General features: G+C 39.2%; 2 protein-coding genes across 7 annotated transcripts; one reads left to right on the top strand and one right to left on the bottom strand.

Annotated features, from left to right (window-relative positions):
• Window positions 1-58,795: 58,795 nt before the first annotated feature.
• opa1 (OPA1 mitochondrial dynamin like GTPase) lies at window positions 58,796-118,334 on the bottom strand. 5 transcript variants are annotated; one of them, XM_052130188.1, is made up of 31 exons: window positions 118,137-118,334; window positions 116,921-117,239; window positions 116,594-116,690; window positions 116,308-116,415; window positions 109,580-109,624; window positions 106,862-106,950; window positions 104,845-105,006; window positions 102,909-102,962; window positions 96,742-96,846; window positions 96,566-96,652; window positions 96,300-96,413; window positions 95,372-95,452; window positions 95,203-95,277; window positions 95,013-95,084; window positions 94,753-94,852; window positions 94,518-94,648; window positions 93,865-93,937; window positions 93,716-93,788; window positions 93,510-93,625; window positions 88,830-88,894; window positions 88,592-88,668; window positions 84,286-84,451; window positions 83,950-84,102; window positions 83,707-83,815; window positions 83,503-83,582; window positions 83,242-83,382; window positions 83,001-83,117; window positions 82,616-82,709; window positions 82,289-82,399; window positions 60,776-60,844; window positions 58,796-60,417 (listed from the first exon to the last, which is right to left on the bottom strand). In XM_052130188.1, exons 1-30 carry the CDS (start codon window positions 118,163-118,165, stop codon window positions 60,780-60,782), a joined length of 3,108 nt encoding a protein of 1,035 aa, XP_051986148.1. In that variant the 5' UTR covers window positions 118,166-118,334; the 3' UTR covers window positions 58,796-60,417; window positions 60,776-60,779. The 5 variants fall into 5 exon arrangements, with proteins under 5 accessions (XP_051986148.1, XP_051986150.1, XP_051986149.1 ...); XM_052130190.1 differs by lacking the exon at window positions 104,845-105,006; XM_052130189.1 differs by lacking the exon at window positions 109,580-109,624.
• Window positions 118,335-125,729: 7,395 nt separating this feature from the next.
• On the top strand, window positions 125,730-142,489 carry lnp1 (leukemia NUP98 fusion partner 1). Of its 2 annotated transcripts, none has more exons than XM_052130846.1 (4): window positions 125,730-126,396; window positions 128,832-129,062; window positions 141,661-141,759; window positions 142,153-142,489. In XM_052130846.1, exons 1-4 carry the CDS (start codon window positions 126,241-126,243, stop codon window positions 142,303-142,305), a joined length of 639 nt encoding a protein of 212 aa, XP_051986806.1. In that variant the 5' UTR covers window positions 125,730-126,240; the 3' UTR covers window positions 142,306-142,489. The 2 variants fall into 2 exon arrangements, with proteins under 2 accessions (XP_051986806.1, XP_051986805.1); XM_052130845.1 differs by having other exon boundaries at window positions 128,832-129,074.
• The last annotated feature ends 1,690 nt before the right edge of the window (window positions 142,490-144,179 follow it).

Genomic DNA, 144,179 nt, shown 5'->3' with positions numbered 1-144,179 from the left:
TGTTATTTTAGAAATTGTTGTGTCTTATTTGCACATTCTGTGCTTTAAACTAATTGGATGTTTGGACGAAGTACTTAGAGAGGATGTTTGTCAACTGATAATTGAAATGCCCAAAGTTTCCATTTAAAAGTCTGAATGAGAATTGAAAACCTTAAGACCCATTTTGTTTACTAACAGGTACATGATTTCAGTTCTCATCTCAAAGTTTTTTGTATTCAAAACTTTGAGACCCTTTTGTTTACAAACCTTGAAGAGTGTGATGAGTGTAATGCTATTGTTGTTGTTATACCAACTGCCATATTCAAACAACATAAAGCACAATATAAAAGCTAAATTATGCTGAGAATTGTTATTGATTTCAAAAATTGTATTATACAAAACATTTACTATATTTATGAATGTTAGCCAATGGTGAGCTTTGAAAAAAAAAAAATATATATCCAACTGGAAAATAAATTAGAAAATGTTCATTGATTAAAGTCCACTTTCAAGCTCTTATATCTCTGCATGGTTTCCGCTTTGAGCTCCTTTGCTTTGATAGTCTCTGCAATCCACTGGGTTTGATTCAGTCATCTTTTCCATTTGCTCTTTGAGTTTTTGTAGAAGTCACAGTTCGTGGTCGTTATCACAAAAGGAACCCACCAGTGTATGACTATACATTAAAGGTTTTGTGAACTTCTCCTTACTTGAATGCACCCTTATATGGTGCTTATGCTTGGAGAAGTCCATGTTTTCAGCCTTGTTGTCATGGTGATTTTGATTCCCCCTTTTGCTTTCCTTCCAACCCATTTTAGATGACATATATTTATTCTTCTGGCCTTTGGATCGGACATGACTGAATATCTACTAAAGTTGTTTATTTCACCACATGTGCTTTGAAATATAAACTTGGAACAATAAGGTTTTTTAATGGGGAGGGATTGGACTAAGGGTGAAATGCTATATGTTTCATGGCCTGAAGAGGAGAAGGTCTAAAGTATAATTCATAAAGTAGTCACATCATAAAGCATAGAAACGTCTGGGTTACTGTTGTAAACCCCGTTCCCTGATGGAGGGAACGAGACGTTGTGTCAATTGTAGTGACACTAGGGGTCTCTTCCGAGAGCCTCGGTTACCTCTGAACTTGAAAAAAGGCCAATGAAAAATTGGCGAACAGGAGGGAATAGTGCATCTGTTTAGTCAGGTTTTGCACTGAGGAGCCGAGAATAAGGTTCGGCCATTACAGCGGTTGGTACAGTGTTGTGGCAACAGGGACACAACATCTCGTTCCCTTCATCAGGGAACGAGGGTTACAACAGTAACCCAGAAGTTCCCCTTCTGTCACTCACTCAACGTTGTGTCGATTGCAGTGAAACTAGGGGTCCCTATCCAATAATGCCACGACACTCAACCGTGTTACGTGAACTGATAATGCAGGTGCAAGCAAGCTGTTGTGTGCCAAAGAAGCAGGTGCATCGGACTGCACGTAACCTTCCCCAACGCCCCATAACAGGTCATATGCAATTTAGGTTCCCGGCATCCCTGAGTGGGGGAAAAAGCGACGTGACAAGCATGGGAGCATGTTTTCTCTCTCTTTTAGAGTGTTAGATGCGGCTGGTGCCATATAATGCTATAACACGCATCGGGGAAGGTGTTCTTTTCCAATCCTATTAATTCAGGATGTGGGAAAGGTGCTATGCGCAAGCAGTACACCTGGTCAGCTGTCCCGTTTTAACGAGTTCTACGTGCTCGGATCCTACAAAACAGACTAGACCGACTCAAACCGGAGATTGTAGAATCTCGCAAAGGTATTGTAAAAGTTTGTTGCCCAGCCCGCCGCTCTACAGATGTCTGCTAGAGAGGTGCAGTTGGCCAGTGCCAATGAAGCTGCAACACTCCTTGTAGAGTGTGCTCGAACCCGCAATGGCGTCGACAACCCAGTGGGCAAGACTCTGTATGGAGACAACTTTCCCTTTCCACTGTCCGCTAAAGCAAACAAAGAGCTGCTCGGAGCATCTAAAGCTCTGTGTGCGGTCCAAATAGGTGTGGTAAGCATGCACCGGACACAGCCACGATAAGGCTGGGTCTACCTCCTCCCGGGGCAGCGCTTGCAGGTTCACTACCTGATCCCTGAAGGGGGTCATAGAAACCTTGGGTACAAAGCCCGGTTGGAGTCTTAGGATGACATGAGCATCTGCCGGACGGAAATCAAGGCAAGTGTCGCTGACAGAGAATGCTTGCAGGTCCCCAACACTCATGATGCAAGCAAGCGCAATCAGGAGGGCTTTTGCCTCAACTGACTTAAGTGGCTCGAAGGGGGCTCTCTGAAGGCCCGAAAGGACCATGGAGAGATCCAATGAGGGGAACAGGCATAGCCTAACTTAGGTCGTGCTTCCCTAAGGACTGACACTGCGTCGTGGTGAGCCGATATAGAGAATACATAAACCTTCAAGGTGGAGGCGGACAGCTGCCCCTCCAGCCTCTCTTGCAGGAATGAGAGCACTGACCAGACTGCGCACCTCTGTGGGTCTTCAGATCGTTCAATTTTCAATTAAACGCCACTTTAGGGCATAATGCTGCCTAGTAGAGGAGCTCTGGCTTGGGTGATCGTGATCTACGACGGCAGCTTTATGCCATAAAGTGGCATCGTAGACACGATCACCCAAGCCAGAGTTCCCTCTACTAGGCAGCTTTATGACAGAGGTGGAGTTTCCACAGGTCTGGGCGCAGATGCCAGAGGAAGAAGGTCCTTCCCGGCTGCGTGCGCTCACTTGTGAGGAACTCCATTCCGATAAAAGAGATGCTTTCAACCGGGAAGATCTGGCTCTTTTCCCAGTTGACCTGAAGCCCTAGACGGCTGAGGTGCTTGAGCACCTGGTCCCTTTGAGCGCACAGTGACTCTTGAGAGTGAGCTGGAATCAGCAAGTCATCGAGGTAATTGAGTATGCGGATGCCCACTTCCCTTGGCAAGGGCTGTCTCTTTGACCTTCGTGAAGGCGAGAGGGGACAGGGACAAGCGGGTGGTTCGTGGGGATGTACCCGGCAAAACCGTGCCCGCTGAAGTCCCCAAATCACCTCCATCCTTAGCCAGGTTGACTTCAATCCTGTGGGAAGAAGGTGCAACTCTGGGGATGGCTGGAGTGGCATTTCCTTTTAGAAAGGAAAGCCACAACCGCAAGGATGCCATGGTCACATTCTTGCAATGAGAACAAGAGCCATCCACAAACGCTGCCTCGGTGTGATCGTGACCCAGACACACGAGGCTGCGCCTTTGACCATCAGAGGCGGAGAGAAATCTGCCGCATCTAGGAACAACACAGAAGCAGAAAGGCATCTTTATAAAGACACATCTTTAAAAAGACGTTCAACGCCAATGTGAACTCTTTTAGAGGAATATGCTCTTTTAGGAAGCGCTGTCGAGCGCCCAGGAGCGTAGACTGCAATGGTGTGTAGAGAAGAGAAAGCCGCTGGAAACGCGCCGTATGATCCAACAGCAATGCTTCTTGTAGAGGTGAGTGAACAGTAGTGAATCAGCTCGCTGATCACACAACCGCTCGGCTCCGAAGAAAGAATCTAACTAACAGATGCACGATTCCCTCCTTTTATACCCATATGTCCGGGGGAGGGGCATGCAAATTCTGTTCGCCAGTTTCTCATTGGCCTTTTCTCAAAATCAGAGGTAACCGTGGCTCCCGAAAGAATCGACACAATGTTGAGTGAGTGACAGATGGGGAAAAGTACATTTCATGATTAAAACATATTGACACAAAAGCTATGATTTGACAGATCACAATATGCCTTTACAGATCACAGATGGATCAGTGTGCTCTCAATTTTGTGAGGACCTTTGAATCTATAGCTTAAGGAGGTTATTAGTTATATATTTGTATCTATTCTTATTGTCCCCCTCACTCATATCAGTTTATTTGGCTGTTTTTACAGAAAAATCAATGCAATTAACCAGTATTTGGAAAGCTACTTTGAAACTGTAGCTTCCCACGCTACAAGTACTCATAACTTAGAAGTTAAAAAGATATTTCAACCAAAAATGAAAATTCTCTCATCATTTACTCATCACCATGCCATTCCAGATGTGTGACTTTCTCTCTTCTGCTGAACACAAGAGAAGATTTTTAGAAAACTATCTCAACTCTGTTGGTCCTCATAATGCAAGTGAATGGTGACCAGAAATTTGAAGGTCCATAAAGCTCACAAAGGTAACATAAAAGTAATCCACACAACTTCACTGGTTAAATCCATGTCTCCAGAAGAATAAGTGTGGATGAGAAAAGTTAAATTGTCAAGTTCCTTTTTTTACCATAAATTCTCCTTCCTGCCCAGTAGGTGGCATTATGCACAAAGAATGTGAATTGCAAAAACAAAATAATAATGTGAAAGTGGAGATTTATCGTAAAAAGGACCTAAACATCGATCTGTTTCTCACCCACAGCTATTATATCGCTTCAGAAGATATGGATTTAACCACTAGAGGTTTATGGATTACTTTCATGCTGACTTGCTTTTTGGTACTTCAAAGTTCTGGCCATTGTGTGGACCTACGGATCTGAGATAATTTTCTTACTTTGTATTAAGCAGAAGATAGAATGGTGAGTGAATGATGAGAGAATTTTCATTTCTGGGTGAATAATCCCTTTAAACTATAATCAAACTACGCTTAAAAAAAGTTTTATTTTTTTTAGCTACACCAGAAGTTACTAAAAAAGCCATTAACTACATTGAAGCTATTTAAAGAAGAATTTTTTTTATAAATAACAATTAGACGATTTTTAATCATCTTGACACTAAAAAGTTAAATTAAATTCAACATATACATTTACACACTTTTTTATATAACTGACTCAAATTGTAGTGCGAAACAGCAGCAATTAGCTAAATATTTCACTTCAAAAATGAAAAAATATCCCTTTGAGACTGAGCAGGGCCACAAGTGAATTAATCAATAATTTATGTAATCTGGTTAATTTACACACAGCATCCCAATGAACCAGATTTCTAAAACTAATTGGAGTTCCCAACTCTAAATGAAACATTTACTGTCACAGGTTCATTTATTTGAACTGTCCGAAAAAATTGTTTACATAATATATTTGGGTTTGCCAGCACTACATACAAGAGGACGATTTAGGTGAGTGCATTTGATTACTCCGTCTCAATTGCTGCGTGCACAATATAATGTGACAAATGTAGCATTTTTATTTTATAACAAATATTACAAATGTTGTATAGGTTGATGTCCATACATCTTATGTTGGACATTTGTCTACAAACTGTTGGTCAACTTTTCTGTTCTTATAGATTTGTGTGTCATGCGATAAAGTGGTTGAGTGGTTTCTCAAAGAGAAAGACAATTCTGATTTGATACATCTGTGAAAGCAAGCCTGGTAATGCATGTGATGAGCTGAAGACAGGATATGTCAATATGTCTAAATTAAGGAATTAATCAAGAATAATTGACCTGTTAAAATAGATGTCTTTTGTTAGCCTTGGCATGTGCTTTGTAGCTGGATGCTCACTAACGAGATTTGGCTGTAAAAGTTGTCCAGCTTCTCTGGTCACAGAAAATTTCTTTCGACATATCCAAAGCTCCCCCTCATGTAACCATAACTTGATTTTGCTGTATATGTTTTCCAGCTTATCTGGACACACAGAAAATTGCTTTTGACATTTCCAAAGCTCCCTCTCATATAACCATCACTATGATAACAAAAGGCAGACAGCGAGAGAATAGGACGAAGCCTCTAGCAGATGACATGTCTTTGCTCAATGAGCCCGTGTCATTTATAACAGATTGGGCCCTTTAGCCAGACCACCTGCATGGCTCTAAATGTGGTTCCTGGCTGACTTAGGTGCCTAGTCCACCAGCGCTCCCCTTTCCCTTTTTGTTCTCTTTAGACTGACTTTCTCCTCTCTCCCACTCACACTCTCTCTCCATCTCAAGTGGGCTGGGAGTATCCTGGGAATCTAGCTAACAGTCCAGTTGAGCTCTTAGGACAGCTTTAGTCTCCCCCTGACATCATGACCAGCAGTGACTTGTCAGAGCTACAGCTAACAATGGCATTTCTTTTAACAAGTAAATGAAAAAGGTCTGTCCGGCCGGAGAAGGCAGAAATTTGCTCAAGTAAGTAGAGTTAAATGACCCCCTCAGATACATACTCTGTATATCTCTCTCTCTCTGAGAGAGATGTAAAGCAGTCCATGGAAAGGAGGAGATGAGAACCGGCTTTTCAACATAAATAATAGTTTAATAATAAACTGAAACAGAAGACACAAACACACATGACGGACATGTCCGTAAACTATCTCTCTCTCCCGCACAATCCTCTGCAGTCGACCTTTATCCCTCTCGGAGGCTTGATGAGCCTGATAAGGTGTGTATGATCACGACCCGGCCCGACCTCCGACCCTGCCACACCCTGGGAACACATTATCTGACAAAATGTAGGCTACTCCTTGAATGCACTGTAATACCATGTCCTAACCAGACACAACTAGATCAGATTCCAGCAACAAGTGATATGTCTATCCACTCTGTTTGTGACACACAGTGACCCTAATACAGTAAAATGATAATAAATGACAATATTCTCAGAAATAAGAACAATCACAGTCTGTTTATTGAACGTAAATAATTTTCTCACTGAAGCTTTGTATGGAAAGCCACGAGAAGATAAATACACTATCACACACACCCAGAGAGCAAAGTTAAAGTCAGAAAGAGCCGTTATGTCTGTCAACTCTCAGAAAGTGTGTGTGTGTGTGTGTGTGTGTGTGTGTGTGTGTGTGTGTGTGTGTGTGTGTGTGTGTGTGTGTGTGTGTGAGCATGTATTTATCACTTTGTGGGGACCAAATGTCCCCATAAGGATAGTAAAACCCGAAATGTTTGACCTTGTGGGGACATTTTGTCGGTCCCCATGAGGAAAACAGCTTATAAATCATACTAAATTATGTTTTTTGAAAATGTAAAAATGCAGAAAGTTTTCTGTGAGGGTTAGGTTTAGGGGTAGGGTTAGGTTTAGGGGATAGAATATAAAGTTTGTACAGTATAAAAACCATTATGTCTATGGAAAGTCCCCATAAAACATGGAAACACAACATGAGTGTGTGTGTGTGTGTGTGTGTGTGTGTGTGTGTGTGTGTGTGTGTGTGTGTGTGTGTGTGTGTGTGTGTGTGTGTGAGCGTGTATTTATCACTTTGTGGGGACCAAATGTCCCCATAAGGATAGTAAAACCCGAAATTTTTGACCTTGTGGGGACATTTTGTCGGTCCCCATGAGGAAAACAGCTTATAAATCATACTAAATTATGTTTTTTGAAAATGTAAAAATGCAGAATGTTTTCTGTGAGGGTTAGGTTTAGGGGTAGGGTTAGGTTTAGGGGATAGAATATAAAGTTTGTACAGTATAAAAACCATTATGTCTATGGAAAGTCCCCATAAAACATGGAAACACAACGTGTGTGTGTGTGTGTGTGTGTGTGTGTGTGTGTGTGTGTGTGTGTGTGTGTGTGTGTGTGTGTGTGTGTGTGTAAAGAGAGAGACAGCTGCAACCGAAGATAAAGAATCTTCAGCACAACAGTCGGTAGGCCAAAATCAAGTTGTTCTGATTTTGACGGCTCTAATGTTCTCTTATGGGAAGGATTTTTGACCCATGAGATTTAATTTGTGGATGGGGCTACACAGCGGCATGTCACAGAAATAAAAAAACAAGCAATCTATAAAATTCCACGTCACTCGTTGCGTGTTACTGTTTCGGCTGGTTGTGACAAAAACTGAGAATGTGGAAAAGATATCTTTATCATGTTACGCTGCATCATGTCGTGTCTGGTTAGAACACAGTGTGCTATAGTTGGGGTACTCGAGAATTTGAATGGACTTGGACTTGTCACGGACTCGAGCCTTTGGGACCAGGATTGTTTTCTTAGTCTAGCTGAGTCCATGACATTTGTGATGCAATAAAATAAATAAATAAATAACAAAACCGAAATTAGTTGTTTCACTGTGTTTAAGCAAACACACACAAATGCATGTGCACAGGCACTCATCAGTCAACCAATACACTTGATTGTTACTACAGAGACTACTGTATAACATCGACATCGACATTGTGCAAGCTGTATAACAGCTTGCACAATGAAAACATTAAGACGGGTATGTATCCAATGTAATAGAAACTAAACAAGGCAGTTTCACATGACACTGGACCTGACAACTGGTCAAATTGTGTGTGTGTGGCGTTTGTGCAGCCGAGACAGTGCTCGCATTGCTGTTTCATCGTGGTTAAAAACTTAAAATCAAGAACTTTATTGAGTCAAGTCACCCACATGATGTCTCTCACAGTTTATTATAAACATCATTTCTAAATAAAAATTCATAAAAATAGTATTAATATTGGATATTAAGTCTTTTTAGGTGTAATGTATTTACACACGTAGGCTTCTGAAGTCTCTTGTGGTCAAGGCAGTGTTGTCAGCTTGAACTGGTCCATAATAGCTTGATGTATTATTACCTGTGTAACTTTTTAAATAGTCTGTTTATCTGTTTATCTAAATAAATAAACAGCTCCTATTTATTATCGACTGACTATTTTCAAAGCACTGATGAGCTGCTTAAAATACAATCTTTTAAAGCATTTATCCACCATTCACAACATTCTACAATGCACAATGAAATATTAGGATATTTGGGGCAGTGAAATGTTTTGTTTATAATTTAATTATAGACTATAAAATACATTTATTATTCGATGACAGAGTTTGTGTATGAACCTAAACTTCATGTTACGAGATTAATTTAGTTGGTTATGACGTTTTTATTTTAAATGTTTATTTTATTTTTATTGTAAACCACAGAGTAACGTATGCATGTCTTTTTTAGCCTACATCTCTGACACTTTTGAAAGACAATTCTGTTCATTTATTTTTTTTATCTTCTGCGGCAGCTGCTGTGAGATGCACATGGACTCATCAGGGATTTACTGTAGGTACATAAGCAGCACGCAGAACTGCCCTGCATTGTGTGATGTCCTGCGAATTAACTAGAAAATCATGTCCGTGAAGGCATAGCCTTAATATTATCAGTGGGTTTTTCAGCGAGTGCTAATTACTACAGTGTTGACAAATTTGTACAGTATGTATTTTCCCAAATCAGTCAGCAGAGAGTGAAAAAATCAGTATAGACTATTATTTCTTTAGTTAGGGATAATTTTAAATAAACCTAAATTATATTGAATTAACTAATTGAAAATGAAGTAGAAATAAAAACTAAATTAAAATCGAAACATAATAACCTTGGTTGTAATGACTAACGCAGCTTTCTTTTTCTTTGGTGTATGAGCGGATAATTGAAAACAGAACGCAATAAGTATTGTGTTGAAGGACAATTTTGTCTTCATACACTTAAAGCATATGCTTTTATTCTGAAACCACTTTGAAGTCTGTTCAGCAGGATACTAATCATAAAATGTATATATAAAATGCAGCAGGTTTGTTACTTTTATATTGGCAAACTGTTTTTCTTAGTTGTTAAGTTTAAAATAAGCTTCAAATATTGATGTTAATTTTACGGTTACAATTTTAATTAAGATTCAAGAACAGATTCATACAGACTTGACTCGGACTCTGCCTGTTATGGACTTGGTCTTAAGTCCGACTCGGCCCTTTTTGCACTCAGCTTGGGATGATTGTTTAAAGACTCGGACTCGACTAAGGTGGACTCGAACCCAAAACTAAAGTGTACCTTGCTTTAAACAAAAGGGTCTGCCAAATGCAAAAAAATGCAAAGACTATCTGGGAACCGAACCCATAACCTTGGGTTTGTTAGTTCCATGCTCTACTAATTGAGCTATGGGAAAATGTTTTTTCAATACCAGTTTTACTATGATAACCAAACTGTGTGTGAACATAACTGTATTTAGCATTCTAAATAGTGTTTGCAACCATTCTGCTGCTGTGTGAATGAAGCCTATGTGACATGTAATTACATTACAAACCAAAGATTGCATCTTTAAATAGTTCAGGGTAGGGCAGACAAGCCTTAACCTCCAAGAGAATGTGCATACAGAGTGGGATCCCAGCATTTCACTCCTTGGCTTCAGGTTCCATCGGGTCAGCAGCACAGTATGCAGCTGCTGTAAATTATAATGGGGCATTACAATGGAGTGGGCCCGACACCACTGCCATGTATAATTTATTTTACACACACACTACTTTCCCATTACAGTTCCATGCTTCCACAATTTCTTGAGGTGCCCAACACATGGCATGCTGGATTTTGGCTGCCTGCTACAATCCCACATCTTGCTGCAACAGCCAGGGGCCTGAGCCAGGCCAGGCAGCTTGCTTGCATCACTTTCTTTCCTCTCCTCCACCCAGCCATTCATTAAATCTATGGCTCCTGCAGCAGTAGCCTGGCTGCACCCAACATCCACCCGACTCCCATGAGACAGCGCTATAAAACAGAGGAGAGTTTATTCTAAAATGACTCACTACCTAATAAAGCACACTGCCTTCCAGGGAAGAGATGATGTCACAAAATCCTGTAAATAGCCTTTCTGTCAATGTACACAATTCATCAGCATTGATGCATCAGTAATTATTGTAGCAAAAGTATCTTAAACTGCAGAAAATAAATTTTTGTTAAGCCACACAACCATTTAAAATTAACTAGTGAAGGCAAAATGGTGATTAAAAATGGTAAAAAAAAAAAACTTAATTGTGACCAGTTACAACACCTAAAATGCTATAGATTATAAATAGTATACAGAATTGTGTAAATAAATAATAAATACAATTATATACAATATAATCATACTGGTTATGATATTGTATAATCATATATGTAAATAAAAAAGATCATGGACATGTTGGTGTCAACTACAATTCTATCTAACCTAAAAAAAAGAAACAGAAACATAGCCATATTATAAATGTGCTGTCCTGGATGAAAGGCCTGTACATATGGAAAGCTTATGAGAGGGGATGGCTCTATGATCATGAATGATCTTGGAATCCAAGATCTCAGAGTAGTAGTAGTATGTTTTATTTAATGCCATGTCAGCGATCAAAGCTATTTTCATGGCAAGAATTCAATTACAAAAAACAAATATCATATAAATACAATAAAAACAAAACAAATATAAATAGCAAGTCATATTATACAATATATTTTTTAAGATTAATATATGATAAGAAATCCAAAACCTTTTCAGGCACAATCTCATTAAATAAGTCCTTTAACGAGGTAACTTCATAAAAGAGCATTCTACTTGTGTTAAGACCAGGACAATCTAGTAAAATATGTTTGACAGATAAGGGAATATTACAAAACATACATAGGGTTGGGTCTTCACCTTTAAGCAAAAGGCATGGGTCAGATTTGCGTGACCTATACGGCATCTGGTGTAGACCACTTGATCAAATCTTGTTTTAAAATTGATAAAAAGTCTGTTTGAAATTTCCGGATGAATTACATACAACTTATTGTTCTTGCACATATTCCACTCTTCTTGCCACTTATTTAAAATATATCGGTTAATAATCGGTCTGATATCTGAGGGAGGGATTTGACATTCGTTAACTTCCTGATTAAGAGCTTCCTTAGCAGCTGCATCAGCTTGTTCATTTCCTGCAAGACCAACATGTCCTGGAACCCAGCAAAAGATAATGCTGAAAAACTGATTTAGTAGATAATCCACTTTGGTTAAGATGCAGTCCACTAAAGGATGGTCAATTTTTAAAGTGTCCATTGCTTGAAGGCAGGATTTAGAGTCAGTAAAAATTATAAAAAAATTTTGCAGAGAATTTTCAATGTGCTCCAAAGCTAAAAGTAAAGCACGAGCCTCAGCAGAGAAAATTGAGCACTGTTTTGGAATACGAATTCCATAGCGTTGATTTCCAGTCACCATTGCTGCCGTTACACTGTTTTTCATCTTCGAGCCATCTGTGAATATAGGTACATGGGAGGGGAATTGGTTTCTTATTTCCAAATATTGCTGTCTATATACATTTGGATGGGTCACTCCTTTCTTCTGATGAGTCAAGTCCAAATTGATATTAGGCTTCTTTAGTTTCCAGGGAGATATAGAATTGAATTGTATTTGGGTTAGAATGTTCAAATTTATATTCAAGTTCTCCAAATGAGGTTTAATACGAATACCAAAGGATCTGATACTTTTAGGTTTGCTCTCATACAAAGGAGTAAATTGTGGGTTTAAGATTGAAGAATAAGCGGGGTTGGTTTTATTTGCCTTTATTTTGATAGCATATTGGAGTGAGAGCTTCAATCGTCTGTTTTGAAGTGAAGGTTCATTGGCTTCGATGTACAAGCTTTGCATCGGCGAAGTTCTAAATGCTCCCAAGGCGAGTCGTAAGCCCTGATGATGTACTGAGTCCAACATCCGCTATATGATTCTCTGGCAGAGTCATAAATTATGCTTCCATAGTCCACCAAGATCTCAGATGTCTCAGCAGGGCAAACAGGTTGTACTGATCACACTCTGCAGTGAGATCCCTCACAGTGCTGTCTCTCCTCTTTCACCATCTGCATCATGTTAGAGGATTCATGTCTTTACTCTTTCACTATAGCCCTCTGGACACAGGCCTGGGTTAGATCAGAAAGCGTGCACATTGCTCATCTTATCCGTTCTCTGCTGGAGCACCAGGAATAGAATTGATCAGGGAGCAGTCCGCTGGTAGACAAGCATATTTGAATTTCAGGAGTTTCAGGTGTATATAAATTCTGTCTCATCAAGAAGACTGCAACATTGGAAAAGTATATACAAGTGAACATAGTAATGCATTGTAAAAGAATAACTGTGGACATAGCACATCACTGCTGAAAAAAATTCTTAAATCAGTCTGGTTTGCTGGTCTTAGTTGGTAACAAAGTATTGTAGTGATGTGGCCGTTGCCGAGCGACATCTGTGGAGAGCGAGGCTGGGAGAGGAAGAACAGTAAAGTTTGACACCTGTGGGAAATTATCTCTAATAGCTGTGTATTAGACTAAAAATTGTGTGCAATAAAAAGCTTACGTGGATTGTTTACCCAGCTCCCGCTTCCTCCTTCACAAAGTAGCAAGAGATCTGTTACAGTGGTCCCTCACTCTCTCTCTCCTCCGTCCCCCTCTCCTTCCCCTCACCCTGTTCCTATTCTCCGGAATCCACTGCCGCAGGTGTGGGCGTGAAATCTGGGCCAATCTGATGGAGCTACGGGGAACCTTGGCATTTCCAGGACCGATGCCCCATGATGGAGGTGGAGACATTGATCCAGGTCCCGATGTATCACTGGCCACCCCCGATTGAGCAGGAGCGTATCATATACTTGTGAGTATTAAGGGGGGTACATATCAAGCCTTGGTGGATTCAGGTAGCAATCAAACATCCATTCACTAATGCTTGGTTCAGTCTGAGGCTTTGGATACAAGCCAGTGGGTCAAGGTAAGGTGCGTGCACAGGGATATCCAAAGCCTCCACAGGTTTATCCCCATCTGAGTTATTGTACAGGCATCAACCGTGCGGCGTGCTCAACATCCTATGGGATATTTGGGAGGAGGGACCTTCACACAGGAAAATTTTGTATTAAATACGTTCTTGACCTGAGAGCAAAACTTAACAAACTGGGGCTATTAACACAGGAGAATTTTCTCCAGGCTCAAGAATGTCATAGCTGGCTGTGTTATAGGGGTACTCGGCTACGGGAATTTATATAAGTCCTTGTATTACTCCCCATATTGAGCTCTACATTACTTGGCAAGTGGCAAGGGCCCTTTGAGGTCAAACGGTGAGTCATGAAACTCAATTATAAGGTTAAACAAATGTATATACTGTATGCTTTGCATTTCAGATTTACCACCTCAATCTCCTAAAACTGTAGTGGTCCCCGTGACTTTGGCGATCGTGGTTTCGTAGAAAGATGAGCTCAGACTGAAGGTGAACTTAAAAGCCACCAATTGAGTCACCCTGGTTACTTGTGGAAACCACCTCTCACCATCACAAATCATGGAGTTTACCAGGTTGCCAGGAGAATTCTCAGACGTGTTCTCCCATCTTCCAAGTCATCCGAATCTCATAGAGCACCATATCGAAAAGACCCCAGGGGGAGTGGTATACAGTCATCCCTACTGATTATCTGAGAACAAAAAAGAAGTGGTTCAGGAAGAATTAAAGGCCATGCTAGATATGGGGGGAATAGAAGAATCCCACAGTGACTGGGCCATTCCAGTAGTGCTTTTTCTGAAGCGTAAATGGCTTGGTCCAGTTCTGTGTGGGTTATAGAAAAGTCAATGCAGTGTCTAAATTTTATGCATATCCAAAACCTTGGATTTGTAAACTCCTCGATTGGTTAGGCGAGGCTCACTTTAATTCGACACTAGATTTAACAAAGGGATAGTGGCAGATCCCCTTAACTCCCATGTCCCATGAAAAGACTGCATTTTCTGATTAAACCAATTCATGACACTTCCGTTTGGTTTGTTCATGGTCCCTTCTACGTTTCAGCGGCTCATGAACCGAATCCTCATCCCACACGTTGTCAAGAGGCCGGATGGCTCCACAGCCTGAGTCGGGCGATGGGGGTATGTGGTGATGCGGGCTTGGCCGAGCGATGTCTGTGAAGAGCGAGATCAGGACAGGAAGAACATTAAGGATTGACACCTTTGTGAAATTATCTTTAACAGCTGTAATGTGTTTCATTGAGAGCTAAAGAGGGATAAAAAGGGTGTCCAGACTACCGGAGGAGAGAGAGAGAGAGATGCACGCAGCAGAGTCTTGTGTGTGTGTTGCTGAAAAGCAACAGTGTGTACTAGAATAAAAAGTGTGTGCAATAAAGAGCTTACCTGGCTCCCGCTTACTCCTTCAAAAAGTAGTAGAGATCAATCTGTCGCAACAGATATATATAAAATATTCACAATATAATCGCAATGATTTTTCTGACAAAATAAGATTTCACAGTAACGTGTATATTGCGATAATGTGAATGTGCTTTTATTTGGCCATTAAGATTCATAAAGAGTGCATCATTAGACTAATCTCACGATCCTTCAGGGCTGTACAACTACTCAACAAAACACCAAAATGGCAATATGGACACACAGTATGATTGTAAAAAGGTGACGTGTTGTTCTGTGCAGCTCTAAAACAGCACTTTTAGAGCTGTTCTCATACATTGTGAAATAAATGTACTTAAAAGTTCAAGCATTTGTGCAATTCCAAACATAAGTAAACCCTACAAGATATTATACAAATCTACAAAGGCAGCACAGTACAACAGAAAAGGAGGAGATGACAGTGTTTTTAAACACTGTAAACTGTAAAATACACAGCACTTTCTGTGTAAAAAAAGCTCCAGTTGAAGTGTCAAAATAAAAGCTCCATGTGAAGGTTAAGTAAATTATTTGATAAACACTATGGTCCTAATAACGTGCCAGATTTGGTCTTCTGCTGTTGTAGCCCATCCACCACAATGTCTGATGTAATGTGCATTCTGAAAAGCTATTCTGCTCACTACAATTGTACAGAATGGTTATCTGAGTTACCGTAGCCTTTCTGTCTTCTCTCATCAATAAGGCAATTCTGTCCACAGAACTCACTGGAATTTTTTTTTTGACAACGTTCTGAGTAAATGCTAGAGACTGTTGTGCATGAAAATCCCAGAATCCCAGAATCCCGATACTCAAACCAGCCCATTTGGCACCAACAATAATGGCACGGTTGAAATAACTGAGATCACAATTTTCCCCATTCTGATGGTTGAATTGAACATAAACTAAAGCTCCTGACCCGTATATGCAGGATTTTATGCACTGCACTGCTGCCACATGATTGGCTGTTTCGATTATAAGGTGTAGCAATGAAAGCAACAAAATGTACATATCCCATACAAAAATAAAATGTTTATCTACATGTACAATGTAATATGTTCAAAGGTGCATTCACAATCTATTGTTTGGCACAGTGACACAGATAATAGAAACAAACAGTGTTTTGATAGACCTGAAAGCAAATGTTTTTAGAATGTGAGTGCTTATCTTGGGCAGATGGTGGTAGAGAGCTCTGAACTGACTGCAGAAAAGCTTTACACAAACAGCATTGTGCAGAGTTGCTTTCCCTGCCCGCAGTTGCTTTAGAGGTTAGTCAGTCTGCATCCTGCCAAATTAGGCCGGAACAGCAGGGAGTGTGTTCCCTCTCCTTTCACTTCTTCGGCTTCCCGTCTTGACCACTGGCCCCAAAAGAGCTTTTTGTCAGTGGTCAGCAACATGCACAATAACCACATGGGGACCCAGACTCCTAGTCGACAGGGGGCCAATCCTAGATATGGATCCAAGGATTGAAGGCTCTCAGTGGGTTGTTGACACCAGGTCAACCCTGGCCTGGAGCTCAGTGAGTCTGTCCTATTCTGAAGACAGAGGAGAGAAAGAAGAGATCAGCACATTGACGTCTGAGCTCTGACCACTCAAGGAAGGACATGTCATCTGGTCCAGAGACCTGTAGAATTCATGTTAATTTTAGTGCTGATGCTTACTGCAGGGTGTGAGTTCAGACTCATTATATGAAAAGAAAATCTGCAGTCAAATGTACTGTATAAGTCTGATAAAAGTCTGCAGATGCTCACCAGCACTTATAGACAGTAGTAAACTCAAACTGAATTCACCTGGTTTGACTTTCAATAACCTTAGGAACATGAACTGTACATTGACCCGAAATGTATTAATGTCTTCACATTCTTTAACTAAATCTAAAATGTTTAGTTGTCTTTTATTTTATAGAAACATAACACAAACACTTTTCAAGCAAAACTTTTCACTAAAGAAGTTTAAAAAAAATAAAACAAGACATAGGCTATTGGTCAGACTGCAGCATTGTGGGGCCACTGCCTCTTGTCAAACCTTTTTTTATTTTTTTATTTAAAAGACAACTAGTGCAATGTGGGCCTAGATCACATTCAAGTATTTGCCATTGTGTTTCACAGATATTTCAGAGGTGAAAATTGTCCTAAATGTACTACATAAAAGAAGCTTGTGTTCTTATTTGAAAAATGTGTAATGCCATGAAAAATATTTTTGAGGACTGTTACCTAATACCTCTATTAGCACCATCAGTCAAACACATCCTTCCTGTTTATCTGAGCTGGGTATTCTCATCTTCTTTGCACAAGGCTGATAAGTTGAGGTACTTGGGAGAACAGTTTCTCTCTCTTTCATAGTGAGCTCTGGTGGTCCAGCCAAAACGGCCACATGATAAGATTGAAGAAAGCAGACAGTTACCTTTAGTGCCTCATCAATCCAATCCTCATCCTTTAGGGCTGACAGTGTTTGACTGTTTCCAAACGTTTGAGGAAGCCCTGCTGGAGATTGGCCTTATCAGGACCATACCAAACTACCATTCGGAACCCATCCATCTATCAGTTGCTCGGCAGCCTGGAATCACACCTCTCTGTTCACTGGACTGATACAGTATACTAGTGAGAGTCAAAGCTGAGTAAGAAGAATAAAATGACAAAGATATTAAAAAGAAGTAAAAAGTATAAAAATGTATGTGTATAGAACGTGATATTTCAAAGCACTTCATTTGGTACTATTGTTAAAAAAAGTTTTTATTTTAATTTAGCTTGTTACACATAACCCTTAAACAGCCACTGCACACTTAGTATGTAAGTTATTTAGAGAAAGGACAAAGAAGCCACTGAATGTAAATCTTATTTCTGCCTCTATCTTATAGATTGGAGTGAAGCGATTTTCTAAGGACCACAGTGATGCGTTTTTGTACCCTAAGAGGTGTCTTAGGGCCAATACCTTTTTCCTCACAGTTTCCTTTCTTCTTTCAGTTAATGGGGAGGTGAGACTCATAGATCTACGAGACTTTTACCATCTTGTTCTCTTCAACCCTCCCAGTTTACGATAAAACAACTGGTCAGTTTACATGGAATAGAGACATAGTTAGATCCTGATCTGTAACAGATTAATGACTGGCCACCAATTTCATTCCCAGTGGCCATTTATCAGGCTACACAAGTAGGTCACTTCTGCATATGGTCAAGTCCACAGGGGTCTATTTCTCACCAAAAGGCTCCAATTTGATTTAATTGCTCATTTTCGTTTGTGACCTGAAAAAGCACTATTGATTTCTCAACCAGTCATTTTTCAGCTTTTGCTGAAGATCACAGTATTATGAATGGTTTCAAGATGCCTATCTGTACAGTTAATGCATTTTTGTCAAGTAACACTTTTGAGAACAATTTAATTTTGCCATGGATTGTCCTATTTTTTATTTAATTTTCTAAAAATAAAATATTCTATTCTATTCTCTATGTTTTATAGAGACTGAGGACACATTTGTTTGGAAATGGATTGACTCATCACACTGGAATGATGTTTTCCTCCACCAAAAATGAGTGTTTTGAAAAAATTTTCAACTGAAAATGTATTTGTGTAGATGTGGCCTGAATCATTTGTGTTTGTAAAGACAAAATATATATGTACATTTTCTAAAAACTTGCTCACACTCGCTGCCGGTTTTTGTGGGTGGGTGGGTTGCCACTTCATTGTTTTAGGGTTGCAAAGTAGTTCTCTTACGAGAGGTTCTCTCGTATTGCGTAAGCTAGATTACGCTACGGGAAAGATTCATCTTTTCTGAGATATTGAAGCCAAAAAATTATCCTTAATTTTTGTATCCATTGTCAACGCAGTGCGGCAGCTGCAGACCTTGAGCGGGCTAGCTAGCGAGCTCATAGGTTGCTCTGCGGCAACTGCTGCAGCCTATAGACGAGCTTGGGCTGAACTCGCGATCCAATGAGAGGCGTCCGCGCTCACTGCAACAAAGCCCGCCAAAATGGGCGTGACTAGAGTGCATATAAGCGTAGTTCAGTAGGCTGGAACCCTGATTTTCATCTCTTCAGCGAAGCTCTTCGCATCTCTGAACTGGAAGCCGCGTCGCCGTTCGAGGGGCATCAAGCAAGCGTGGACAGCGCTCGAAGAAGCCGGCCGTCTTCGCCACTTTCAGCCGTCCTGCGAGCTACGCCATCCGGCGACGTATCCTTTTAAAGCAAGCTAGTTCTTATGAACTTCACAAAAGAGTACGAGCGTCTTTTTAAAGATGCCTCGCTCCACTTGCGCCTCATGCCGCCCCTCTCAGCACCGGAGACCGCCACGTCATCTGGCGCTCTCTGCCTGGGACTGGGGCATGCAGAGCTCGCCCTCGCTGAAGGCGGATGCGATCTCTGCGAGGAGCTTCGATGTCGACCCTGCGGGCTCGACTCGAGCGCTCAGGACCGAGCCGCCGCGCCGCCTTCCATTCAGCCGCGCAGTAAAAGCGCTGCTCTCAAAGGCTGCCGGAACCAGTGGTAGAAGCGATTGCCTCGCCGGAGCCCCTCCCTCGAGCATCGCCTTCACCCTCCCCGCCCACCCGGGACGCGCAGTTGCCGCCGAGCGGCTGCTCTGCTGCCATCTCGGACGAGAAGCGGAGGATAAGGGCTGTTCCATCATGGCTTCGGACAGCGAGGAGTGGTCAGGCTCACACGCCTCCTCCTCGGCCCAGGAATCCAGCAGGACCCGCGCCGAGTCGAGGGGAACTAACGCCTCCTCACACAGGCCGTCGACCGCCTCGGGCTCGAGTGGTCACCGCCCCTGAGCAGGCTCCCAACAGACTCCACGCCGCACCTTTGCCCGCCCTCCGCGAGATGGCGGTCTAAGCTGGTGCTCCCGTCTAAAGCCTGCAGAACTACTTCCGCCTGTGTTGGCCGCGCCTATACCGCCGCCGGCCAAGCCGCATCTGCTCTGCATTCCATGGCCGTCTTACAGACAGAGGCTGTTTCAGATCTGACTAGCCGACTTGGGAGAAGCTGAACGCACTACGCGCCGCTCTCTCTGTCCGGTCTCTTCGGTTCCGCGGTGAGTGGAATTGTTGACCGTTTCTCGAAGCCCAAGCCATGAATCTCTTTCTGCCTCGTCGCGCTAGCTCCTCTGCAGGCTGCCCACGTGACCAGCCTCCTGCACAAGCCTCTTCACAGCGCCCAGCTCAACAAGCCAGACTTCTCAGTGTCAACAAGGCGGCCGCCCTCGATCGCGCTCAGACAGCCGCCGCAGACCGCCGCACCCCTGCGGGCCTCGGCCTAAGATTGTACTGAAACCTGAGCAACCGAAGTCCTCCTAGCGTTGTTGAGAAAACGACGGCTCAGTCCCGCCACGGCCGGACCACCGTCAAAGCTTCGCCCCCTGTCAGTCCCCTTCTCTCAGGCTACTGCAGTGGTGGATTCAGCAGCCAACAAGCCGGTGATACTACCCGTTTGCCTGCACTCAAACGCCGTTTTCACGGCGACCCAAAGAAATCTTGTAAAGAGTAAACATGCCTTATGTGTAGAAAATGTGCCCACAATCCAGTGCTCACCCCTACACACAAGCATTACACATCCCGTGTCCCTATCAGAGCACACTCACATAAGCGGTTACGACCGCTCGAGTGTTAGAGTTAATAACGCGCCCACGAGCCCGTCGCGCGCCCCTCCTCTGCCCGCTCTGTCACACGGCCAGCTGTATGTAAGTCCCGTACGCCCCCTGTCAGTCCCCTTCTCTCAGGCTACTGCAGTGGTGGATTCAGCAGCCAACAAGCCGGTGATATTACCCGCTTGCCTGCACTCAAACGCCGTTTCCACGGCGACCCAAAATAAAGCCTTATGTGTAGACAATGTGCCCACAAATCAGTGTTCACCCCTACACACAAGCATTACACGTCTCGTGTCCCTATCAGAGCACACTCACATAAAGCGGTTACGACTCGCTCGAGTGTTAGGGTTAATAAACGCACCCACGAATCCGTGCGCGCGCCCATTCTCTGGCCGCTCTGTCACACGACCAGCCTTATGTGTAGAAAATGTGCCCACAATCTAGTGTTCACCTCTACACACAAGCATTACACGTTCCGTGTCCCCAACAGAGCACACTCAAAAGCGGTTACTGAACCACTCGAGTGTTAGAGTCAATAAATGCGCTCACGAATACGTGCGCGCGCCCATTCTCTGCCCGCTCTGTCACACGGCCAGCAAACACTTCTCTGTATGTAAGTCCCATGCCCGTGGCTATGCTTGCGCATCACTTAACAGACGTGACTCTTTCCCCATTCACCTCAATCGGGAAGTCACTCACAGAACAGCCTGTCCATGCTGTCTGCGAGCAGTCCAGCATAAGCACAGTAAGCGCGCTCACACATTCTGTTCAGCACGCTGTGTGCGGCAATCAGAGCGATTTGGCCATTCACCCTCTAATATTACGCTTCAAAGCGTGGGAAGATATTCCAGGGATATCCGAATGGGTGTTAAGCACAATAAAACAGGGCTATTTGCTACAGTTCGATCGCCGTCCTCCTTGCTTCAGAGAGCGGCTCGAAACTACTTTGAACACGGAAGCAGCGTGCATGCTTCGTTCAGAAATAGCAAACCTTCTGTGCAAAAGGACCATAGAGAGAGTGCCGCCTCCCCTGAGCGAGTCGGGGTTTTACAGCCGTTATTTTCTTGTCCCCAAGAAAGACGGCGGCCTCAGACCAATATTAGATCTCAGGGTTTTGAACAAAGCGCTTGCAAAAGACCGTTCAAAATGCTTACAACCAGCAAACTCCTCGCGCATGATGCGCCAGGGGACTGGTTTATTTCTCTCGATCTGAAAAATGCATACTTTCAGATTCAGATAAATCCCGTCACAGGCCATTCTTGAGATTCGCCTACGACGGCCAGGTTTATCAATACACCGTCCTTCCGTTCGGCCTGTCCTTAGCACCCGTACTTTCACGAAGTGCATGGACGCTGGTGCTCGCACTCCCTGCGGAGTCAGGGTTTGTGAATTCTGAACTATTTGGACGATTGGCTGATTTTGGCACAATCACATACGGAGCTTCTGTCTCACAGGACAGTTCTCCTCAGTCATCTGAACAGTTTGGGCCTTGCAGTCAATTGGATCAAGAGCTCACTACAGCCCAGTCAGGCAATTTCCTTCCTTGGAATAGAACTAGACTCAGTGGCTATGACGGCTCGCTTATCTACACAGCGCGCGGCCGTGTGCAGCGACTAGCAGCGTCATTTCAGATGAACAGCCTCACACCTCTGAAGAAATTTCAGAGAGTGCTAGGCTACATGGCCTCAGCCGCAGCAGTACTTCAGCTGGGTTTACTGCACATGCGCCGCTTCAGCATTGGCTAAACACCGCGCGTCTCGCCGGGCTTGGGCCACAGGCCGCCAGCCCATCAAGGTGACTCAGACCTGTATTTCAGCTCTGCAGCCCTGGACAGTGGCCGAATGGTATCAGCGGGGAGTGACAATGGGAGCTGTATCTCGCCGAAAAGTCATCTCGACAGACGCGTCCAACACGGGTTGGGGCGCGGTCTCGCGAGGGCTCTCCGGTTTTCGGTCTATGGTCAGTTCAGGAAAAGCTCCTTCACATAAATTGTCTGGAAATGATAGCGGTCGAGTACGTGCTCGTGCGCTTTCTCCCGGTCATTCAGGGTCACCACGTCCTGGTCCGTTCGGACAACAGATCTGTGGTATCCTACCTAAACCGTCAGGGCGGTGTCAGATCCAGGAACCTCTTCCATCTGACTAAACGCATACTGAGTTGGTCCCAGTGCCACCTGCGCTCGCTGAGGGCGATGCACGTGCCAGGCCACCTGAACGACGGCCCGGACAGACTGTCCAGAGACAATATTCCCCAGGGAATGGTCCCTGCACGCTCAAACAGTCCAGACGTTATGGCACCTATTCGGCAGAGCAGAGATAGACCTCTTTGCGTCCAAAGAGAACTCTCACTGCCCAATATTTTTCTCGAAGCGAGGACGCGCTGGCCCAGGACTGGCCCAGACGCCCGCTTTACGCCTTCCCTCCCGTCTCGCTATTGCCACAGGTAATGCAGAGGATCAGGAAACGCGTCACTCGGTGCTCCTCATAGCCCCACGTTGGGAGAATCAGACATGGTTCCCGGAGCTTACGCAGCTGTCACTGACAGCGCCGTGGCCCATCCCAGTGAGAGCAGATTTCCTCTCTCAAGCTCGTGGCACAATCTGGCATCCCCACCCAGAGCGCTGGGCGCTGCATGCGTGGGTGATCAACGACTACCTGTCGCTCTGCCAGAAGGAGTAATAAACACCATCATACACGCTAGAGCCCCTTCCACGAGAAGACTCTATGCGTCAAAATGGTCTGTGTTCTCAAAATGGTGCACCGACCGAGACCTGGACCCGCGGACATGTGGGGTGTCAGTCGCTGCTCGTATTTCTACAAGAGCTGCTGGATAAGGGCAGATCCCCATCCACGCTCAAAGTGTATGTGGCGGCCGTTGCGGCGTTCGCTGAACCCCTGCACGGCCAGTCATGGGGTAAAAACGAGCTGGTCATCCGCTTCCTCAGGGGAGCTAGAAGGATGAACCTCCCGCGCTCCATCGGTTCCTATCTGGGATCTTTCTATAGTTCTCGAAACTATGAAAGCCCCCTTTCGAACCACTTCAATCCGTGGATTTGAAATACCTTTCACTCAAAACCGCTTTTCTGACTGCCCTGTCATCAGTTAAACGTGTGGGAGACCTTCACGCGCTGTCTGTCAGCGCTGCGTGTCTTGAGTTTGGACCAAGTGACTCCAAGGTCATTTTAAAGCCTAGACGCGGCTATGTTCCCAAGGTGATCGGTACTCCTTTCAGAGCACAGGTCATTTCCCTATCGGCGCTGCCAGCACCCGATAGCGAACGCGACGCCAATCTCCTTTGCCCGGTCAGAGCACTGAGATTGTATACTGCGTGCTCTGCCGCTTTCAGACGCTCTGAGCAGCTTTTCGTTTCGCTCGAGGGCGCACCAAAGGTCTCGCCACCTCGAAACAGACACTATCTAGATGGATAGTGGACGCTATTGCTGCTGCATACGCGTCAAAAGACCTGCCATGCCCGTTGGGCATTAGGGCTCACTCCACTAGAGGCATGGCATCCTCGTGGGCATGGTCCAGCGGGATTTCCATTCACGACATATGTGTGGCAGCGGATGGACTTCCCCTCCACCTTTGTCAGATTTTACAATATGGAAGTGCCCGCTCTGCAGGCAAAACTACTAGCGGTTTAATATGCTACAGCTCCCTGGTGAGCTGCACTGATGGGACACATTCCACACAGACCGGCACCGCCGCTCTGTCGCTCCTTCCCACTATGTGCTTATGTATTACACAATCAATGACCCGCATTCTTGCCAGCCAAATATTATTTCCCCACTCATAAGGGCTCCCCGGTCCCCCTTAATTCCCTGGGGCTCATACAGTGGATGCTTGAGCGCACGGCGTTGACAATGGGTTCCCGTAGCGTAAGCTAGCTTACGCAATACGAGAGAACCTCTCGTGAGAGAACGTATCGGTTACCTAACGTAACCTCGGTTCTCTCTAGATGAGGGAACGAGTATTGCGTAGCCGGCCGTGCTTCGCGCCACGAGCGACTTTTCGCTTCAGTCAATGAAAACCAGGGTTCCAGCCTACGAACTACGCTTTATATGCACTCTAGTCACGCCCATTTTGGCGGGCTTTGTTGCAGTGAGCGCGCGGACGCCTCTCATTGGATGCGAGTTCGCCCAAGCTCGTCTATAGGCTGCAGCAGTTGCCGCGAGAGCAACCTATGAGCTCGCTAGCTAGCCCGCTCAAGGTCTGCAGCTGCCGCACTGCGTTGACAATGGATACAAAAATTAAGGATAATTTTTTGGCTTCAATATCTCAGAAAAGATGAATCTTTCCCGTAGCGTAAGCTAGCTTACGCAATACTCGTTCCCTCATCTAGAGAGAACCGAGGTTACGTTAGGTAACCGATACGTTATGTGTGTTTGTTAGCACATTGCTATTCAGTTGCTAGTGTGTTGTCAAGTGGTTACTAGGGTTTTCTAGGCGGGTGCCAGGCAATTACTTACTGACCCAAGTTGAGGAATATTCAGAGTGTTAGGGGGCTTTCACACTTGGTTCGATTGCTCCCCCCTCCCCCGATGGACTGTGTTCACATTTGTATCCGAACCGCGGTACGCTTGCGTCATCAAGCTGCAGCTGGTGCGTAATCGTGTCGCTTGATAACCGCGAATGAAAATGCGTCAAAATGAATAGACTTGCTCGGTTCACATTTGTTCTTCTTTTTTTACCTTTGGTTTTGTTTTCAACATCAAAATACAGAAACACACTTGCGTCTGTCTGCCGCAAAAATAGGCCTACTGAAATCGTTCAAAAGACAGCGGGCTGTCCGCCGAAGACAATTTTTGCGAAGGCAAGCAGAAATCATCTCTCTGCTTGCAGTGCGTGTGCGTCAATCCCGCTTTTCGTCAAGGTAAGTGTATACACACACACACGCACGCACGCACGCACGAAAGAGCTAACGTTTATCAAATATTTTGTAGAGTTAAGTGTTAGGATAGGAACTTTTTTAGGAACTGTTTTGATGTTTACTTGTGTTTAATTTTCACTTTGATGAAATGTAAAATATGTACTGATATTATAATACATAATTTAATAAATGAGCTTACATATGATTCTACCTTCTTGTGTATAGAATAGATCATGTAATGCTTTATTTTCTTTAATGTCATAGGCGAATTTGGATCCGTCATTGATCTGGTGTGTGGTGGGAGCATGTCCTAACCAGCTGGACAGACTATGAATGATTTTAGGATGAAGAGGACCACATTCATGCAGCTATGTGATATCCTCAGGCCACATCTTGAAAGACATATCACCAGATTTAGAAGAGCATTGTCTGTGGAACAGCAAGTTGCAATATGTATCTGGAGGCTGGCCACAAACCTGGAATTCAGGTCACTTTCACATTTATTTGGGATTGGATTATCCACTGCTTGTATGATAACAAAAAATGTAACATCAGTCATTGTAGAGAAATTGCTCCAAGTGTACATCAAAACACCTTCTGAAGATGAATTCAAGGTAATCATTCAAGGTTTTCGTGATCAGTGTGATTTCCCACAATGCGGTGGGGCTATTGATGGAACTCACATTGGTATTTTATGTCCACCCGACAGCCCTGCAGACTATTATAACCTTAAAGGCTTTTATTCAGTCATTCTACAAGGTGTGGTAGACCATCGAATGAGGTTCTGGGACATTAACGTAGGCTGGCCAGGCAAAGTTCACGATGCCAGGGTGTTTGGAAATTCATTGCTTCACCAGAGGGGCCACAATGGTACACTGTTCCCTAACTGCACAGAAAGATTTAATGATGTTGATGTGCCTATAGTGTTAGTAGGGGATGCAGCGTATCCTCTTCTCAAATGGTTAATGAAACCATATGCAGAAAACAGAGTAACAACACTGGCACAGGCTGTCTTCAACCACAGGCTAAGCTAGGCACGGATGACCATCGAGAGAGCTTTTGGCCGCTTCAAGGGGAGATGGCGGTGCTTGATGAAAAGGTACGACTGTGACATAAAAAATATCAACACTACCATCACTGCGTGTTGTGTGCTTCACAATTTCTGTGAAATTCACAATGAGGACTATGATGAAGACAATGATGGAGTAAATGAGTCCAAAGAATCGAATGACCAATCAAACAACACTGCCAACTCAATTAGAGATGCCCTATGTTCTTATTTTTCAAGTGTTTAACTGTGGTTTCCATTCTTTGTGAAGATAACTGAATACTGGAGTGGTGGTGGTGTAGTGGTCTAAGCACATAACTGGTAATCTGGTTATCAGAAGGATGTTGGTTCGAGACCCACAGCCACCACCATTGTGTCCTCGAGCAAGGCACTTAACTCCAGGTTGCTCGGGAGGATTGTCCCTGTAATAAGTGCACTGTAAGTCGCTTTGGATAAAAGCGTCTGCCAAATGCATAAATGTAAATGTAAATACTGAAACAAGAAACAATTAAAAAATGATTAAAACAAAAAACATGATTTAGTGAATTAAACATGAACTTTAACTGTCATAATTTAAAAATTGCTGGGCTGCATTTCGTTTTCTATTAATTTCTATGTCATTCATTCTATTAATTTAATTGTGTATTCCATTGATTTAATTAAGGTTATTGTATGAAATATGTTTAAAACAGACCTGGAAGATCTGTAAAATCACTACTGGATACTGTGAGTTACAGTAGAGAAATGTACTATTGCTTTAACATATCAATGTGAGTGTTTCTATATTTGACAACTCATGTTGCTGTTTTGTATGACAACAACTTGTTCACATTATAAGTTAATCTGTCAATAAAAAAGAAGGGAGACAAGAAACATGTCAAGAACTTTTATTGAAAGTGCAATAAGCAGTTCAAGAATAAATTTGAACTCAGAATAAAGGCACAGTAGGTGAACCAATTATCAAAACATTAGGCGTTCTGATAAAAGCACTGTTCCACATGAAAAGTAAAAGTGTAAATAAGTTATAGTAATATTTTAACAAAAATGTCAGGTCAACAAAAAGTGCTCCAGATTCTCCTAACTTTTGAGGAAAAAACATGAACCCCATTAAACAATTATAGAAGAAAGCATAGACAATATATTGTTCTGCTCTGCTTATGTGAAATCACCTTAAACTGACAACATCAAACAAAAGTATTCTCTTTTGAAAACCTTAATTAAACCGCTTTCTAACCTATTCTGAAACCTATAACTCATGATAGGATGGAGATGTGCTGTCTCTTGTGTCAGTGTAGTAGGGCACTTCTGAACTAGAGTGAATGTGCTGTTGAGTATGACGATGCAGGTTTGTGTATGTTATGTTGTCACGAGCTGAGTAAACATGATGTAAAGAATTTGGTTGTAACTGTGGGGGTGCCTGCTGGTGTGATGAAGGTGCAAAAGTGTCAAACACTCTGTTAAGCACTGTCATGAACATCCTATTATTTTCCTGACGTTCCTCTCTTTGTGCTTGGTAGCGGTGCTCCTCCATATCCATTTGCACTTTCTTCCAATTGTCCAGTGATTCTTTCTCCTGTTGCTGTCGAACTTGCTCAGCCTGCATGAAGTCAACATATTGTTTGTTCTGTAGTTCTACATATGATTCCAACATGCTTGTTAGGTCAACCTTGGCCTTTCTCTTCCTGCTGACTGTTCTGGGCCGGATGTTCTCTGCTTGGGTAGAGTTGGGTGCAGATTCACCTGAAAGGTTGATCAGTAGACATGTAAGATTAACAACATAGCCTAACTTAAGTAAATTGTGCATGTTTGAAGGAAAACAGTGTGATGCCATATTTCATTACATGAAAGAACATCGGACACCAAAGAACAAATCAAACTTTTGCTAACAGCATATGGCTAATTATTCTAAAATTATGCATGCCTCATATAATGGCTCATGGCTCATATAATCAGACAATAATAAACTGTACTTTCTATGCAGAACTAAATGCAGTAGTAAAGACAAATGTGATTTAACCGTTAACAAGACAAAGAAATGGTGTCCATTAACTGAACCAACACATAATTTCCCTGTTGCGTTTTAAATACATTATCCAGAAATATTTATGATATTGATACATTATCCAAAACGTGTCTGCTACTTATATACAGATGAAAAATTAATTACCATTCTTAAAAAAGAAACTCAAGCTGCTTTCAGCTACTAACAAAATTAAGAATAGGATTATGCATTCATGATTAATGTTTTTTACAATTTATCAATTGTATATTTTGCTAATAATATTAGCAGTAACATAAGCCATAGGTTAAAGCAATATAACGTTACTCACTGCTCGTTAGCTCATTTGTAGTTTCGGGTGATGGTTCTGAAACTGACAAATCTTCGTGCTGGTCGTCGTGGGTTGCATGGAAGGATAGTGTAGGTGGATGTGATTTGATTATGTTTTGAGGGTCACTTGTGGGTCTAGAACCAATAATGTTGTCAATCGCATCATACCACGGAAACTTCTCCTTCTCTTCCGTTGAGCTTCCAGTCTTTCTGAGGGAGTCACGTATTTTCAGATATTGCTGTCGGAGTTTTTTTACCTTCACGCGACATTGATCCGGCGTTCTTGTGAAACCCCTCGTTTTCAGGTGCTCGCTAAACGTTTTGAAAATGTCAGCATTTTTAATGTGTGTTTTCCAGTTGAGTTTGAATATTTTCATCAGCCCATACAGCTAACAAGGTTTCAATCTCATCGGAAGACCAAAGTAAACCCTTTCCGCTCATTTTGAAAGTGGCGCTTGTGAGACTGACGACCACATTATACGTCATCAATAGCGGTTCACTTCCGCGGTTTGGTTCGATTGCGTTCATATCAGCAGCGAACCGTACTGGAGTTAACATGAACCGTACCCCAGACCACCTTTTTAAGCGGACCCGAGTACGGTTCGCAGGTGCGCACCCGAGTTCGGAAGACAGCATTCACATCATCCAAACGAACCGAACTCTGACGTCATTCGAACCTGGGTGCGCACCATAAGTGCTAGTGTGAAAGCCCCCTTAAACTCAATCGAAATCATTTGTGGAATAATCTTGATTGCCAACCACAAAATAATTTTGATATACTTTAAAAATAAAAATAAATATAAAAATCAAGGTTACAATGAGGAACTTACAATGGAAGTGAATTGGGAAATTTTTTGGAGTGTGTAAATGCAGAAATGTGAAGCCATAATTTTGAAGAAGCACTTAGATTAAATGAATAGTTCACCCAAAAATGAAAATTCTCTCATCATTTACTCACCCTGATGCCATCCTAGATTCAAAGACCTTTTTGTGTAAAGACCAGCGAGTCTAACTGTGTGAGTTCATCAGGGCCGGACTGGGACACAATTTCAGGCCGGGAAATCCTACACCCATCCAGGCCATCCTATGCACCCAAATAAAATTTAGAAACACGGACAACCTTGTTTTTTCCCCACTAAATTACATTTATTTCACAGTATGACCATAACATAAAAACATAAACAACCAACCTAGAAGTAAAGCAGTCCTAATATCAAATGGGTCTGGACATAACGTCCTGTGCACTGCAATTACAACTGCAATAAATAATGTTATGAGACTGATGTTTTAAATAAATGTTTGAATATAAAAAAAATGCAATACTTAAACATTAAACTAAACCGCCAATAGGTGATGGCAAGTGACCGTCTTAATTAGTGAGTCATTCATAAAAAAGATTCGTTCAAAACGCTGAATCATTCAGTAACAAAACACAGCGCTGCTGTAGCTTTCCTTTGGAACTATTTTAGTCGGTGAAATAGAACAAGAACAGTTAATATGGTTTGTGTCTAAAATGTAAGTAACTTAATAATAAATATTAACTACGCTACTTGTTTATTGAACAATAAATTCAATGTAACATTTTCAATCGTGATAATATTCAGCAAAACAGCTCCCTTAGTTGTGTTATGTTAAACTAAATCATATGTTATAAATAAAAAAACAACAATTAGAATTTTTACCTCAGTACATTGCTTCTGTGAGTTTTCTGTGTGCACTAATTTGTTTTGATTTCTCCACGAATGTAACGTTAGACGGGTGCTGCTCGCATTTTCTGTTTAACCGTTTGTCTGAGGCGTAAAGTCGAATCGTAGCCTTGCCAGTCAAGACTAACAGATTCATGATTTTTTTTTTTTATTGTTATTAATATTAATAATTATTTTATTGAATGACGAATTCAAAAATGATCACTGGTAAAGGTAGTAATATAAAATAATAATAATAATAAAAATAAAAAAAATAAACACTGGCTGGCAGCAGGCCAACTTAGTCGCCAGGCCAGCGGGAATTGTCCCGGTGCTCCCGATGGCCAGTCTGGGCCTGGAGTTCATCGAGCAAGGACATCGACAAGGTGCCACTCACATTACACTTAACTCTCTTTTACTTTTAACTCTTTATTTATTTTCCACCTACATACTAACATGTCTACTTCACGAATAACACATGCCTTCAAGCATATCCCTGTTATCTGTTACAGGCTGTGTACACAATATAGATGCATGAACAAATGCAACCCACACTATCTACAGCCACTTTGCACTTCAGCACCTGCTCCGCTCTCGTTTTCTGTGGGACTGCCAGTCAGCTGTGAACAAAGCTGACTTCATTCCAGCCTTTGCCACACAGTCCACCCTCAGCATCCTGGCACTGACAGAGACATTGATACGTACAGCAACACCTGCTGCTCTCTCCAACAACTTCTCCTTCTCTCACACCCCTCGACACACCTGTAGGGGTGGGGGAACAGGTTTGCGCATTCATAACAACTGGACTTTTTCACCACGGTCTTCACAATTTAACAATACTTCTTTTGAATTCCATGCCATTACTACAATGCAACCCGCAAAAATACATGTTGTTGTCATCTATCGACCTCCAGGTCAGCTGCCAAACTTTCTTGAGGAGTTGGATGTCCTGCTATCCTCCTTGCCAGAGGATGGTAGGCCATTTGTGGTTCTTGGTGATTTCAACATATACCAAGACAAGCCCCAGGCCACTGAACTGAATACTCTTCTGGCCTCATTTGACTTGGAAAGACAACACACCATAGCAACTCACAGATCGGGCAATCAGCTGGACCTCAGTTTTACATGTAACTGTACCAACTCAAATGTTCTTGTTATTATACCTGTACATGTCTCTGATCACTACTTTGTTCAATTAAACATGACTCTCCCATTTACATTAAAACAGACTCCACCTTTGGTTTCCTTTCGCAGTAACCTCCGTTCTCTTTCACCCTCTCGCCTTTCCACTGGTGTCTCTACCTCTCTTCCCACAATAATTGTATTTTCCACGTTGATGTAAACACTGCCAAAGACACACTAAGATCTACTTTAACAACCTGTCTAGACAACATATATCCTCTTTCCTCTAGGCCAGCACGTACTACACCACCCAGCCCCTGGCTGTCTGATGTCCTTCGTGAACATCGGACTGACCTGAGGGCAGCTGAGAGGAGATGGTGGAAATCTAAAGATCCAGCAGACCTAGGTAAGTATCAGCCTCTGCTTGCAACTTTTTCAGATTACGTTAAACCTGAAAAAAACTCCTATTACCAGACCAAGATCAACAGCACCACAGACACTCTTTTAGAACATTCAACACACTTATCTGCCCTCCCCCTCCACCACCTGACACGTCACTGACAGCAGATGTCTTCGCCACATTTTTTACTAATAAGGTTACAACCATCATCAATGCATTCTCAGCACCACACCCTGTGAAACACCTGTCTCCTGTATGCAACTCTTCTGTATCTATGTTCTCTCTTCTGACTGACACTGAGGTCTCTATACTCCTCTTCTCCAAACACCCCACCACCTGTTCCCTTGACCCCATTCATTCTCACCTTCTCCAGACCATCTCTCCATCCATCCTAACTGGACTCACATACATAATTAACACAGCTCTACTTACAGGCACTTTTCCCACTACGTTTAAGCACGCTCGAGTAAACCCGCTGCTGAAGAAACCTGCACTCAACCCCACACAAATAGAACACTACAGACCAGTCTCCCTCATCCCATTCATGGCAAAAACACTTGAAAGGGTGGTTTCCAATCAAATCTCTGCCAGAACAAGCTGCTGGATGACAATCAGTCAGGCATCAAAAGTGGACACTCCACCGAGACTGCCCTGCTGTCTGTCACTGAGTCTCTGAGACAGGCACAAGCTGAATCCAGATCATCCGTCCTGATTCTGCTGGACCTTTCTGCAGCCTTTGACACCGTCAACCATCAGATCTTGCTCTCCACCCTCTCCTCGCTGGGCATCACAGGATCTGTGCATGACTGGTTTAATTCCTGTCTCTCAGGTAGGTCCTTCAAGGTAGCCTGGAGAGGTGAGGCATCCATAAAAAAGCCGTCACCAGGTCCACTAGACGGTGCGTCACTTGTTCAGCTGATCGCTCTTTCCGGATTTGTGCTGCTCTGTGTTAGAGCTGGTGTCTGCTCAGGTGTGTTTGCTGAGCCGCATGGTGCAGCTGATCACTGTTTCTGCTGCTCCATGTTAGAGCTGGTGTCCACTCAGGAGTGTTTGCTGTGCCACATAGTGTGGCTGATCATTCCTTCGGCTGCTCTGCGTCAGAGGTATGTGTTTGTTTTGCGTGTTTGTACTCTTGCTTATTGGATATTGCTAATTGTAATGTTTAATTAGCTGGGAAAGCTGGTGCCTGCTTGGGTGTGCTCACTGTGCCGTATAGTGCAGCTGATCGCTGCTCATTGGAGTCGGATCGCTACGCAACAATGAATGCTCTTATGCTGTGTGTCGTTCGGTGACTGCTGCTCTCCTGCTCGGTAAGTGTATCCTCAGTTTATTATTATGGCCGTGTTCAGTATGTTGCGCAGGTTTTGAGGTACATGATTTGTGCATTAATTTCCCATTCAGTGAACATTGAAGTATCTGCTGCTGGATAGATGGTATGGTCTCCGCATGTTGGTATGTAAAACCCACTTATGTCTCTATGGCCACATTTAAAGGTATGTGGATAATTTTTCAACGTTTACTTACATTTTAGGTGAATAAATCAGCCCATTAGCACATCTCTACCTGCTCTGTTGCTGCATGGCTTGAAGCTTCAACACTGCGGTTTTGTTTCAGTGGTTTTGTTTTTCTGTTGTGGTTTCAGGAGTTTTGTTTTTCTGTTGTGGTTTCAGTGCTTTGTTTTTATGTTTTGGTGTTGTGGTTGCTTTGTTTTTTTGTTTTGTTTCTGCTGGCTTTTGAGCTTAATTTGTGTTTATTTATTATTTTTGTCTTTCCAGGAGCTGGGGTTCTGGAGTGGGCAGGCTAGTCGTCCCCATGTGGTGGTGTTTCTCCTTTCACTGAGTGCTGTGTGCATATCTTTGCAGTGAGTCTCACTGGAGTGTGTGAGTGTGTGTGTGTGATCTGGTGCACGTGTGGGTAATTATTATTGCGGGCATTAACAAAGCCCTTTATCTAGTCTGCCTTGCTACTGGTAAGCCCCAGCTCAAGAGTTATTTTGTGAATTTGTATTGTGACGTTCTATTACAGCAGCTTTGTGCTGTTTGCCTTTTTATATTGGCACTTTATTCCTGTTACATCATATTGAATGCCCTTTTCTTCTGTGTTTTTAATTATTTTATTGTGATTTAAATAAATATATTTTTGGTATAAACATATCCAAGTCTCACTGTCTCTATGTGAGAGAAACCGAACCTGTGTGCCCTTATTGGGTATTTCCCTGGGTAATTAGACCAGGGTGGCGTAGTTGCTATTTACCGTAGAGGTTAACCTCCTGAGAGGTGTATCATCTGAGAACTCCCTTTGGGTTTTTTTACTCCCTTGATCCCCTCGCTTCGCCACACCTGTATGAGCCAAGGAGGATTAAAATGTACGTGCAGCTGGCTTTACACAACACTGTCTCCACACGGTCACAAGTGCTCACAATTGTAGCGTGTCGCTTATGCAAACTATACATTTATATAATATAAATCACAGCTTTTGCAGTAAAATTATCTCACTAGGACATAATGTGATTTTAATTTGTGCACTGAACGTTTACGTAATGACATTCGTTTGCAGACGGTATCGGTTTTTGGTGTCGGAGCATTTTTATGAGAATGAGTACCAGTACATGAGCAATATTGTTTCAGGACATCCCTAGTTTCAATCTATGTTTTTGCAGTGGACTAATACATTAACAGGATTGCAGGTTCTCTAGTGTCACTACATCGACACAACATCTCGTTCCCTCCATCGGGGAATGGAGGTTACAACAGTAACCAAGACGTTTTATGGTGTTACGTGGTCATGGCAACGAAGTTCTAAAATTGGATATAACTTTACACAGAAAAGGTTAGTTAGTGATTTTATCGCACTGAAATCATGTTAGTATGCAGATTGTTTACTTCTTGTTGGTACACTTTTGAAACAGTTTGTATTTTAACTTTTACGGATTGGCCCCATTCACATCCATTGTTAATGCATCACTGTAACCCAGATTTTTGATTTTCATAAAAAATAAAGAGTCAAAGTCAAAAATAGTTTTTGTGATAATCAACATTGTTACAAATGCAGCGGATTTGAGTTTAACTTGTATTGAACCCAGAATAAAATGAGACCACCACCAAGTCTCAATGATATTCTGGTACCTACATATGGCTTGCGTCCCTCCTCCAAAGTAAGCCTAAGGGATTGTTTGTCCATTTTCTCAACTGACATGTGAATATTGTAAGTCTGATTTCTTTGTGCAGAGCACTTGATGAAATTACAAACAGTAAAAACCAGTCAGCTCAAACAGAATTAGTGGTTTGGGGTTCCTCTGAAGCACTAACAGCATTAGCAGCACTGATGAACACACTCGACCCAGACATTTATTGGCCTTAATTGAGCACTGTGTCAACAGCTTAAGTCCTTCAACGGAGCTGCTTCACCTGACTGGCATCTCACCTAATTGAATAGATCACCTAAATAAATAATCATAATTAGCCATACTCAGCTACAAAACAAGAACCTTGATTTTGTCCAGTTTGACACAACCTGAGAGCCCAATTAAAAGTCCAGATTAGTAATACGAAAAGTGTAATTTAGGGTTGACTAGTTTTTAATCTTGGCTTTAACTAACAAATGAAAATGTAATCCATACATCTGTGTCTTAAAGTAAAGCTATACAATTAACACAGACGGCCTTTGTATGTCTTGTGAAAATATAGCAGAGAATGGATGCTGGAAGTATTATAACGGCATGTGGATTGCATTTCAAAGCTCCCGTCCTGTGCAGCCAGTCTGACCTTTAAGTCTTGGTCCATTCAACTAGTGGCCTTTGTTGGACCACCGGACAAAGCGCAGGAGGGATAGCTGTTGAGCTGATTAAGCAAGTGGACCCTACACCGCTCTGCTCCAGTGCCCTCTAGGGACCCGTCACTGGCCACTGAAGGCCCCAGGTCAGCGTCCAGCGTGACCCTTCAGGACCCTTGTCATGTTTGGACACATGCGAAGACAATGCTGCACAGGTCCTAATCCAGCAGATTAGCATACGGGGAGGATAAAAGAGGGCATAAGGCTATGGACCTGTGCACCCACTGCTGTGAATGCAGGGGCAGCAAAGGGAGTGTTGGCATGGAGATGGACATATTGTAAGATGATAAACAGTCTCATCTTCTGCTTTTTTTAAAGATGGATTTGTGGGGATGTATTAAATAAGGACTCATCACGAGTCAGTATTCAACATGGTCTTTCAGTTGTGTTCCAGGATGAATTCAGTGGTCATGCTTGGTCATGCTGTGGCTTGAGCATTTATTCTTGATAAATTGCATAGATTAGGTAAAGACTGTGTCATAGTGAAATATTGCAGTGATTTCAGAACATGTTCATTTGAACTGCTTAAAGAAAAAACTATACTGCACTATAATAAGACTATAATTAAAATAAGACTATAATGAATCTATGTGCATATTAATAGTAGAAACTTCACTGCAAATTTTTTTACTTTTAAAAGATGTCACATAATCAAGAATACATATTACATTTTTGTTTGTTTGTTTGTTTGTTTTTCATCACAGAAATGTAGATGAATCATTACATGGCTCTTTTCATTACAACAACAATTCTTAGTGACCACATTTGTTAAATTACAGAAAGTACAAAAACAGCATAAAAGTATTTCCGAACTGTCCGAAATCGCATACTATCAGATTATGCACTGCATTTTATGAAGTTCACACTTCTGAGCTTGTTAAACAGTATGTTTCTTTAGGTAAGATTGTGAGTTGTATGAATACTTTCCGGACATACTTCTTCCTGTAATGTGGGCATTGCCCCATAACACAAATATATAACATAACTACAAAGATGAAAATAATTTACTCTGGTTTTGTTAAATAAGCATCTTTTATGCACAAGGAACTTTCTTGGTAAATATAGCACTTGCAGTTGAAAAGAGCCATCTGACTCGTGATTCTCCACGTTTTTTTTAAATCCAACGTTTTGAACGTGACATCTCCTCATCTCCCGAGACATCATTGGATTTTTAAGTGTCCAATAGATGCGCACTTCTGAATCGCACCGCGAATAGTAGATTATCCGGGTATTTCTTGCATACTGTTTCATAAATACACAGTATTCTGACATACTGTACTTCTCAAAATGTATGTTGTTATTCACTAATAATCATTCCCTGCACCGAAGCCCTCATTTCTAATATGGCGCCATCAGATGTGTTGTGCCTGGTTTGTCACCAATAACGTTTGGTCACAAGAAACCTGAGAATCAATAATGATGGATGTCTTTGATGTCCAGCCTGTGCCATAGGTGCTGTATTTTATTTCAGAGCTACTGCAGAGTGTAAGACAAGTCTGAATAATGACTTAAATTTTAACCTGTTCGTCATACAAAGCTATTATTGTATATAGCTTAAGAAGAACTGTAATATAGTGCGAGTCATACTGAGAACTCTATGATAATTGTATGGAGTTTATTGTTGGTGTTTAATTTAGCTTTAAAGACATGGTCACTATGAACTGTCATTGTATGGAAAAGGATGTGTAAAGATTCTTAAACAAATATCAAACATGACACTAGAGTCAGTAAATAATACAATATTTTTTACGGGGGGTAATCTACTTCTTTGCTTCACAAAATCCCATAACGTGATGTTTGTTTGCATACCAAGACCCTCACCTTTGACCCTTTGTGCCAAGACATGGTACCTTTGCATCATCCTCAATGAAGCCCCTCCCCCAACAGACAGCAGCTGGCTAAGTTTGCCCAGCTTTCCCTCTGTAATGACCCAGTGACTGGATCCATTCCCTTGTTCCTTACAGCCGTAAGCTGGTGGTCTGTTTGGTCATTTCCTGTCAAGAATGCAGAGCCTGGGGCTGTGGGGGTTGGGTGGGCTCGCTCTGATGCTTCTTTGTGTTCTCATTCAGCACAGTGGTTGTGTGTGAGGGATGAGAGGTCAGGTCTGTAGGTGTGGAGGGAGTACTTAGGCCTCAGGCAGGTAGGCTCTTAATTGATCCTTTGGGAGCAGGGAAGATTTTCTGTGCCTGTGGGGAAGTCAGCCTGTGATGAACTTGGAGCATTTGTGATAAGCAGTGGAGGAAAGTTAACTGTCATGGGGCAAATAGCCTGTTTCAGGGGAAAAGTCTGTAGATGGATCTGTAAATGCTTCCTGTAGAATAGTATGTGCTATAAGGGAAACAATTTGCAGGGAGGGTACAAAATAACTAGTGCAAACTTTGTTCATTGATTAATTTTAATCACTTTACAGTGGCCACAAAAAGTATTTGCACACATAAGCCACACTTAGAAATGTATGAATATAATTGCATTAGATTTGTATACTAAAATATCAATCAAGTGGAATTTATTTCAAAGGAATATAGCACAAGCATACTTTTCATTTCACAAAATGTTGTTTGTTAGATTTTAAATTATAAAGCAATAGATATACTCTTCACAATTAAGTCAAAAACTCTTTGGACACTTTCTGGCTGTGGAACATGCTTATAGTGGCAGGGGCGATTCTAAGGTCAGAGCTTTAGGGGTGCTGAGCACCCAATGAGCCCCACTGCCACCACCCACCCTCTTTTCACACAAAAATAAAAAATATGTCTATTGAAAAATAACTTTATCATTTTAACATTGGTTCAACTAACTCCAAAATCCAGATTTTTTTTTCTTTCTTTTTTTTTTTAGACCTTTTCAGAGCACCAGCTTAATTGTGAGAGTTCACACAGACAGCCCCCTGTAACAAACACAAAACCTTCTTCACTCAGCTGGTTTTCCTGACCGTTAACTCCATGTGCCTCCTTTTGTATCAACAGTCATCAGATAGATTAGATTCAACTTTATTGTCATTGAACAAAGTAACAGGTACTTGGACAACAAAATGTAATTCATCTTCTGTAAATTATTTACAAAAAATGGTTCTTGAAAGTCTCTTTTTTTGTGTGCCAAACTGAGTATGAGGGTATTGAGACAGCTTTAACTGTTTAGGACCAGTGTCCTTATCCCCTAAGTCTGAACAGCTCTCTTCTGTCTCTGCTGCTTTGACTTGGTGGTCTCTATTTTGCACTCCCTCTGTCTCTTCATTTCTTTCACTAGTCAATTCCCTCTCATCCCTTATGGACTCTCCCTGTTGTTTTCCTCCTTTATTATGAAAAAATGTGGTGTAAAATAATGTTACAAAAAGTAAATGTAATATAGGCTACTTAATGCCAATAAGTTAGTATAGGAGTATGAGTAGTTACTGTTTTGCTTGCCACTATTCACTATATGTCAATTTATTGTTGTTGTTTCCTCACCTGGTTCTTCCTGCATGCTCTCCCTTTCCCGTTCACCATCTCCCTCTCTTTCCCTTGGCACTGACAATCATACACAAATATATTGTAGGCAGGAGAGTTGAGGTCAGTTTGTCATGTCACAAAAATGTTATGGAGACCATTTACAGATTCTAAGGATATGATCAAAAGGCACACAGAGGCGTGCCATTTTAAATGTCTTTATTATTATTATTATTATTATTATTGGGCTTAGAAACTTTTTTAAATCACAAATTCCTTTCACAAGAGAAGCAGTATTCTCCATTGAGGGTTTGAAATAAAAAAAAAAAAATAAAAGCAGGGGACCATTGCCTAGATAAGTAATTTGATACAACAACAGATAGCTGGTTTGCATTATCTGTTACTTTAGCTTAACACTTTTCAGAAGAACAAAAAAACAAAAAAAAACAAGACAGAGGTCATTATGGACTGTCCCTAGTCTCTCACCTGAATCTGTCTTTTTTCTTTTAAAGAACTGTCGTATGTCCATTGCTCACTGGCAGGCCACACACACACACACACACACACACACACAGAGAGAGAGAGAGAGTAATGCTAGGAGTTCAGGAGTTAAGCCTGGTTCAGGTTAAATCCTCTGTGTGTGAGGAATGAATAAATACAGCAAAAGAAAAACATTAAACTTTCTTTTATTGTCTAGTTTGATAGTCAGCCACAACTGAAAAATAACAGATATAAATCTAGTAATGAATAACAATTCATTTAAAAAGCCACAGTGATATGTTTGTTTTACTCTGGTGCAAACGCCAGGGCTTCATGTTTCCATGACGACTGACCAGAAAAGACGCACGTGATGTCAGGTTTACATGATTCCCGATTGTTAAAATGAGTATTAAATTAACAATAAACTTTACCAACAGAGACACATGTACGCACTACACAGGTACGCGGTTTATTTGTCGCGCTGCTGTTTTTGTTTCATGCTCTAGCAGTTAATAAACAGAACTGCATGTGTCTTGCAGAAGAACATTGTAACCGGTGCTGTGCTACTCCACAGCGACGGCGACCCGCTGGACTAAAATAGTCCGAAAATAAACACTTATTATAGGTGTACCATGGTGCTTCAGGATACTGACTCCAGTACTCACCGATATGGTTTCGGAATCGGAACAACTCTAGGTAAAAGGAAAGAAGTGTGAGACAGCTTTGGAGCAACTTATCTGATTCTCAACACTACATAACGGGTTCTCACTCTGCGTGTGTTTCGCGCTGGATGACAGTCGTGCTGAGCGGTGCAGGTACAGAGAAGTAGAAGAAGAGAAGAGGATGATACCATTTGCTAAGCGGGGGTGTTTTCATTTTCATCCTTAACACATACATATTAAACCACAAACTACGGAGTATGTTTTGGACATTATTTAACCTTGTCAAAGACGAACAAAATTTTTTGAATAACAACATTTCTTACTCCAAGTTTTAGGGGTGCTGAGCTCCTTCTTAGGGGTGCTGAAGCACCCCTAAAAAGGGGCTAGACTCGCCCTTGGTGGTCAACCACAACTTTGGTTACTCCGCTAGGACACCTAAGTGAATCTGAGGGTAATTGGCTATAAACATCCACTAAAAATGATCTTAGAGTGGTTGGTTAAAAGTAATTGCATAAATGATCTTAGCAGATGCCACTTGATTTTATATTTTTTAGCTAATGAAATGAATATACATTTAAAGTATGGCGTAAGTGTCCAAATACATTTGAGGCCTTTATATGTGTAAAAAGACACTTTATAATTCTAAATGCTATTCAAATAATCCAGTTTACCTCAGTACTGGCTTTGATTACTCACAGTATCCAATCACAGTCTTGTTTTTAATAGAAGAACAATAGACTTCATGCACATTGCAATTAGGAACATTATCTTTAATTTAATAGAAAACCTTTTATGTTATATATCATGTGATCCCTTCAAATGTATTGCCAACCCAACTGTAATACCACCTAACATTACCAATATGCTCTATTCACCATAACCTTTACCCCTATCTTCAAAGTTCTCCTTGAGAAGTTTTATTGGCATGATTGTGTTTACATACAATATTGCCAAAGCATTAATACACAAAACAGATAATGACAAGACAAATAATAATAAAATAGTAACAAATAACAATAAAGATAGAATTAAAATAAGTTGCCAGGTAATTAATAAAATAAAATAAAAACTATACAATATAAAATAAAATAAGCATTTAACAGGATATTATGAATATAAGAAAATAAAAGTACTGTGACTGAAGTACATTAAGGCAGTGATTGGTTTCTGAGGGTGTGCATCTCAAAAATGAATTTTGCTGCAACTGATGCATGATGGTCCTCCCCAGTAACACCAGCATCTGATCTGTTTCTGCCAAACTGGAAAACTGTGGCATGAGGTTTGAGAGTTTGTGGAGGTATTTCTCTCTCACCTCTGTAAATTTCTCACAGTGAAGGAGAAAGTGTGTCTCTGTCTCAACCTCATCCGTGTCACAGTGAGCACAGACTCGTTCTTCCTTTGGAAGCCATGTTTGTCTGTGTCTGCCTTTTTTTATGGCCAGACTGTGATCACGGAGTCTGTATTTAGTGAGGATCCGTCTCTGTTTTGGATCTCTTACAGTGTGCAGATATTCTGCCAGATTATATTTTCTGTTTAGGGCCCGATAACATTCCAATTTGCTTTTGGTTTTTACTTTCATTTTCCCAATGGTCCAAATATGAATTTTTGCTTTCTTTTATGATTTGGTTTATTCTAGGGATGCACCGAAATTTAAAATCTGGGCCGAAACCAAAACCGAAAATCCAGGATGCACTTGGCCGAAAACCGAAACGTACTTTTTTTTTTTTTTTTTACCTATTTAAGAATTTATATTTTGTGTATAATTGTATTAACATTATACTTTTCATTAATTTCATGAATTTAATGAATCTGAATTGAAAAACTACAAACCAATAAAATAAATCACACTTTATTGAAAATAACACCAATATTGGACAAAAAATATATTAAAACATTATTAAATATTATTCTTCATTCAGTTCTGTAAAAATCAAATTTTACAGATTTTATTAACAATTATCCAAATAATGTAAAGTTTTAGAAAACTGTTATATGCAAAACAACAGTCAAGTAATGAACTTAGCTAACATCTTTCAAAAAGTTTAAATATGCAACAGTAATTTTAATTAAAACAAAAAGGCAGAACACAGAATGGCAGAGGGCCTCTATTCCACTGATCTATATATAACTATAATATATAATTATATATATAGATCAGTGCTCTATTCTGTTTATGTAAACGTATGTACACTTTAAGTGAAAATTATTGTGCAAAACAGCAGTAATTGAACTAAATCCAACCTCAACTGTAAACGACAGATGTATCCTCAAGTGAAGAACAAGTGTAATGTAATTGCTATACACATCATATTGGACCGCTTTCTATTTAACTACAAGTGACCGGTTTCTCTTCAAGAACAAAAGTTGCTAAACTTTCTGACAGTCTCTCCTGTCAGAAAGCTCATCAAGAACATGAGATGCTGCACTGAATAGACTCTCACTCCCTGTGCTGGTGCTTGGGCAGATAAATACCTGTGCGCAATCCGTGCAAGCAAAGGAAAGCGGTCTTTGTTTATGCGACCGTAGTCAAGGAGATTGTCGCTTCTGGCGTAGTTCAGCTAGATACGTCTCAACTTGTGGTGTAGCTGCACTAGTTGTGGCACTGCTGTGGATCGGGGCGCTTTCCTGTAGAATCTCTTGCTGTACTCTGTATATATATATATCTTGAAAGTTCTGCTGAACAAACACTGCAGATCGCAAATATGATGTCCTTATCAGAAACTTTGAAGAATTTCCACACCGCTGACATGATCGGCCTTTGTTTGGTAGCGCTGTGATAAGGGCTAGATCGATCCAGAGTGAAATCTGAGCACTGAGGGCGGGGCGAGGAGGTATTTTCTGCTCATATTTTCGGCCGAAAACCGAAAGTGCCATTTTCGGCCGAAAATGTTCGGTGGCCGAAATTTCGGTGCATCCCTAGTTTATTCTGATCTGGTTTTGTTCAGCAGTGCTGGTCTGAAACTGGTGTTTGTTAGTTGTTAGTGGGTTTATGAGTTTCAGAGCCAGCTGACAAAAGGGACTGGTTTTAGGCTTCAGCTCTTGGGTTTTAAGGGCTTCATGTTGCAGTGGGTTAGGGGAACTTGAATTTTGGTGTGTCCAATATTTGAGGGATAATTTTTCAATATGTATAATAAGGGGGTATCTGCCTAGTTCGGCCCGGCATGCATTAGTAGGTGTTCTTCTCTGAACTCTTAGAATGTTTCTACAGAATTCTGCATGCAGGGATTCTATGGGGTGTTTTTCCCATCTTGAGTAATCTGCCATACAGAGTGGACCCCAAACCTCACTTCCGTACAGAGCAATAGGCATTATAATACTATCAAAGATCTTACACCAGATTGTTACAGGAATGTCAACTTGGGTAAATTTGCCCTTAATAGCATAGAATGCTCTTCTAGCTTTCTCTTTTTTCCCTTGTGCAGTAGCTGACAGCAGCACCAGATCATCTGCATAGAGAAGAAATTTAACTTCATAATGATTTAGAGTAAGACTGTTGCAGATTGTTCCAGTAGCACTGCTAACTCATTAATGTAAATGTTGAACAGAGTTGGACTCAAACTGCAGCCCTGTCTCATTCCTCGCCCTTGAGTGAAAAATTCTGTTCTTTTATTGCCAATTTTAACTGTGCACCTGTTGTCTGAATACATAGATTTGATAGTGTCGTACGTTTTATCCCCAATGCCGGATTGTAGAATTTTATAATATAGACCATCATGCCAGATGGAATCGAATGCTTTTTTTAAATCAACAAAGCATGCATAAATCTTGCCTTTGCTTTTTTGATGCACGTGCTGGTTGAATATCGTGTGTAGCGTGTGAATGTGGTCGGTGGTGCGGTGGTTTTGTAGGAATCCAATCTGACTCTTACTCAAGACATTGTGCTTGGTAAGGAAGGCCTGTATCCGGGCGTTCAGGATACAGCAGAAAGTCTTCCCCAGATTGCTGCTCACACAAATTCCTCGGTAGTTATTGGGGTCGAATTTGTCTCCGCTCTTATATAATGGGTGTATTAAGCCCATACTTCAGGTGTCAGGAAAGTAGCCAGACTGCAGAACCAGATTGAAGAGTTTTAACAAGGCCTCCTGCAGTACTGCTGGTCTGTGCTTCAGCATTTCTGTTCTAATGTTGTCTAGACCATGCACATGCCTTTCTGGGTTTTAGTTTCTTAACTGCATCTGCCAATTCTTCTCTGCTAATCTGATAGTCTAAAGGATTTTGGTTATTTTTTATTGTAGATTCCAGTTGACTCTTTATTTTGCATGCTTTTCTGGAGAAATTTCTTTGAATAAGTTTTTTAAATAGTCTTTCCATAATTCTCCGTTTTGTATGGCTATGTCCTGTCTTTGTTTATTCAGACTGTTCCATTTTTCCCAGAACTGATTATTATTAATTGAGTCTTCAATTTCATTAAGAGTGTGGTTTAGGTGTTGTTGCTTTTTGTGGCATATTGTATTTTTATAATCCCTGAGTGCTTCACAATAGTTTTGTCTGGTTTCAGATTTGTGTGGCTCTCTGTGTTTTTGGTTAGAGATCTGTCTCTAACCAAAGTAGTTTTCTTTTAATTTTACATTCTTTATCGAACCAAATTTCATCCCCAGTTTTAAGTTTAGTTTTCTTGTTTGTACAGAGTAAATTTGCTTTGATTGAGCATCTTTGATAAATGTCATTTATTTGTTGTACTGCGGAATTTACATCGATCTTGTTAGCCATAAACCGTGTTGTTTGAAATCTATTGATTAGGTTGGACATTTCTTTGGAACTAATTGCACTAAGGAATTCTGACTCATATTTTGGGGACCATTTGTATGTTGGGTTTAGTTGGAACAGGTTGCTGGGCTCTTGGTCTGTTCTATGGTGTTGGATTGACTTTAGGAACACATTAATTTGACTGTGGTCTGACAGTGAATGCACGCATGTAGGAGGGGTCCATGTCTGTAATGGCATAGTCGACTACACTAGCCCCAAGAGTTGAGCAGTATTTGAATCGACCTAAAGCGTCCCCTCGGATCCTACCATTAAGCATATACAGACCCAGGCCTCGACAGAGACACAATAACTCCTTACCGTTTTTGTTGACTGTACGGTCCGGATTGTTCCGTGTTGTAATGGTGGGGGTTAGATGTGTGTTGGCTTTCATTATGTGGTTATTCCCGTGGGTATCTATAGTGTCCGGTTCTGAACCTGTCTTTGCATTTAGATCCCCACATAACATCACATTCCCCTGAGTCTGGAATTGGCTGGTTTCCATCTGAAGCTGATCAAAATGATTGTCCTTGTAGTACGGAGACTCTGATGGAGGTATGTAGGCTGCACAGATGTAAAGGTCCTTATCGCAGTCTATGATACCTTTTATAAGTTAAAGCCAAACATGTGATGAGTCTTTTTTCATGATTGATAGGCTGTTTTTTAAAGTCTCTTTGTACCAAATGATGACCCCCACCAGAGTCTCTTCCACGTTTTACGTTACAGTTTTAAGTGATGGCAATAATCTTTCCCTGTATCCTAAAGGGCAGTGACTGTCCACGTCTGATCTGCACAATGATGTCCTGGTTATAAATGTTTTTCAGGAACTCAGTTTTTAAAGTCTTGGCCCCTAAGATTGTGGAGTAGAGGCCTTGAATATTCCAAGAGCTTATAGTGAAAGAAGTCATAGTGGAATAAATTGAGGTGTTTTGGTGGTCCAGATGGCTTACCCCAGTATTCTACAGATGAGATGTAGAAGATGTTTCACCTCTGTAATATTTGAGGAGTCCGTGTGTATTTTGCCCTTCACTACATCAGCATAAGTGAGCTGCTGTGATTGCGGAAAGGGCTGTGCTGTTCTGTCCGGTGCCTCCTGTTGTTGTGTGTGAGGGTCCATGTTTGTAGGTTGACTGGAGCTGGGCTGAGAGTTTGGTTGGGCTTCAGTGTGTTGTGGTCTGGTTGGTTGCTCTCTTCTTATTGGAGTATGTCTGGTTTTTGGGCCCCTTTGTGTAATTGACAGTTGGTTGCCGCAATGACTGTTGGAACTTGTAAGCCGACGTTGTGAGGGTGCAGATTGGGAATTTCTGCAGAGTAATGAATCTTTTAGGTTTTTAGCAAAGACTCTTACACTCTCCTGGCTTAGGTGCACATGGTCATATAAATCCTCAATCGTTAGACTTGGGTGGTGGGCAACTTTGATGGCCGTAAGGCTGGAACATGCAGTTGTTTTTTTTCTCTCTCTCTCTGTCTCTCGTGTGTGTGTGTGTGTGTGTGTGTGTGTGTTTGTGTGAATTATGTAATAAATAAATGTCAAATTGCTGCACTATTCCATAACATGCTTAGTGCACAGTATGAGCAGGCTTTTCCTAGGTCATTAACTGTCATGTCTGATGCCCTGGGAAGCAGTGGATAAGGACTAGGGCTTGGTCACTATGAAATTCTATCTTTAGGCTTTGGAAATTGAGTGTGTGCATGTGTCAACTTGACCCATGACAAAGGAAACCTTGCCCTTGAATTTCTGAATGGTCTGGATCTAGAGGTTTATTTACAGCATTTATACAAATTATGAAGTGTAGTCATATGACCTCAAGCGAAAAGTAGATCTAACTATAGGAAAGAAAAATAACACACAATTTCTTTAACATTGTGATTGTTTCCCCTAGACAGCAATGAGATTACATAGAGATCAAATGGAGAATTTTGCTTCTGTGTCCTGCTTATCATTTTTGTTCTCCAGGGGAAAAGACCATAGTAATCTTATTTTTAGAAGATTTCAACAAAATTTCAGAAGAGAGCAATAATATCACAAACTATGCTTAGATTTGCCATGATACCAAAGTCTGCAATCAAAAAATCTGAGATTCCATATGAACTAAACATTTCATAACAAATTCTTGCAAGACCAAACTATCTACATTTGTTTTATACAGTAGATGTCAATTATTATCTTGCATTGTTTTATTTCTCCCATATTTTAGGAGATACATAAGTCTGACAAAGACATATCTAAGAACTCCATTAAGTCTTGGAGTAACACGCAACAAGATTTGGTCATTTGACAACAATTTACTACTTTTTACTTACGGTACTTAGTGGAGTAGAGCACAACAATCTGGTTCCAGAAGTAAAAATCACAGTTAAAACTATACAATAAGGTTTCCTTTTTTTTTTAACAGCTTTTAGTAATCTTGGTTAATGTTAGTTCATGTATGTTCATAATGCATTACCTTATGATAATCTATACACATTTTAATTTATATAATGCATTACTATATCTTGAAATTAACAGTAACCTAATAAATGCTGCAAAATATTTTTTTATTGTAAGATCATGTTAACTAATGTCAAAAAATGGAACGTTATTGTAAAGTGTTACCGAATCGTCTAATAACTTATACATTTTAGCCAGAACTACCGTGAGGTCCAAGGTTGTTAATCGATGGCATATGCTTCGGCTGAAGCCACCAATATATGTAATTTCATCTCCATTAAAAAATAAATAAATAAATAATAATAATAATAATAATATTTAATAGCGGGATACCTGGGGAAGAAATATACCTAATAATAAACTTTTTTCTTCATTTAAAATTCTATTACATCATTCGCAATGGCATCGTAGTTATATCTCATTAAATTTCAAATAACGTTTTTACTTAAACTCAAAGTTGTTAATGCTGGTTGGTTTGGTTCATGGTTTAAAACTCTATTATAAAGGAATTTATTAAAATCTCAAATGGAAAAAAATTTATAGGAAAAAACTTCCAGAGCTAAAACCAAAAGCGTGCTGGCACTCATATTATCATACCAAAACATATTATTTGTGATCTACACATCAAAATAGTGTCTGTTCTAAACTTAATTTCTTTGCTTTTGATTAATGCAATTCTCTAAAATGTGCACTCTAGATTACATCATTTAAGGTGACTAATCAAGTGTGTTCAACAACATGAGCAAGGGGATTTGGGCAGATAATTTGTAGTTCCCAGCATGCCATGCATGTGGCTTGATGTGGAGAGTAAACATCTTGAAATTAAGGGTAATTTTATGCATTTTTGAGCAAAATGAGAAAAATTACATAATAGCATTTAATGTTGTTATTTTGGGACTTCATGTGGAAACAATGTATATGATTAAATCATTTAAATTCAACGCATTTTTTTCAGTAATGTTCAGTAATAAGTAATAGTATTCTAGTAAGTACTAAGCTAGTACTCCATTCTGAACATAGCAACTATAAAGGATGAACAGGATTTGCCTCTAACAGATTACAGATCGCACTTCCTGTTAATACGTCATGACATGTACTGGATGTGCAGAGAATAAAAGCTGGTGAATCGTCCTGTTTGCTCAGGGTGAGTCCAGGCACCCTGGGAGCACATTATCCACCTATTAAAGCCTTGTAATTATTTACCTTCCCCATCCTACAGAAGGGCAACGTCTCTCAGTTAAAGAAGAGCCTCTTGCTTTGCAAGTGCTGTTTGAGTTGAGGCTGGAGAGGGTTTGGACTAGACAGACTACAGTTGCTCTCTATTGTCAGAGCAAACATTCCTGAGCACAGGATGACAGTGATGGGTACACAAACTAGCAATCACCACCCCCCCGTACACACACACACACACGCACAGTCTTGGCACACACCAACCCATCCACATATTTACACACAGCATTCTTGTCTCCTGGCTGCAAAGGGCAGGTCCTGGTCTGGTGAGGGCACAGCAGTCATCCTGGACAATGAACACAATGGCCATTAGGCAGCAACTGTCAAAGGCTGTAGGGTGTGTATCAGCCGTCCCCAAGGTCTTAACCCAATATTTGAGTAGGCCTTGTGGGTGTGTTGACCACAGGATGAGCAGCCTCACGGCAGGAGCACCCACAAAAGTTTACTTTCAGACCAAATGGGGGATGTTCCCTCCCTAACAAGCAGGTGAATAAACATGGTGTCCAAAGTATTCATAGTAACACCAGTGGTGTTCATCCACTTTGTACTCTGGAGACTCTGAGCCTCGTACCAGGTACTAGGCTCTGTGCCTGCATGTGTAAGATTTTCTGTGTCTTATGAGGACAAACTCAATCTCATGTAGGCTCACCCATCACACGTGTATCGGGCTAAGACTTGAAATAAATGATCATGTGATAATATTTAGGAAAATGTACTTTTTTTCACCAATTTCAGATATATTAAAATTAGACAACATTTTTATATGGTCTATCCTAATTGTTTAAGAAACATATGTGGTTATAAATTAACATGAAGGAGATTTTTTGAAGTTCCCAACTTGAGTTTGGGCATCCAAGAATAAAATATACGAATGCATGTTAACAATAAAAACATAAATAGAGAGTGAGTGAGTGAGTGAGTGAGTGAGTGAGTGAGTGAGTGAGTGAGTGAGTGAGTGAGTGAGTGTGTACTGCATAAACACACTAACTGATTTGAACTTTTTGTAATACTGTCTAATAAACTTTTAATAAACCAGGCCTTCATGATTTTGGTACTTTACAAATGTCTTTTGCATTTGACTGTTTTAGCCTTGTTCCTGACCCAAACATTTAATATGTTTATATTCATGTATGTATTTGTATACGGACAATACAAAAACATGTTTTCAGCAAAAAAACTGAAAAAGATGCATCGTACATAAAGATTAGAGCACAAGCTAATTTGTATCTCATGTCCCTAGATTAAAAAAACAAAACAAAAAAAAAACATAACTAAACAATTGCGGGGGGACTATCTACTACAAAACTATGAAAATCCATTATAAAAATGGAAATGATTACATGTTTAAAACTATGATAATATTAACAAGTTAAATAAACAATGCATTAACATTTTTATTTTGTGAAAATTATATATAGTTTTGCTGTAATGATGCGTTTCTGCATAGCAAGGAATCTTGTAAAATGATTTATAACCCATGGATTATTTTAAACTAAAAATCCTGATATATATATATATGATATCTGATTTTAAAAATTTGAAGTAGTTAAAAGTGCCATAAGTAGTAGTTTTTAGGATTAGGCATGTAATTGATGTAGTATTTTGCAACTTTGTCATGTTACATAAAGTGTTATTTAATTCTCCACTGTATATCCTGGCTATGTTTCATATGTTACTTTATGTAATGGTGGATAAATTACAGATTTATGGCAAGATTACATTTGGTCTCATTTGATCTGTTGTTCGTGCTGCTTAGCTACAGAGGAAATGCAACCAGCATCCAGTCTAGTAAAGAATCTCTGCCTCAATGCAAAGGCTGTACACTTGTTTGCGAAGGGCTTTAGCATCTGTTAAGATACCATTCTTGCCAATAAAGTAATGTCACCAGACTCCGATTGATGCCGACACACTATACCACTTACACTGTGAATGTGGCCCTTAGAGTCCCCTACAATGTTTTGGCAAGCCTCTACAAGAGCCACTCCGCAAGGAGGGATCAGCCTGCCTGTGGATACACTTTCATCCTGGCAACCGATCCCCTCCTTATCCTTTCTCCATACCAAACGGCCATGTTTACCTAAAGGATGAGGAAGCTGATCTAGGACCTCACCTGCTGGCTCCGAGGTTGCCATGAATACACCAATAATCCCTCTAAGTCCATGCATATTCACCCAGGCTTGCTTGGTGCAGTGAAAGAAACACTGTTGTGGATCTGTTTGCCATGGCAGCAGCCCTTATCTCCACATGAAAGTGGGAGCCTGTTATGATGCAGACCTCATTTGTTTCCTTTGCTGCCTCCCACTGTCTCCAAGCCTTTCATGAGATGCTGTGTGTTTGCTCCCAGCCCTCAAAAATGGTTGGCATGTTAAATTAAACCTCTAATAGTAAGCATTTCTGTCCATTTATGAGTAAAATAAAGAGACTTGCCTGTTTTGTCTTGTGAGAGGAAAAGAGCCACCAAGGGGATTAGGGAGCCGAAATATAGATTTGCCATTGGGAATCCATTAAACATCTTCGTTCCCCAACAAAGGGGCTAATTCATTTATGACATTCCATGCCATGAGATAGTGAGGTCATCTTATTGATTTTTCCCACTTTTACTATTGAGATGAATGGTGAAGAAAAAACTCCAGACCAAACAAACGACATATCTAATGCTCAAGAAACGAGAGTTGAGAATCTATTCAACTATTCTCATACGTATTAGGGATAAGTGCATCACAACCAGTGCCTAATATCTATGCTAAATAGTTATAGAAATGTATAGCATGTCCAGAGTTGTAGGCAAGGAGAATGAGAAAGAAAATAAGTGACCTTTGTGCCTTGTCCGAAATCCCCATGGGCCTAATTCAGCTGGGGAACAGACCCCACAGCAGCAATGGGAAGACGCCTCAAACATAATGCACACAATGGTCAATTGTGCTGTGGTTCCTCAACTCAATATAAAGCAAAGTGCCCAGAGGACAGTAAAATGAAGCCTGTTGCTTTCTCAGGCACGATGACACTCAGTGATGAAGGGGTGTCAACTTGGCAATCAAGAGGGGTAATAAGATCTCATTCACATATATACAAACCCATGAATTTAAGAGATTTATGTTCTCAAACAGGTGAGGAGTCAAACATTTGAATTTTTCATTGCATTAGAAGTGAGACACTTTGAGTTTTATGCACTAAAGTAAAAAAAAAAAGGTTTCTACTCCTAAACGTTGCAGACTAATCATTTAAATGTTAGCTGTCAAACCAACGTATCCTTGTGAGAACTGGTAATAATTCGATGAAGATGGCGAAATCGTAAGAAACCATACAACTTGGCTCGTAAGTCTTCTAGACCAACCAATAAAAATACAGAATTTCAAATCCAATACAGCAGATCAAATTTGCCTACCCTCCAATACAACATTTGATTTTAAAATAGGAAAAGTCTGTCAACATCTTTGGTAACTCATCCATATTCATTTAGGCTATGCAATACACATGTAAAAATAACTTTTGCGCTTTCATCATCTCATCAAAAGGTTACACTTCATGATTAGGTTTAGGTTTGGGTTTAAAAATTGTGATATCATTGTTTGTTGGTTCATTTATTTTTCTCAGTTGGAGTACTTGTCATGTGCTTTTATTTGAGCCAACTTGTAAAATTTCACCACCTTGTACTATTACTAAGAAATGTCACGAGACCTGTTTGAAAACAGGGCTTTAAAAAATTGCCCAAATATGATGATCCCCTTGCGAGGAACAATTCCTTTTTTTATAATAAATAAATCAATTTTATTTTGTATGAAGTTTTGTGTTTTTTCCTTAACATTAGTCCACACTAATACGTTTTTATAAAAAAAGAAAATAATAATAATTCTCTGTTTTGGCCATCCTTCCACACTGAAATGGCATTTTTAACAGCAAAAACTGGGCTTTTCGAAAATGCTCTCTTAAGTTTATATATTTGAAAATGTATATATCGTCAATGTAGAATATCGTCACTACCGGCGTCACTGGATTTGCGACATGGGACATCAACCCGCTATTTTTAAAGTTGTAGTATAATTTGTTCACACGACTTTTGAAATCTAATAAGAAATGTCTGTGCCCAAAACCACGCCGTGGTCAATAAACGAGGTGCAGACGTTCCTGTCGTTAGCAACGAACGAAACGACTGTGTCTCAGCTGTTGGCCGCACACGGCTACCACCCGGCATATCAACAGTGTAGGGAAAAGTAAAAAGAAAAAACAACTTAAGTCACTAGAGAACCATCAAGGACCACAACAGCCGGAATGGTTAACACAGAAGAAAGTGGAACTGGTTCGACCAAATGGACGCTATCTATGGCAATAGACAGGCGAGCAATGGGAGGGAGAGTGCCCAGGACTCGACCATGGCGTTATTGGAGTCCACGATGGAAGATGGTATGTTTTGTTACGTTAACTATATTCTGCTTGAAAGCTTCACTTTATTTAGTTGACCATCTACAGGAAAGCTTGCTTCTAAAACAACCAGGCCAATTTAACTGTTAAAATCACCATGCAACAACTGCTTTATGCAGCCCAATGAGCTAGTAGCTAACAGCTAGCGGTCGTGTTATTGTTTATGGTCAGTAAAGTTTGTGTCATGTTTAAGATGGTGTCACGGCAGTAGAGGTGGCACAACTATGACGATCAGCCTATAATCCCACCATAGTTAAGGCGGCACTAAACTGCATTAGAAAAGCAAGCTCAGAAAAGTAAAGGGAGCAGAGTAGAGTCGAACTGTAACGTGCGGTGGAAAAGTGCCATTAGTAGGTCCTCGTGGTGGCACGGTTACTCACCTCAATCCGGGTGGCAGAGGAAAAAGTTGCCTCCGCTTCTGAGACAGTCAATCTGCGCATCTTATCATATGGCTTGCTGTGCATGACACTGCGGAGTCTCAAGCTATTCTCCGCAATCCATGCACAACTTACCATGTGCCCCATTGAGAGCGAGAACCCCTAAATGCGACCACAAGGAGGTTAACCCATGTGACTTTACTGAGTTGCCTAGCTGGATTCACTCGGCACGCCCTGGATTCGAACTCTCGACTCCAGTGGTGGTACTCAGCGTCAATAGTCGCTGAGCTACCAGACCCACCAGAGAATGAGCTGTTAAAGATAAATGTTTTTTGCACAACCTTCACATTGCATTCCTTCAAAGGCAATGCAAAGTTTACTCGAAATCACTGTCCGGAGACGGAACACAAGGACAAATGCGTTTCAGATCGGGCATTGAACAGTGATTTTTAGCATGCACAGTAAGAGGATTTCATAATTTTCAGTGAGGACGGACACCATTAATATGGATTAATTTGTCCTGATTAATGTGGATGTGGTCTTATTTTCACTATTAATGCTTGTAAATTAGAGATTTTTGTTTAGCGCTTTCACAATAAAAAAATATTCCAAAGCAGCTTTACTGAGAATGTGACCTTACAACCCCCAGTGAGCAAAAACCATCCCAAGAGGTCCATTCAGTAATTTTTCCTCATTAAAAAAATTTAACTCCTAAAGACATTAATTGTGATTTTGCAATGTATGAAGGAAATAATGACAATTTACATTAAAATGAAGACTCCGGGCATATCAGTAACCTTATAGAAGCGGTTTTATTCTACATGGAGAGGGTCCAAACATGGGGCTGCCATGTTAGAATCACATGACCAGCCGAATACTACTCGCTTAATCTCAGTAATTATCCTTTTATTTGACACTTTCACTCATTGATAAAGTAATCATGGCTGATTGTGAATATTAAATTTCTATAATGGCATCTGAAACTGAAAACTATTGATTTTAAATGATGCAGCATACAAGCCGCTTGGTGTCAGTGTAAGTCCAAGGTGACACAAAGACAATTGTTACTTGAGTGCACCTTTAAGGTTCATGAAATAATTTAATCTCAAACATACTTTATATGCATATTTTTTATTTCTTACATTTCAAAATTAGGGCTTTCAATAGAATAAAAATAATCATGGTTAATCTGATTATTTCCAACCAGTCTTTAGAAAGCATGATGAAACAGTAATCGTGTAAAATTCGGTAATGTCATTCTTTTTTTCAATTTAGACTTATTTAATTCTCCACAGACCCTCTAGCCCACCCTTTTGGCCCCCAGATCCCAGTTTGAAACCCCTGCCTCAAACCACTGTTATGTTTTGTTTTTGGCCTGATATAGCAATTCTGCATAAATTCTACATTGAGATGTCCGACTCAAAATTATAGAATATGTAACAAATGATCCCAAAGTTTTTCCTAACTAAAATCCTCTTCATGTAAGCAAAAAAAAAGACAAAGCAAGAAGAAAACCACAATATGTGATACTCAGCCATGGCCTGTGCATTTTAAGACTAGGACTTACTAGGACATTGCGTTTCATGCCATTAAAAAAATACAGTTTCACAATGAATAAGATGCCGTATGCCCATCATGCATTACGTGGCCATCAACTAATAATACCAATTCACATTTTAAAACATATCTACACACGAAAGCCAGAACCAAGGAGGTGTAATACCAAGAAAGAGCTCTCTAATAATATTTGCAACTTAAATATAGCTTGCAATACATATTTTGTCAGGGTACACGGTTCATTTTCAAAACTTATTCCGACACTGAATGCTGAAGCAGCCTAATTTACACTTAGAAAACTACTGATATATTCATATATTGATATAACAATGCAAAAAGCACTAACCAATTTGCTTGAAGGGAAAATCAGTCCTCTTTTCCTGTTTAATTAACCAATCTCATGATCATGCAGAACATCTTAGGTTTTTAAATCAATAAGTATCTCTTTCTCAATGGTAATACCAGCAGTGATGACAGCCGACTCGTCAGCAAGATCTCGTGCTCTTCGCTTTCAAAATACGTACATCACTTAAAGTGTGATTGCCTTACTCAAGGCCAGCTAGAAGGGACATACTGGGACATATCCTAAAAACCACACCCACAAGAACAAATAAATCAATCTGATTGGCTGATGAATCTGACAATCTGACTTTAGTTGCCTATTCACTGCAGTGTTGAGGGATTCTGTAGAAATTCTGAAGGCTTAGCGGGGTGGAGACTCACGTGCTGCTTCGGCTAAGGAGCACGGCTTCAGGCATGGGATTTGTGAAACAGTTGTCACACTTTGCTTGTAAGCATCGAGGAATAAATTCTGATTGGATAATCTTTTAGTTTTGTTGCTATTAATTTGTTGATTAATTAGCAATTGAAAGCGATTGAAAATACATATGCAAAAAGGTCAATGAGAATGAAATGATGAAAAAAATATGTATTTATTTGGGATGTTACGCCAGCAGAGAAGGCTTTGCTGGCCCTGAGAAATCGCCACTGGTGATACTAACACAACCTACTTCACTCCTATTGTCATTGATTTTTGGCCATATTAGTGCAGTTAAAAATTAAACCCAACCCCGTCTTACAGCCCTTTATCAACCGTGATCTGTATAGGATGAGGACAGCTCAAAGCCTAGAGGGGTTGGCTCATCCCTGAAGACAAGCCTGTGAACAAACGGTTACATGGCCAAAACAGCCAAAGAACTGAATTACTGAATTTATTTCCTTTTCCCAAGCTTTATTCATAAAGTGACTTGGCGTGCCCACCCTCTTTTCGCCCGCCACCCATAAAAAGGCAGGCGGTGAGTTAGACTGTGGGCCGATAACAGAAGGAGCACAGACTGAACAATCCAGTATCTTTTGAGGCAAAATAAAGCTTTGTGTGCATCGGCAGTGGTGGCACATTTGACAGGTCTTTACTAGTCTTCAGACCCTTTGTGTCACTCACATAATGGAGAAAAACACAAACTGAGCCACTGTGGCATTATGGCCCTGACTATTAGTCAACATGACGGCCTTTGGAGATGCTAATGACCATATAGTGTGTCCTCCCCCCTCCTCAGAAGCCAGTTATCTGATAGCACAAAGGCATTCTGCTGGAGGTTGACTTCGTCTTTGCCCCTATTGAAAATGCAACAGAGTCATTAGGTTAAGATCTTTTTATTTTTCCCCCTCCGAACACTCCTGCCACCCCTTCTCCAGCACTCCTTTTTAACAAATGGGGAATATCATCATTCTCCAAGATGCGAGAGGCCATATGTATGCATGTGGCCCTCAGGTGCTGAAAAAGAAATAGACCGTTCTCTTAAAAAACAAGACACCCCGCAATTCCCTTCATAGCCCTCCGGCGAGGTAACGATGCAAGTAACAATCAAGGCCTTGTGAAACGGGAGAGGATGCCCAGGAGTTAAAGACCTCTTGCTCACTGTGTTATTCATCAGTGCAGGCTGGAGCCGGGAGCTCAAGTGCCCCACGCTTCCACACATAGCCCAGAGGTCTAGCTCTACAACCCTGCACTGATGAGCACACAGAGGCCACAGAGCAGAGAGCGTACATAAGAGCAAGGGCCACTCACACCTAACACAGATCATCTTCCAGCTTCATAAGCTGCTAAAAAAAGCACGTTGAAATGCATACACTCATTTGTGTACACGGTCTAAGAATGGTCGTTATTATACAGTAATTCACATTAAACAATATAATTTCAAAATGTCATGTCTATTTAAAATAGTTTATCAAATGTATAATTATTCTATCATATTTATGTCATCTGAAGCAGTTTAAACTGACGATTTCAAAAGTTTAACAACAAAAGTCACTAAGTAATTGCACCCACTGATAGCCCAATTTATTTATTTGCACAATGCAATACTTGATCTTGCGGGGTAAGCTCTGAGTGCTTGATTGTGGAGGATGCAGCAGACAACCGTGATCTGGCATACTTCATTAGCACTGATTGTTTTGACCACTTCATTATTTTGATTTTCGTTTTGATTGATGTGTAATTGAATTTATAAATATTTTTGGCATTTTGCATTTTCTATTCTTCTAATTAATTGCATACAGTCCATTTACAATATATCAACTTCTTATGAATGTGCAGTCTTTTTTTTAATCACTAGTGCTTGACACAAAATTATATAAGCTTTGGCTTGAAAACTTATTAGAAAAAGTATCTGAACCCTTTGCAATTAGCTGCTTTCTGCATTAATTGATCATAAAATGTGATTTCATCTTCATCAGTCACAAGACAAACACAATTAAAACATTTTGAAACCATCCTGTAGTGGATGTTTAGGGTCTTGATCCTGCTTCATCATTCAATTTCTACTGACCTTCAGCTGGCACACACCTACCCTGACCTTATCTTGTAGGATATCTTGATAATCTTGGGAATTAATTGTTCCCTCAATGATGGTAAGCGGTCCAGTCCCCAAAGCAGAAAAGCATTCTACGGTATGCCCTTTGAGTCATCTTGGCTGGACGGCCACTTCTAGGGAGAGTAGCCACAGTACTAAATCGTCTCCATTAATAAACAATTTGTCTAACCGTGGACAGATGAATATCTAAGATCTTGACAACTTTATAACCCTTTTCAGTTTCATGCATAGCAACAATTCTTGATCGAATGTCTTCTGAGATCCCTTTTTTTGTGAGGTATGGTCCACATCAGCAGATGCTTCTTGTGAATAGCAAATTCAAAATTAGCTTTAAGCCACATGTCCAATCTCGTTTCCTTAAATGGATGCCATGTTTGTCAACCCCTGACTCTAATTAGCTTTTGTTGATTTCATTAGCCTCACATACTTTTTCCAGCCTACACAGAATGTTTGAATTATATATTCAATATGTACAAGAACAATACAATAATTTGTGCATTTTAAGTTAAAACATACTGTGTTTGTCTTAAAATCTGGTTTGATCATCAATGTTTCAATATTGAACAAAGTCATAAATGCAGGTGATTCTAAAGGGTTCAAATACCTTTTCTTGCCACTTTATAATAGGACACAAAAGATTCAAAAACCAGAGTAGAACTTCAGAACTGAATTACACTTGACCCAGCCCATTACCACGTTGCTCTTTGCACATGCTTGCATAAAAATACCAAAGTTTCATGCACACTGACTTTGAGCTTATGATTATTTTGTGCTTTACAAATGTTGGCATTCATTCTGTTTATGCTGCTTGTTTAAGTACTAGAACACTGGAGAAAGCAACTGATGAGGTCAAGACACGGTCAAACTGTAGATCTTTCAATATTGGATGTGTTTATCAAACAAAAAGTTTGACAAATGTGTTTCCTTTTGTTGCAATTTAACACAACTTTTCATTGAACAAACCAGTTCAAAAGAACTAAAGGCATAAAACTGAATGAAGAAAACATGCACTGTGACACCTGACAAAATGTTTAACAGTAGTTGCCAAAATAACAGCATGCAAAACTCACAGGAAATTACAAAGGTTGAACTCATGTTGGATATCATCCACCTCTTGTCATCTTAAACGGAGATCTTTTTAAAAGTACTTTTAAAGTCACTTTTATTATTTCTTCTTTAACACCAATTTAATAAATAAATCACATATGATGGGGTACAACATGCAAACATTCTTAAACCAACCTACAGATATTTTGTTACAAGCATCACACGTATATTTCCACGTTGTGATAACAGATCCATGATTACAATGAACTTAGTTTCACTTGACAAGGACATGTTTATTTACCCATTTACATGTATGAGCTACCAGGAACAAAGGTTTGATGCCCCTTCACTCAAAATTATAGGACTTTGAACTGGATTTTATATTTGTATAAGACCCAAGCAAACTGCACACAGCATAAAATAAAAATGAAGATGTAAATGCGCAAGCAAAAAAGTGCAACAGATCTGAAGATGAACAGAGTAAAACAAATACATTTGAATCCCTTAAAATTGAGTGGAGGAGTTTGTTTGATGAGTGAAACATCTGGTGCTGTATCTGCCTCAATTAATAAAAGCTGTGTTTTACATATTCAAAACTGAAGATTAAGTCATGTTTTCTTTAATATTTTAATCTAAGTTCAGAGTGACTATAAGCAAACTGGGAAAGAGCATATGTACAAATAAGATCTACAAATAATGGCATGTATTAATGTAGACACTACAAAATAATTACAGAAGATGATGGTCTATTTATATGTTAAATGGGAAGCTGTTAAGATTAATATAATTTTAACTGTGACATACTGGTCACAAACATCAGTATGTTGTCCAGTCTGAGAGAAACCACACAGCTCCAAAAGAAATACAAAGACAGAAATGGGTGATTTAAGACATTTTGGAACATTCTCTCTATTCACAGTCAGGCAAATCAATATCAGATGCATTAAACCACGTGGCTTCTCAATAAACATCAACCTTTATGAATAAAGTCACTCAAGGAAAAGAGAGACCCAGACAAGCTCCTCATTTATTGTGAACGAGGGATGAGAGATGAATGTGCATGTCATTTTTCAACCTTTTCTCTTGTTGCTGTATCCCTGTGTTTGGAGAACACGTCTCGTGAACACATTGGCGGAAGAAAGAATAACGCATGGTGTTCTGACCAGTCTCATTCTCTACTTAAGTGCTTGCGCTCCAATAAATGTGCAGCAAAGTTAAAGGGACTCCTGCTCACTGCACTTGCTTACACAGGGGCTGTTTTAAGAGGGGGAGAGTGTGTGTGTGTGTGTGTGTGTCAGGGGGAGGACTGAAAGTTGAAGCAGGACATGTTAAAACCAGAGCACAGGAAAAGCTAGGAGGACAGCCATTTTCAAAGGGCAAAGGGCAAAAAGCAAAAATGATGTTGTCAGATCAGTGCAATTTCTTCTGTAAGGGTGTGAATATGTCCAAAAGCATGGTGATCCTGAAAAAAGAAAAAACATTTATTTGATTGAAATGAAAACCAAAAAATGTATTTGAATTAATCATGAACCATTTCTAAAAGTTCACACCCTTTTTGACGCATGAATTTCAATGACTTGTCCATTCATTCATAATTACTGGATAAGGATTTTTACAATCATTTGATATAAGTTGTATTTTAAGTTTTAGAGCTGAGCACAACTAGAAGATGTATAAAATATTCACTATATACAGTATATTTCTTAATTATTATTTCATAATGTGTATTCTATTTGTTCTGTTAATATTTTTGGGTCAAAATTTGTCTCTACTATTTGGTTTCATATTTTTCCATGCAGTATACAAAAATAATCACTTACTTCGCTATTTCTCTTTGTGAAGAGCTTCTATGAAGGCTTCAAGTTTCTCCTGAATTTCACGTACTTTTTCTGTAGAAAATAATAATCCAAATGTGAGTTCAAAAATGTATGATGCTGAGGTTTCAGAAACAGTTTCAACTCTACTGCACTTCAAGAGCATCAACTGTATGTACTGAAGTACTCTTCTCAAGTTTAAACATCTCTTGTTGGAAAAACCCTAACATCACTGCAAAGCTGCACTTTCAAGTGGACTCATATGCATAAAAATATTCTTTACATTTTCTTGTGGAAAAAGTATCAGTCTTGTCAAATGCCACTGTGGGTACAAACAGCAGATGGAGGCTACTGACAGTTCAGCACTGAAAGGTGTGTGCGGTTGAGGAGCAGATGATGAAGAGGTGGTGTTCTGTTGCACCTCCTCACCTCCACATGCTACTTCAAAGCATGTCCCCTTCAGGGAGTCATGGAGAAGGCAGAGGAGAGCCAAGGGAATGGGTGATATTAAATTGTGTGACACAGAGGGAGGTAAGTTAATGAAAATGTTACCAGAAATTATTCTGAATTGAAAAAAAAACAAAACAAAACAAAAAAATAACATCCTTTAAACTAGATAAATTGACTAAATACATAAGTTTATTTTTCTTAAAACAAAACAAAACAAAAATGGGGCAGGGACAGAAATTAACCAAGGCTTGGGGCAAAATTTCCATTTCATCATTTGATAAATGTCATTATATTATTTTCTAGGCCTATCTAGTAATGCATAGAATAGGTTTCAGCTACTTAACATAAATTAACAGCATGCTATGTCATTTTATATGGATAGAAAAAGAAGGCCCCTGAACATCCAAATCCAGGGGCAAAATACTGCCCTTGAATAAAAATGTTATCTTAATAAAATGTCTGACACTGATTAGGGGTAAGAATAATACTTTAATATGAGATATTACATGAAAACAAGCCTTTCACATTAAGAATCTTACATACAGCTGAAGTCAGAAGTTTAAATACACCTTAGCCAAATCCATTTAAAACTCAGTTTTTCACAATTCCTGACATATAATCGTAGAAAACATTCCCTGTCTTAGGTCAATTAGGATCACTACTTTATTTTAATAAAGTGAAATGTTAGAATAATACCACAGTTGCCACAACTTTGGAGGTATGCTTGGGTTCATTGTCCATTTGGAAGGCCTATTTGCGACCAAGCTTTAATTTTCTGGCTGATGTATAGAGATGTTGCTTCAATATATCCAAATAATTTACCTTCCTCGTGATGCCATCTATATTGTGAAGTGCACCAGTCTCTCTTGCAGCAAAGCACCCTCACAACATGATGCTGCCACCCCATGCTACACGGTTGGGATGGTGTTCTTCGGCTTGCAAGCCCCACCCTTTTTCCTCCAAACATAACAATGGTCTTTATGGTAAAACAGTTACATTTTTGTTTCATTAGACCAGAGGACATTTTTCCTAAAAGTAACATCTTTGTCCCCATGTACACTTGCAAACTGTAGTCTGGCTTTTTTATGGTGCTTTTGGAGCAGTGGCTTCGTTTTTGCTGAGCAGCCTTTCCGGTCATATCGATATAGGACATGTTTTACTGTGGATATAGATACTTGTCTACCTGTTTCCTCTCGCATCCTCACAAGGTCCTTTTCTGTTGTTCTGGGATTGATTTACACTTACACCCAAACTACACTTATCTCAAGGAGACAGAACGTGTCTCCTTCCTGAGCAGTATGATGGGTGTGTGGTCCCATTGCGTTTATACTTGCGTACTATTGTTTGTACAGATGAACATGGTAACTTCAGGCATTTGGGAAATTGCTCCCAATTACTTACTTGGGGAGGTCCACAAATTGTTTTTCTGAGGTCTTGGGTGATTTATTTAGATTTTCCTATGATGTCACGCAAAGAGGCACTGAGTTTGAAGGTAGGCCTTAAAATACATCCACAGGTACACCTCCAATTCAGTGCACACCCTATCAGAAGCTAATTAGCAGATTGTCTAAAGGCTTGACATCATTTTATGGAATTTTCCAAGCTTCGTATAGGCACAGTTAACTTAGTGTATGTAAACTTCTGAGCCACTGGAATTGTGATAGTCAATTTAAAAGTTAAACAATCTGTCTGTAAACAATTTCTGGAAAAATCGCTTGTGTCATGCACAAAGTAGATGTCCTAAACGACTTGCCAAAACTATAGTTTGCTAATATTAAATCTGTGGAGTGGTTAAAATTTTTTTTTTTTTTTTTTATGACTTCATGTAAACTTCTGACTTCAAATAAATGTGTCTTGTTTGAAGGCCCCTGAACATCCAATTCCAGGGGGAAAATACTGCCCTTTAATAAAAAAGTTGTCTTAATAAAAATGTCTGATTAGTGGTAAGAATAATACTTTAATATGAGACACTATATGAAAACAAGCCTTGCACGTTAAGTATCTTAAATAAATTTGTTTCTATAATAAATGTATCTTGTTTTAAGGATATTTAGATATTTTATCTCGAAAATAAGACCAAAAATACTTATGTATACTTATGTATTTCTTTTTTTGTTATTTTAATTTTTGCTTTGTGAGTCAGATTTAAATAGAGAGTCTTAATTTCTCGATTTAAATTTTTTTCCACAAATGATCCGTGCATAATTTACAGACCATAAAACTTTCAACAAAGGAATTTTGTGTTGCAAGACCCAATCAAAAACAAAGAGACTACATGGGAAAAAAGCAGCATCTTGAGGAGGAAGACATATTATGTATTATAGTATGTTACGCACCCATGAATGTCCATTTGTGCACTAATAGAGTGAGAACAAACCTTCTAAGTTGTCATGTGAGGACAGGCTATCTGGGCTTTTCAAGTGGAAACTGGGCTTTTCTAGTTGACACTGGGCTACACGTTTGTGGCAGAAACTAAATACTGTCATCTGAGGGTTGTGCAGACGTTTTAGGTGTATTTGTGGTACGGGGGATTCCCTTTTCTCCACAGAGGTGTGGGATGAAAGACATAAGACAGCCTTTGTGGACATCTCACATCCCTGAGGTCTGAAATCCAACACTATGACCCACATACAAACGCACACGCGCTTGTGCGTACAAACACACAGACTTTCACAAGTATCCTGAAGCCTGGAAAAAAGACCATTTAGCACCTTCTGCACACACACATACACAAACTCATGGCCCCTATCCTTTTTTGTTATCTGTGTGCCTAGGGACATAAAAGCGAGTATTGGTAAAGGATAGTGAATATAAGAGCCATTAAGGGCACTGTGAAACGACAGGTGTGGAGATGAAACTCAAGCCGGCTGTGGCCTCCTGTTTGCAGAAACCAGGACTCTACTAACTTACACTGTGAAATGGTAAATTCCACTGGATTCCTTTGATTTCCACAAGGGTTGGGAAATAAAAAAAAAAACTTCTTTCAATATTTTAAGCCTTTTGAAAATATGCACACATATATTTGAATGTATTTGCCCTGAAATGGCTTAAACAGTATTTTATTTCAATCAGATAAACCATAATTTCAGCCATTACCATTAAAGAATGTAAACAGTAAAAATCTAGGTTAAAATAAATGAAGGCGTGTTTTCCCAGTTTTGTACTAAATGTACATCGGGAAGAATTATATTTAAACATTTTCATTTATTATATATTAAAAATGCCACATGGAGAGTTTTGTGATCATTTTTGAGAGATTTTACCAATCACTGAAAGGGACAGTTTGAACTGATTCATGTAAACAAACTAAATTTAACCACTAACATAATTTTAGTTACTGAAGTTCAAGTGAGATATCTTTTAACACTCTTAAATAAGTCAAGAGACATGGAGGCATTACAAAAACATTTATTCCAGTAAAAGGAATATTCCGGTTCCAATAAAAGTTCAGCTCAAATCAACAGCATTTGTAGCATAATGCTGTTTACCACAAAAAATGATCTGGATGCCCTTTTCTTTCAAAAAAGCAAAAATCGAGGTTATAGTGAGGAACTAATATTGTAGGTGAAATGTTTGGAGGGTTTAAAGGTAAAAATGTGAAGCTTATAATTTTATAAAAGCACCTACATTAATTTTTCTGTTAAAACTCATGTACTATTTGAGCAGTAAAGTCATTTTAACGGTTAGAAAAGGTTAGTAAACTATTTTATCACACTAAAATCAAGTTAACACAAATATTGCTTTTGTCTTGTGGCAATACTTTTGAAACAGTATTTAATGGATTGGCCCCATTCACTTACATTGTAAGTGCCTCACCTGTAACCTGTCAATTTGATTTATACCATGTCCAGTCCTTTGTTTGTCCCTTTTTATGCATTATAAAGTCCTTTTTTATTAATATAAAAAGTATTAAGATTTTTTTTACTTGCCTCACATTTCCATTAAAATAAAAGCAAAACTCTTGCTTTTATTTTAAAGAAAATTTGAGGCAAGTAAAGAAAATCTTAATACTTTTTATATTAATCAAAAAGATTTGGTATAAATCAAATTGACATCAGCTACTACACTGCAGAGGGCAAATGGAAGTCTATGGAAACTGTCAAATTTATAACATGTTCGTTTTTGGTCAATGAAGTCTTAAAGCAGAATCGATGGCTAATGATGATGTGACCTTGTATGTATATCGACTTAAAGCATCTGGAAAGACTGTGAGAAACAGATATTTATTTCTGTTCACCATCTGTTTGTTCCACATGGAGGAACGCAGAATAACGGCTTAGAAAAGGCAAAAACAAGACTTTTCTTTTGAGCTCCACGGAAATGTGACGTAGGAGAGAGAACTGCTCCTTCCCTGCTCCTGTGAGTCTAAGAACAGGATCCAAACTCCATTTAGAACCCTGTTTATCTAAGAGATGAGCTTTTGGACACATCCATTCATAGGTCTCCTCTCTTTATCTGGTCATGAATATTCCCATAATCCGTTGGCCTCTGTCCCAGCAGCCTCCTTATTTGGGGGGTGTGGGGTGGCTTTCTCTTTTTCAGTATTCCTCCTCAATCCTTCTCTGAATCAGGCTCTCGCCTGATCTCCACATGAAATGATATCTCTTTCACTCCCACTCTTGCGGGCCTCTAAGCCTCCTGGGCCGATGCGGCAGAAGGCTGGAGAAAGCCCTTAATTGACCTGTAATTAGACTGTGAAACAGTGTGGCCACGGAGAACACAAGGACCAGGAGAAAAGAAATAGTCAGGGCACGGGATACCGCCAAGGCAACGGAGGTAGAAGGAGCTGAAGAGAAACTCAATCCCTTTTGATATAAATAGTGGCCTTCAGAATTTGCCATCAAGTAGCAAGACCGTTAATGGGGGATAAAGCAAAGAAATTAAAATGTGGCAACAGCTTTTTCCGCAGCTCACATTTCTCACCATTCTTTCCTGTAAACAAGACTGCTCCAGAAGGTCCATGGACAATAATAGTCATATAAGGTGTGAACTTAAGACTGACTGTGCGATAAGTATGTGCAAAAAACATATTTTCAATATCGACTAGTCAACTAATCAGGATTCATTATTAAGGAAGCCCTGAAGTATTAGGCTTTTTTTGTGTTCACCTGACCCTGATCACATGTGTTTCTTCAAGGGTGTTCACACAGAATCATTATTGCATTCAAACAGCTAAACGGATCACAACAGGATGGAACAAAACTATCAAACTGGGCGATGCAATAGCCAAAGACATCCATCCAAATCTATGCCAGGAAATGAGTCAAATCGAAATCATTTTTTATTCACATTTATGCATTTGGCAGATGCTTTTATACAAAGCGACTTAGTGCAATTATTACAGAGGCAATTATCCCCCCGGAACAACCTGGAGTTAAGTGCCTTGCTGAATGGCGGTGGCCGTGGGGTTCGAACCAGCGACCTTCTGATTAACAGCCCTGTGCTTTAGCCACTATGCCACCAACACTACCAGTTGAAAACTAGATACTTGATGGACATACCTGTACTATCCTCATACATTCCTTCTGTCCAAACACAACAAAGCCATCTTAGTCATCTTTTCACTTCTAGGTCCACTTGTTAATATGGCAATACCATGTTTGAGGTATGCCAAAGAGTAAGAGGCCGTTCACAATGAATGTGTCATAAATACATGCTACAAAATCTAGACACAGTGAAACGAATAGGCATTAATAGACATTCCTGGTCTTATCGTGCACTATTTATGATAACGTTATTCCAAAGACAATGAATGCTTTATCAAAATGTAATAACTTGCTTCACCACTGAAAATATTTCCTTTTTCAGCTGATGTCACCATGGCCACTTGTTTTGTAACTAACAGGTGCAGGTGGTGTTTCAGGAAGGTAGTAGTCCCCCATAATTGACTCCAGACTCTGGTATGGAACATCCACTTTTCACAATTCAATAAACTCCCCAAAGTTTATGTTTGAGTTTATTTATTTTTTATTAAATATTCCTTTTCACTCTGAAATATGCCACATTATGGAAGTAAAATGGGTTCCAAATGCCGTTTCCTGTAGTCTTTAGAGGAAATGGGCCACTGCACCACTGGAGACCATGAAGAGCTTTTGCGTCATTCATCCCCACACTTCCAATAGCCAGAACCTTTAAACAATATCTGATGGTACGTCTCATGTAAACCAAGGTGTACGCTGAACTCCTCACCTCCCCTTTACAGCCTCCCTACAGCCTGGCCTTCAAAAAGCATTTAATTACAGGCTTTGGCAAAGGTAAGACAGAGGCAAGTCAAGATGTGGAGAAGCCAGAGAACAGTCAACTGGGCAATAGATGGCTGTCCCTTTATGCATGTTTGAAAAAGAGAGTGTGTGGTTGTTATCCATGCTGGAGAGAGCATTCTCATAACTGCGTGTCAGTCAGCGTAAAGACCCAAATTTGACCCTGAACACAAAATTGCGGGTGAGACAACAAACAGTCTAATTTCAGCATCTCAAAGGGTATGTTCCAATTGGTTGATCATGCCCTACGAAGTACACTACACAGGGTTTTGGCCATCTTTAAGTGAGATTAAGGTGGGGTTCAGTTCAAAGGGCAATGTGAATGATATCAGGAATAAGGGTACGTTAATACCTCACTTCACAATAATCAAGGGACATTTACCCACCTGTTATTGCGCACCACCTCAGCACAAAATTTAGCTAAAATAAACATTGGATAACTTATTTCACCTCAGGGGTGATTTCAAAGTAGTGTACTGTAGCAAGTATAAAGCCCACAAGATGTGACCATTACAGCAATTATCATAACTATGGGACACCTGGAACTCCAACTATGTGATTCAAGTGTTTGATGACGTTGCAGGACAATACATTTTTTGCAAGTGAAGTCAAGTAAATGTCTACAGATATCCACTTCTCAGTGTGTAAGGAGTAGTAAACATTGCATAGGGATGCTTTTAAATTCCTTAATGTCTCAATAATGGAGAGGATGTCATCTTAACCCAACCAGTGGTGATTTGTGGAACCTGAACCCTCTGCACATTCCGCAGATTCTATGACTGCCTAACTTGTGTGCCGAAATCTGTAAAGGCATTTCAGAGTCCTGATTTAATGCATCATTAGGTGGGACAACATATATATATATATATATATATATATATATATATATATATATATATATGGAGGTTGTGTACTGGTTAAAAGGGGTCAAATTTGGGACTCTGGATTTAGAAAAGAAAATCTAGCTTTGTTGGAGCAGTTTGCAGAATGCATTAAAGGTATGCAGGAACAAAAAATTATAGCTTCAGTGAATCCCTTATTTTAACAATGAATTAAGAAAAGACATGATAAAATAGGAGCACTATGTTGTCCAGTGTCATTTTGACTGTGCCAGAAGGTGAGGCAATGCAACAAGATCTCTATTTTTACCCCTTGAGGAAGGAAATATATGGTTTTCCTATTACCTCATTTCTGGCTATCTGACAGACAGGTGCATAGTGCAGTGTGCAAAGGCTTTGGAGAACAACCTTTCAGGAGAGTGACAATGGGTTTTGCTCCTGCAGACCCAAGAGGAACTGTTGTGATGTGAAAAATTGAGAAATGGAAATGCAAGACTGCTGGACCATTTCCCGCTAAGGATGTGTAAAACTTCATGTTTAAAAAATCGACTTGTCAGTGGGTTGCCTGAACGACTAGTAAACTAATCGTTCTTAAAATAATAGTTTGGTTGTAATTAGGCTGGCTTTGGGATCACCTGACCTCCATGAGATGCATTTCTTAGGAGACGATATATACAGACACGTACTTGCATTCAAAAATAGCCAGACAAAGTGCAATGGAATGGAACAGAACACATGGGTCTTTAAAAGTGGAAATACTTACAACTTTACACGCTGTCTAAAATATGCAATGCTAATTGCACAATACATGACACAATGACCCAAGACATCCTTCTCCATATGTAAGGCTGTAGCAGTGATGCTTCAAAGAAGAAGAATTAAAAGACAACTTTTCTGTTTTACTATGCAAAAAAAAAAAAAAATTTGGGTCTGTGCAGAACACAAAGAATTTCAAAACTAAAAATAAATAAGAACAAATCTATAACCAGTCGATCTGACTAATTAACTAGTCCCAACGTGACCCATCCCTATTTCCCACTCATATGATTTCCTCTGCCACAGTTTTGTAGCAGCTAGTGGGGCAGAGAGTAAATGTAAAAAGAAGGGAAATACTCCTGAGGACCTTTTCTACACCGCAACGACGAGGGCTGAGAGATTTATGTGGAGAGCAGGACCTTTGAGAGCACTTGGGTGGATTGACGTGGATGCATTGGTGAGAGTGGGCGGCCTGTTATCAGCCTGCATGTGAAGACTGGGGCTACAGCCACATATGGGAAGGGGGCTTTGCTCCAGCTGTTTTAGAGAGGGGAGCAGTTTCCTCTCGCCCTGAAAGAAAGGCATAATTGTCTTTCTGTCACTGAAGTGGCAGGCCAGAAATATGTTTTTCACATCAGAGCTACAGGGTGCATTGAACATGGTGGGAGAGAAGGCACAAGTGAAAGGAGGAAAAACATAAGCTGGCCACCGATGAAAGGCAAGTGTATATAATTCTCCATAAACTATTCTGTGACATCCTACAGTGTGGCATTTCATGTTCAAGCCTGTGTGTATGTGAACACATTGGCTGAATCAGATTCTGATGAAAAGCTTTGTTTTGAGTAAACGGAAATCCTTCATTTGTATCTAAAAAAACTGTCATTTTAACATTAAAGTTCTTCTTTCCATTTACAACACACTTTGATCATTAATGCAAAAAAAATGTAAGAGCTGAATTAACACCCTAAACAGATCCAAGGTGAACATATATATCATGTACATGGGTTGCAAATTTCTAAAACCACCACTTCTATTAAGCATTTTTCTTATTTAACAAAATTTTCTCATTATAAAATATAAGCATAACAATTTGAGTGAAAAGATGAAAGAAATTTCATAAAATGTCATCAATTTGTTTATTTGATAAATGACATTGGAATAATGAAGAACAGTTCTCATTTATTTTTACTGTAATGTAATTTTATGTTTACTTTTTTTTAAATCATAAAACTTTGTTTATTTCCAGGTTTAAATTCGATTCTGAATCCCAGATTTTCAATGTGGTCACAGACTTTTGGACTATACAAGCCAGAGGCCAAATGAAGAAAGAGTTTAATTTTGAAAGATTCATTTCGACAGGCTCATGATGAGGACCATAAGAATCAAGCTCTAAAATGTTTCGCAACATTCACAAATAGTTATTTCTTTAGTTTAAGCTCTTTGATGAAAAGCTCTGCAGCAACCAGGACAACATCATGACCAGAAGATAAGACACACAGAATCAACAGCTCACACCTGACTTACCCAACACACAATAAATTTGATAACCCTGCTATAGATAAACCAATAAAGGCGAGAACATACAGTCAAGCCAAATAGCAGCCAATGATTAGATAGAAGACAATAAGACAAAGGGAGGGGGACTGACACTGTAAAAAGTTAAGCCCTGTGTATACAGAGCTCAGGAGCAGCAACAGTACATTACTGGAAGAGAAGGACATGGTGGAGGACAACTTTGCATTGAGCACTAAAACGGGTTCCTACATAATCCTTTCACGAGGGAGACTAAATGATGCAAAGGTGATGAGGGGGAGTATGAGACAGATGACGAGAGCATTCCGGCATAAAGAAAGGCCTGCACAACACTAAGCTATATAATCACACCACCATACATTAAGGCACTGGGTTAATTTCCTTATATTACCTGTAAAAGAGCAAACTGTTCTGGATAAGCTTAAAAAACTCAAAGGATGTGACATTTTTTGCACTAGACACAATCATTTGTTTGAAATTGCCAATTAAATATTCTAGATTTTGTTAAGAGCCTACACAGCGTAGAATATACAAGTTAATACACATGCTTGGACACACTGAGCTGTGGTACTCTTACTGGTGATGCAAGTAAGAGTGTGGCTCAAAACAAAACACAAAACTAACAAAATGTATCTTAAATTACTAAATATTTTTGTCAATATAACTACTAATGTAAGTGAGAGTAAAACTTGACTCAAAAGTCCCAATAAATGAAACTGGACAGCAGACAAAATTGAAAGTAACGTCATATTTGTGGCATAGCAATAACACACATGCTGCAGGGATCCGAGTCTGGACTGCATTATGTCCAGATCCCATTCCCCTCCTCTCTTCCTATTAATTTCCTGTCACCCTTCACTTGTTTAATAATCCCCCACCCCTACCAACACCCCAATGAAAAAGTAAGAGTAATGCTCAAAATGTGAAAAAAGACACCCACACCTGTGTTGTCTCAAATGCTACTTTTTGAGTGCTTGAGGATCAGCCTGGCCTATAAAAACAAGAATTAAAAGGTAGCAGGAAAAAATTATTCATTTAAAATGTAATGCAAACTGAGCGCCAAGTCTACAACTGTCACAAGGCCCAACAAGAGAAGGAGCTACACAGATAAAATCGAGTCTATTAAGCAAATCAAAACCTCATAAAGCTGTCTTCAGACGTGCCTGCAGTTGCATATTAGCGATGTGGGCAGAGTTCCAGTGGAGGCACAGTGCCATACAGCTGCCCTGGTGCTACACACACACGACACACCACACCACATCCCCCACAGGCAGTCGCCACAGTAACAAGCCTAAATGCAGCCATCTTCCACATCTAGTCTCACTTTCACTCTCTCTTACACACACACACACACACACACACACACACACACACAGAGAGAGAGAGAGAAACACAGACATACACAACCACAAAATCCTCAAGTGTGAAACCAGAGCAGCTCTCTGCCTGCAAGTAAGGGCAAATCGCTCTTAACGCCAGACTTTGCCCCAGGAGGTACATTTTTTCTCTTTGTTAAGGGAACCAAGCTCCTCATCTTCAAACAGGCAGACAGGTGAGGCCAGGGTCAGCGGCTCAGCTCCCCACACCTGTGGGGGTAACAGCCCCTCATGGACTCCAGAGCTGGACTCAACCCCTGGCCCAGCCTCAGGTTCTGGAAGCCTGTCAATACATCTCTTGGTTTATGAAGTAGGCTGTAAGTCTTTTTAATCGATCTAAAAAAATAAAATAGCAAACAGGGACAGAGACAGGGGGCATGTAACAACAGCTCATAGGTGATTTAAAGAGCACAGAGTTTGAAATCCCCCTTCGCTTCCCAAATCCTCCCGTTCACTACTGGATTCTGGAATCTTTTCCTGTTGGGTCTTGTAAGGTGGGCGATGTGGAATAGATATGGCTCAGAGACAAACTCTCAAAATAAATAATTTACTTTCCACCACCTAATATCTCACTATCCAAGAATATATCTAAATGAGTTTTGAAAGTCTATATGAAATCAAAAAGTACCCTATTCATTTAAAGCATGTCTTACTCTGAATGATGCTTCGGTGCGCATTAAAAAAAGAAAGAAAAGAAAACTATTTTGGTACTCTTTAATCAGAATGGTTATTTAATAAATTGTAAAATTGTAAGTAATAGCCAAATATCTATTTCGGCATTCTTTTAGCTAAATTGTTTTCAACTTGCTCCATTCTGTGAAGAAATGCCCACTTTTCACAATCCAATTAATTCCGATGAAAAATGTCTCTCCCTACAATATTTCTATTTGAATATTATGTTTCACTCAGAAATACGTCACATTATAGATGTAAAACGGTTTATGTTTATGGTTTCAAAAGTGTTGAATTGCAACTGCATAAAAGAAATCAAAGGGCCAGATTTTGTGATCTTAGTAAAGTCTAAAACTAGATCTACCAATGCATCATCAAAGTGAACTGAAGCAAAACACTCAGAGTCTTCACTGATTGTAAGAACTTCAAGAACTTCAACTTTCTAGAAGTCAAATGTCTAAGAGAAGCTTTTCATAATTGCTGGTCAGAAAAATTATACTTCAAACTGGATATAAGATACAACTGAGAGAGTATGCTAAGGTCATTAAACTTGTGGAAATATGACAATGTAATTTCTGGAGAGCTGAGAAATAAGGACCAATCATGCTAATCTATCTTGTTGAAAAAAATGTACTGAGACCTAGACATAGAATATTTTTATACTAACATTAACTTATGATTTAAGACTACTAATGATTAAAATCTATAGAACTATTCTGATGCTAGTGAAGCAATATTCGTACTGCTGTCTCCTTAAGATGAATCGCTTATGATGAATTATTCCTCTTTTGTAAGTTGCTTTGGATAAAAGTGTCTGCCAAATTAATAAGAGTCTGTAAAGTTTGAAAACCACTGGTTCAGACTAGGGATGTAAACGGTTCACGGTTAAAGGGGAGTAATCAGATGTTTCATCACGATATGATCTAATATTGATTCTCTTAGTCTGTGATCCGATATTTGCAGATACTTCAAAGTCTGCCACAATTCGACATGCTTCGATTCAGGGCCCTACGATCGATATTCTGACATCATGTGCCTATTTTACACAATAAATGTTTTTTGGCCCTCAAATGTAACCCAAATATAATTTGAATATTTTATTGAGCTCTCTGAAAAGTGCAAATTTAGTATCCACTTTGGGACATCCACGACAAAATAAGGTAATTCAGAAACTTCCGAAATATATACAGATAATAATATAAAAAATAATATCACACACAAGTGATCATCAATCGTTTGATTACAGCTTATTTTTTAAGTTTAATCAAATTTAAAGTACTTACATACCCATGACTTGTTTCCAACTATCCGTGCCATCTGCGGTTTTCTTGGCTACATCTTCCACGGTTGTAATGAAAAATTCTGTTACAGATAACTAGGATAAATGTTAGTAAGGGTGTTGTTGAGTAGATTTGTAAATTCTTATAACTGATGCTGGAGCTGAGCAGGTGTTTCTCTTTCCCAAAGAGATGTCAAGACGTTTCACTTGATGGTTGAACTGCTCCATGGTTTTAAAAATCACTTTCTACCAGCAGCTGACACATCACGCTGCTGTTGCGTGATTTAAGCGCATCAGCGAGTTCACGGCAGAATTTGGAAGCGGCACTTATTTACAACAGAAGAACGAACGTCATGCAAGAGTTCCGCCATTTCAAACAGCATCAGAGCTCTGGATGGAAATGCCGATTTAAAGTTAAAATGTTTTTCATTATCGACTTGTTTCTTACATGAACCTATTAATCGCTTCAGAAGCCATTCATTGATCGACTGGAGTCGCATGGATTACTTTTATGCTCCCTTAATGTGACTTTTGGACCGTCAAAGTGCTGGCACATTTGTACTTCCATTGTAAGGAACAGGCAGAGCTCTATCATCTTCTATAAATCTTAATTTGTGTTCTGCTGAAGAAAGACAGTCATTCAAATCTGGGATGGAATCAGGGTATGTGAATAATGAGAGAATTAAAATTTTTGGGTGAACTATTCCTTTAAATAAAGAAACAACAGAGAGGTAATTTGATGGGATAATCAGAGGGCATGTTGTGTACACATGAGGGCGCCGTTAACAAATAAAACACTGTCTTCTTCTCAGTCCGATATACAAGAAAATATGGAGTGTGCGCCACACACTGTGGGACCATTTTGTCTGTGAAGACGACATGTTTAGTACTAGCACAATTACAATACAGTACCATTTAAAAAATCAAACATCTGAAGCCTCGACATATAAGAGCATATGTTTACAGCCCATTTGCACGGGAGACAGGAGTGCGATGCGCAGCATGACGCCAGAGCTTTCGGAGCAGGTTTTAGTCACCACGCTTAACACCAACCAGCTGCGTACCAGAGGTGGGTAGAGTAGCCAAAAACTTTACTCAACTAAAAGTACAATTATATATAAAAAATTATTACTCAAACAGTAAAATAAATAATGTTAAAAATTACTCGAGTAAGAGTAAGAAAGTATCCAAATAATCCAAAGTATTCCTTTAATGCTGCATTTATGTACTTTCTGAGCTTCAAAGTGTTGGTACCCATTCACTTGCATTCTAGTATAAACTAACGGAGCTGTGATATTCTTCTAAAAATATTTGTGTTCAGCAGAAGAAAAACACATCTAGGATGGCATGAGGGTGAGTAAAAGATGTGAGAATTTTCAATTTTGGAAAAATTATTCCTATAAGGAGACACTAGACAGAATGCTAACCTTAATCATCATTTACTTTCACTGCATATTTTTTTTTACCCCTCCATATTTTGAAAGGGAATGGTGACTGACACTGTCAGTCCCTAACATTCTGTCAACATCTTTTGGGTTCCACAGAATACAGAAAGTTTCAAGGGGAAATGATGACAGAATATTAATCAAAGGTGAACTATCACTTTAAGGATGCATCGGATTTGGACGAATCTGTCAATTAGAAGAGAAGTTTGGAAACCTTTTTCTACTAATTATTACGGTGAAAAACGTGAACAATGTCCCAAGTTATAAATAACGTTTAATTACACACTGAAGCAAGATCGTGTTTTATTCATGCCTTATGTCATTATTTCACAGCTTTTTACGTCCTGCTTGAATTTATTTCAGTGACGGTCCAGCATTGTTAGTGTCGAAAGAATTGATAGTGTCACTATCCACCTCTGCTGCGTACCATACTGACCCCCTGCCCACGTAAATATATGTTGATTTTTCTAAACAAAAACGATTATGATTGCACAGCAGCATAATTTTTATTTAGGCTTAATGTTATCACCTCGAAAGTTGATTTGGCATGCAAGTGATCAATTCAAAATGTTATTTTTTTTTTTTTTACAAATATAAGAAATAAAATAAATAAAAGGTTGTTCATTCAAATGTTGATGTATTAACTATTGCTAAATATGCACATCTGTCATGTGAGCCTGTTTTGTTTCAGCCAGTAGAGAGCTTTGTCATGCTTGTTTGGTCACTTTGCTTTGATTCATGGATTATCGATTAACCGGTTAATAACCAGTTAAAACTCACGGTTAGTCGGTAAAAAAGAATTTGCCCAAATTTGAATCCCTAGTTCAGATGGTTTAAGAATTTAGGAGGTCAATGTGGTAAAACAAATATCACTTGTTCTCAGGGACGGGAAGCTGGGACAGAACATCAAAATACATCAAAAGCTAGGGGAACACTGGGAACATGATGCCGCCCCATGCAGGAAAGACAGCAAGGCCAGGCAGGCCCACAAATTCCTCTCTGCTATTTGAAGAGAATTAGCAAGTAGCCAGGATTTTGTCCAAACTCATGTTCTTTGCCTAACCCTGCTTGATGCGAGAGAAACTGTTACACTTAGCCAGTGCACAAATGTGGCCCAAAAATCCTTGTATGAGAAATAAATGGAGGCTAGGTGGCAAACCTGGTGCACTTACACAAAGGCCACCTCTCATACACCACCATGTATAAATTGTGTATGCACAGAACACCCATAGCTTAATACGCTTGCACTACACTCTGCCTTTACAATCTGCAAACCTCTGGCCTGACTAAAACACAATATAGCTTTGCAATCAAGCAAATATGCACTTGATTTACCCATGGACACAAATCACAGCAATGTATTGTCAAAGAAAATGGCAAAGTTGATTATAATATGATACTGTACATGATCAAGCCATTAGGATTCCTGTAAACTAATGCCAAACAGAAAAGCTAGAACTCCTTGTTCATTATACAGTTCAAACTTTGCACAAAACAACACAATGATGACTGGATGAAAACAACTTAGTCTGAAATGACTTAATCTGTAACAAGAAACTGTTCCTGCTTAAATTCAAAACAGAAAATAAAATATTGTCTTGTGTTTTAAAGGGATAGTTTCTCATCTTTTACTCATTCTCATGCCATCCCAGATGTGTATAACTTTTTTACTTCTGCAGAACACAAACAATTTTTTTTTAAGAAGATCTAAGCTCTGTTGGTCCTTACAATGCAAATGAATGGTGGCCAGACCTCTCAAGTACCAAAAATCACATAAAGGCCATATACAAGTAATCCATAAGACTCCAGTGGTTTAATCCATGTCTTTGAAAATGGGTGACAAACAGATCAATATTTAAATCCTTCTACACTATAAATCTCCACTTTCACTTTCTTTCACATTTTGTTAGAAATGGAATTAAATAGTGATCTGTTTATCAACCACACCTATTAAATCTCAACTGAAGACATGGATTAATCCACTGTTTTTTTATGGGATTATTTTATGTGACATCAATGTGATTTTTGAGCTTTAAAAGGTCTGGTCACCATTCATTTGCATTGTAAGGACCAACAGAGCTTAGATATTCTTTTAAAAATCTTTGTTTGTGTTCTGAAGAAGAAAGGGGTGGCATGAGGGTGAGAAATTGATTAGATAATTTTCATTTTTGGGTTAACTATCCATTTAATATAGCCAAATCATTGATTTGTGTGTCTAATATTCAGTGCAATTCAATGTATTTTTGCTAGGGCAGTCAATAGATGAAAACAAATAATATATTTTTTACATTTTGAATTAACATGTCTAATTTCAAATTTGCTTAAATTTGCCCCCAATTAAAATGTTTCTCTTTTCAAAATGTTGTGTATTCAATTTCAGTGCATTCGGTTCCACATTTATGGAGACAAAACACAAGAAAATGGAATTGGAACAAAGATTTTTACCACTGGTATGTTGCAGTTTAATAATGGCCTTCTCTTTCACAGTGTGTTTCACTCGTTGGTGATAAGTCATAGGTTTACAAGTTGAGCATGAATGATAAATTAAATTCCACGCAGAAAGAGAGGAAATAACTTTTGTTAAATCTAGATAATGTGTAATATCTTCCTGACTACTTACACAAATTAATTTGCAATTAATTTACAGATAAAAGTATTTTAATCAGTAATTGATTGATGGGATTGTTGTGTCTGTGTATAAATCACATATTGATTATTCACCAGTGGTTATTCTGACCAGTCTTAGTGGATGAAACAGAATAAAGCAGTTTTCAAACTAAATTAAGTAAATACATTAAGTGGGTTAAATACACAGATTTAATTAAACTAAAATGTGAACATGCTAACTTTGTCAGCACTAACTCTTACTTTTTACTTTTGCACCCATTGTCTTTCCTATTATGGCAACCATTATTAAAAAACCAAGTCCTGTAACTACAGCTCACTCTCTCTGTCATAAACACTGACTACACCTTAATTGAGTGACCATGTATTTTGTGCAATGACAACAGCTAGGGCACTGATCCATGCATGCATGCCCAGACTTGCTTTTATTAGCATAACAGCCACTTCTTTGGAGGTTGATTGTGTTTTCCCTAAGTGCTGGTTGTCCACCAGGCAATGTCATGCTTAACAGCACAGGAATCCACTTTAAGGGTCACCCAACGCCAAGCACCAGGCTTAAACAGTGGAGGGTCAGGCATCAGTGGATATGCTCATACAGCCAAAAAAGCCCAACATACTGTTCTTTATATTGAGGCAGATAGAAAACAGAAATTAAATTCAAGATATTTTGTAATTGCCCAGTCAAGCCAGTAGTTCAGAATTGTACTTGGTCTGCTAAAATGTTCACATGCCTCACCAAAAATAATTATAAATTAGATTTTTAGCAAAGTATTTTATATATGGCAGTAAAAACTGCATTTAAACGCATTGTGTTCGTTCCAAAATAATAATAGTAATTATTATTATTATTAATAATAATAATTTTACTAGGATAATCTGAAACATTAGATGGAAATTATACACCTATTTACTGATGCTACCAAGTTTTTCACATATTCATTCCTGCAACTCTCACAATATCTTGAAACCTCATCTGTTAGCCTGCTAGACAGTATTACCTTAGTGACATGTTTAAAACAGTAGAAATGTTTAATCCATAACAAAAATTCAATGTTTAGGTTTGTGAGGCATAAAAACATATGTACAGTACTGTGCAAAAGTTTTAGGCACTTATGAAAAATGTTGCATTGTGAGGATTTCTTCAAAAATAATACCATACATTGTTTTCATTTATCATTAACAATATAAAGTCCAGAAAGAATTTGGTGTGGCCAAAAAAAGCATCAATTCTCCTAGGTACACCTAGACACTGTTTTTCATTTTATTGGCAGATAGGATGTTCCAAGCTTCTTGGAGAATTCACCACAGTTATTTTATCTATTTAGGATGTCTCAATTGCTTCTGTCTCTTAATGTGATCCCAGACTGACTTGATGTTCAGTGGGGGGCACTGTAGGGGCCATGCCATCTGTTGCAGGGCTCCTTGTTCTTCTATTTGGAAAAGTAATGTTTGGGAGTCTAAAATGTATATTTCCTATTGACACACTAAAGCCGAAGATACAAATAACAATCTTAAGACAAATGTTCTTGTGAAACATCTTATTTGCCTAAGACTTTTGCAGAGTAATGTATATGATCAACCAACACAATATAAAATAACGACAGTGCAGCATTGGCCCAACAGAGCAAACCAAATCATGGGCCAGTCAGCCATCCTTACTATTGTGCCCTGCACTGCATTGATTTAAATGGTCAGTGGTTTTGCTTCTGATAGCAAATCAAAAAATCTACGTTTTTAAATTTGTTTTTGACATGAACAAATATAATTAATACCGTATCCCCATACCAGAACAAACAAACACAATCTCAAAATAAATAATGTATAGCAGACTCTTACTTAAACAGGTAGGGGCACACATTCAACATGGCCATAACATTGCTTTTCAGTAAAACACGGTAGTTTGGGCAGATTTGATTCATTGCATGGAACTTTTCATTTTAAAGGCACATTCACATTGAAATACACTGGGGTCTCTTATTTTGAAATGTATGCACTTCATTGCTTCCAGCTGCTCATCCAAAGAAATAAGGGATATAAAATGTGCACTCCTACAATAATCTACAACGTATAACAATATAAACAATTAAAGTAAATATTGTCATATTTCATCAACACTTTATCATCATCATCATCAACAGTTGATTTTTAGTGATAGTTTGTCATAATTTTCCGATTTGGCCTAATGATTGTGAACTGCTCTGCAACAGCTGGAAACACTAACAAGCCCCTGCGTGCTTGGAGAAAATACAACAGTGCCACGTTTTCACTTTGAAGGATGCAGCACATGCATTTATTTAATACGGATAATGTGCAACAAACGTCCATATTCTGTAAAACAGGTCGCATCGTTTCCGGTTCAGGACCTCTGTACGTGCTATGTTGAATATGGCACTGTTTTACATGCATTGAGGTACACAGCAGAAATCGCTGTTAGGATTATCCCGCTTCTGGCACTTTATTGGTCTTGACAAACATTTTCTTCTTCTCAGTAATATTCAGATATTAAAATCGAATAAAATGCCAAAAATAAAAAGCACTAGCTAGGTTAGCTGATTACCTTAAAGTCCATAGCTATCGCTATCAGTTTATACTGCTGTTTCCACCTTCTTATATTTTTGACATAAAGCTTATTAAATTGTATTCTTTTTTTGAATACGTTTGATAATCACATTAGGTCATATCACGATTCCTGTCTTTCCTCAACCAAATTGAAAACCTCACTTTTGTTGTAACATTTAAGATATTTAAGACTTTTTATGACCTTACATTTTGGAAAACTGAATTTAAGACATTAAGACTTTTTAAGGATCTGCGGGAACCCTGGAAAGAAACATGTCCGACTCTTAATAAATAGACAAAACAAAAAATTATACATGGCATCTGAATGAATGATGCATTTATATAGCGCTTTTCTAATACTATACTCAAAGAGCTTATACATCTGTATAAATGTGCATTTTCAAAGACTTAAAGCTTTATTGACTGCTAAAAATTTTAGACATATTTGTTGCTGTCTATAATGAGAATCACAAAAACACTTCGCAATCGCAATGACCCAACCTGCCTTCATCCTCTGTGGCCACTTATGAGACGGAGCCATAACCCACTGCAAAGACACTTAAGCTAGTCAACCTGTCCAAGAGAGACAGAGGCTTCTTACTAAAATCAACAGTCTCCACTTTTCTCTAAGCATTCAAAGAGGTCTCTTAACAACGGGCCAATCTTAGATAAGGAAATACTTCATTGAAAAGGCAGAGTGGCTCTTTAAGACTCGAGCGAATGAGAGACGCTGTATGGGCAGTTTGACCATTGTGTCTAGGCCCACACTAACCTGGGTGGCAGTGCCATTACCTCACTCTCTGTTATCAGATTAATGACAGCACTGGGATATATGAGTGTGTGCGAGTCATGTGTCTGTGCGAGATCAAGTCTGAGCATGTCAGTCGTGCCTCCACAAATTGCTGCTTTAATCAACAGAGTGTTTAACAGTTACCAGGGCAGAAGACATGACAGACAGCAGGCAGTGTGCAGCCAGGAGCTCTCCTCTCCCACACTGTGAAGGGCAATTAAGGGATCAAGCCTCAACAGGGGGAGGGACAGAAAAAAGGAGGGAATGAGAGGGAGGGAGAGAGAAATGTGTAGAATGCTATCCTCATCCCATTCAGTACTAATATCAAACTAAATGAATTAAAAAGTGCGAAATAGAAGTTAAAGTCTGATTCTGAACTCCAAAAAGTTTTGCTCCATATGATAAATTTGTTTACGCAAATGTAAGAGGAAATGCACAGAAATGCATGGAAAGGGAATTTTCAGAAAAAAATGCAGATTTGCTGTAACTTCTGTTAAGCAAATGAAAATCAACAAACTTCATAATGAACTGAACATTTTTGCCACAGTAAAATAAAGAAATAAGCCTCTCGAGTCTGAGCATTGCAGTGATTTTACCATGGGAAACAGGTGTTCTTAGGCACAATGTGAGGCAAAGTATGCTTTTATAAAACATTGGCAACCGCACTATGATAAAAGTCATCAATGTTCAAAAAACATTTTAATTCATTATTAATTATTTTCTGAATAAACCATTAATTCATTATTAATGATTATATAAATAAACCATTCTTCTGCCAAGTAACCATTCTTCTGCCTACATTAGCCTAATTGTAATCAGAATATAGTATATAAGGTCTCTGGCTTACAAAACAACACTCCCCTCTGGTGGTCGACCTGTTTTACTGTTGTTTTTAGGGCTGCAAGGAAAGGTAGGAGAAATTAGTCTGAACTTACTGAGGTCTTCTGCCAGCTGAACCCTCCTGCCTGTGATTAGCTGGACTTTCTTCTCATTGTCCTCTCCAAAGTCATCTAACACTTCTTTAACATTCTTTTCTAAGCGCCGCACTGCAAAGCCAACAAAAACAAATAATCACATATTTGTGTTGTTTGAACCTGGAAGGTAATACTACCAATCCTCTCATTCGCTGTGCCCTGTGTCTCATTGGGGCTTCATTAATTAGTAACCAGAATGACTTTCTTAGTTTATATGATTCATACCAAGGAACCAAAACTGAGGACCTGGTTGCAGGAAAGCTTGAAGGTGAGAACCAATTCACATACCTTCTGTATTGGTGAGCTGCTGTCTGAGAGTATTGGCTGTGATGGCTAACATCCTCTGGATCCTCCAGAACAAAACCACATCATTACACTCCAGCTGGAACATAGAGAGATAAGCGTATTACTACCGTTCATTTAAATGAAAATTGCTTTTTCAATTTGTCCAAGAGAGAAGCTAAAACCTTTTAGTAAGGGGAAACTGCGCTGACATTGAGAATCCTAGCAAAATATGAGCCAATTCAAACACAGACATCTATTAATTTTACAGACAATGTCTGTTCAGTTAAAGAAATGGTTTTAATGTATGAAATGAAAATACTGCAGGCAAAAGTTCAACAAAGGGATTTAATTCCCCCAAGGGTCTATAAAGTATTTCTATCATCTCTACCTCAGAATCTATAAAGTGCCTCTGGTAGTAGTAGAAACCTCGCCGGCAGAGGTTACAATGAAACAAAGCTTTCTGCAGGAAGTGACGACGAAAGAGCTGGTGCCACGTGTCCTTGATCTACAGAAATGGGGGGGATAAATAATTTTCAGATCAAGAATATATAAAAAAAAAAAAATACATCCCACACATTTTAATATACAGACTGCACTCCTAGAAATCCTCTACACAGTGTCTTACTGACCAGTACGGGGTCCACCTCCACCCCACGTCCCTCCAGATTTTTGCGTACTGTAGTGACCTCATCATTGGCCAGGTAAGCGGTGTGATCCTCATGCAGCTTCAGTAGACGCTCTAGCTCATTTTTGGTTTCATTACGGATGTGCTATAGAAAGGATCAAAAGTGTGACAACTCATCACTTGCACATGCTAAAATATGACTTAAACAACATGAAATTGCCAAAAAACATGTAAAAGTATTGACAGTCAGTATGGCCTCTCTAACCTGCTCTGGTGTTCGATTTTTCCAGCTCAACCACCTCTGTTTCCAGTCTGGCCCTACCATATCTGATATTACGAAGTCCGCTGAAAAACAAAAAGTTGAGTCAGACATCCCATATAGAGAATTCCAGAAAGAAATAAAGGAAACGAAAGCAAGAACGAAAGAAAGACTGTTTGAGTGATTTTAGTATATGACTGGTGGACATACTGTCTTTAAGGCGAGAGTGTAGCGTTTCCTCCATGAACTGAATAGCAGCATCCCACTGGGGCTTGTCTGTGATAGAGCGATCCTCCAGAGCGTTGTGTTGAATCACTCTCTGCAACACACATACGTGAGTCACATTTTCCAACCGCACTTAACAAGGAAACACTCCACTATTATGTAATTACATTGTAATATCTAACTAATATGTTATAAACCACATTTAAAGGTGTCTGCCAATTGATTTACCAAGCTGTCCATGGCCCTTTCGTTCCACATGTGACGATTGATGCACTCATCCTTGACGGCTTCCTTAAGCTTATCAAAGATGTCATCCTGGTCTTTTCCTTTGTATTCTGCCATGAAGCGGGCAAACTCCTCCTGCAACGTCTCCCAAGCAACCTTAGCAGCAAATAAAGTGGATAATTTTTTTAACTTTTTAAAGCTATTAATGGCACTCTAAACCCAGTTAAGTCTATTTCAAATAGCTTTTTTCCTGAGCCTTAAATTTTTTTGGTCAATACCCTAATGTGACATTTACAGTATTGTGTATAACTTGTCTGGGTGATCAACATTATTCATTACCTCCAGTGCTTTATGAGGAAGCTGTTTATCAGTCCACTGCTTGAGTTTGATGTCTACAGTGGTGTTGAAAGTGCCAGAGTTCATGGTCTGGGCAGCAGGCAGGTAGATGTTCTCAATCACGTGTGTTGACACCCTCTCCCACAGCTTTTTCTGCAAGATGGACTCCCTGAAATAAGGATTTAAAATGATTTATGTTCAATGATTCATTGTTCATTGTGATAGATCTACATAAACGTACTAATGTTAACTAATATTTAAGCCGTCTGGGATTGCACATCTGGGATGGCATGTATGAGATGAGAGAATATTTTTTTTTGTGGTGAAATATCCCTTTAATATTCAGATAAAACTATAAGTAAACAATCTGTGGTTGATTCACCCAAAAAGTTTAAACACTGTGTCTCTGTGGTGCTATCAAAAATTTGCTCTGTTAGTTTAAACATCCCAATTTGCCCGATATATCAACATTAGCTAAACCAAGGCTGTGTGTTTGGGACGGGACTATCTGTTTTCCAACCAATTAAAGAAGGGATAAGTGTTCAAGAAACCTGTTTGAAAACAATCATTACTTTTGCTATTCAGTCTGGCAACCCTAATGTCACAGAAAAAACAGTCGTGCTGAAAGTATAAATCTCTCACCACTGTCTCTCACCTTCCACCCTACTTGTAATTCTTTGAGCAATTTGAACCTTTGTATTGCAGCATGTCATTGCCTCTTATTATGAATAACCTTTGTGGATTTCCTTATTTGTAAGCCACTTTGGATAAAAAAAATGAATTCTGCTAAATGAATAAATGTAAATATAATGTAAATGCTGATGTTAAGACAAAGATGTGAATATTCTAAATGGTGACAGCCAAGCTCATTTATCATAAAGAGGCCCTCATATTTCATAGCATCCTGTTTGCTTTGTTCTATCATGGTACATCAATATACACACATCTCCAATACCAACATACACCAACATATAGCATTGCTCATAAAAGCCACCCTCCAGCTATTCATCATGCCATTGATTTGAGAGGCTGATGGAGTGCACTAGGCTACCTACAAACATCTGATCCATTCCATTTAGCCTACTCCTTTGGGTTTTGTGTTCATAAATTTCACATACATTTTACAGCTCTTTGTCAGCCCTGAAGCCACAAGATGGAGAGTCTAATGTCTACCAGGCAACAAGGAGTTGTAGGAGTGAGATGCCATTAATAGGTCTAGTTGTGTTGAGTAGAATATACTGTATATAAGAAAGCCACTCACACGATACCACATGTTCAGTATTAACCAGTTTTTCACATTGGATGTTTCAGAATGCAAATAACATACAGTATAGAGACATCACTGCAGCATGTTTATTGTGTTTATTTAGAGTCCCACAGACACCATACACCAACCCCTACACTTTCCCTTACAAAAATTAAACCGGATGCAAAAAGGTGTGTCAATAGGTGGATAAGAATACAGGTCACCCGCAAGAAAAAAAAAGCATTTCCACACCATTGTTACACCCCACTTTACAGCAGTGACAATGGTTTAGCTTCACTTTCTTTCTATCTTCAAATAGCCATGCTGTGTGGCAGGTGCTATTTACACCTAGTGCAAATAGTCACTCTGTTGAATTTATGTCCTTTTGTCTAAATTCAATGCAGTATATAGTGACTCACTTTGTACAACACTTAATAATGCAGATAAAAGTCTTAAAGACAGTACATGCTGTTCATGCATCAAGTACCAAATCTTTTGAAGACATACGATCACTTTATTGAAATAAATATATCCAGAAATCCAATATGGCTTTAAACCTCATTGGTTCTTGCATGTCTCTTGACCAAACATCATGACATTTGGTCACAAGAAGCACAAGAACCAATAAGGTATGATGTTATCGGCATAAATGCCACATTGAATTTCAGAAACATTTAAATACTAATTAAATTATTTTATTTGAGGCTGAATAACATTACAGTCTGTTCAACATACCAAATGATTGTATGTAGGGAAGTACTGATACAAATTTTTTGAGAATGAGTACGAGTACTGTTACTTTTTTAGGTACTCGCCGATACAGTGTCCGATACCAGTTTTCAGCAGTGATCTATTTCTGACATACTTTTTTCATTTAACTGAGTTTTTATTTTGGCTGAACTTTTATTCTGAAGTGTTTCTGTGTCATTAGAATAAGGAGCTCTGATGTAATGATGGCAGATTCTTAATCCGGAAAAGCCGGTCGCTACATGAATCACAGTAATAATTAAACCGCAAAATGCTACCATATAAATAAATAAATATGCAGTCTGTATATGACTTGTGCTAAAAAGTGAAATAGCGCTCTGCCTGCTGTCATCTTCTACAAACAGAACATGCGATTCTCATCAGAGTGTATTCTGTCATTTGCACATGCAAATTATCTGTTTATCTAATTTAAATAGCAGATTTTGCTGTTAAATAATCTCACTAGGACAAGACCCAGCTGCCCTCCTCACTAGACCCACTGCAGTTCGTGTATTGTCCAAACCGTTCAACAGACGATGCCATCGCATCCACCCTCCACCTGGCCCTCACCCACCTAGATGAAAACGACTCATACGTTCGAATGCTGTTCATAGACTTCAACACAATCATTCCTCAGCACCTGATTGGAAAGCTGAACATGCTGGGGCCGGACACCTCCCTCTGCAACTGGATCCTGGACTTCCTGACTGGGAGACCTCAGTCAGTCTGGATCGGGAACAGCATCTCCACCACCACCACACTGAGCACTGGGGCCCCCAGGGCTGTGTGCTCAGTCCACTGCTGTTCACTCTGCTGACTCACGACTGTGCAGCATTGCACAGCTCGAATCACATCATCAAGTTCGCCGATAACAGGACTGTGGTGGGTCTCATCAGCAAGAACGACGAGTCAGCATACAGAGAGGAGGTGCAGCGGCTAACGGATTGGTGTAGAGCCAACAACCTGTCTCTGAATGTGGACAAAACAAAAGAGATGGTTGTTGACTTTAGGAGAGCACAGAGTGACCACTCTCCGCTGAACATCGACAGCTCCTTTGTGGAGATCGTCAAGAGCACCAAATTCCTTGGTGTTCATCTGGCTGAGAACCTTACCTGGTCCCTCAACACCAGCTCTATTACCAAGAAAGCCCAGCAGCGTCTCTACTTTCTTTGAAGGCTGATGAAAACACATCTCCCACCCCCCATCCTCACTACATTCTATAGAGGGACTATTGAGAGCATCCTGAGCAGCTGCATCACTGCCTGGTATCACTGCGCAAAGCCCTGCAGAGGATAGTGAGGACAGCTGAAGATCATCTGGGTCTCTCTTCCCTCCATCAAAGATATTTACAAAAAACACTGTATCCGCAAAGCAACCAGCATTGTGCATGACCCCACACACCCCTCACAAAAACTCTTCACCCTCCTGCCGTCTGGCAAGAGGTACCGAAGCATATTGGCCCTCACGGTCAGACTGTGTAACAGCTTCTTCCCCCAAGCCATCAGACTGAATACTCAAGAGACTGGACTGACACACACACACACGTGTCCTGAGTTGCACTTTAATTATTGTCACTTTATAACTGGCTGCTACCTCAATAACTGCTATGTGCATAGAACACTATCTCATAGTATGTTATGTTTACATTTGGCATTTTTAGAAACTGTCATCATTTCATACTACTGTGTACTGGTCGGTGCTGCACTGTTAATCACTGTGCCTATTGTCCCATTAATTTTTGTAATTTATTGTACTGTCCCGTACGTTTTGCACACGTTTGCACATGCACTTTACATAGGTATGTTATTTAGTCTGTGTAGTCTCATGTGGTTCTATATTTGTCCTGTGTTGTTTTATGTAGCACCATGGTCCTAGAGGAACGTTGTCTCGTTTCACTGTGTACTGTACTAAATGTATATGGTTGAACGACAATAAAAACCACTTGACTTGGCTTTAATCTGTGTGCTGAATGTTTACGTAATAAAATTAGTTTTTAGTATCGGAGCATTTTTACGAGTACAAGTACATGATATGTATCGGAGTAACTTAGTATCATAAGACTTGAAATATGACCTACAAGTCTCATAGACTAATTTTATGGCATTTTTGGGGCTTTATTTTGTATAAAAGAAATTATAAAAAAAATAATACGCACTGCTGGTGTATTGAATTCAACATGAAATGTATTAAATTATTTATTTTAGTGTTCCACAAAAGAAAGTCGTACATATTTGAAACTAAATGAGGGTAAATGATGACAGAATTAAACATTTTGGGTGAATTATTCCTTAATGAAAAGAGAGGGAGAGTACTCACCAGTGTTTTGGTGTCACCTGACTCAAGTTGATCACCTCGTCCAAGATCTCATTTTTGGCTTTCTCATAGAGCTCGTTCTATGGATGAAGAGCATGACATAAACAGTCATATAATCCATTTATGCTGTCATCAAAACAACGTTTACAAAAGTACAGGCTACAACTAATATTCTTGTGATTATTTGCCATAGTTAAATTAGGATACTGGTCTAACAACTCAACCAGGATCTGATTCTTACCCTGTCAAGCTCTCGTAAACGAGGGTAGTTGTTCTTCCACTCAGTCTCCAGGTTAAATCGGGATGCTGGTGAATTAAGGAGGAAAATGCGTGTTGATTATTTTCATAAATGTTCAGAGAGTCATAAAATAAATGTAATTTTTTTGGGAGTTTGAAGTCTTCAAACGCTACATATTATGTCAATAGCTATTAGAGGCTTATAGGATATTTATAGGCTATTTATAGAATATATTTTTAACCACAGCTAGCAGCAGACAGGTGGTTGGAGGGGAGAAGTTGAAACAACCCACATGGTTGTTATGAATAAATATTACAAAGACAAACCTTTTTTCCTTTGAAATTAAATGCACTGATAAATTGTGCACAGTAAGATCAGGACCGTTCATTAAGAAAGTTGGGTCAATTTTGACCTAAAAAAAAACTGTAGTAAGTAGGTTAGAGGTTGGTTAAACTAGGGCTGGGTATTGCCAGCCACTTTAGGAAATTATATACATCACGATACATATCTAACGATTCAATATATTGCAATACATCACTATTTCATAATTGGATTGGGATTGAAACTGATCCAAACGCATGAGAGAAACAGTCAATCTATCTCACGCCTCATAGAAGTGTCTCTAACACTGAGAAACGCCGGTCTCAGAGTTTGCACTTATTAAGATGACCTGCCTCTTCATTGAGCTGTTAGACATGATATGTAAACACAAATAGTAAAAAAAAAACGATACAGGGATCTCAAGTATTAATACAATATTGCAGGAAAAAGTATCACGATATATCGATATACGATTGTATCGGCACAGCCCTAAATTAAAGTGATTATTTGCAACTTTTGTTTCTTTTATCAACTACATTCACTATGAAACAATGTGTTCAATGTTCATTTAGCCACCTAAAATAATATACTGAACTTTGTCATAAACTTTTCAATGAAAACAGCCTTATTCCTCATACGTTCTGCATTTCCCTCCATCTCTTCCCCCTACAGGGACTCTGAACAGGCGTGCACTGTATCAGCAACGCCACGTTCCCCAGATACCCTTCATCCCCAGCACACGCTGGTTGGCCATCTCACTTACACAATGGAGATGACGCTAATTGCTCTGGTTATCGGGCTGGCCCCAGTGCAGCTGCAAAGATCGATAGCCCACACAAAGGTTTGAGGAGCATTCCTGGTCAGGTAATAAATCTAGAGGAAGCGCATTAGCAGAGGTGGCCTGTTAATTGGCAGTGTGGAGGTCTACAGCGTACCATGTACATAATGCCTGAGCAGAGTGGACAATGAGGTGAGATGTGATGGGAATCAACACACACAGGACTGGAAACAAGCTCTACTGAGTTGGGTTTCAGAGTTAAGTGGCTGTCGTGCTGTTAGTTTGGTTTCTATTAAGGTTTATTTACTGGGTCTCCTGAGAGCTGATGTGTACACAGCTTCTCGAAATGCCCTTGAAAATCAGCATATTATGAAAAGTCTAAAAATAGCAAAGACCAAGCTAAAGGCCTAAAATGTAGTGCCTGTACCTATTTTGTGTCAAGGTTTTCAGATATGTCTTAAAGGGCCAGATCTAGAGGACAACCAATATATGTTTTTTAATGGCCAATGTCGTTATCGAGAGATTAGGGTAGCCAATATATCACTCTATTTAATATAATAGTAATTATACAACAGTTAGACCCAGCCCTCAAATCTGGTTGGACTAGAGACATTCCAAGAGCACTTATGTCTCAAACCATCAGCACTTTGATACATTTACTGTTTGTATCACTCCACTTGTTTTCCTGGAAATCTAAACTAAAGTGTAAGAGCAGATGTCAAAATGCAGCTAGATGAGAGTCTTTACATTTTTAAACATTAACGATTTTAGCCAGCAGGTGGAAATTTTTTTTTTAATGTTGTTAGCCAGTTAAGTTGACTGAGAAAGCGATGTCAGCCAGCAAGAGCTTTCTTTGAAGTCACCAGCAAAATAATGTAACTTTTATTTAGTATTATATTTACTCAAACTTTCACACAAAACTTGAACTTTCAGCTATAAAAGTTTCCCCTGGTTTCAGGTTAGAGTACCATTTTAGTTATTGTTTGCACAAAGAAATTTTAATACATTAGGAATAAGAAAATAGCAGCAGTGCACACAGTAGTCCAGTAACCATGCACGGTATGTGCACATTAGCAATCTCACTCTCTCACAAAATGACTGAAATCAAACTAATTGTACATGTAGTTAATTCAGAAAGTATTCAGACCCCTTCGTTTTTCACATTTCGTTATGTTGAAGCCGCATGCTAAAATGCTTTAAAAAAAATATATTCACATCTATCTACACTCCATACCCCATAATGACAAAGCAAAAACAAGATTTTTGAAAACTTTGAAATATCACATTGACATAAGTATTCAGACCCTTAACTCAGTACTTTGCTGAAGCACCTTTGGCAGTGATTACAGCCTGAAGTATTTTTGTGTATGATGTGACAAGATTGGCACACCTGGACTTGGGAATTTTCTGCTATTTTCTCTGCAGATTCTCTCAAGCTCTGTCAGATTGGATAGTGACCGTCGGTGAACAGCCATTTTCAAGTCTCTCCAGAGATGTTCGATTGGGCTCAAGTCCGGGCTCTGGATGGGCCACACAAGGACATTCACAGAGTCCCTAATCCTCCCTTACGTTGTCTCTGACGTAATGATGACAGACTTAATGTGTACTTGGGGTCATTGTCCTGTTGGAAGGTGAATCTTCGGCCCAGTCTGAGGTCCTGAGTGCTCTGAAACATGTTTTCATTAAGGATATCTCTATATTTTGCCATGTTAAGCTTTCCTTCAACCCTGACCAGCCCCCCAGTCCCTGCTGCTGAAAAACACCCCCACAGCATGATGCTACCTCAACCATGCTTCACTGTTGGGATGGCATTGCGCAGGTGATGATGATGCTTGGAATTGAGGCCAAACAGTTCAATCTTAATTTCATCAGACCAGAGAATCTAGTTTCTCACCATCTGAGTCCTTCCAAGTGGGCTTTCATGTGTCTTGCACTGAGAAGAAGCTTCCATCTGGCCACTCTGCCATAAAGCCCAGATCAGTGGAGTGTTGCAGTGATGGTTGTCCTTCTGCAAGTTTCTCCCATCTCCACACATGATCTCTGGAACTCAACCAGAGTGATCTCTCTTACCATGGCCCTTCTCCCCCATTGCGCAGTTTGGCTGGGCAGCCTGCTCTAGGAAGATTCCTTGTTGTTCCAAACTTCTTCCATATAAGAATTATTGAGGCCACTGTGCTCTTGGGAACCTTCAATGCAGTTGAAATGGGATGAGATCCAGAGAAATGGGATGCACTTGAGCTTAATTTGAAGTGTCATAGTAAAGGGTCTGAATACCTATGTCAATGTGATATTACAGTTTTTTTTTAATACATTTGCAAAGTTATCAAAAATCTTTAGATTTTTTTGCTTTGTCATTTTGGGAAATGGAGTTTAGATTGATGTGAAAACAATTATTATGGAAGTGAGGGCATGGTCAAGCGCCCGTCTGGGGAGAGGCAGAGCATTAAGGACATCCACCTGAGATTAATTGTAACTAATTACCATTTTCATGTTCACAGTGAGAGCCGGGGAGATAAAAGTTGGCCCAGTCCACCGAAAGGCAGAGAGAGCCCGGCTGAGAAGCTGTTTGTGTGTTTGAATTGAAACTTCACCATTGTGTTTTATGCGAACATGTTTATTTTCTGTTAATAAAAAGTGGCATTCCGGAATTGGAATCGCCATGTCCCGTTCCCTCTCCCCAGATGGATACTTGACCACACCTTCAACTCCAAAATGATTTAAAGCATTTTAGCATAAGGCTGCAACGTAACAAAAAGTGAAAAAAAGAAGGGGTCTGAATACTTTCTGAATGCACTGTAGAGTACACAGAATATGACATTTACTTAAAGTGCATGTGAAGTGCTTTTACTTTGTAGTTGCTTTATCACTCTCGTGCGGATCCAAAGAGAGCAGCAATCAACTAAAAGCTTCCAGTTTATTAGGCACCGAAATGCCTGCTTGGAGTGTCAGGGACTGACCATCGTGCAACTTAAGTTAGAGGGACACAGTTCTCATCCAGGCTATTATAAAACGCGCTTAAAATGTATAAGAGGACTCCACATGAAGAAAACTGATATATGTAAGTTTTGTGAATTTTGTGAATGAAATCTGTTAAAACAAGATATTTGCAGATATAAGGTAAATTGATGTTTGCCTTTGTATCATTAGACAAGACAATTAACAGGTACAGGGAGCTGTTGAGAAGAAAGAGATGAACACGATGGCACTAATAACAAAATTAACTACGATTGGACATTTAATGTACATGTCTTAGAAGGCTCCTTTATTTGCAAACAGGCAATTCTTTGTGCCGTCGTGGGTTGAGAAACGAATCGTCCAAACAGCCAAATTTATTGGGCAATGTGGATCATTTAAGAATTCTGACAATCTGATGATTTATCGGTCAACAACTAGCCCAATGAACAAAAAGTTTGAGAGCTAGGGTGGAAGTCACAAAACATTTGTATGGTTTCACAAGACTTGGAATAGACCATTTTGATTATACAGGTTTAGAACGAATGAGTTCATGTTGAACAAGCCCTTTAAGGTCTGTCATGTGTGAATCAGTTGTGTAAGCTACTTTGTGAATCTCTTCATGATCTTACCTTTGAAGGCATCTGCTTGTTGTTCCACTGATTCTCTCACCATCTTCCAAAAGCAGTCTGACACAGCAAGACTCAGGTTCTTTGTGGTCACCTGGTGAGCTTTCAGCATGCCTTCCCTATAACAGTGGGTGCAAATCATCCAATTAAAACAGGTGACCAAATACAATATAAATTAGGTAAACTATAAATCTGTTTTTGAGTCCTACCTTAGCAATCTGGAGTTCTGGAAGAAGTCTTCTTCATAGTCTTTGATAGAGTCTATACTCTCATTGCTACTGCCTATAAAAACACCATGGGTTTGAATGATTCCTTTAAAGTCCAGAAATAAATTCAACAAGAAAGATGTGATTTTTACCTTTGCCAGTTACAACAGCAAAGTAGCCCAATGCCTTCATTGGGAATAATTTGCCTTCAACTATTTGCTGGATCTACAAAGAGGAAAAATGTATAATAACGAAGCAAATAACCTTTTTTGTTGAGTTCTAAAACATGAATCTCACCACTTGCACACAACTCTATGGACCCTTTTCACATTTCTGGTTTTGGAACACATGAGTAAGCCATTGAGGGGTAAACTTCTATAGCAGTGAATAGGAGACCACAAATATTGTTTTGTGTTTACATTTAGTCCAACAGCAAAATAAAAAATCCACTACTTCCAAGAGGAAAAATACAACAGCCAGAAGAGGAAAAAGATGCAAAATTTAAAGGTACTCAAGCAGCTCATTTTTTAAACACCAGCACAGAAGTATTGTCTAGTTTTGTTTGTTAATGCCAGGGAAATGTAATATTGTACATTTACATAAAATAATACAAATCTATAAAATATTAGAAAAGGTTTGCAAGATTTATGCTGCTAAATAATGCGGAAATGCTTATTCACAGTCTGTGAAAAGGGTCAATTTCTTCAGTGTGAGACTCACAGGTCTCGCTCTAGTGCCTAACATAGTAAGTAACATATATTATTGGAAGTTCATGTAAAACCAAACAGGTGAAAAATGGTCTTACTCTGCTTGGACTAGCCAGGTTCTTTTCTGCCATGTCAACCTTGGTAAGAACAAAGATGGTCCTTTTTCCCTGAGGGTCTATCTGACTGACCAGATCAGTGACTATACTACGTTCCGCATCTACTGAGCCATCTGAAAGAAAAAGAGAAAAAGAAACAGCGATGGTTAGAAACAGCACTAGTATTTTAAGACAAATATTTCAGAGCCTTTTAATGAAGGGTTAAAAAAAAAATCACCCTGAATGCAAAGGATGATGGCATTTGGATTCTGCATGTAGGCTTTGCTAATGCTGAAAATTGTTTCCTTAGTGTCAGCAGCCATGCCAGTTGTCACAGTCTGCACACAAATGAGAAGTAAACAAAAGATTACTGAAAGCAGACATCTCAAAGAACTTCTGATCTTTTTTCTGTCAATGAACAGTGTTTCGTGTTTTGCTTGGTATGAATGTATAGGCTCTATTAAGAGAGAATAACATCTAAATGTACATAACACTTACACTAATGACTCCTGGCAAGTCAACCAGCACCATTCTCTGGATTCCTGGGCCTTTTACACTTAAAGAGATGGTCTGAAAATGACAAAAACACAAATAGGTACTGATATTACAAATTTCAAAGCATTCAGGCAGATTCAAAAGGAAAACTTTTCATAAGGCATTAGGTCAATAAGGAATATCTTGATCTCACCTCTGGGCTGACTGTCTGGCCTTCCTTCACACTCTTCCTCATCCTGAGCTCGATCTCACGCCTCAGGGCAGCCAGCTAGAGGAATAATGGAAAAGAAAGTGGTAATGTCCGTCTGATCTGACAGCTGGTGAAATTAACTTCTAAATAACTTGACAGTTAAGGGACTTACATCTTCCTCTTTTCCAAGGTCAAACTCACGAGTGCTGTCTTTGAACACTGCTACATGATGGGGGCCTTCACTCAATGTCACCTACAGCAAATACATTACATTAAACATAAATACTATGTAGGTAAACTATTATACAGAGAAAATCAAATGCAGAACATGTACTTAGAATAGATAAACTCTGTCTATAATACAGAGGCAGATTTGGAGTGTAAAAGATTCTCCAAATACCAAATACACTGATGAGCCAAAACATTATGACCAGTGGAATTATGGAGCAGTGGAAGAAGGTCGCCTGGTCCGATGAGTCCTGTTTTCATTAACATCACGTGAACGGCCGTGTACTTGTGCGCCATTTACCTGGGAAAGTGATAGCACCAGGATGCACCGTGGGAAGACGACAAGCCGGTGGAGGAAGTGTTATGCTCTGGGCAATGTTCTGCTGGGAAACTCTGGGTCCATTTATATGGACATCCCTTTGACATGTGCCACCTACCTAAACATCATTGCAGACCAGGTACACCCCTTCATGGCAATGCTATTCCCTGATGGCAATGGCCTCTTTCAGCTGGGTAATACACCCTGCACACATTGTTTGGGAATGGTTTGAGGAACATGATAAGTTCAAGGTGTTGCCCTGGCCTCCAAATTCCCCAGATCTTAATCCGATTGTGATCGGGGTATGTGCTGGACCACCAAGTCCAATCCATGGCGGCTCCACCTTACAAGTTAATGGACTTTAAAGATCTGCTGCTAATGTCTTAGTGGCAGATACCCCAGAACCTTCAGGGGTCTTGTAAAGTCCATGCCTCGGCAGGTCGGCACTGTTTTGACGGCACATGGAGGACCAACAGCGCACATTCCAGACAGTTTAATGACGACATTGTCCGAAAATAAATGATACATTTATTGTGAAATTTGTTTAACTCACCTTTACAGGAGACCTGGTCATCATTTCGCCAGAGCCTCTGGGGAAGATCCTGGCTTGAGCAATCATCTCCAACACACTGGTCTTTCCTGCACTCTGATCTCCAACTACCACAACCTAAACAAAAGAAGATAGGACAGAACCTGGTTATGGGGTTTTATGGGGTGTTTTATTTTGAAAGTATTCATGCAAACCACAAAGTATCATGTGTAATTCTTTGATATTCCAACATCTGAAAAGGCACATCATAAAGCAGAATGAAGACTGACCCTTGGCAGGTGATCTTGAGTGTTGTAGTTGGAGTCATAATCAGAGAGAATGTCCAGGACCTCAGAGTACATATCAATCAAAGACTTCTACAAATGATCAAGAGCAGAAAACATGGATCAGTAAGTTTCAGTGATCTGTTCTTCGTAAAAAATAATTAAGAACATTCAAATCTTACCTTGACTTTTCTTTGGTGAATACCCTTGTCATCTTTCTGCAAAACAACTTTCCTCAGTTCCTTATTCTCCTTCTCCAGACGCTCCAGCATCCGCTGGTACTTCAACTGGACAAAAAGAGATATTTTCAGTATGCAAGGGCAGAAGCTGCGTAAATGCCCCATGGTGATGTTTGAAAAGCACAGTTTTCATTCCTTTGTTGTATTTCCTACTGAAACGGGCAGTTGGGGGCAGATATTCTCATTCTAGAAAGCATTTGATTGGGAAAAAGATTTTTGCTATGTGAAGCTTATAATTGCGTATGGACACGTTGGAGAATTAACCGCCATTGTCTACTACATCTTTATTTTTACCTGCCAGACTTTTGACAACATGTAAGCATAATGCAACTGAAAACTAAAAAACATATTAAGAAAACCGAGAATGGGCATCATTATATATAATATAGATATGTAATCATATCATCTAATAAATAAATATAAATAATATATAAATAATAAATATAAATATATATATATATATATATATATATATATATATATATATATATATATATATATATATATATATATATATATATATATACACACACACACACACACACACACACACACACACACAACCGGTCAAAACTTTTGAAACACTTGACTGATTCTTTTGATCTGAAGGTGTGTGCTTAAATGTTTGAAATGCGGTTTGTAGACAAAAATATAATTGTGCCACCATATTAATTTATTTCATTATAAAACGAAAGGGTTTTTTTTGTAAAATTAACATTTATATTTTATTTCATTAAGTACTGACAAAATTTCTGCCAAATTCTAAATAAAAATATTCATTGTCATTTAGGAGCTTTTATTTGCAGAAAATGACAACTGGTCAAAAAAACAAAAAAGATACTGTGTTTTCAGGCATCGAATAATGCAAAGAAAACAAGTTCTATAAACAACACAATAGTAATGTTTTAACTTAGGAAGAGTTCAGAAATCAATATTTGGTGGAATGACCCTGATTTTCAAAATCACAGCTGTCATGAGTCTTGGAATGCTCTCAACCAGTCTTTCACATTGCTGTTGCCGGTGCAAAAATTCAAGCAGCTCCAGCTATGTTATGGTTTGTCCATCTTCCTCTTGATCACATTCCAGAGGTTTTCATTGGGGTTCAGGTCTGGAGTTTGGGCTGGCCATGGCAGGGTCTTGATCCGGTGGTCCTCCATCCACACCTTGATTGACTTGGCTGTGTGGCATGGAGCATTGTCCTGCTAGAAAAACCTTTCCTCAGAGTTGGGGAAGATAGAAGCAAGTTTTCTTCCAGGATAACCTTGTACGTGGCTTGAGTCAATTCTGCTTTACAAAGATGAATCTGCCCAATTCCAGCCTTGCTGAAGCACCCCAGATCATCATCCATCCTCCACCTGGTCGTCTAATGGTTAGACGGAGACTTGAAGAGACATTGAAGCCACAGTGTCTCGCACCCACTGTGAAATTTGGTGGAGGATAACTGATGATCTGGGGGTGCTTCTGCTAGGCTGGAATCGGGCAGATTCATCTTTGTAAAGGACGCATGACTCAAGCCACGTACAAAAATGACTTTTTTCATGGGGGCCTGGGTAGCTCAGCGAGTATTGATGCTGACTACCACCCCTGGAGTCCTGAATTCGAATCCAGGGCGTGCGGAGTGATTCCAGCTAGGTCTCCTAAGCAACCAAATTGTCCCGGTTGCTAGGGAGGGTAGAGTCACATGGGGTAACCTCCACACACGCTATGTCTCCGTGGTAACACACTCAACAAAAAACGTGATAAGATGAGCGGACTGACGGTCTCAGACATGGAGACAACTGAGATTTGTCCTCCACCACCCGGATTGAGGCGAGTCACTATGACACCATAAGGACTTGGAGTGCATTGGGGATTCCAAATTGGGGAAAAAAATAAAATAAAAAAATGCTTGTGATGTTTTTTTGCATCGTGATAAGTTGAATGCCACTTTGGTGAATTAAAATACCAATTTCCTTCCGAAACAGCAAAATCAGTACATTATTCCAAACTTTTGTCCGCCAGTGTGTGTATATATATATATATATATATATATATATATATATATATATATATATATATATATATATATATATATATATATATACAGCAGGTGAAATAAGTATTGAACACGTCAACATTTGTTTCAGTAAATATATTTCCTAAGGTGCTATTGACATTACATTTTCACCAGATGTTGGTAACAACCCAAGTAATCCATACATACAAAGAAACCAAAACAAATTATGTATGATAATGTGAAATGACACAGGGAAAAAGTATTGAACACATGAAGAAAGGGAGGTGCAAAAAGACATGGAAAGCCAAGACAACAGCTGAAAACTATCAGTAATTAAAAAGCAATCCAGCCCCTTGTCAGTGCAAATTAATATCAGCTGGTTCAGTCCCAACTGATGGCCTACAAAAAGGTCTCATTGCCAAGGTGTCACACAAGACACATCTCATGATGGGTAAAAGCAAAGAGCTGTCTCAAGACCTTCGAAACCTAATTGTTGCAAAACATAACGATGGCATTGGTTATAGGCGCATTTCTAAGCTTCTGAATGTTCCAATGAGCACTGTTGGGGCCATAATACGGAAGTGAAAAGACAATCATTTCACCATAAATTTGCCTCGACCAGGTGCTCCTCGCAAGATTTCTGACAGAGGAGTGAAAAGAATAATCAGAAGATTTGTCCAAGAGCCAAGGACCACTTGTGGAGAGCTTCAAAAAGACCTGCAATTAGCAGGTACAGTTGTCTCAAAGAAAACATTAAGTAATGCACTCCACCGCCATGGCCTGTATGCACGCTCACCACGCAAGACTCCATTGCTGAAAAAAAAAGCATGTTGAAGCTCGTTTAAAGTTTGCTGCACAACATTTGGAAAAGCCAGTGAAATACTGGAAGAATATAGTGTGGTCAGATGAGAGCAAAATTGAACTGTTTGGATGCCATAATACACAACATGTTTGGAGGAGAAATGGCACTGCACATCACCCTAAAAACACCATACCAACAGTGAAGTTTGGAGGTGGGAACATCATGGTGTTGGGCTGCTTTTCAGCAAATGGTACTGGCAAACTTCACATAATTGAACAAATTGAAAAAATCTGCTGCCATCTACCAGGATGATGAAGATGAAACGAGGGTGGACATTTCAGCAAGACAATGATCCCAAACACACAGCCAAGGAAACTCTCAATTGGTTTCAAAGAAAGAAAATAATGGCCCAGCCAATCACCTGACTAAAATCCCATTTAACTGAAGATCAAGATTCATAGAAGAGGTCCACGGAACCTTCCAGATTTGAAGACTGTTTGTGTGGAAGAATGGGCCAAAATCAAACCAGAGCAATGCATCCGACTAGTTTCTCGATACAGGAGGCATCTTGAAGCTGTCATTACCAACAAAGGCTTTTGTACAAAAAATTAAATAAATATCAGTAAGCGTGTTCAATACTTTTTCCCTTTGTCATTTCACATTATTACACATAACTTAATTTGCTGAGCACATTTGTTTTGGTTTCTTTGTATGTATGGATTACTTGGGTTGTTACCAACATCTGGTGAAAATTTCATGTCAATAGCACCTTTGAAAATATATTTACTGAAAAAAATGTTGACGTGTTCAATATTTATTTCACCCGCTGAATATATATATATATATATATATATAGATATCTATATATAAATAAATTAGTTTTCATATACCATTTATCAACCACAACATAAAAACCACCTGCCTAATATTGTGAAGGTGAGTGCCACCAAAACTACTCTGACCCTTCGAGGCATGGACTCCACAAGACCACTGAAGGTGTCCTGTGGTATGTGGCACCAAGATGTTAGCAGCAGATCCTTTAAGTCCTGTAAATTCCGAGGTAGGGCCTCCATGGATCAGACTTGTTGGTCCAGCACATCCCATAGATGCTCAATCGGATTGAGATCTGAGGAATCTGGAGGCCAAATCAACACCCTGAACTCTTTATCATGTTCCTCAACCTATTCCTTAAGAATTTTTTGCAGTGTGGCAGGGCGCATTATCCTGCCGAAAGAGGCTACTGCCATCACGGAATACTGTTGCCATGAAGGGGTGTACATGGTCTGCAACAATCTTTAGGTAGGTGGTACATGTCAAAGTAGCATCCACATGAATGCCAGGACCCAAGGTTTCCCAGCAGAACATTGCCCGGAGCATCACACCTGCCTTCTTCCCATAGTGCATCCTGATGCAATCTCTTCCCCAGGTAAACAACACATACACCCGGCCGTACACATGATCTAAAAGAAAACATGATACAACAGACCATTCTTCCATTGCTCCATGGTCCAGTTCTGACACTCACGTGCCCACTGTAGGCACTTTTGGCAGTGGACAAGGGTCAGCATGGGTACTCTGACCAGTCTGCGGCTACGCAGCCCCATACACAGCAATCTGCGATGCACTGTGTATACTGACACCTTTCTATCGTGGCAAGCATTACGTTTTTCAGCAATTTCTGCTACAGTAGCTCCTCTGTGGGATCGGATCAGACGGGCTAGCCTTCACTCCCCACGCGCATCAATGATCCTTGGGCACCCATGACCCTGACTCTGGTTCACCGGTTGTCCTTCCTTGGACCACTTTTGGTATGTACTAACCACTGCATACCGGGAACGCCCCACAAGACCTGCCGTTTTGGAGATGCTCTGATCCAGTCGTCAAGTAATCACAATTTGGCCCTTGTCAAAGTCGCTCAGATCCTTACTATTGCCAATTTTTCCTGCTTCCAACACATGGAATTCAAGAACTGACTGTTCACTTGCTGCCTAATATATCCCACCCCTTGATAAGTGCCATTGTAACAATATAATCAATTTCACCTGTCAGTGGTTTTAATGTTGTTGCTGATCAGTGTATATGATTTCACCCAAATATAGTATGCAAGATTGTACATTTTATTTTCATACTTCACTTTAGATCCTTTTAATCACATTTTAGCTTGTGTACCAAATGTGCAAATTTCACATTCAATCAATTTATATGATGTCATAAAAATTGCATTTTTAATATTGATACAAGCTGTTGTCACTGTTAAAAATGTCATACACATTTTAAACAAAATATTCGCAAGGTTGGAACCTCATGAAAATATACTTAAAAGTTATATTTTTTAAAATAATAATTTAAGTGCTACTTTATCAAAACTACTATGTAAAAAATTAAAAATAAATTTTTCCAAACCCTTGCATAGATTTGTTTAAGCTTTGTATTTGTTAAATTCTTCATATTTACAATGTTTTCTGAAGTTAAAATATTTCACAATGTATGACTGTGCCTTTTAAATATTTATGTATTTACAAATTTTTTTCACTTAATACACGACAGCATTTCTTAACATTTTTGCTTATATGCTCAAGGACTACATTGGTACTGTCTTTTTAAGAGATTGGCTGCTGTGGCAGCAAGTGTTTACGCTGAATGAGTGCAGCGCACATTAACGAGAGAGAAGTGGTGGCAGCGCTATCAGGACAAATCTGGACCCTCTGCAAATATGGTAAATTTGCTTCAGGATGCACGATGATGAGACACAACACACTGTAAAAAAATTAGGCTGAATCCAGCTGCTTAATTGCCAGCTTCTTATTCAGTAAAAGGATTGCGGCGGTCAGTTCTTCTTCGCCACTACACAACTCAATCTCTGGCAAGTAAAATATGAATATTTACTCACCAGGGACTAATAAAATTAAAATTTTAGTCACATAGCTCAAAATTTGGTCACATATGCGAGTGATTTACGTGTTATGAAGAGGGCTGTAAAAGCACTTACATTCATTCTTTTGTTAAAACTTGTGTATTATTTGAGCTGCAACGATGTTTAAATCGTAATTTCTACAGTCGTTTAGGGTTGATATATAGGGTTTTAGGGTGCATATATCTGGTAAAAGTAAATTATGTCAAAGAAAACACCAGCATACAGACAAGGACTACAAGGCACAAAACTCAAACTTTAATTTCATGGGGTCTTCAAAAGCTGAGAATAAAATGATTATGAATATTGTGAACAATAGATAAAGCTTCCAGACCATGGAAAAAAGGGAGCATATTCTTGGCTTGAAATTGATGTGAATCAGTTGAGAGTAAGAAAGTTACCTGTGTTCGAAGAAGTTCTTCCTGAAGCTGGTCAATTTTTTCTTTATCAGAAGACTGAAAGCACAAGAAACAATGTAATGGACTAAAACCGTTATTTCCTTTCAGGACAGTTGATCATCTTCCCAATATCTCCCTGTAAGAGGACATTTCACAAACAAATGCAAAATCGCATTCAATAAATTTCAGCGGGCATTCCAGTAGAGAAAAGGTGGGTTAGTGAAAAGGGAGGAAACTTTGATTTCCATTTGAGTTAATCATTTTGGCTTTGCAAAAATCACCATACTAAAACACATTTCAAAAAACCTAAAATTAACATTTGTAAAGCTGAATCATTTTCTGGCTCGCACCTGTAATTGTTGCGTGCACATACCACAGACTACAGGGTAAATCACAGAGAAGCAGTGAATGATTGTAGTAGAGGTGGACACAAAAATAAAACAAACACACACACACACACACACACACACACACACACACACACACACACACACACACACAAACTCACATACATAAAAAACCATGATGTGTGATCTGAAATGGCTAATTTTCTGATAAATAACATGTCCCTCACTGATATGCAGACATATTTGGTTCTGATGTTAAGCAGGTTAATTCTGCAGTCCAACAACTGGAGCAAAGTGCATTGCACTCCATGTGGCAGGATGACACACCACTCCATGCAGTGAATATTAACTCTGTTTGGGATTGTGTAAATAAATGTGTTTTAATGAGATAGCAGAAAAGGTCAGGTTTTGGTTTATTGCAAAAAAAGTATTTAAACTGCTATTGGTGGATGATGGAAAATATCATGTGTCTGAAATAATGGCGCTAATACATTTAGAGCAGGGATGTTTTATAAAACTGCTTGAATGAAATGAAAACATTTGCCAAAGCATTTTCTGCATTGAGTAAATTACAGGTAAAAACTATTCTCAAGGTAATTTAAATTAGAGTTTCAGAAAGGTTAGAAAAACGGCAATATATGGTATATGGAAGTTATAAGATTAACAAAGATTGCAGTTATATTTGAATTTTGGCATTATACTCACCCTCATGTCATTCCAAAACAGTATGACTTTCTTTGTAATGCGCAACATAAAAGATTTTGTTTTAATGAATATCTCGGCCCGTCTTTTCAATACAATGGCAGCTGATAGTGCCTCATTTTCATCAAAGTAGTTCATGTGATTTGTGTGTCATATTCCAAGTCTTCTGAAGGAAAATGATGAGTTATGGTGAAAAACAACCCGATATTTAAGTACGTTTTAAGTGAAAATCTTAACGTCTGTGGCGTGTTCATGAGCGCTATGATATACATAAGATATAATGGGAAATAAGCATGTTCGCAGTGGCTTGCCTGTTCACGTGAGAACTTACATTATGTAGCACAAAAAAAAACTAAAGTATTCATGCGAAAATGTGTGCCACTCTAAACAAGCTTCTCTCGTAGTGCTTACGAAAGTGCAACACATTTTCCGCATCAGAAAGAAAGTCATATGGGTTTGGGACATCATGAGGGTGAGTAATTTATGACAACTGGGTGAAATATTTGTATAATATAAAAGTTCGGAGAAAGGACTAGCTATCGGCCATAAGATCTTTACTAAAGGTACCTTCACTGGAGATACAAATGACAAGGGATTTGAATAGGTGGGGCTACGTAATTGGTTTATAACTACAGCATTTTAAAGCTACTGTTCTCTCATACCAGTAGTAAAAAGCCTAGACCATTCTGCTAGCTATCTAGAATGTAACTTTTGTCAATCTACATCAATATAAAATTTAGCAACTTCATGTAATTTTAAAAGTTCTGAGTAAATTCCCAAATTCACAGGAATTTAGGAAATGTATCCAAGAGTGTCAAAAAATTAAAGCCCAATGTCTACAAAGACTGGCATGAGAGCATCAGTGGCGTGGTGGGGGAGTGGACCTTCACCTTGCTTTTGGGCTGCGAGGGGCTGGGGTTCAGGGCAGGGCTGGGACTGGGTTCACGCGGCGGAGGCGGAGCATTACTTGCTGCAGCCGCCGCCCGCCGCATTTCCTCCTCATGCTGCTGGATCTGCTGCTGAATGAGAATGAGCTCGCTGAGCAGCCCCTGCTGAAGGACGGCACAGTGACAGAGAGTGGCAGTCAATCAACCAGCTTACCAACCAACAGGAGGATGTGGGCAGAATTTTTGGACAGTGGCCCACCTCACATTTATGTATTGCTCTTGATAGCAGTTATGAATCTAACTTCAAGCCTCAAATCATAAACAGCCTAAGAGATCACCACGTACATATCTCAGCCAGTGGGAGAGGAGTACGATTGTATTTTGGAACATCACAGGAAATTATAAACAGAACATATAGGCTATAGGATTGCATGTATAACATAAAATTGCATACAATATCTGCTCTAACAGTCAATGATTTCAATCTGCTATAATATTACAATAATTGCCAAACAGGCACTATTAAGAGATTTTTAACCTCTTCAACTCTGAGGACCAACCAGAGGGTCCAAAAGGAGGCACTAGTTTGCAAAAACATTTTACACTTAAAATGTTCAAGTCTCTATATATGTAAGTCAGGCATATACATCTTCGCAAAGGGGTGGTGCGTGAACTGAAAATTAGACTGAATGTCTATGGACGAGCACATCTGTGAGCTCTATAATGCGTTAAGAGTGCCATCTACATTTCAGATCAGCGTTTTGTGATGGAAGGTGATTAATTATTCTAGTATTTGCTGCCATCTAGTGGAATAAAATAAGACTTTTGGAGGGAGATAAAATGAACAGAACCAGAAATAAATGATTGTAAATTTAGAACAACAACAAAAATATACATATATTTTTTATTCATCATAATATTGTAAACATATACAATATTATTTACAAATAACTGTAGTCTTTTATTTTTATTCGGTGTGTGTGTGTGTGTGTTCTGAAAAAATTAGTATCTGTAGCTTTTAAATTTGAGTGTGAAAAATTACAGGCGGCAGCCCCAAAATGCCCCAGAGTTGAAGAGGTTTATAGATAAACTAGATCATAAATAAATACTGGAAAAGCAAGCATTTGAGGTTCAAAAAGTAATTTAGTAGCAAAGCAGTGCTGGAGAGAGCAAAGAGTGCTAGACATGTTTGTTTTGTTTTTTAAATGCTGCTTTACAGCTGTACATATATTTATTAGAAATCATAATTTACATTTATTAAAGCATTTGCTTAGACTACTCATTTAACTGCCACAACCTTGTCTGTTTAGATTTTTCATGGACTACATTTCCATCAACACGAGGCCATAAATAACATAATGTGAAAATCTGTGTTAAACTAAACAACACTAAAACGCCTATTTTGTCACTGCAGATAACACTTGCTTCGTGAATGATAAATCAAACAAAATGGACAAAACCAAAACATTGACATTAAACATGAAAGACCAAGTATCAAGGAGAGAATACATTGCTCTCAGAAAAGGAAAGGTTTTCTCAGAAAGCATGAAATGACCATGAGGACAAACAGCCTTTATGAGTTATGAAGGGGAAAGCTTTTACTCAGACATTGAGCTAAAAACGACAACAGAAATGCATTGTCAATCCTCTGCAACACTTCATCCTATAACAGGTATTTTTTATGTATTGGGGTGGGGGGCAACTTAACTTCAGCATTGGCAAGTTGTCACAAGCTACAAAAACAGTGTTAGTATTTGAAAATCATAAGTGTAGGGTTGCCTTGGACCAACAATAGACTAAAACAACTGTTCAGCAGATGACAACTCCGATAATGCTGAAAAAAAGCCCAAGAAACAAAGCTTAGCAGAAAAATGCAAAAAGGTAAATTAACTAAATCCACTTTAAATATTGTAATGGAAATTCAAATGATTAAAAGGTCCATTGTGTATCAAGGTAATGCTTGAAAGTCCAGAATAGTCTGCTGAAACCTCATGTATACTGTATTAAGACAATAATTTACCTTTTTGAACTGTTTATCACTGCTGTCAGACACAGCTGCAGACGTTGGTGAGATATCTGGTGCTCTCAGGGCTGAGTCACCTGTGGTTTCTGAGGGAAAACAAATACATAAAGAAAATAAGCTTTTCCAACCTTTAAACATACTTGGTGATAGTTCTCCCAAAAAAGAAAATTCTCTCATCATTTACTCACCCTCATGCCATCCCTGATGTGTATGACTTTCAGATTTTCAGAAGAATATTACAGCCCTGTAGGACCAGACAATGCAAGTGAATGCTAGGTTCAAAATGCATATAAAGGCAGCATAAAAGTAATACATGACTCCAGTTGTTAAATCCATATCTTCAGAAGTGATATGTTAGGTGTGGGTGAGAAACAGATGAATATTTAAGTCTTTTTTTATTATAAATCTCCACATTCAAGTCTACATTCTTCTTTTGTTTTTGGCGATTCACATTCTTCATGCATATCGCCATCAACTGGGCAGAGAGGAGAATTTACATATTTTTATTTTATCGCTTCTGAAGATATGGATTAACCACTGGAGTCCTATGGATTGCTTTTATGCTGTCTTTATATGCTTTTGAACGTCGAAGTTCTGGCCACTATTCACTTGCATTGTCTGGATCTACAGGGCTGTAATATTCTTCTGAAAATCTACGTTTGTGTTCAGCAGAAGAAAAAAAGTCAAACATTTCTGGGATGGTATGAGGGCATGAATTGTAATTTTTACGTGAACTATCCCTTTAATCTGCCAACACATTAAAAAGTCTGCATTTCAGGTGACAGTAAGAATCAACATGCAAAAGAAGTATACATTTGCTTGCATTAAATTGCAATTAGAGTGGCCATAACCCAAAGAACCTCAAGTGTTTGAAAAGTAAATTGTGACCTTTGGAAATTCTTTCAAAAATATTAAAAATCTAAACATAATCTTCAAAACTGCTAAATATTAAAAAATGTAAAGTATTTACAAAAGTGTATGTTTTATGCAGCTTTCAAAAGCAGATATTAATAACAATCCAGCTTTAGGCTGGAGCATGGTTATGAGAATATGAAAAATGCATGCCCACTACTGATAACTTCAAATCGGAATTTCATTACCATTTTAAATATACTTTCCAAAACTATTGAGCTGTAGAAACATAAAACATAGAGGATAAATGAGTAATTTAAAGGAAAGTTATGAAGAAAAAGACAAAACACAGTGAAAGACCCACAAAACCTTTTGAGTAGAGAAGGTGAAGTCAAGGGACCAAGTGGCAAGACAATTAAATAACACATTCACAAACACTGTTAATGTCAGTAATGGTCTGCATTTGTAAGTGCAAGGGATGTAATGGTTTATCGTGGCACAATACATCGCAATTCAAAAATGTGATGATTCATCGTGGAGATAGGACTTTTTTTCTTCATTATTTAAGCGTCTGTTCTATCCAACGTCCAAAAACTATGTATGTGGGCATACAAATGGAAATCGTTTCATTGTAAACAAGGAGCTCTAAAATACGATTAAACACTAACAGCCACAGGTGTTGTACAAGGAGTTCAGCTGAAACTGCGGAAATTGAAACTGAAAGCAGTGGTACAGAGACACGCCTTTTCAGCACGAGAGATCGAATGTCAGTTTGACATGCAAGAGTGATCTGCTCTGACTGCGCGAGAGAAAATTAAAGCTTACAGAAGTTTAATGTAGTACCATTTTAATCTACTATATGTACTGCTGAATATTTTGTATAATAATGCTATGGGGTAATATAATTATAATGTTAAATGTCATGTCTGATTTGATTTCATCAGTAAATTATTATTATTTAACTGGATAAGAATGCACATTCATGAAATATGTATTTTTGAAAAGCATATTTAGAAGTAATCAGAGACAGCATTATTTCTGATTTTTTTTTTAAATTTTAAATATTTACATGTGCAATCAGTGACAGTGCATCTAACATAATTCTGTATTTTCAGAAAGTAGAATTATTAGCTAAGTTTAAGTAAATTTAGTGTCACCATTGCCCTGTTTTTGGCAGATTTTTTGCCCCAGTACATCTCAGAAGGTTCCTTTAGCACTTTTAAGAACAGTAGTTTTAACTACATTTTAAAGGAAAGGAACTGTTTTGCATGTGTCTTTTAAAGTACAAAAAATAATAATTCTCTCTTTAATTTTCTTGATTCAGGCTTAGTTTTTAAGAATCATGAATGAGCCATGAGTTCTGTATCGTGGACCGAATTGAATCGTTACACCCCTTATAAACGCAAATGCATCTGTAACTAACTTGGGATGTTTTGTATGCTGTAGCATCCAATTGCAAAGCCATGTTGCTACAATGAAAATAATTGAAAATTTAAATTAAAATTCCTAACACTACAGACCTTGGCTTGAAGTATCTGTTAGTATCGAGTATCTGTTATGATGAGTCAAATGAACGGAAAAAAACGTTTTAACATCTTTCAATGTAAATATGCAATTATTATTCAAATAAACATTTAGTGGTTTCTTGTGTGGAGAAGCGAACTCAACAAGCCAACAGTGGCTTGCAAAACTGACAGGAAACTGGATAGACCCATATAGAAGGTTTTGACTGGTCCGTCCATAGAGGCGCACACCCCATCAACATAAGTCCTTTTATGTCAGAGGAGGAGGGGGGGGGTGTCAGAAGGGTCGGTGCAGCAGCACAGGGAGTATATAAGCAAGCTAAGTGAGGCGTTTACACACCTAATAACAGACGCAGACCAGAAGCTCCATTGACTTCACCCAAACCTGTAAAGAATGTGGAGGGAGGGAGGGGAGGGACAAGAGTAACAAATGAAATGTAAATAAAATAAAGAAAAAGTGTGGATAGCTCAGTACAGTTTACATTGGATTAGGGCCATAGAAGATAAGAAGTGTCAGCATAGTATACTAGAAAATGTGTTAAAGCCGTTTTATTTTCCATGTTAAAATACTTTCTCCCATCACAGCATAATATTTAGGGATTATTGGCAGGTTGATTTCCCCAAAAAAGTGTAAAGAGTGTGCCTCTGTGGCTCTATGAAATACTGATCTGTTTCAAAAAAAGCAACATTGGCTCAACAATGGTGTGAGTTAAGGGCAGGACTATCTGTTTGTTGACCAATGGAAGACAGATGATATATGCAGAAATCTGTTTAAAAACTATGTTTATTTTTAGAAATCCGTTTGGTGACACAAGTGTCACAGGTATTACACACTTCAGCTTTAATGCAAACAATATCAAATTCACTGTGTATCTTCTTGTCTCAATGTCATATTGTCATGTTGAATACATTATCCAGATACCTTTGATTTTTACAATGATTATTAAATTATGTACAAATTAGCATTTTAAAACAGACTTTTTATTTCTAAAGGCATTTCTAAGAATATTTTGTTTAGAGATAGACCGATAACTGATTTGACTGAACATTTATAAGGATATTGAAACTTTTCTGCTTAATCGGTTATTTGTTTTTAATTAATTTAATGTATTTTTTGCATAATTATTCATCTCTTTCTTTAGTTCGAAACAAAATGTAGCATTTTCAGCTTAACACTTAAAATCTTAAAACAAAATTTCAAAACAACTTTTTTACTTTAAATATTTATAATGTACATTATGTTTTGGATGGAATATAATTTTTTTTTTTATTATTATTGTGTCAAAAATCAGAAAAAGCAAATATAAAAAAATTCTGTTTTGCATATTGGTTAATTTATTGTTTATTTATCATAAAATTATATAGTCTATCTCTACTTTTTTATCAATTCAGCTATCAGGAATCACATCTAGACAAACCACAAGGACACTATGGTTAGATTTAATATCTTTCAGCTTTAAAAAAAAAAAATTATAATATTCAAACCTCATATGATCAAGCATCACACATCAGACAACAGTTTTAACGTAAATTTCCTTTTGAACTTTATGTTTTAAGAGCTTTAATAGTAAGGCGATAAGCCATTTGATTAATGCCGAAACAACAAAACAATTCTTATAAGATAATGTAGCTAAGTGCCGAGAATGTCAAATGAGAGGCATATCTACTATAATAAAAAAAAAACTGTTTCCAACCAGTTTTGATTGCGGAAGAGCTAAGAATTCAATATATGAACACACACACACACACACACACACACACACACACACACACACACACTACAGGTCATAACTTTTGAAACACTTGACAGAAATGTTTCTCATGATCTTAAAAATCTTTTGATCTGAAGACATATGTTTAAATGTTTGAAATTAGTTTTGTAGTCAAAAGTATAATTGTGCCACCATATTAATTTATTTCATTATTAAACAAAAATAAAAAAAACATTTTGGAAATTGATGACCAAATAATAAAGAAAAGCAGCCAACAAGTGTCCAACATAGATGGGAACTTCTTCAATACTGTTTAAAAATCATACCAGGATGATTCCTCAAGAAGTTGGTTGAGAATGTCGAAGTACATGTACTTATTCACAACATATATATATATATATATATATATATATATATATATATATATATATATATATATATATATATATATATATATACATATATACACACACACACAGTCAGGTCCATAAATATTGGGACATCGACACAATTCTAATCTTTTTGGCTCTATACACCACCACAATGGATTTGAAATTAAACGAACAAGATGTGCTTTAACTGCAGACTTTCAGCTTTAATTTGAGGGTATTTACAATGAACGGTGTAAGAATTACAACAGTTTGTATATGTGCCTCCCACTTTTTAAGGGACCAAAAGTAATGGGACAATTGGCTGCTCAGCTGTTCCATGGCCAGGTGTGTGTTATTCCCTCATTATCCCATTTACAAGGAGCAGATAAAAGGTCCAGAGTTCATTTCAAGTGTGCTATTTGCATTTGGAATCTGTTGCTGTCAACTCTCAATATGAGATCCAAAGAGCTGTCACTATCAGTGAAGCAAGCCATCATTAGACTGAAAAATCAAAACAAACCCATCAGAGAGATAGCAAAAACATTAGGTGTGGCCAAATCAACTGTTTGGAACATTCTTAAAAAGAAAGAACGCTCCGGTGAACTCAGCAACACCAAAAGACCCGGAAGACCACGGAAAACAACTGTGGTGGATGACCGAAGAATTCTTTCCCTGGTGAAGAAAACGCCCTTCACAACAGTTGGCCAGATCAAGCACACTCTCCAGGAGGTAGGTGTATGTGTGTCAAAGTCAACAATCAAGAGAAGACTTCACCAGAGTGAATACAGAGGGTTCACCACAAGATGTAAACCATTGGTGAGCCTCAAAAACAGGAAGGCCAGATTAGTTTGCCAAACAACATCTAAAAAAGCCTTCACAGTTCTGGATCAACATCCTATGGACAGATGAGACAAAGATCAACTTGTACCAGAGTGATGGGAATAGAAGAGAATGGAGAAGGAAAGGAACTGCTCATGATCCAAAGCATACCACCTCATCAGTGAAGCATGGTGGTGGTAGTGTCATGGCGTGGGCATGTATGGCTGCCAATGGAACTGGTTCTCTTGTATTTATTGATGATGTGACTGTTGACAAAAGCAGCAGGATGAATTCTGAAGTGTTTCGGGCAATATTATCTGCTCATATTCAGCCAAATGCTTCAGAACTCATTGGACGGCGCTTCACAGTACAGATGGACAATGACCCGAAGCATACTGCAAAAGCAACCAAAGAGTTTTTTTAAGGGAAAGAAGTGGAATGTTATGCAATGGCCAAGTCAATCACCTGACCTGAAGCCGATTGAGCATGCATTTCACTTGCTGAAGACAAAACTGAAGGGAAAATGCCCCAAGAACAAGCAGGAACTGAAGACATTTGCAGTAGAGGCCTGGCAGAGCATCACCAGTGATGAAACCCAGCGTCTGATGATGTCTATGCATTCCAGACTTCAGGTTGTAATTGACTGCAAAGGATTTGCAACAAAGTATTAAAAAGTGAAAGTTTGATTTATGATTGTTAATCTGTCCCATTACTTTTGGTCCCTTAAAAAGTGGTAGGCACATATACAAACTGTTGTAATTCCTACACCGTTCACCTGATTTGGATGTAAATACCCTCAAATTAAAGCTGAAAGTCTGCAGTTAAAGCACATCTTGTTCGTTTAATTTCAAATCCATTGTGGTGGTGTATAGAGCCAAAAAGATTAGAATTGTGTCGATGTCCCAATATTTATGGACCTGACTGTATATATATATATATATATATATATATATATATATATATATATATATATATATATATATATATATATATATACACACACACTGGCAGCCAAAACTTTGTAATAATATACAGATTGTGCTGTTTCTGAAGGAAATTGGTACTTTAGTTACCCAAAGTGGCATTCAACTGATCACAAAGTACAGTCAGGACATTGCTGATGTAAAAAACAGCACAATCACATGACATAATGTCAAAATCAGTTCAAGCTTAACATTGTCTTTGTGTTTGCTTTTGAGTTGCCAGAGTATGCAATAGACTGGCATGTCTTAAGATCAATATTAGGTCAAAAATTGCAACAATAAAAAAAGAAACAGCTTTCACTAGAAACTCATCAGTCAATCATTTTTTAGATGAATGAAGGATATACAATGCTTGAAATTGCCAAAAAACTGAAGATTTCATACAAAGGTGTACACTACAGTGTTCAAAGACAAAGGAAACCTGTCTCTAACAAGGACAGAAAGAGATGTGGAAGGCCCAGATGTACAACTAAACAAGAGGATATGTACATCAGAGACTCTAGTTTGAGAAATAGACACCTCACATGTCCTCAACTGACTGCGCCATTGAATTATACCCACTCAACACCAGTTTCAAGTACAACAGTAAAGAGAAGACTCAGTTGTGCAGGCCAAATGGGAAGAATTGCAAAGAAAAAGCAACTTTTGAAACAGAAAAACAAAAAGAATCATTGACAACAGATAATTGGAAAAGAGTGTTATGGATCTTAACCCCATTGAGCTTTTGTGGGAACAGCTAGACTCTAAGGTGCGTTAGAAGTGCACGACAAGACAGCCACATCTATGGCAAGTGCTACAGGAAGTGTGGGGTGAAATGTCATCTGTGTATCTGGACAAACTGACGGTTAGAATGCCAAGGATATGCAAAGCTGTCATTGCTGCTCTTGGAGGATTTTTTGATGAGAACTCTTTGAAGTAGTTTAATTTTTTTTTCAAATTGTAACAGTAACACATTCTTAATGTCCTGAATATACATTGCAATCAGTTGAATGCCACTTTGGTGAATTAAAGTACCAATTTCTTTCCATAACAGCAAAATCTGTACATTATTCCAAACTTTTGGCTGCCAGTGTATATATATACATGTATAAAATTCCAGAAGATCAGCAGTTACAGAAACACTCAAACCAGCCCAACTGGTACCAACAATCATGCCATGGTCCAAACACATTTTTCTGAACCGTATCTGCATTTTATCCACTACACTGCTGCCACACAATTGGCTGATTAGATAATCGGATGGATGTTTGTTGGTGCCAGACGGGCTGGTTTGAAGATTTCTGTAACATACATAAATGTATGTATATATATGTATGTATATATATGTATGTGTATATGTATGTGTATATGTATGTGTATATATATGTGTATATATATATATATATATATATATATATATATATATATATATATATATAAATGCATTAAAAAATTAACGCAATTAATCGCAATGCCCCCGGACAATAATAAGTAAGATTCCTGAGAAATGCAAGCTTGTAGTACCACCTGTTTACTCCAGAGGGCAGTAAGTGAAATTTCAGCTCTATGAGCAACGCGCAGTTTATACAGTGAAGAAAACACTTCAGTAGGCAGAACACAAACATGCGTTACATTCTTGCATTTAAAACACTTGATGGAGCGCAAATCCGAACTAAGGGATCTCAAGATGTGTATTAAACTATATTTAACTTGACACAGTGACCTAAACATTTTACTTTTACGACACAACACACCCGAGATGCAACACAAGCATGTCTGATGCAGGTCGTAAGGTCTTTACCTCACAAATATTTAATTACCAACAAGGTTAAGGAGGTGTCCTTTAAACTGTTACACCGTTTTTACCCAGTCAATCTTTATTTAAGAAACATGCTCCCTGAAATAGATCCACTTTGCTCTTTCTGTAATGCTGTAGATGAATCTGCCACTCAACATTTTTGGGAATGTGTCCACGCTGTAGTATTTTGGAGAAAATTTACCTCTATTTTAACTAGTTTTTCTTTGCTTTATAAAGACGTTTTATTTGGTTTTCACAGTTTTGATAACTTATGTTAATATTTTCTGATTAATCTGTTTATTTTTCTTGCCAAGTTTTTTATACATAAGTGTAAATTTATGTCAAAAAAGCCCCTATTTGCACTTTTTTGTAAAGACTTGAAATATTATTTAAATACTCTTTGTACCTCCAACAACTCCAAATCATTGAAAACCATTGCACTATGTAATGAATATAATGTCTTGGCATTATTTTAAAATATATCTGTAGTATTGTATACTATGTATACCCCTGGCTTCAGATAATTAAAATGCTTTACATTCCTGTAGCAGAAGAGTTAATCATTGATAAGACAATACAAAAAGCGGCTTTAGAATGCAATGTATTGATTACTACCATATTATTGATCATAAGACAATCATTGGCACACAGTTCACAGCAATCCATTTCACAAGTTAATTTTTCAATCAGTTGGAGATTTATTATGAGGGCTTGTTTAAGAGCCCATCAATTTACACCTACGTCAGACGTCTCGGGTGTGTTGCGTCATAAACATAAAATGTTTAGGTCACTGTGTCAAGTTAAATATAGTTTAATACGCAATCTTTAAACACATCTTGAGATCCCTTAGTTCGGATTTGCACTCCATCAAGTGTTTTGAACGCAAGAACGTAACGCATGTTTGTGTTGTTCTGCCTACTGAAGTGTTTTCTTCACTGTATAAACTGCGCGTTGCTCATACAGCTGAAATTTCACTTACTGCCCTCTGGAGTAAACAGGTGGTACTACAAGCTTGCATTTCTCAGGAATCTTCCTTATTATGGTCCGTGGGCATGCGATTAATTGCATTAATTTTTTTCACGCGTTATTTTTTGTAAAATGAATCGCACTGAATTAAAACAGCCCTAATATACACGTATTGCATTGAACACATTTTAGAAAATCAAAAGCATAGATAAGAGATACCAACCTCAAGGGTAAAATGGATAAACATATACTCTGCTAAACTTGTAATAAACGTGTAAAATTAAATAAAATACACAACAGTACCTAAACTGTTTGGTCACAACATGTTTTTAAAAAAATACAGTAAAAATGTACTAAATTACGTTCTGAACACTTTGATTATCAGGATGTCAAGATTAAAGTTTGTCCATCATATGAGGTGTGTGAAGGATGTTGCTCACCACTGGAGAGAAGGCTCTTCAGGAAGGTGAAATTCTCGCTGATCTTTTCCATATCAGGTAGTAGTTTAGCTATCTCCTCTATTTCAGGCAAAGCACTGGCGAGTTTGTCTTTATTCAGGGAAAAGAAATGACATCAGAAATTATGATACCAGAAAACCAATGGAAAGATCATTTTACAAAATACATTTGTAACAACACCATCTGTAAACATTTCACAACTACACTATAGACACATTTTTAAATGAGTTTCACAAAATATGCCTCTCCGATTCCCCAGTTCACCTACTTAAGTCAATGTTTTCACTCAATTCCCAAACAAAGTCTGGCACAATCCAGGTGTATTGGCTCATATCAGGAAGCATTTCCTTCCATTCATCATAAGTCTGGAAAGAAGAGAACAAAAAGCTTTATTAAATAGTAATGCACAGATATAAAAAAGCAGGCCGATACCACCAGACGCTAGTTATTTTTATAGTAATGCCAATAACAGATATGATGGCATTTCTTATAAATCTCTTGCCTGTTTATAAACAACGTTCACACTAAAGCTCTAATTGAAAATGTTGAGGTTAGTCATTTCATACGCACAGCACAACTCAATAGTTAAACATACCTTTTTTGCTGTATATCCACCACCAACTGCTGAGCCGAGCAAGATGTACCTCAATTTCAGTAGTCTGGCAGCGAGACGGGCCACCCAGAAGGTGCGATGCTGTTGATAGCCATGGCCTCCTGACCGGGACTTGGGAGGCTGCATGGGGAGTCTAGAAAGAGATGTGTAATGGCGGGCAGCTGAGCAGTGAGGTGGTCTCTGTGGATTTGTGTTAGCGGAGTGGCGGTGGTGGATGGCACGGGAGAACGGGTGCAGTTTCTGCAGGGGTACACGAAACTTCACCCCCATTCTCGAGGGAAGCAGATTTCTGCAAGCCATGCTGGGGAAAGAGCAACATTTTGATCATCCTATGGCATTTACACACTTCTATTCTTTATTAATACACTTTTGTATAAACCCAACATGGACACAAAGAATACATATCTTTGAATTTAACACATTTTAAAACTACACGTTTTAAATTACATTTTTAAAAGATTTCTCATTCATAACACCTCAGACAGACAACCTTACCTGTCAGTGACAGGAATATTTAGAGAATATAGGCATTCATTTTCAAATGTCAAGCTATTTTTTTCACATTAGGTAGTTTATAACCAACTTTTATGACAAAAACAGGGCTTATACATTTATCAGAATGTTCAGATGGGGTGTCTGGTTTTCTGTCAAACACACACTGCGTGCAGACACAATGCAGAAACAGCACATGCTAAGTCTCAATTTTGTCAACCGTGTCAAACATCATCATTAGCCCGATGGAGCAAATCTTAAGAAACAAGAAAATGTAGGTTTTTAGATTTATTTTTTTAAGTAAAAATTTATCAATACGAATAGGTCTCAGTTCCTCCTACAATTGTAGTCACATTGCTATTGCTATTGCTTTGTAAAAGGTGAAGCAATGTCAAATTAGACACAAAGCTAGTATGATGACGTTATTTAGAATTTATCGTTGGTACTCGAATCTAAACCCTTAAGTGTTTTCATTTCAGAAAAGTTATTTGGACATTTAACATTAGCCTGTCACTGTCACTTTTTAAACTCGTGCAGGTAACAGTAGTCACTAAGGGCCAATCTTAACAATTTTACCATCTTAACATTTGCAAATATATGGCAGTTTATATAACACAGATTATTAGCCATTCTATATCTATAAGAAGCTAGTGTCCAGTCTGCTTCTGAGTTCAAAACAGTATTGAAAGGCAGCTGCTCTACTTACCAGGTAACCACACTTCCGGCTCGCAACATACTGCTGTGCGCAACTTACTGCAAATATAGGTGTCTATCAGATCCGTTTCCGAAATAAAACTCAATTCATCTTTCCAGATGGGCCACTTAGGTTAGCTTCGTGGCTTACAAGGGCATAGCAAACAGGCGATCAGCAGTGTCAATGCTGGAGGAATGGAAAGTAGTTCCTGGTCCGAAGCGTGACGTCATGCAGTCAAAATAAAAGTCATCAAAATAAAAGTCATGATAGTCTGAATCAAATGTAAAAGCCTGAAATTTTCTTCATAGTTGCCTCATTATGGTCTGGTTACATTTTCGATGTAATTCCATTTCAGAAATGTTATGGTGACTTTGCCACCAAGAAAATTTATACATGTATTATTAATTTTGTCAGTAGGCTTTAAGATTTTTTTGTTTGTTTGTTTTTTTATGTATTGCTTGATTCAAATAATATTTGCATTTGAAAATAATAAGTTGAGAATTACTTATGAATTAGCACTGATAATTGTCCATCTAAAATGTTGGATGTTATCTCCCCCACAAACCCAAATTTTTAAATTTCAATTCTAAAATAGTTCTGGGCCAGCGGCGCAAAATTTGGTGCTATGGCCATACAGAAAATGTGTGGTGCAATGATGGTTTTCTTTTGTTTCAAACTTAGCACGCTTGGTTTTTATTTTATTTGATCTTTTTTGTAAATTCAGCAGTTAATAAAACATACAAATGTCAGAAATAAAGTAGCAGTTCCTCAGATATTACTTGGTAAAACACTGGAAGGACACAATTGTGCAGCAAATGTGTTAAACTCTACTTGTAATTGCAGTACAAATAGATTCCTCTAGAGGGACAAATGTGACACAATGTACAGCGCACAGTAGATTCCATTGATGTCTAAGATTAAACCTTTATTTAAATCTTAAACCCTGAAATAAAAGAGACCGTAGGACTGTAACTTTAGTTATCCACAGTATTTAAATTGAGTTTAAGAAATTATGTATTATTTTTCATTGTGTGTCCACTTTGAGTTGAACAAATAATTAACTGAGTGTACTGTTAAAAAACAAATTTTAAATGACATATATATCTAAATATACATTTATTCACACCCCATTTAAATTCCTTACTTAGCAGATTATTATGCTGAAAAGCATTGTCCTTTAAATGAAGGTAAACATAATGATTTCACATGTGAAAATGTCATTTTTACCTGAGGTGTCTAAAAAAAACTTTCTTGCAGTGTAAAAAAAAATGAATATTGTATTTATCAAAATTAATATTTTTTTTTACAGATAAATAACAGTATCATTTAACATTCATTTCACATTTTTAATAAAAGTGTTAATTCCCTATACATTCATTCACACCAAATTAAAATCATTTAGCAGGTATTGCTCATTGAAATAAACAGATTTTACTTAAAGTTATGTTTTGAACTTTACTTAATTTTATGCTATATTTGTGACACAAGATACTGAATTTATGCTGTGCTCATTATAATGAAGAAATGTTACAAATTATTTTTCAAAGTGACCTTCCATTGGTGTAAATGTTTCTTGCATTCCTTGAATCGATCACGTTTTTCTCTTGTTGAATTCGCAAAGTCTGGGAATAAGAAAATGCTGTGGTTCTGCTGTGGAACCCAGTGAGCTCACTCAATTTCCAGATTATGGCCTGCTATGTTGATTTGGAAAGAGCCCATACAGGAATTTCACCGTATGCTACTCCCTTAGAGATTCCGATGATATGGATGCTACAGTTCTCCATGTCCTCCAACTTCTCCCAGGCAGGCTATAAATTAGTGATTGTAAGATCAGATAATTTTATTGACTTGGATCTTTGAATCTCGTTCAGCAAAATGAACGAATCTTTATTCAAGTAATTTCTTTCATTTTAAATGTTTTCATTTGTGCGTGTGTGTGTTCACCTCACTTTGAATCAAATAATTCCTCCCTCTCATTTCAGTAGTGTTTTTTTTAAACATGATGTCTTGTTCAATCATGTCAAAGCTCAGAAAAAGAACCACATTTTTGTATTAAACAATAAGCCCCCTAAGATCATTTACTGTATATGTGATGTCATTTTTGTATTTTAGGTTACAGTTTTTATTAAAAGCAGTAAAGATTAAATCAAGTTTGTTGCACTCTACACATAACCCAAATTATTTATTTACAGTAAACCTGAATAGCCCTACTCTTTATAGCACTGTGTGGTTTGGGGCCCTCATATATGTGGATTGATGTTTAACATAGAAATTAGTTGGCTATAATTTTAAAACTGGTGAGCAATGCTCAATGTTTAAAAAAGGCTGCAATACTGTATGTAGGCCCTCTGGCTAACACACAATGCAATATTTCAATTGAACGCACACTGCCATAACAAGTTCAGATCAAACATAGCTCTAAGCTAGAACATGAGACATGATCAATCTGTGTTTGTGCTAGTAATGCAGTTATGAGGCTCATTTGTCTCATTTGTGTTCACATCAGCCTTGAAAAAGCCAAGGTGCCGTCACTCATCTTTCAATTAATCTAGGTTATGGCCATTCAAAGCTCAGAATCTGATGGAAATGTTGAATGTAATTTAATAGTTAATACACAACATTATGCAGTCAAATTGTGAATAAAGTTTTGTATAATGACCTCTAAACCATATAATTGCTAGTTTTGCGTCTCTCATATCACTCTGGGGTCACTTTCATCTCACACAATACAGTAAAATAAACTCAAATCAATGTCATCTCCATTAATTAATTTATTTGGTGGCCATGTTATAAGTGTAATAATGCACAGTAGGCTAGTTATTATCGGAAAATAAACTCATTCAGGGTGATATAAGACCCCTCAATTTCATGTCGGGGCCCTCATCAACCTGTCAGGGTTTATTTTGCGATAATGACTGGCTGTCTGTAAAGACACACCATGTTGTTTTAATCTGAGAGCCTTGTGGACAGTATATATCCTCAAAAGACACTCTTATTCTAACTTTCTCCTCGTGATGTAAAATGTGTCATGAGGTCTTCTGAGGACAGCATAAACAATCTCAGAAACTTGGACTTCTTGAGATGACTACTTATACCGCAACACATTCCATGCCTGCTTTCATTTAGAAGCACTCTGTCCTTTTCTGACCAGAAGTTAATTATACAAAGCTCTGTTTAGAATCACAGAGTAAATATTGTCCTCTGCTTTTTTTTTGGTTTGAAGCATATGGCCTTGGGAGTATTTTGGGTTAAGAAAACAAACTACAAACTACAAACAGATGCAGGCTTCATATGGCAAAATAAAATCAGTTGCTCAATGAAAAAATAAAACACACTGAGACTATGAAAACAATCAAACGAATTTAATTATTTATATTAACTTTTCATCTATGGTCAGTTTCTACATCTGTCAGTTAGCACTCATATTTGGTCACACAATCAACCTTATCCTTTAAATTATCTCTTATTCTGTCCACAACAACATGATTTTTCATTAGACGACTTTAAACACTTTAAAGTTTCATAGAGTTAATTAATTATTATATTATATAATTATATTAAGAATATTAAGTATATTATTAAGAATAATATTAAGAATATTATTATTATTATATTAATATCAAAATATAAGTTGTTTTAATTCCTGTGTTAAGAAACACCAAATCTTGGTTCATGTAAGGACATAAATCTTTTAGCAAGTTAACCTAAAACCATTTACCCGAAGGTGTGTATAGGTCTTTGTGTCATTGACTATTAATCCTATGCTTACAACATCTAAAATATCTCATATTGTGTTGTCTTAGAGCAGCACCTTTTCTTGTATTTATCAATATAGTCCTTGTATAAGACGATATAGTAGTTTAGATATACTTTAGTTTACACCACTGGTTCTCAATTGGTGGGTTGCGACCAAAAATTGGGTCGTAATCTCTGTTGTGATAGGGTTATGGAGAGCAGTAAATAATACAATTAAACTAGCCACATCATTTTGCATAGTTAGGATAGCATAGACATCAACTTTTATAAGGGAGGATAATATACTGTATATTATGTTGTTGACATCAAAGGCCATATGTACAACCCAAGGAGGTCTGTAATACTTGGGGAAAGTTATCCTTTAGCATTGCTAGCAAGCAGGTGCCACTGAAATAAACGAGAATGCTAATGGATAGTTCCCTGTCTGTCACTCACTCGATGTTGTATCGATGTAGTGACACTAGGGGTTCGCTCTTGAGTGCCCAAATCACCTTTGCTTTATTCAGAAAAGGCCAATGAAAATTGGCAAGTCTCCACCCCGGACATATGGGTATAAAAGGAGATGGCATGCACCACTCATTCAGACTTGTTCTTTGGACCTGTTTGCCTCCCGAGAGTCATCTCATTGGCCCCTTTGGTACTCCCTGTCCGAGGCTACCCTCAGCGATGCCTTGGCGCACAGCTGGCCTCAGGGGCTGCGCAAGAACGCGTTTCCCCCAGTGAGCCTCGTTGCACATACATTGTGCAAAGTCAGGGAGGATGGGCAGCAAGTACTGGCCCAACCAGAATTGGTTCTCAGACCTGATGCTCCTGGCAGTAGCCCTCCCTGGCACATTCCTCTGAGGTAGTACCTTCTCACTCAGGGGCAGGGCACGCTCTGGCACCCGCGGCCAGACCTCTGGAACCTCCACGTCTGGCTCCTAGATGGGATGCAGAAGACCTAGCAGGCCTTCCGCCAGCGGTGATAGACACAATCACTTAGGACAGAGCCCCCTCTATGAGGCAGCTGTATGCTCTGAAGTGGTGTCTCTTCGCAAAATTGTGTTCTTCCCATGGGGAAGATCCACAGAGAAGCACGGTCAGGTCTGTGTTGTCCTTCCTACAGGAGGGGCTGGAGAGAAGGCTGTCTTCCTCCACCCTGAAGGTGTACGTGGCTGCTAAAACAACGTATCATTTACACTGGATGGGAGACCCTCACGGCAGCACGACCTGATCACCAGGTTCCTCAAGGGCATGAAGAGATTGAATCATCCTAGGGCGAGCCTGCTTCTCTCTTGGGATCTCTCTGTAGTTCTACCTGCCTTACACAGAGCCCCTTTGAGCCCCTGGATCAGGCCGAACTTAGTACTTTGTCTCTGAAGATGGCCCTCCTGGTGGCTCTCACTTCTATCAAGAGGGTTGGGGACCTGCAGATGCTCTCTGTCACCAGCGAATGCCTGGCACACTCTCACGTGATCTTGAGACCCCAGACTGGTTATGTGCCCAAAGATCACACCACTCCATTTTGGGATCAGGTGGTGAACCTGCAAGCGCTCCCTTCAGAGGAGGAAGACCCGACCTTGTAGTTGCTGTGTCCAGTTCCTACCCTGCACATCTATCTGGACCGCACACAGAGCTTTAGATGCTCGGAGCAGCTCTTTGTCTGTTTTGGAGGACAGCAGAAGGGGAAAGCTGTCTCCAAACAGAGGATGGACCATTGGATTGTGGATGCCATTTCCTTGGCTTACCAATCACAAGACCTGCCGTGCCCCTTGAGAGTCCGGGCACACTCCACTAGAGGTGTTGCGTCCTCCTGGGCACTGGCAAGGGACACCACTCTAACAGACATATGCAGAGCAGAGGGTTGGGCTACACCCAATACTTTTGTGGGGTTCTACAACCTCCGCATAGAACCGGGTTCGACCCGATTGTTACGGGGTAACAACAGGTAGGTCGGGCAGCCAAATGGGTGTATCGCTTGCATTTGCGCCTTTCCCCTTTCAAGCTGATAACGTGCGCTATCTTGTCCACAACAGTTCCCCATAACTGGTGAACACTGGACGCCTCTTTAATTTCTTAAGCACTGTTAGTACTCATGTTAGTACTTTCAGGTGAGCCTGCGTACTTGGGCTCACGTAGTGATTCCCCCTCGGTAATCTCGTATGATGCATTTCCACTGTTCGGTTTCCCCTCTATAGAGCTTCGAGGTTTCATCTGTAACCAAGATGCTTTATACAAGTATTTTAGAGCTAAATGATCTTCAAAAGCAATATGATAAGTGTGGGTAAAAAAAATGATCAATATTTAAGTACTTTTTTCTATAAACCTCTACTTTCACTTTCACATCTGAAAGTCACATGTAGCGCCTGTTTAGTTTCACTTTCACATCTAAAAGTGAAAGTGGTGATTTAGTGTAAAAAAAAAAGGACTTAAATATTTATCTGTTTCTTACCCACACCTATCATATTGCTTCTGAAGACATGGATTCAACCACTGGAGTCAGATGGATTACTTTTATGCTGCTTTTATCTGCTTTTTGGACTTTTAGATTTCTGGCCACCATTTACTTGCATTAAAAGGACCAAAAAAGCTGAGAGTTTCTTCAAAAAATCTTTGTGTTCAGCAGAAGAAATTCATACATATCCGGGATGGCATGAGGGTGAGTAAATGATGAGAGAATTTTCGTTTTGGGGTGAAAAATACTTTTAATAGTTTTAAATTCATGTTAATTCATTTCATGTTTGAGTTTAATTATATTTTGTTTCTTTTGGATAATACACAACTTTGGTACAGTGTTTGGTCTTTACCAGATGTTCAATTGATGTTAAACAGATGTTAACAGATGTCAAAATTGGTCCCTGAAGCAAAACCAGTTCATCAGTGTGAATCTTCATTTTTTATTAATTCCTATATCAATAAAATTGTATATGTGCATGCCAAATATCTAATGCATGTAATATTTCTAATAAAATAAATAAATAGGCATAGTGACCCAGAATTCAAAATGAATTCACATAAAGGACAATGATCAAAGAAACATGGCCACAAGTGTTATGCATTTTCACCATCATTGACCTCTCATACTGTACACTGTGTTGCCCCAGAGGCCAACGGTAGGGACAACCGGAGCAGGACAGTAGACAAGGCTTGGGGGGTGGTTGCTGCGTGCCCCAGATTTCTGCTTTCTGAAGGAGGAGGTTTGTCATATTCTACAAAATGGGGTCAGCTCAAAATACATTGGCTACAAAGGAAAAGAGGCTATTTACCCAGCATGTACTAAATTATGAGAGAACATCTACAACATTAAGGATGCATGGCTTATTTGTGATTGTTTTTAAAAACTGTGTCTGTGCTTGGTGCAAGCATATTTAGTGTGGCTGTGCTGTAGGCAGTCATAATAGACTATAATGCATTGTATTTGGGATACTGTTATAAATATTGAGGATTGTTTATTAAATGACTGCAATACAAATCATATTACTGTGGCTAAGTGCAATGGTTATACTACAAAGCATTTATTATGATCAGAACAATATGTAGCCGTTGCTCTTCATAGATGCCATCTGCATCTATTGGCACTGTCTTTACACATTGTTAGACAGTACTGAACCATAAATACACACTCACACCAACTCTCTAACACAAACTGGTCCTCACTGCTGCAGTCCATAATTATTGATAGGTTTGATGTGTTCAGTGAGTGGAAAGTTTGGGAGAGTTGGAGTTGCACAGTGTGTGTGTGTGACTGCCCATATAGCCCACTCTCCCACCCCCTGGCCCATCACTCTGTAATGGAAAGATTAAAAGCAGAGCACCAACCCAAAAAACAACATCCTCTGTCTCTCTCTCTCTCTCTCTCTCTCTCTCTCTCACACACACACACACACACACACACACTCATCTCTATTTATCTAGCCCTCTCTCCTATACCTCTCTCCCACCCATATTCCCTACCAACCCTCCTCCCACTGTGATGTTAAATAGATTACAGGGGGTTCACTTATTCAAAGACCTGGACAAAAGCTGTGCATGTGTATTTTTGGGTCGGCTTAGATCAACAAAACCCACACATTGTGAGCACCTAACTGGAGGAATCCAATTACAACGTACCGCACTGCTCAGCCAAGTCCAGCCAAGCTCAGCCCGTTGGCTAGGGTCTGGACTTCTCACAGTTCCAAGAGAGAGTTCCTAATTTCAACAGGACAGCAGCTTCAGGACATCAACCGCTGAAGCATCCCTGCCTGAGCCGGCTGCAAGACTAGGATCATCTTACGCCGTCTATATCCTGGTAAATTTCTTTCTTTCTAGGAGACGGGAGCCTCACAGAGAGCTCCACACACCGGCCCCCAAGCTGTCTCTTCGGCTGCTTCCCTCGATCTTTATGGACAATGAAGATGATGATGATGGGAACTTCACCAAATGGATGAGCAGTTACTGGGGGCATGGAGTAAGGGAGGAGCAGGCCAAGGAACGGAAGAGGAGCTTCAGGAGGCCATCACGCAACAAAGTTGACAGGCGTGCCTCTTTACCCTGCATGGTAAGTTAGTGATCATACATGTTGAATGATCTTTCACAAATTCTTTCAAAAGTGACATCTAAAGGGATAGTTCACCAAAAATGAAAATTATGTCAAAATGTACTCAATTGTTGTTTCAAACCTGTATTACTTTTTTCTTAATTGAAACACAAAAGGAAATATTAGCCAGTGTGTTGGTCAGTGTCTCCATTCACTTTCAAATAATCTTTTCTTAGTACAAAGAATGTGAATGGTGACTGAGACTGTCATTCTGCCTAAAATCTCCTTAGTGTTCCACGGAAGAAAAAACGTCATATGAGTTTGAAACAACATGAGGGTGAGTAAATGTTGACTGAATTGTCATTTCTCTGTGATTTATCCCTTTAACATGCAATATGGAGTAGCATTTCAGAACAAACAAATCTATTAGCATAAACCAGATTGTAAGGTATGAATGGGGGCTACTGTTGTTTATTTATGGCATTTGAGTTGCTATTGCTATACTATTATGGTTTTATTGCCACAGTATTATCATGGGGCTACTGTTATGGTTTATGGTATTTGTGTTGTGTCTTTTAAACAAAGATGAGCAACACATTGCATATTGGCATTTGGAAGAGAACCACTGTGAAAACAGGAAGTGTAGCTTGTGCACTGATTAGAGGTGGTGACCCATCAGAAATTGGTTCTCTTCTCCCACACATCAGAACACTACAGCCCTCTTACATGTATACACACTATACACAGAGTTTACATATTAAAGGAATATTCCGGGTTACAAATTTAAGCTCAATTGACAGCATTTGTGGCATAATGATGATTGCCACAAAATATTTCCAATGCATCCCTTCTTTTCTTAAAAAAAAGAAAGAAAAGCAATTCACTTATAATGGAAGAGAATGGGGCCAATTGTTTTGAGGGTTTAAAGGCAAAAATGTTAAACTTATCGTTTTATAAATTCACGTACCTTACACTGTTATCTCATCATGGCAATTAAGTTATAATTGTAAACAGCATACCTGTACTACAGCCCAAGTAGTGAATAGCAGAAATCACCCGAAGATTAATAGTTATCCAAAACTGTTCACAGAAAATTCACGAAGAAAGTAAGGGAAGGAAGATGTACAATTTTATAAAAGAGAAGAACCCATATATGAGAGAGTCGCTGTACCGTTTACAATAACAGTGACTGGACGAAAACTGTGGAAATGTCGCCAACCATATCTGTTTGTCTTTCATCTTCTGAAACATGCCAAGAAAACACAGAATACTATGTCATGCCAGTTTTCGCAATTGTCATTATTGTTTGACACATTCAAGTTTTCCCCTAGACAGTAAACATAAACAGTGCGGGTCGTCTCGATCCATTCAGCCGCCTGCCGCCTTTCTCATCGGATACAAAATCAGCTGCCACAGAGGAACCATGTAAAACTGACTTTCATTACTTAAAAAAAGGAGGCCTGGGTAGCTCAGTGAGTAGAGATGCTGATTGCCACCCCTGGAGTTGCGAGTTCGAATCCAGGGTGTGCTGAGTGACTCCAGCCAGGTCTTCTAAGCAACCACATTGGCCCGGTTGCTATGGAGGGTAGAGACACATGGGGTAATCTCCTCGTGGTCAGTATAATGTCTGGTTCTCACTCTCGGTGGGGCACATGGTGAGTTGTGCGTGGATGCTGTGGAGAATAGCACCAGCCTCCACACACGCTATGTCTCCACAGTAATGCAGAGATTCAAGGCAACTGAGATTTGTCCTCTGCCACCTGGATTGAATGAGTCACTATGCCACCACGAGGACTTAGAGTGCATTGGGAATTGGGCATTCCAGTTATTTCTCCCATCTGGGTTTGTTTTGTACATAAAATTATGGTTTAGAGGTCATTTCCATCAATAAACCACTGACACAGAATCGCTGTTGTGTGTGTGTGTGTGTGTGTGTGTGTGTGTGTGTGTGTGTGTGTGTGTGTGTGTGTGTGTGTGTTAAACATTAAACATTTTAAATGTATGAAGAGACAGAAGCAATTCAGACAGCCAAAATAGATAGAAGAACTTTGGCAAATTCTCCAAGAAGCTTGGAACATCCTATCTGCCAACAACCAAAAAAGAACTGTGTACCAATGTGTACCAATATATACATTATGAAGTTGAAATAATTCAGACTGATGGCTTGGAGTGAATGGGATATTTGCTTCCGGAACCAGACTATTGCACTCCATTACTGGCTGCAGTCAATTGTTCATTGTTGCAAAATAAAGCCCCTTCCACTTTGAAGTCCTCGTCATCCTGTCTGGGTTTATTTTCTGATAATGGCTGACTGACTAACATTCAGTGTGTAATGACGATTTAAATTTGCTAATTATGATTATGAAGTAGATGATTAGTAGCTTAACTATTCTTTCTATCCCATTCCTCTTCTTGGTTTTTCTCCTCTTCTTTCTCTCTTTTGCTAAACTTAAAAGTCTCAGCTAGAGGCCATGCAGTTGAATCAGTTCCACACCAACACTATGCCTCCTGCCCCCATCCACCCAAAGACCCATGAGGAGAAGGATGTGCGCTCCCACCCTCGTGCCCGCCGTGTATCTTCAGACGAAATCAGCCGAGCCAAAGTGGGAGGATCTGAATGTCACATCACCACTATTCCAGAGCTCTCAGAGTCCTTAGAGAAGAGACTGCGTTTCCACAACCAGAAGGTGATACCAATGGTGGGTCATCATATCAAATGATATTGAAGCAATATCACACAAGCAAGAGTGCTGTTATGGCCGTATGTGCCACGTTCTGCAGGTAATCACAACAGTACAGGAACAAGATAGTATGACTGCAAGTGTGATATTACTTTTATACTTATATAGATTTATGTCAATTTCCAGCCATTTGTGAAACTACTTTATGCCATGGATCTGGATCTGCCATTGCTAAAACCCCAAATGTGTCACTTTAGAACTGATGCTTGGGCTATGTCTTACTCATTTCTAACAAGCTATTTGAGTAACAAGGACATGTGTATGCGCATGTGTGTGTGTGTGTGTGTGTGTGTGTGTGTGTGTGTGTAGAGAGAGAGAGAGAGAGAGAGAGAGAGAGAGAGCGAGAGAGAGATTTCCACCTGTATTTAGCACTAACAACTTGATATTGGATCACCAGAAATGCATATTAATAGAGGGTGGAAACAGGGCCTGAGAACATGCAAAATGACTGACAGGCAGAAAGTACATCTTTTGACTGGCTGATCGAAGAATGTGATCGTGGAAACATTTTTGTTTGCACAGTCTATTGCTGCAGGTCCAGCCTAGCATTTTGGGGGCAAAATGGGGCCCTCCTACTTAAAGGTACACGTAGCCTAACACACTCAACATCAAAATGGCATTTTAGTGCTCTCTGTCCACACTGCCATTTTCAAGCATTTTCCAAAAGTTGCTCATCCACACTGAAATATATGAAAATTCAATTTCAATCAAACTTCCCTTGCAATGCAATGTGCAGGTTGTATAAAGTAACATTTATCTTTAACATAGCATTCAAAGTGAACAGCAGGCACAACAATGCCGCTACAACATGGGCCGCCATCTTGATTGTTTTGAATTGAATGGATCACATGACTGCATCACATTACAACAAATATGACACTACAATGCAAAGACATAATTTTCAAATTTATCCACTTGGGAGAACATTTTTGAAAAACTCAGTTTTCGCTGTCAAAAATATCGTTTTAGTGTGGAGGAAAGGCCAAAACGTAGAGAAAAAGATGTGGTTAGACACTTTACACCTTTTGTGTTCTATTTTATTTAAAATAAATGAATCTCCGATAGCTGACCAGTGCTATTTACAATTTTTTAACTGCAAATAATACTTTTTTCGTCTATACTAATCCAATGCTAGGGGGCCCTCTGGTGGTCGCAGGGCTATATGCAGCCGCTTATAGACCACCATTGTAATCTGAAGTCCCACAAAATTCACCCATATTTTATGTATATGTGTATATGCATATTGTTTAGACTTGTGAGGGTTAAACCTTAATACTGTAGTAATTGTCTCCCATTCATTATTGGCAGTTCAGATAGCCTTGATTTGACTGGACAGCTGAAAAAAAAAAACTTTTACTCTAGTGATGGCATAATAATGATCTTCACCATACAATACCACATTCTGTTAAAGCTTGAGGCATTTAAACATATTTTAATTCAACATCAATCAAAGTTAAGGAAAAAATGATCTTATTTTATTTTATTTTAGGCCTTTGTGACAGGAGAGTGCAGAAGTGACAGGAAATAATATCATGAAGAGTAGGGAATGACACAAGCCTGATTCCAACTCGGGTCACCAGCAAACAATCGCGACTGTACTAGGGTTATTAAAATTTGTTTTTAATATTAGTTTTTAAAATAACAGTTTTTAAGAAAATACTTAAAATACTTCAACCAGCCTACCTCGAACTGAGAATATTCCTGTTGAGCAAAGAAAAAAAAGAAGAAGAAGAAAATTTCCAGCACTAGCAAAGATTTAACCCTAAATTCATGAGACCCAAGCATATTGACAATTCAGGTTAAAAATCATTGTTGGTGCATAACATCTGGGTGGCACGGTGGCTCAGTGGTTGGCACTGTCATCTCACAGCAATAAGGTCCTGGGTTTGAGTCCTGGCTCAATTAGGCTATTCTGTGCAGAGTTTTCATGTTCTGTATAGTGTGGGTTTCCTCCAGGTGCTCCAGTTTCCCCCACAAGCATATGCGGAAATCGCGGGGGGGTCAGGACCCCCCCATCTGAGGGTTGATTCCCCCCTAAAATATCATTAAAATATGTTTATTGTAAACAATATAATGATATATTCTTAAAATAATTGTTTAAGAAATAAAAATAATACAAATGCAAACGGGGCAACAACAAAAAACCCCTTGGTGTCCCCTTCAAAAATTGCTCTTGAGAATTGTTATGTTTATTGTCCCCCCCAACATTTTGATGAAATTTTCGCCCCTGCCCACAAGTACAAAAACATGCAGGTTAAGTGAATTGGGGACTCTAAAATTGCTCTATAGGTGTGAATGAGAGTCAGTGTTGGGTGTAATGCATTACTAAGTAATTAGTTACTGTTTTTAATTGACTTTTTAGTTTTAAGTATGGGATTACTCTTTTTTTTTCTTTAATTTTTTTGAAAAATTAAATTTTTCAGTAATTTAATTACAGTTACTCCTGATGTAATTGTGTTAAATACTCTATAGACTATAGAACAATTCTATATAAAACAATAGTGAATTTAAAATGTAAATTCATAAATGTTAAAATGTAGGTTTTCTAATTAAATGCAGACCCTTTAAATTATTTGGCCAATTAATTAATAATTTATTTAATTTTATATGATTTATCTGAAAGAATTAAAAGAACAATTTCATGTATATCCTTTTATTTTTCATCTGGTTGAGGTTGATAAGGGATTTAGAAAGTAATGAATAATATGTAATGCAATTACTTTTCAGACAGAGTAATTAGTACAGTAATCTAATTACACTGTAGAAGATGTAATTATAAGTTTTTGATTAATTAATTTTTTAGAGTAACTTACCCAAAACTGGTGAAAGTCCCATCAGTAAAACCTGTGCCAAGTCAAATAATGCGGATCACAGATGGTCCACGCGAAGCAGCCGAAAGAAGAATTTTGGTGCATAACATCTGAGACCTGCACAATCATTTTGAGTCACTTTTAACAAGAAACACATTACACAAGTAAAAAGGACATTTCCAGCTTTCTAATGGTATAGGCTAATTATTATGTTTCTGTTTCAGACCTTTAAAGACATAATTTGAAAGAAGATTTCTTCACACATACATGAAACAACTTGCTACAAATTATAAGGTTACATAATAAGTCATTACGTAATAAGCTTGTCAAACCACAACATTGTTTAAATTGATGTAGTAGCATTTATTAAAACCCTGAGTGTGTGTGATTACTCCGTCCACTGCTACTTTTAACTGTGATCGGCAGTAATGCTGAAGCTGTTCGTTTAACTGTATTCCTCAGCTGTAGTGTAGCAGTAATACCAGCAAGAGTGAGTACCCATTTACATCTTGCATTAACGTGCATTTCATATCTGTATAGTATCTGGATATTCTTTAGCTGGATTGCATTTACACCTTGCAATCAAATTTGTCTCAGCTGGAAAACGCTACTTACTTATTACATCATAGGCTGTGCTAACTGAATTCTCTGTGCTTTAGTGAATTTGAAAAACATTGGTAGATAATTCAAATGCTTTCCCTCACCTTGACAGTCAGTTTCCTTCATTTAATTTTTTTTTTGGCAGCTTTTTAATAGCCAAATATGCTTTGCATCTGAAACGCGAAAGTAAAGCCTGGTTTCATGTGAAGGTCACACGAGCCACACAGTGATTAGAAAACAGGAGAGAGATGCGAGCGAGTGGGTATTTGAGGTGAGAAATTAGACATTATAAAGTATTAATGAGATATTATATATTGTTTGGGTGTCAAGATTGCAAGATGGTGGTTGTGTTCTTCACATTATAATGGCAGAACAAACAGAAAAAGGCAAGAAAACACTACAGCACTTTAACAACGGATGACTGTAGCTTAACCTCATCACGTAAATAATTATGTAGTTGGATCTGGATAACGAAAACATATTTGCATTTACACCTTTCTTAAATGTGGTCAGAATCAGTCCCTGACCACCACTGAATGTGGCATCCATGATCCCACTGATGTGCACAGAACGGGGGCAGCATGGGCACAACCTCCTGCCCCTTTTGTTCACAAAACTAAAGGTGCCCTTTTGGTCATCCAGGAAAAGGGGAGACATTTTAAGAATTAAATTAAAATAGTTAAATAAAACAAAATGAAAATCTCGTCATCATCTCACAATAACAGCAATAATGTGTTATTAATGTGATTTCTTTGTAAATCGTGGGCGTATTAAAGAAAAGTGGAGGTGACTTTAAGAGCGCTCGCTTCAGCGGATTGGAGTGGATACCAATCGCAAGTGATCGTCCCTATGCCCTATTCTCACTGCGCACTGCAAAGCCCTTGAAGTGGGTAACAAGGCATTACTGTATGAATGTATCCTTTGCTAACAGTCTTGTGGAAGGGCCCTCTGAGAAAATATTTATTTTCTCACTTTCGTTTTGAATGAACGTTTTATTGGCGTCCCCTACAGCAGGAGTGCCCTTCAAGGAACCAAAAAATGCAGTTTTGATTTAGCCCTGGAACATTGAAATGCCATTACCTCAGACAAGTAACAAGTCAGATAAAAAGTCCACTCCATGTATTGTGTTGTAAGTTCATCAAATAATAATGCACGATTGCTACCGTATTTCCAACAACGCGCGTCTGTAGTGCAGACAGATTTATTAATTATAATGGGAGAGGTCGCATCTCTTTCAGTGATATAAATTAAATTAGTCTTTTATAGAATAGTGACATAAACTGAAGGTGCTGTCAAGTTCAGCCAAAGCCAGTTTGGTTTTGTTGAAACTAATATGCCATTCGACTAATCATTTTCAGAAAAATACCATTAGGCTACCTCAGTAATGCTGCTCCCTATACCCATATTACGCAGTCTGCATAGGGCACCAACTCCCTAGGGGGGCACCATCATACCCTAGGAGAGCACCAGAAACTCCACCGGCTGCCCTTTCTCACATGTTATACATTATTCAAGGTCCCTGTAGCATTCGTGGAACACAGTCGATCACCTCGTGCTCGCGCTTACATACATATATATATATATGATGATTGATTGATTTTTCGGTTGATTAACATTTCTTCATCCTGTGTTGATGTAATGAATGAGCTTGCATCCCGTCAACAGCATCAAAATACAGGTCGAGACAATAAAGTCACGTCGTGACATAGACCGAGCAAGAATATAATCCGCAGTAGCTCAGTACTCAGCCTCTTTCGCTTTCTCGCTCAATGATAGGTTGTTTCTAGACGCTGTTCTGTGCAGCTTACCTGAGTAGAGAGGACTCGCCCTCTCAAGCTGTGACAGCACGCTGGTCAATATTCATCTGGACAGAACTTCATCTTTCGTGAGTGTATATTATTTAAATTTCGGATTAGTTCTGTTAGTTCTGCACTTCGCTGTACTATCCGATGGCTGGTATCTGACCACGCTAAGGTAATGCTTGCCCCGTAACCTACATTATTTATCGATTAATCTGCCATTACCTGATTATTTCCAGTGATAACTTATTATGGGCCATACGGTGCTATCCGAAAGTTGGTTATTTTGTTCTCGTGTTTCTCTGGCTTGCTTGTCGTTCACAACGTACTATTTTCAGATCTATCCGAAGATATAATTGATATTCCAAGTTTTATAGATTATATCTTGGCTGTCTGATTCCCTATGGTCCTAACCAAGGGTGTGCTGTAATCAGCTGACAAATGGCTCACAGCTCCATTGTCACAGACTTCTCACCAGGTTGGAAGCTGTGTCTGAACATGCCCATCGTGTTCAGGCATCCAGCGTTTAAGAGAAGCTTTTTACGGATCCGTCTTTGCACTGTAGTACTGTATGCTGCCTATGTCAGACAGACAGTTTTGCCTCGCCGAGTTAGATCCTCGCTCACCTATTAGCCTCTTACAGGCATGAATCAGCCCTACGGTGCGCTAAGAAGCGCTGTGTGTTGGCAGCAGATGGTGCTCCGCAGGCGAAGAAGAAATCTGTTCCGCAAACCGACAATTCTGAACATTTGCTGTAGAAGACTGTTGATAATCTGTCATCAGAAATGGCAGAAATTAAATGTCTTCTTCAAGCACTCCAAGTTGTCTGCGTCCTCTGGGAACACGGCAGTGGAAGAGGGTGACTTCCAGCCTCCACATAATATTGATTTGGTTGTTCTTTCCATGAGTGCCTCAAATTCACATTTTCATGATGAGGAGTTGGTTGATACTGTTATAAATTCTCCTTCTCAGGATGTTTTTTCCAGGCTGTCTGTTACAGGTGGCTTGAGCAGGGGTTTCGGCTTATTCACCCGGGATGGGCCCATCCTCTGCGGATGACACTTTGACAGTTCTTCAGATGGCAGTGACCCATTTGGGACTGGACAAGTCGCCTGTCCGACTCATTCAGACTAATGTGTTTTTCAAGCAAACTTCATATGCATACAAATGCATTTGCCATGCCACCGTGTAAAGACTTTGTTTCAGTTTTCAAGTGCTCTGACAGGTTACAATGTGCCTAAAAGGAGATCAAAGATGGCCTGTTCCCTAGCTTCATTGGCTGAGGCCGACTCCATAGGTGTGTGGTGGGCTCCGGAAATCAAACAATGGGTGGAAGCTTTAGTAGTTTCACCGGATGAGGCTTTAAGAGGCAATGTGCAGTCTCCACGCACACAGTGTGGACGTACTGACACTTTATATAAGAAGGCTTATGAATCAGTGGTCTATTTAACTCGAGCAGAGAATACTGCCCAGCTGCTTCTTGCCTGAACACCACATTAGGGTCATCAAATGTAGACACATCGGTACCTCAGTTCCTACAAATGGCTTTGTTGGCCATGGTTCATGTGACTTGCGAACTGGGTACACTTTCAGCAACCCCGCTAATAGCCTGGTGCCAGTTGTGGCTTGTTCAGGCAAAGCTGCCTGAAGACTGTAAAAATACTCTGAGGGACCTGCCAATCATACCTGGGCCTCTGTTTGGCCTGTCTCAGAGGTATTGGAGAATAGGGTGGAAGCTTCCCGCCAGGAAGCTTCCCGCCAGCTGACTCAGGTCCAACGGGCACCTAATTTTAGGAGCTCCAATGCACCATCACTATCCAATACCAGAGCAGCTATTTCGTCACCACAATGCTTCCCAACCTCAGGCCCCACAGCGTCCTCAGGGCGCTGAAGATGCCCAGGGCCATAGCCCTTTTCAACGTCAGAACCCCCCCCCCCTTCCCCCCTGTCTGCCCCCGAGCTAAAGGCAGAAGCCACAAGCCCTGAAGTTCTTGGGCTTGCAGTCGGTCGTTTCTCCCTACAACATTTAAACATCAGTGTCCGACCCATGGGTTCTGGCAACTTTGAGCAGGGGATATTCTCTGCAGTTTCAAATACAAGCCCCCCCCCGTTCCTTGTTAGAGAAAGGAGCAATAGAGAAGGTTCTTCCCCTCAATCAGATGGTAGGTTTTTACTCTACATACTTCCTCGTTCCAAAGAAAAATGGCAGGTTTTCATCCTGTTTTTGATTTCCGACATCTAAACGTGTTCCTAAATTCTCTTCCTTTCCACATGTTGCACACTGCCGACGTGTCTGTAATGAAAGGAGACTGGTTTGTAAGTGTAGATTTAAAATATGATTACTTTCATGTTCCTATTGCACCACACCACAGGAAGTTCCTGAGAATCAGCTTTCAGGATCAAGTTTACCAGTTCAAAGTCCTACAGTTCGGTCAGTCCCTGGCTCCCAAGCTCTGTCTCCTCTTTGGTCCAGACGCATGAGGATTCTGCCCTATTTGGACGATTGGTTGATTTTTTCCCCAACAAAACTGCATGCTCTATGCAACAGCAAAATATTGTTAGAGCACATTCAAAAGTTAGAACTCACGGTGAACGAGACAAAGAATTATTTAGTTCCAGCACAGTCCATAACCTTTATCGGAATGACACTGGACTCTCTCACGATATCTGCCACATTGTCGCTCGCCACATTGTTCTCCCATTCTTGCGTCCATGCGCTGAAACCTTGGAAAAGGTTAGCATTTTTGATAGCTGGGGTGCCCATGGGAGTTGTTCCTTCTTGCAGGGAAGTGGTCACAACCGATGCTTTGCTGACGGGATGGGGGGGGCAACATGGAACCAGAGGGGTATTGGCGGTCATTGGTTGCAAATAGAAGCCTTGGAGCATATCAACATTCTAGAATTTAAGGCAGTGTTTCTAGCACTGCAACATTTCTTACCAGCCCTGCAACATTTCTTACCAGCCCTTGTAGACCGCAATGTGCTTGTCCGGACAACACATCGACGATTTTTCATCTGAATCATCAGGGTGGCCAGGGTCTCTCAAGCCAGGTCTCTCAAGTCCTTACAACTGACTTGACGGATCCTTTTATGGTCTCAGTACCGACTGGCGTCATTAAGAGCGGTTCTTCTGCCAGGAACGAACAGTCAGGTGGCAGACACTCTATCCAGGGATCTACTACAGCCTGTAGAATGGAGGCTTCACCTGGATGTTGTACAGTTGATCTGGCAGTGCTTCGGCGAGGCAGAGGTAGATTTGTTTGCATCGGAAATAATGACTCATTGCCGTTGGTGGTTTGCGAGGACCGAAAATTCAAGTCCATTGGGACAGGATGCTCTGGCCCATGAGTGGCCAAAATGCCTGTTGTATGCATTCCATCCTTTTCCACTGTTATGGGAGATGCTACACAGAACATTCATACTTCTAGTGGCGCATTGATGGCTGGCCAGACCATGGTTCCCTCTCCTTCTGAGTCTGTTAGAGGGCGAGCTATGGCAGCTTCCCACCAGGAGAGATCTCCTCTCTCAAATGGATGGGCGCATTTTGCATCCGGATCCGTTTCGCATTAAGCTTTGGGTTTGGCCACTGGGGTAACCCACCTCTAACTGATTGTGATCCAGATTTTGATAGTCTTTACTGTGGATAATGCCAGATCTGCTTCAACGCGACAGCTTTACACTGCTTATTGGAGAATATTCTCTTCATGGTGTGGAGCTCAGGGAATTGATCCGTTTCACTGTACTGTGCCAAAGGTCTTGAGTTTTTTGCAACACTTGTTGTACAACAATAAATTAGCTTATACTTTAAAGGTGTATGTCATTGCCATATCTGCACATCATGCCCCAATTGATGGTTCTTCTGTGGGGTCTCATAATCTTGTTTGCAATTTTTTGAAGGGGGCAAGGTGCTTAAAGCTGGTTTGTGGGACTTTCTTAGTACATTGCCATTCGAAACAATGGGTGAGGCAGATATTAAGTGGGTGTCTTTAAAGACAGCATTCCTGTTAGCTGTTGCTTCCGCTAAATGAGTAAGTGAGATCCATGCACTCTCTGTGAATGAGTTGTCTTTGCACTGATTGCAAGAGGATTGAGGGGTCCTTTTTCATCCTAATCCAACCTTTCTTCCAAAAGTACTGATTCCACAATAGTGAATGAGTATACTAATCTGAATGCTTTTCATCTGCCCTCATCTCCATCCAATGTGGATATGAGAGAACATCTCCTGTGCCCCATACATGCTTTAAAGTCTTATGTTAATTACACCACGTCATTCAGACAGACAGATCAGTTATTTGTCTGTGATGGTGGTGTGCGTAAGGGTGTGCCTTTGTCGTGCTGGATTGTGGAAGTGATAAAATTGGCATATGATAAGGCTCAAATACCCTTACCAGAAGGTGATACTTGCATTCTACTAGGGTGATCTCTTCATCTTGGGCTGCATATCCTTGGCAGATATCTGTGCTGCTGCTACCTGTAATTCTCCATGTACATTTGCATGGTTCTACAAGGTTAATGTGACTGTGTTGGTATGTGTCATCCATTAGTGCTTAACATTGCTTCTAGCGGTCAGTAGGAATGAAACAGAACAGGTTCTGTGAATTCTGGAGTCCTTTGTCATTCGGAATGTGCGAGAAAGCATTCCGAGAGTACCGAGCTACTGCGGATTATTTTCTTGCTCGGTCTACGTCACGACGTGACTTTGTTATTATATTTTCTAAACCTATCTAGCTGGAGATGTGATTATCCATTTGTGCTTAACACTGCCTGTGCTTAACACTGGTCATCCGGAATTCACAGAACCACAGTTACATCTCTGTGTAAACACACAAAAACGCATATTTGTGAAAATGATGACATCATGCGCAGGCGTTTTACGTGTTCAGTCTATAGGCATGAACTTTGAGAACTTCGTTCTTACCACCAGGGTGAACAGACCAACATGAGATCACCAGCTGGAGTCATTAAAAAGGTGGCGTGCTTTATAGTCCAGGGTCGCTTGTTGTAATAAAGCAACCTCATCGTCCATCCAGACAAAATTGCTTGATGCTTTCACTATCTTCATTGTTTGTATTCACTGCTCTGTGGAAGAATGCTTATGTGAATCACAGGCGTGTAGTGTTTCTTTGCAAAGTGACATCACCAACTACTGTCCTGGCATGCATAATATAGTATTTTTAGTTGTTTTCGCGGATCCCTGTGAACGGGGATGTTGCAACGGTCGTCTGTATGCAAAGCTTTTCAAAAACGCAAATTTTTGTCATGCAGTTTTTAGTACATCGTTGTCGTGTACACGTATCCTAAGTTTAAAATAATGAAAACACCCTTGCGATTCAGGCGTTACCTTTTTAAAGATCAATGTCAACATTATAATATGATATTATAAAAATTAATCGACTAAATTGTGATTCAGGCGATACCTTTTTAAATGGTCAATGTCATAATAATATTAGAATATATCATTTTTAATGTGGATTGAAGACAGCAGCCATGCTTCGGATCATTTGTGAGTCACTCTTATGGAGTTAGAAGTCTTCAGGAGGACTTCAAACTGTTGTTTGTTTAGGAGCTACCTTTAGTGTTAAAATGGTTCTTGAATTACTCTTAGATTAGAATCTTACGAGTCCTAAAATTAGAAATGACATGCCTCTAATTTTTAAGAGTTGCTCCTAAATTTCCGCATTAGTTGCTACTTTTAGTCTTATGATTTGTTTGTGAATACGGGCCTAGATCACTGAAAATTCATGCTAATGCAAAATGTAAATGGGGCCTGAGAGACAAGCCGATGATGTCAATTAAACAGTCACAGTGACTGACAGTGCAGTCTCTCTAAACGTGAACTCAACTTGCTCATTACACACACACACACACACACACACACCTTGTGAATTTCATTTTTTTTCTTTTTAAAGTACAGTAATTTCAAATCAGATGCAACAAGCTCCAAAAAAGTTGAGACAGGGGCAGTTTAAGACTATTTGACAAGTTGAAATAACAATCGTTATAATCATAGTATATAAGGAGCCTCCAACAACCGCCTAGTCCTTCAAGAGCAAGTATAATTCGAGACTTGTCAATTTGCCAAAAGATGCTTCAAGAAATAATCCAGCACTTTCAGAATAATGTTACCCAAAGACAAATTAGAAGGATTTTGGGCATTTCACCCACTACAGAGCACAATATAGCTAATAGATTCAAGGAATATGGTCAGATCTCATTGCATGAAGGGCAAGATGAAAACCACTTCTGAATCGCGTGATATCTGATCCCTCAGACATGACTGTCTTAAAAAACATAATTCATCTGTAATGGATATCATGAACATGGGCTTGGGATTACTTTAGTAAACCTTTGTTAGTCAACATGGCGAAGTTAAGATTATACAATGCAAAGCAGAAGCCCTACATCAACACTGTCCAGAAACACTGCCAGCATCTCTGAGCTTGGTCTCATCTTAGATGGAAATTAGAACAGTGAAACCAAGTTTTTTGGTCTAATGAGTCCACATTTCAAATAGTTTTTGAAAATGACAACCATCATGTTCTCCGGACTTAAGAGGAAAAGAACCATCCAAGCTGTTATCAGCATCAGGTTCAAAAGCCAGTGTCTGAATGAGCCAGGGGTGTGTTAGTGCCCATGGCATGGGTAACTCACACATCTGTGAGAGCACCATTAATGCAAACAGATAAGTCAAAATTTTGGAGCAGCATATACTGCCATCCAGCACCATCTTTTCCTGGGACGTCCCGGCATTTTCAGCAGGACAACTTCAAACCACATACAGGCCAAATAAGCAGAGAGTCCGGGTGCTAGATTAGCCTGCCTGGAGTCCTGACCAACTCCTATTGAGAATATGTGGTGCATTATGAAGCACACAATACAGCAATAAAGACCCTGTAAAATTGTGCAGCTGAAGACCTACATAATGGATGAATGAGGGAAAATTCCACTTTTTAAACTTAACAAACTTGTGTCTTCAGTGCCTAAATGTTTAATAAGTGTTATCAGAAGATATGGTGATGTTTCACAGTGGTAAACACTCGACTGTCCCAACATTTTTGGAGTGTGTTGCAATCATCTGTTTTGAAATTACTGGACATTAAAAAAAACAATGACATTCACAAGGTAAAACATCATATAATGTTTAGTTGTAGTGCTTTTAATATAGCAAAGGGTGAATATAATTTACAAATCCCAAATCACTAATTGTTTTATTTTCATACTGTCCCAACTTTTTCAGAAATGGAATTGTAACTGTTGTATAGCACATATTATTCTATCTTATTACATTTCCAAATAATTAGAAATTTGAGATAATTTTGGCTTGTTTATTTGTAGGGTGATGCAGATTGTATATGTCATATGTGCCATGAAGATTTACAGAAAGGAAGGAGTGGCATCCAAGAACTTCACTGCGCCCATCCTTTCCATAAACAGGTAAACAAATCATGCATCAGTTCTCTCCTCTGTTGCCTAAAAACAGCAACAATTGCATTATAAATCAAAGCCATCAGATGTAAAAAATAAATAAATACAATAGTATTTTGTTTTGCACGTCATCTGTAGTTTTATGATCATTATCTTGCATGTGTCAGTGGTCTTTGGCCAGTTTTATTTCCCTTCCTTAGCTGATGCAGGTGGGGTTGCAAGAGTAGACAAGCTCTCTGTACTCTACAAACAATTGGTTTATGGCAATTAATGCATGGCACCAAATTAACAAGGATGTTTTAAAAATTGGTACTTTTCCCTTCCCGCAATGCATGTAGTTTCACTGGTTACTTGCTGCTCTTGTGCTAGCTATGACACTAAACCTGCTGTATCTGATTATAGATTGGGAAGGCAAAATGGCCAGAGCACAGTGCACGTCCACGTAGTGGGAGTTCTGCAGCTGCATGTGATCGAGGGAAGGAGGTTCCATTCTGCCCTGGACAGGAGGAATATAGTTTGCCCCGTCGCCAACTCTCTTTACGCAGACAGCGTTGATTGTTTTGAGTGTAGTGGCTATGCCTGGATACATACCAACAGTACATCAACTAAACAGTAATCACTCTGTGTATTATAAAAAATCTCTTCCTCACTATAATGTCAGTTTGAATATGTGTAGCCCCATACTACTTATGCTTAAACAAATTACCTGCTAATCTTTTTGTTTGCAGGCTAGACTGCACCATGTTTGCCATGCCATTTTCTTTTATAATTATTTTAGACACAAAGGATCCAAAGATGTATCATTTATTTCCCTACGTATAAATTATTAAAGCAATACAAAGATCTAGTTCAATCTCTGTTTTAACCACTTGGTGAATGCCAAGTCATGTTTGGATTATTACATTTGATTTTATAAATGCTACAACAACAACAACAACAAAAAAGTCATGTTTAGTTCTCGTTTGCAGTTTTCTTATGGTAAGAATGATATGAACCATAATATGGTTATTATATCCTGTGTATTAGTAAACTGTCAATCATTATATTTTTTTGTTTTTGTTTTCAGAGTTAACATGGACGGATCATGTACATTTCTCATTTATTATTGTTTGTGATGTAAATTATTTTTGTTGTTTATTGTATACCGCTATTTTGGACCACAACTAAAAAGGTGTAAGCTTGTTGCGTGCAAAACTGGATATCTATGAATGCTGTTTTAATTGTAAATATGTCCTAGATTTACAGGTCATATGACAGGGACATATGTCACTCACAGTTGTGAATATACAATAGCTTGTTAAATGCACTTGATGGAAATTAGCTGGTGGCTAACTAAGCCATTGTATTGGGAATCAATTGTGGTCCAAATTTCTGCCCCACAGAGGAACATAGGGCAGCATGCATGACTCTGTTTTTCATCCATGTAGCTGTCATGCAAGTGTCATCATGCCTCACCCATGGCTGCATAATATTTCATGGTGACATAACATTTCATGAAATTAGCTTTATGTATACATTGTTAGACTCTTTTATAATCTTTTCTCCTATTGTATTTGAAAAAGGAATATTTAATGGGACATGCATTTTCCGTTAGTATTTATGACACACACGCTACCAGTCAAAAGTTTGGACACACCTATTCATGCTTTATTATTACTATGTTCCACATTATAAGAATAATCCACTCACTGTGCACTTTATTAGGAACACCTGTAAACCTACTTATTCATGTGATTATCTAATCAGCCAATTGTGTGGCAGTAGTACAATGCATAAAATCAAGCAGATATGGGTCAGAAGCTTCAGTTAATGTTCACATCAACCATCAGAATGGGGAAAAATGTGATATCTGTGATTTCCACCATGCCAAGATTGTTGGTGCCAGATGGGCTGATTTGAGTATTTCTGTAACTGCTGATCTCCTGGGATTTTCATTCAAAAGTGTCCCTAGAGTTTACTCAGAATGGTGCCAAAAACAAAAAAAACTGCCAGTGAGCAGCAGTTCTGCGGACGGAAATGCCTTGTTGATGGGAGAGGTTAACAGAGAATGGCCAGACTGGTTCGAGCTGACAGAAAGGCTACGGTAACTCAGGTAACCACTCTGTACAATTGTAGTAAGCAGAATAGCATCTCAGAATGCACAACACATCCAACCTTGAGAGGCGGATGGGCTACAACAGCAGAAGAACACATTGGGCACTTTATTAGGGCCATAGTGTTCCTAATAAAGTGCTCAGTGAGTGTAGTTCAGTCATCAAATCTATAATACAACAAATTTCTCCTCTGTGATGACAAAGGATGAGGATGTTTGGTTGGACTGAAAACCGTGCATGCTAAAGTGTCTGACCACTAAGCCTTTTTGTTTTTTGTCTCTTCATCCCATTAACTTACACATGCCAAAAAAAAAAAAAAAAAAAAACCCAGAGGAT

Source organism: Xyrauchen texanus, chromosome 7 (genome assembly GCF_025860055.1).
Source record: "Xyrauchen texanus isolate HMW12.3.18 chromosome 7, RBS_HiC_50CHRs, whole genome shotgun sequence".
Classification (NCBI taxonomy): domain Eukaryota; kingdom Metazoa; phylum Chordata; class Actinopteri; order Cypriniformes; family Catostomidae; genus Xyrauchen; species Xyrauchen texanus.
This window is presented reverse-complemented; position numbering and strand designations above follow the sequence as displayed.

Excerpts from the sequence above, each read along its gene's own strand:
- opa1 (XM_052130188.1), bottom strand. The coding sequence starts at position 118,165 with ATGTTGCGAGCCGGAAGTGTGGTTACCTG. Across the intron at positions 96,653-96,741 it reads TTCACCAAAGAAAAGTCAAG|AAGTCTTTGATTGATATGTA; the intron begins GTAAGATTTGAA and ends GATCATTTGTAG. Across the intron at positions 94,649-94,752 it reads CATCATCCTTTGCATTCAGG|ATGGCTCAGTAGATGCGGAA; the intron begins GTGATTTTTTTT and ends TTTTTCTTTCAG.
- lnp1 (XM_052130845.1), top strand. The coding sequence starts at position 126,241 with ATGGACAATGAAGATGATGATGATGGGAACTTCACCAAATGGATGAGC. Across the intron at positions 126,397-128,831 it reads GTGCCTCTTTACCCTGCATG|TCTCAGCTAGAGGCCATGCA; the intron begins GTAAGTTAGTGA and ends TAAACTTAAAAG. Across the intron at positions 141,760-142,152 it reads CCCATCCTTTCCATAAACAG|ATTGGGAAGGCAAAATGGCC; the intron begins GTAAACAAATCA and ends ATCTGATTATAG.